The sequence below is a fragment of the Neolamprologus brichardi genome, chromosome 14 (assembly GCF_056152115.1).
Source record: "Neolamprologus brichardi isolate AB-2024 chromosome 14, ASM5615211v1, whole genome shotgun sequence".
Lineage (NCBI taxonomy): Eukaryota > Metazoa > Chordata > Actinopteri > Cichliformes > Cichlidae > Neolamprologus > Neolamprologus brichardi.
Window position 1 is genome coordinate 8244583 of NC_142117.1, and position 142260 is coordinate 8386842.

General features: G+C 40.8%; 8 protein-coding genes and 1 non-coding gene across 21 annotated transcripts in view; 4 read left to right on the top strand and 5 right to left on the bottom strand.

Moving 5' to 3' along the window:
• Positions 1-340: 340 nt before the first annotated feature.
• On the bottom strand, positions 341-19510 carry alp3 (alkaline phosphatase 3). Its single transcript, XM_087851474.1, has 11 exons — positions 19441-19510; positions 13913-14029; positions 13528-13643; positions 10965-11139; positions 7923-8095; positions 7688-7828; positions 6525-6594; positions 5387-5521; positions 3863-4054; positions 831-947; positions 341-662 (listed from the first exon to the last, which is right to left on the bottom strand). The coding sequence occupies exons 1-11, from the start codon at positions 19508-19510 to the stop codon at positions 346-348; spliced, it is 1623 nt and encodes a 540-aa protein (XP_087707600.1). The 3' UTR covers positions 341-345.
• Positions 19511-29366: 9856 nt separating this feature from the next.
• eif4g1b (eukaryotic translation initiation factor 4 gamma, 1b) lies at positions 29367-67850 on the bottom strand. Of its 11 annotated transcripts, none has more exons than XM_087850749.1 (33): positions 67797-67850; positions 60560-60611; positions 60268-60389; positions 59510-59593; positions 58813-58845; positions 58270-58290; positions 57587-57781; positions 56404-56497; positions 47942-48081; positions 45130-45222; positions 44601-44685; positions 42674-43672; positions 42448-42536; positions 42031-42223; positions 41783-41916; positions 41538-41663; positions 40746-41156; positions 38299-38445; positions 37925-38161; positions 37704-37808; positions 36331-36657; positions 36121-36232; positions 35907-36018; positions 35554-35795; positions 33884-34011; positions 33390-33562; positions 32973-33098; positions 32786-32867; positions 32524-32622; positions 31803-31934; positions 31541-31619; positions 31058-31198; positions 29367-30897 (listed from the first exon to the last, which is right to left on the bottom strand). In XM_087850749.1, the coding sequence occupies exons 3-33, from the start codon at positions 60340-60342 to the stop codon at positions 30716-30718; spliced, it is 5196 nt and encodes a 1731-aa protein (XP_087706875.1). In that variant the 5' UTR covers positions 60343-60389; positions 60560-60611; positions 67797-67850; the 3' UTR covers positions 29367-30715. The 11 variants fall into 11 exon arrangements, with proteins under 11 accessions (XP_087706875.1, XP_087706874.1, XP_087706869.1 ...); XM_087850748.1 differs by having other exon boundaries at positions 42031-42220; positions 56395-56497; XM_087850743.1 differs by having other exon boundaries at positions 56395-56497.
• On the bottom strand, positions 38528-38595 carry LOC118454940 (small nucleolar RNA SNORD66). The gene has a single exon (XR_004843961.1). It is a non-coding gene; the product is annotated as a small nucleolar RNA SNORD66 (small nucleolar RNA).
• Positions 67851-68417: 567 nt separating the features above from the next.
• psmd2 (proteasome 26S subunit ubiquitin receptor, non-ATPase 2) lies at positions 68418-85405 on the bottom strand. Its single transcript, XM_006801164.3, has 21 exons — positions 85193-85405; positions 83950-84006; positions 83689-83853; positions 79883-80004; positions 78914-79138; positions 78634-78792; positions 78290-78434; positions 76130-76190; positions 74133-74279; positions 73883-73989; positions 73482-73609; positions 73289-73376; positions 73043-73205; positions 72772-72873; positions 72528-72679; positions 72331-72414; positions 71837-72005; positions 69988-70082; positions 69713-69839; positions 69476-69594; positions 68418-69130 (listed from the first exon to the last, which is right to left on the bottom strand). Exons 1-21 carry the CDS (start codon positions 85313-85315, stop codon positions 68948-68950), a joined length of 2721 nt encoding a protein of 906 aa, XP_006801227.1. The 5' UTR covers positions 85316-85405; the 3' UTR covers positions 68418-68947.
• Positions 85406-85818: 413 nt separating this feature from the next.
• On the top strand, positions 85819-96984 carry prss59 (serine protease 59, putative). The gene is made up of 9 exons (XM_035912229.2): positions 85819-86092; positions 86292-86473; positions 87460-87692; positions 88707-88842; positions 90390-90504; positions 94185-94386; positions 95561-95651; positions 95748-95950; positions 96686-96984. Exons 1-9 carry the CDS (start codon positions 85859-85861, stop codon positions 96793-96795), a joined length of 1506 nt encoding a protein of 501 aa, XP_035768122.1. The 5' UTR covers positions 85819-85858; the 3' UTR covers positions 96796-96984.
• A 1681-nt stretch (positions 96985-98665) lies between these two features.
• serpine2 (serpin peptidase inhibitor, clade E (nexin, plasminogen activator inhibitor type 1), member 2) lies at positions 98666-105499 on the top strand. The gene is made up of 9 exons (XM_006801163.3): positions 98666-98892; positions 99826-100104; positions 100218-100445; positions 100875-101072; positions 103727-103925; positions 104006-104103; positions 104581-104667; positions 104750-104833; positions 104929-105499. Exons 2-9 carry the CDS (start codon positions 99843-99845, stop codon positions 104964-104966), a joined length of 1194 nt encoding a protein of 397 aa, XP_006801226.1. The 5' UTR covers positions 98666-98892; positions 99826-99842; the 3' UTR covers positions 104967-105499.
• Positions 105500-109234: 3735 nt separating this feature from the next.
• Positions 109235-123095, top strand: wdfy1 (WD repeat and FYVE domain containing 1). Its single transcript, XM_087850754.1, has 12 exons — positions 109235-109446; positions 110749-110816; positions 111439-111512; positions 111630-111684; positions 114510-114660; positions 114745-114857; positions 117385-117511; positions 118638-118743; positions 118912-119013; positions 119100-119230; positions 119326-119434; positions 121000-123095. The coding sequence occupies exons 1-12, from the start codon at positions 109310-109312 to the stop codon at positions 121057-121059; spliced, it is 1233 nt and encodes a 410-aa protein (XP_087706880.1). The 5' UTR covers positions 109235-109309; the 3' UTR covers positions 121060-123095.
• Positions 123096-124976: 1881 nt separating this feature from the next.
• On the bottom strand, positions 124977-140722 carry dhrs12la (dehydrogenase/reductase 12-like a). 2 transcript variants are annotated; one of them, XM_087850755.1, is made up of 10 exons: positions 140546-140722; positions 138841-138974; positions 135070-135152; positions 134862-134957; positions 134696-134777; positions 134537-134598; positions 133068-133172; positions 132044-132134; positions 131781-131915; positions 124977-125929 (listed from the first exon to the last, which is right to left on the bottom strand). In XM_087850755.1, exons 1-10 carry the CDS (start codon positions 140689-140691, stop codon positions 125814-125816), a joined length of 1050 nt encoding a protein of 349 aa, XP_087706881.1. In that variant the 5' UTR covers positions 140692-140722; the 3' UTR covers positions 124977-125813. The 2 variants fall into 2 exon arrangements, with proteins under 2 accessions (XP_087706881.1, XP_087706882.1); XM_087850756.1 differs by having other exon boundaries at positions 131781-131918; positions 140546-140647.
• Positions 140723-140917: 195 nt separating this feature from the next.
• The window catches only part of ap1s3a (adaptor related protein complex 1 subunit sigma 3a), a 6515-nt gene continuing 5172 nt past the window's right edge, over positions 140918-142260 (top strand). The window contains exon 1 of one of the 2 annotated variants that reach the window (XM_087850758.1): positions 140918-140950. Coding sequence is in view for 1 of the 2 variants with exons in the window: in XM_087850757.1 (XP_087706883.1) it covers positions 141995-141997 (3 nt within the window). In the remaining variant the exon portion in view is untranslated. Of the gene's footprint in view, positions 140951-141826; positions 141998-142260 lie in introns of those variants that run through there. The other variant, XM_087850757.1, reaches the window with a different exon arrangement.

A 142260-nucleotide genomic window follows, 5' to 3' on the forward strand; every position in this document is an offset into this window, starting at 1 on the left:
AAATGTCAACAAATGAGATCGTTGGTATGTTTAAATAATTTAGATCAATAAACTGGCAAGCCAACTCTCTAGGAAAGGACTGCTTTATTGGTATAGCCCAGGGATTCAACGGACTGCCAGTGTAGACGTTTGATGAGCTTACATTTCATAATAATTCTTTACAGCCTCTGCGGGAGTGACAGTCCTCATGTCAGTTAATGATTTCTGTGACTTGATTCACTCTGTCCGATCACGACGCTTTGCAGGCTGCAAGATAACCCTGGTGCAAGAAACCAACACATCCGTGTTGAAGTGTCCTTGAGCAAATCACAGAACCCATTCGCACTGTTTTATGATGCTGACCTCTTACATGAGGACTGTGATGGCCAACAGCACGCTCAGGAAGTTACCGAGCAAAGCTGCTGAGGCACGAACTGCTCCGGCCCCGTTCTTGTTATATTCAAGGGTTATGTGAACCAAAGGTGCTGTAGTCTGCCCCTCACAGTGCCTTAGGTCAGCACCCACACAGGCAGCGTAGCCCATGGCATGGGCAATATAGTTCTGCTCGTTGACACCCTGGAAGAGGTGGGCCATGGGTCCACGGGCCAGCACTGCCACATCCTCTCCACTGTGGGTTGTTGTATCTACGGGGACAGCTGCCTGCTGGATGTAGTCTTTAGATTCTGGAGAAGATAAGGATAGAGTACAAATGATTAGTCCTTTCAAAGAACATTAGACCCCATTTACACTTAAAACTGGTTTGATGAATGATATCAGCGCCTGACTGGAGCATGGTAGTAGATCTAACGTAGTGAATTCTGTGAAACAACGAAGTAATGACTGGGTCTTACTGGTGTCAACATTGCGGATGTCAGGGCGTGCGCCATTAACGATTTTGTGCCCGGGTCCATTGCCGTACATGAGCGTGGTATAAGGCAACATGTCACTTGCCCACAGTGGAGATTTACCTGGAAGACACAAACATTATTTTTGATTTATCTTTCTATTTTTTTCTGCTGTTTCTTTCTGCCTCGGAGTGCTAAACAAACAAAAACACACATCATGCGCACACAAACACAAGTGCGAGGAGGGATTGCTTGATCCCAAGGGTGCTGCGGGAGGTCTAGAGCTTGTTGACGATCTCAGCGTTTCTCTCCAGATGAGCCATTAGCCTGGCGAGTCTCCCCGCTGATGAAGAGCTCAGAGTTTCAGAGTCACATTAATCACTGCTGCACTGCTGCACCGCTGGGAGGACGAGGAAGAGGGTAAAAAAGGAAAAGGAAAGAGGGAGCGCAAAGGTGTGAAAAGCATGACACGACCACAGATCAATCAATACAGACTCTGAAGACTGATAGTGATACAGTACAGTGATAATATGACTGGTAACAAATGGAGAGAAAGAGGAGCAGCCTCCAGGCCTGAGAAACAAAGTCCCAAACAGCAGCATATCCTTGAGGATGAAACATTTTTGTTTTTTTTGTTAGAACAGTGAAACATTCTAACAAAAAATTGTTTTTGGCTCTCTCTGTCTACTCTTGGCAACTCTCTGGACAGTTTTCCTCTGGATAGGTTTTCCCTTTCCCAATTACAGATTGTGGGTTTTTGCAGAGCTCATCCATCTGAATACTGCAGTCAGAGGCGTAGCTGTTTTGACTGACAGACGTCTGGCACAGGCTGCCCTAACTGATCACTGTCTGCTGGACTTCACTTTCATAAAGAGGAGTCACTGAACTCCATTCCTCAGTGTTGTGTGTGCCATCAGTACCTTTTGGGATCATCTTACTACATATTGACTTATGTGAGACCGTCCAAGACGTTTTGCTCCAGCTCGCATACTAGTTACAGTAGACACCACACCAAAGCTGGGATGATTCTAGACCTCAAATTTATCACAATCTTTGTGTGCGATTTCACTACAACAGGCTGCATATTTCATTCCTCAATCGACCTAAATTAAAGCAGTTTGGGAAATTTGCTGGTCTAAAGCATTCGGGTGTGCGTTACCACAACGTCATGGAGGATAGACATCAGCAATGATCTTTTTCATTTCTGCTCATCAATCTGGGTTACAAAATCATTTCTAAACTATTTGAAGTCGTTACGGTCCTGGGTCAGTGGCCCAGTGTCTTGATTTTGTATTGTTGTTTTTTAGTCTGTTTTCCTTTTGGTTCATGGTTTATGACTACTGGTGTTTCTGTTCTGTGTTTCTTAGCTTGTGTATTCCTCTGCTCCTCATGTCACTCTGGTCCCTGTACTCTGTGTTCCCCCGTTCTTTGTCGGAGTTGTCTCTGAGTTGAGTCTGTGGATTTCCTGTTTTATTTTGAAGGTTTATGTCTTATGTCAGCATTCTAGTTTTGTTTCCTCTGTCTCGTTAGCTCTAATTTCTCCTGCTGTGTTCCCACCTGTTCCTCGTTCCCCCAGTGTTCAGCGTTGCATCGTATCCTCAACTTGCTGTGTGTTTTTCCTTTTGTGCTCCCAGTCTCTCGTCTTTGGGTTTTCCTAGTGTTTGTTATTAGCTTTGTGTTTTCAGTTTAGGTCTGTTTTTGTGAGTTTATGTTTGGAGTTTCTGCCACAGTGGAATAAAGCTGCCTCTTTTAGTTCACTGTGAGTCCAGCGTTTGGGTCCTGTTCTCCTGCCTGCACACAGCACACCATGACAGTCCATCTTCTACAGTGAGAAAGATTATTCACAAGTGGAAAACATTCAAGACAGTTGTCCATTTTCCCAGGAAATTCACCCTGAGTTCAGACAGCAATCCTCACAGAAATTTCAAAAAACAAAAATAAGAAGAAAGCTCAAGAACTACATCTCACCTCTTCAGACCATAGTATTCAAAGTTGATGACAGTACAATCAGAAAAAGACTTCATAAGTATGCCTGATTAGAATAATTACCAGCAGAAAACCTCTTTTTAATAAAAAGAAAATGGCAGCAGCTGAGCTTTGTAAAGTTGTGTCTGAACAAACTAAAGATCTGGAACAATGTCCTTTGGACAGGCAAGATCAAAGTCTGACTAAAATGCACAGCACCACATTTGGAGAAAACCAAACACAGCAGGTGGAGGGGTTATGATTTCCACATGTTTTGTTTCTGGAGCTGATACATTTTTGGAAACAAAATATCTACTGAGTAGATACACAGTTTAATAGTTAACCACTTGAGTGATGCACCTAAAAGGGACTCAGCTACTCTTCATCTTTATTATATACATCTGTAAAAAAATTTATTCTGTGGTAAGTCAAACTGTATTTTATGAAAACAAGGACATCTTTCAGGTCTAAAACCTTAAATAAAACAGAAAGGTGAGCAAGAGGAGAGAGAGTTGAAGAGGTAGGGAGCACATAAGATCAATAGGAAAGCCCTTTAAAGGGAGATTAACTGGTGAAAGAGATTGAGAACTTAGAAGGAAAAAAGGTAGAAGAGACCGTGTCATCGGTGTTGTAGATGGTAAATGGAAGACAGAAGACGGAGAAAGCTGGGGACTGAAATAGAAAGGCAAGCAGGAGAAAGGCTGCCAGTAATGTGTGTTTACCCTGGCTGTAATTGCAGGGAGAGACAGCAGATGAAATGTCAAGCTGCTGGTGGCAGAAGCACAGTGAAGCTGTGAGGATACAGGCACTGAGAGGCATCGCACACACACACACACACACAACAGGCACAAATGCTGCCGCAGGTGTCTATTGTCATAGTGGCTAAACACACCTGGAGGGGGGAATGGAGGCACAGAGTAAAGGTTTGAGGGGGAAAAAAGAAAGAATTGTGGAGAAAGCTTAACTTACTGATACACTGACGATTAAAGAAAATCCTAAATTCTTTTTAAGCATTTTTTTCAGCAGGATTTTTTTTTTTTAGATGAATGAATTGCAGTTCTGTTAATAATTACCCAGAATGCTGTTCCCACGAAAGGGGAAGCCATTGAAGGTAAGAGGCTGAGAGTGGTCAGCCATCACTACAGTGAGAGTTTCATGCTCTTGAGTGAGTTCGAGGCCCTTAGCGATAGCACGGTCAAAAGCAACCGCCTCATGCAGGGCCATGGAGGCCCGCCCAGCATGGTGAGCCTGGTCAATACGCCCACCTGTAAACACAAGGAAGGAAGGGGTTAAACATGACGGAGAGTGATGTACTGCCTTCTGGTCTTGGTTTTAGGAGCAGAAAAATAATTGGAAAAACCAGCATAATTTTAAAAATATCTCCTACATAAAGTGGCCATGAATCCTAAACAGTTCATGTAGTACTTTTATTTAATGTATATGTGATGTATATACACAACAAAAGCATTTTTTTCAAAAAATGTATTTTCCAAAAATGCACTGGGAAACAAACAAAGTCAAAATAAAGCAAAGATGATCTATGTGTGTGCCAAAAGATTGATGATCTGACCAATCTGATTGGTTAATGCCTAAATTTGTCCAGCGGTCAGTGTGAATAGCTGCATTGTGAACAGGTGAATCTGAAAATTATTTTTTAAGCTCTCAATATTCACACAAATTTTACATGTGCGTTGTGCAAAGGAAGTAACCCTGGACATTAGGAGATTACAGTTTCCACTCACTGATTCCCAAGAACAGTTTGAAAAATCCACAAATCACTGGATTAAAGTCTCATCAGCATCAAACGACTTGAGCTGCACTTGCCCAGAAGACTTAAAATAAACTTTGAAAGGTTATATTTAGTCCTAATAAACATCCAAACACCTTGCAAGGAAACAGTTAACTATTATTTGAATGAGTTATACAGTCTGTATATTTTCCCCCTGGCAGCAGGTACATTTCAGAGTTGAACCTTTTCTGAAGAGAGAGTGGGTGATTTTTTTTCTGCATTAGCACATCTCCCGCTCCTGTCCTCTCCACCGGCTATATTGGAAAGTAAAGTAGACCCCGGCTAATAAGTTGTGATCTCAGCGAGCTGTCAGTGATTGGGCGCACCATATGTCCGCTTCTATTTATATATTTGCCTCTTATTTTTAAAGTCATTGTGAAGACACTCAGTGGCACCGTGGAGTCCCCAGGCAGCTGCCTCAGATTAAAAGAGAGATAGACAAGGAGGCCAGAGAGGCAGCCGCGTGGAACGGAAACACACCATCAGCACACGCTGCGGCAAACTCATTGAGCTGTATGCAGAATCAGTGTCAACAGCAGGTACACACCATGCTCTGAGCCAATGTTGTCACTATGGCACAATCAATTTATCCCAACCAAGCTCCTATGTTGTACGCATACTAATATTTCAGCAAACAACAATTACTTAGTTATTTACATATAACTGTCACTTGGGCTGGTTGGGTATGATTATTACGCAATTTAACTGATCCTTCTATTTTTAGTCCTCTCACAGGAATTTTTTATCCAGTGTTTGTTGGATTGAGTGATGGGAATGTGTAGAAAACAGATGAAGCTGCTGTCCTCACCCTCCACTAACAGGAAGAAACCTTTAGGGTTTTTCTGTAGGATGCGGATGGCCTTTTCTGTGGTCTCGATGATGGACGGATCCATGCTCGGGTCCCTCTCCTCCTCGTAGCGGAGATCACCAGGTTCGAACAGAGCTGGGGAGGAGAAAGGAAAACTATATTTATCAGTGATCAGTGGGGGTGTAGTGGCAAGGAAAGTCCTATTTTCCTCCTCCTACTATTACCACTATTTTCAGCACACAGGAACTGATTAACCACACAGCAGGAGAAAACCCAAAATATAGCAGCAAGCAAGCCCTCAGTCCACAAAAAGCACAATGACTGGATCCCTACACTTCCTACACACCGTCAAATACCAAAGGTTTACTGACAGCACCTGGTACTGAAAAAATATATTGGAGCATTTTCTGAAACAGAGCTAAAAGCAAACATTTCGACTGAATCAGAGTCTACCATTTTTTCTCACTGTCTAATATTTGCTGAAAAATAGTTAAAAACCGAAAGTTATCCCAGTGTTGAGCTGCTTTTTCAGTGTCGCCTGGATGTTCTTGCTGGACTTTTTGGTAAAGTAATATTTGGATTTGAGAATCATTTTATAAAATCCTTTTTTCGAATGGAACAAAATGAAAAAAACAAAACAAAAACAGTGTTGATTGAGAAAAGAGTAGGAAACCCAAGAGAAAAAGCAGAGCACAGTTGGCCCAAGTTGAAACAGAGTCAGTCAGAGTTTTCTTAAATCCATCATGTGATTTGGACGCACTGGCGACTGTTGACTCCAGAGGGTTAATATTATGTACACTTAGTTAACTGAGTCACTAAATTATGAAGTCTGAACACAAAAAGGTTAAGGTATTACTTTATTATAGACCTTTTAAAAACCCTAAACAAATCATTTGGATACATAAACTGCAAATAAAAACAAAAGTCCAAACTCAAAAAATAAGTGACGCACAACCATGTTGATGCCTGACTCCACCACTGCTCCAGTCTGCACATGCAAATTTTTTAGCAATTAAATTCATTAGCAGGATATTTTATTAATTGGAAACCACATTTCTATTAAATGTCTAGTTACATGTGAAGCAACAGGGGAATGCATGAGGGAGCAAAAGAAGGGGCAAAAGAGAAAAAAACATACCCATGAGGTAGTCAGTGGTTTCAGGGTCAACAGCGTCAAAATCTGCTTTATTCCACACATAGTGGGCAACCTGTAACACACAGGAATACATATAACCATGGAGAGTGGAAGCAGAATACCAAAAGTGGTTGTGCTTGATATTAGTCACTGTATGGCTCACCGGCAAACAGAAGGAAGCCGCTTTGTGTGCAAAGTAAAGGACACTTAACTGTTCTAACTATGAAACCTGCACCAGGTTTCTGTACTTATATGATGCAAGTAATCACATTTCTTATGGAAAAATAGCAGAATATTCATTTTGTAATACATTCACCTCTGGTATCCTTTGGCGAATAAAGTTTAAGCAAAAACTCTCTGATACCTTATAATGTTAACTGTTACAGTCAGATGCAGACACTGATAAGATCAGTCACACAACTGGACCCTCTTTAAACATATCAGGTCAAAATAAAAATCATCCAGTCCTCAGCAGGTCTTACAATAAATACAAATTTTAATGAAAACATGACATGTTGTACCGTTTTAGGCAACAGAAATTTAAGTCAAAAGGCCAAAACAGTGTGTGACAAACTAAGCACACCCTCACCAAAAATAGTAAAGTTCATGACAAAACAAGTTTGTCAGGAGAAAACCTCTTCTCTCTAAAAACAACATAGCAGCCGAGCTCAGGTTTGTAAAGCTGCATTTGTACAAACAAGACTTCTGGAACAATGTGTGTTGGTCAGATGGGACCAAAGTGGAGATTTTTCACAGCACCGCATTTGAATAAAACCAAAAGCAGCATATCATCACCTCACACCAACTGTCAAGCATGGTGGTAGAGGGGTCATGATTTGGATTTGTGTAGCAGTAAGACCTGGGTACCTTGCAGTCATGGAGTTAACAGTGAAATCCTCTGTATACCAAAGTATTCTGCACTTGGGTTCAGTTGTTATGCAATCAATAATCACACAGTATAATATGTCACGTGTTATTGATTAACTGATGTTGTATTTATCTACTTTTAAGATTTTTATTATGTCCTGACACATAAAACTGTCAATTGAAAGAGGGTGTCCTATCTTTTTAATATGACGGTATATGTACAGGTTTTTAGGTCTTCTGATTTCACACCACATCATACTTCTTACTTCTACCTGTTATTATGAGCAGAGGTGTTTTACCTTCCCAGTTTTTAAGTTCTGCCACTCTTTGATCAGGTCACGCCCATCCTTTCTTTTACCGTTTGAAAAGTAGTCTGTGGGGTATTCAGGGTCCTTGGTACCAGTAGGGGTCATGTACTTTCTACCACCGCCAATGATCACCTGAAAACACACACACACGCACACACACACGAACATTTAAATCAAATTCAGCCGTTGAAAAGTTCAATATATACTGTTAAAAACAGAAGCGTACATCAATGTCTGTGTTGTTGATGAGCTGGAATGAGATATCCGTGCAGCCGTCCGTCTTCGCAGAATCAGGCATATCAGCATCACTGTACCACGTCCTGCTGGCACTGTGGGCGTAGCTGCCTGCTGGGGTGGCGTGTTGCACCCTCGTGGTTGTTACGATGCCCACAGACTTGCCTGCAACGTAAACACAGTAGCTTCCTGCTTAACACTCTGCTCCATGTATGAATACTCTATGAGCAGGAAGAAAAGTCATTTGTCGTTAGTTCTCAACTCTGAATGCAAAAGTTATCTTGGTGTGAAGTCTAGTAGATACAGTACTTATTGTCCTTTTAGTACTTACTTATCCTTCATCTGACAGACATTCAAAGTTTAAGATTGCAGTCTCAGTGTGATAGCTGCAGTGATGTGACGGCAAATTATCAGACACAGATACTCATGGCTTCATGAAGTGGTGATGTGAGATTACAAATCTCTGTCATGTATCAGAGGGATCAAAGTTCTTTATGCTCACTTGGAAAAAGTGTGCTGAAACTCAAAAGTCATTAAAGACATAACAGTCTGTAATGTGCACTGTAGGCGGCAGCAAATGGTTGATTAAACAATTAGCCAATCCACAGGCAATTAATCCAAACAATTAGGACAGCTAATTGTTCGAGCGATTTTTCAAAAATGAAAGAAATGTGCTTGCAGGCTGTCAAATGTGAGCACTGAGCCTCACTTTGACACTTCACCATGGGGTTTAGAGGGGAATTTTGACATAGTTTTCTAGACTTGATGAATGAATAAAATAAAACTCCAGCTAATATGTAATTTTAATTGTGCAGGGTTATTACTTAAGAGAAAAAAGCAAAGATATCAGTGAAGAAAAAGCCTCCTGTGATGCCTCAGAGTTATCTCAAGAGGTGCCGGGCTCCAGGCGTACCTTGCTGCTAGAAACTGCGTGGAAGGACACGACCGTTTCCAAAATGTTTTTTACAACATTAAATAGAAGCGTCTTCAAAAAACTGGTTCTCGGCAACATTCGCACACCTGAGCATCGGTCTTTGGCATAGCGCTGGGGTCACGGCCATGACACTCTGCCTGTGTGCGTGTCGTGAGATATTTATGGCTGCTGATAACACTGGAACACGATAACAGTCAAGGTGCTTTCCTGTGTAGTAGATTATGCTGTGGTGGAACGTGAGGCTGCGAGCTGCTGTTGCTCCCTGCTCCCCGGTGGCCCCTGTAATACCACTCTGACAGGGCACTGCAGCTCACAGCAGAGCGCTCAGCTGTAAAATCAGGTTTTGTTGAGGCCGTGTAAGACCTGGGGGATTTTCTTTTGACAGAAGCTAGAACCTAAATGTGACACGCAGGGCCATGTCAGGTATCTGCCTGCTCTTTGTACAAGAGTCACACAATCCCATTTGTTGCTTCAATCACGGCATCTTTTAAATTCTTATCCTCTGAGTGTCATCTGTGCAGCAATGAGTTGCACTTGTTCACATGAGCCTATTGCCATCTGCTGAATATCACCATTACCATTAGTCTGTTTTATAAATCATTTGCTCATTATTATACATCATGTAAGCATTATGGTGAAATGTTATGGGCTTTTTTCGCTTTAATCTTGTGGCATCGTGTTTTTAAACATCAGTTAAATTCTCATTTAAAGGTATTTTCTTACATTTACAATCATCTGCCACTAAATGTCGTCTCCGCCGCTGAATTACCCGTCAACAAAAAAGCTGCAGCAGTGTTTTCTGAAGCATGTCAATTGAATAAAAATGCTAATTTAAATGTTTTTATGCTCTGCTTTGCGGTTCTCATCATCCACATTTTGTCATTTTTATGCAAATGTTTCTGTTTCCATTTTTCCGCCTCTGGCATAAAAAATATGGCGTAACCTTTTTTTAATTTCACTTACAAAGCTCTGACTGGCTCAACAGTTTTTCCAATTCAAATAAGCTTCACGGAGCACAGCATAAAACTTTTCCCCCCCCAATTTATGTTTCAAACATTCAGAATAGCTAGCCATCTTAAATGGTAAGTGGTCTGTATTTGTATAGCGCTTTACTAGTCCCTACGGACCCCAAAGCACTTTACATATCCAGTCATTCACACATTCACACACTGGTGATGGCAGCTACATTGTAGCCACAGCCACCCTGGGGCGCACTGACAGAGGCGAGGCTGCCGGACACTGGCGCCACCGGGCCCTCTGACCACTACCAGTAGGCAACGGGTGAAGTGTCTTGCCCAAGGACACAACGACCTGTCCAAGCAATGGCTTGTCCAATGACTGTCCAAGCCGGGGCTCGAACCGGCAACCTTCCAATTACAAGGCGAACTCCCAACTCTTGAGCCACGATCGCCCCCCATCTTATGTTTCTTTTTTTTCATTTGACACATTCAACTAACTGCAGTAAAGTAAGCTTTTTGGTATGATAATGATTAAAAACAAAGTAGTATAGTTCTGTCGTCTTTTGACTCTTTGACCCAGTTAGCATCCAAACTGCTGCATACACATGACTCTTGTTCCTCATGCTCTGATGAAGGCGAGAAGTCCAAAATGTTAGCACGTTTGTTGACTTACTCAGAATATATAGGTGAATTTTAAATTCGCCCATTTTTTCCTCAGGTTTTGTGCTACAATCTTTATACATTTGGGCATTAAAGGGTGAATAATCAAGTGTGTGATCATGTATGAGTTGTATAGTTTTAATGTTTTATTTGGGAACAGAATGGTGTGTATGTGTAAGTTTGGTGATGGAGTTTTTATTATGAATGAATGATGAATTTTTATTAATTATTATGTCTATTTTTTATGCTTAAGGACAACAGATGGAAATTAGCCCTCGGCTATAATCTGGTATGTTTACATTCATGTAATTGTTTTTTTTTTTACATTTATGTTCATTAACATGCACTGTCCTAAATAAATAAATAAAATAAATAGTGATGTACTAATACTCCACTACTACTGCTTGGAGTTTTGGTCTGCAGATGAAAAAATTCTTTTTAAAGATTCAGTTAATGACATTTCTTGTCTTCAGTGGCTCACCAGCATCTTTGGCCCACTTCAAGATGGACGTCACCTCGTTGCCCTTCTGAGTTCTGCATACTCCGTTGCGACCCGCCGCATTCACTCCAACGATGTTCAGGTTGGTCTTCACCCCACACAGATAGGCTGTGGCTGTGGCTGCGCTGTCTGCAACCTGGAAGTCCACACTGTAGGTCTGCACAGTACACACACACATACACAAAGGAAAGCTTAAATAAAATATACTGCTCGGCAAAAAGCTTTTAAACTTTAATGACGTGTGAAATAAGTGGTGTAAATATTTTCAGTATTGTCTCATCGAGCTCCCTTTACTCCTAGGGTTGTGTGGTGGTGTCAGAGTAATTGGGCATCTGGAGATATTCAAAAAATAAAAGGTTTCAAAGTACTTTTCCCTCTTCTGTAGACACGTAGAACTCTTCCTTTTGTGAGCCATGGTTTCATTGCACCCCAGTGAAGTATTTGAAATTCAGTTTACAGTGCTACTGTGCTTGAGCCATTTTTCACATCTTTATATTTATTAAAACATGTGCAAACATTTAAAATAAGGCAAAAAGGTTTTAAAAAACTGATGAACTTGAAATTCAATTTTTAATATGACCACCTTTATTCTTCCACACAACCTAAACTGTCTCAGGCAAGCTTATGTTCCCTTTTCTACCAATTGTCCCACTCTGCTTCTGTAATGTTGAGTTCTGGGCTCTGTGTCAGGGTGTGTTTGTCTATCCAGGTATGTTTTTACTGCATTGATAATGCGTTTGGGATTGATTCTATGGTAAATCACAATCTGATGGTACTCTTTTGTGCGAATAATTCGATAAATTTTGACAACATTCCCAACACCACTGGTTGAAATCCAGCCCTGTAACATAAAAGAACCTCCACTGTTATACCCTCTCCTAACCTTGTTAAAATACACCACCGTAGATACTGAAGATAATTTAAATTAAAAGTTTCAAATTTGGACTCCATATCTGTTACCACTGATTTTCAGTCCAGGTCTTGTATAATTTGGCATAGCTTAACTATTTTTTCCCATTTCCCTTCCCCAAGAATGGTTTCTTCCATCCTTCCACTGAGAGCATTTCTGATGAGGCTTTAGTGAACAGTGATCATCTTAAATTAGAAACAAATGGTCCTTTAACAAGGATATTTTTCCAGTTACAGACAGAAAACAGCTGCTTAGCTGTAGCTAAGACTAGCCATGGTTCATAGCTAGCTTTACAATTAACAGTTAAAATTCATACACTGTGGCTCGTTTTGCTATAGACTAGCCCTTTATTGCCATTGTATGTGTATATAAAATTACAGAAGAATATACAGTTGTCTACTCTAGTTTCTTTTAAAGAAGGTTATGGTGCACTCATTTTCTATGGCACAATAGATGTTTGTCTGACAACAAAGGCTATTTTTTGGTTTTAATGTTCCTACACTCTATTTTCCTATCCTTACCTTTCCTGTCACTGATTTTTGATCCATCTCCCTGAAATTAATATCCTCCATTTTTAAGTCCCTTTTGTCACTCACGTGAAAGTCCACAGTTTGAGCAATACATGTGACAGCGTTTTCTGCTTAAGTTGTTTTATTTTTAATATGTTTTTAATATAAAATTTTGTATTAGTTGATGTTATTATTTAGGGTAAGGCATTAAGTCTAACAAGTTACAGGCTTGTATTTCTGGTTAGAAGCGTTACAGCCACCTGCTAAAGGCTTTCCAAAACACGTGCTGTAGACACAAGTTCCAACTGAAATACATTAGTTTAATAATATATATTAGTTACTATGACATAAGGCCCCTCACACAGAAACTGTGTGCCTACAGGGCTGATTGCATTCATACTCATTTCCATTGTGACCAGTGAAATTCCTCTTTCTGTCAGTGTAAAAAAAAAGTTTAATTATGGAATTAATCATTGAGATATCTTAATATAAGAAAAAGAAGTGCGATTTCAACAGGACATTTCAGTTTTTCTACATAATAAAAAAATGCTGCTGCAGTAAATGAAAGAAATCTGTCACCCCAACTCTTTTGGCTTAAACTGTAAGAAATCAATGAGTAAAATTACAGAAAAACTTCTGGCAGCTCATTTCATCTTCTGTAATTAAAAATCAGAAAGTCTTTTTTTTGATATCTCACAGAAAAAAGTGAAAAAATAGGAACTTTTCTGTTCTGTCTTTTCTTAATTTTCTTCTTTTTCTTAATCTGCTACCTAATTACTTTGGGGTAGCATAAATGGCCCATGGGCGAGGACAGTAAAGATAAAGGCTGATTCTGGCCCCCGGGCCTTATGTTTGAAACCACTGATCTGCATATACTTAAATGACTTCATCACATGTCACACTTGGTGTTTTGGGAGCACCCATAGTTGTACTGTGGCTGGCGCAGCAGCTATATGGTACCATGGGTTCCTCTTTTTATATTATAATTGTGTGTGTGTGTGTGTGTGTGTGTGTGTGTGTGCGTGCGTGCGTGCGTGCGCGTGCGTGCGTGCGTGCGTGCGTGCGTGTGTGTGTGTGCGTGCGTGCGTGCGTGTGTGTGTGTGTGTGTGTGTGTGTGTGTGTGTACCTTGGCCAGCCCCACATTGGGGAAGGTGTCCATGGTCATCACTGTCTCCTCCCCTGGCTGCTTCTCCAGCTGTCCCTTGAGAATACGAGCTGCTGTGAGGGTTGTGAGTCCCATACCTGAGGCCCACAGACACAAATTCACACACTGTAGCTTTGATAAACACAAATAACTCCCTCCTGCATCTTCTTGTTTTCCTTTAAAATATTTGTTTTCTATGCTGTAAATTGGTGGCTGAGCAAACAGAGCAGACAATGCCTGAAATGATTTATGTATATAAAAAAGTAATTCAAGCACTCTTTACTTATTCTGCTTGTTTTAACTGTTCAGCCGAGTGAGGCTGTCTGATGATATTCGTGCAAAGGATTGACAGTGTTGTGTAACCTACCATCTCCAAGGAAAAACAGGATGTTCTTGGCAACGTTGGTGTTCAGCTTCCTGTCTAGTGCTGCCTGCAGTGTCTTCCTCGCCTGTGACCTCCAGAACTCTGAGTTCTCTTCCTCAACTTAAGGCAAACACAGGAGTCAGAGTGGTGTTTAAAACATCAATTCAAACAAAAATATGCACTCAACACAAGCACCAGCTTAACTTTTATTGAAGCTTCTCTTATATATTGGAGTTCATCTGATCTTGATACCGGTTGCTTTCAGACAAAACTGTGATATAACACTTAGCATTTCCCACTGTAGCTGGAAATTCAAAGTGTTCTCACAACTGAAGTAAGTACACTGAAATAAATTTAAGCTAAATTGTACATACCATAATAATTACTCAGTAATTACTCATTACCTTTAAATTGGAGATATATGGGCACATAGAGGGGCCTTTTAAGCAGTTCACATTCACTATATTAAAAGGGTAACTGATAACTATAGATGAAGCTGCTGCTTAAAGACAGTTTACGTCTGGGGAGTAAATGTTTGGAGCTTATATGTGTTTCATTATACAGGGTGGGCCATTTATATGGATACACCGTAATAACATGGGAATGGTTGGTGATATTAAAGTCCTGTTTGTGGCACATTAGTATATGTGAGGGGGCAAACTCCTCAAGATGGGTGGTGACCATGGTGGCCATTTAGAAGTCGGCCATCTTGGATACAACTTTTGTTTTTTCAATAGGAAGAGGGCCATGTGACACATCAAACTTATTGGTAATGTCACAAGAAAAACAATGGTGTGCTTGGTTTCAACGTAACTTTATTTTTTCATGAGTTATTTACAAGTTTCTCTTTGTTCACAGCCATTGACACTTCGAAGAGGTTAACACGTGAGGAGCGGAACGAAATTGTGTTGATATCTGATGAACGCAGTAACCGGGTCATTGCAGCAGATTTCAATGCAAGACACCCTACGAGACCACCCATCTCCCATGCTACAGTTAGCAAACTGCTTGCTAAGTTTCATGAAGCTGGTTCAGTGTTGGATTTGCCAAAATGTGGACGCAAGAAAACTGTCACTAATGAAGAAACATCAGTGGCTGTCCTAGCTTCATTCGCCGCATGTCACTGGAGAGTGGCATTAGTCGAACATCCCTTCGGCGGATATTAGCTACTCACAAATGGCACCCTTACAAACTCCGGGTACTGCAGCATCTCAACGAGGATGACCCAGATTGCCACACAGAATTTGCAGAATGGGCAAAACAAAAATTGGAACAGGACCCTCAGTTCACGCAGAAGATTTTGTTCAGTGATGAGGCAAACTTTTATGTGAATGATGATGCTGACAAACAAAAGCACCGCTATTGGTCTGACACTGACCCACATTGGATGGATCCCTCCAAGACTGTTGGAACAACAAAAGTGATGGTGTGGTATATGGGGTACAACGATAGTGGGTCCATTCTTCATCAATGGAAACCTCAAGGCCACTGGATATTTGAAATTGCTACATGATGATGTGTTTCCCTCTTTATGCACTGAAGCTGGCACGTTCCCTCAGTTTTTCCAGCAAGATGGTGCACCACCACATTATGGGTGCCAGGTCCGAGCATTCATTAGATGAACAGTTTCCTGGAAAGTAGATTGGTTGTCGTGGGCCAGTTGAATGGCCCCCAAGGTCTCCCGATCTGACCCCCTTAGACTTTGGGGTCATCTGAAGGCAATTGTCTATGGTGTGAAGGTACGAGATGTGCAGCACCTGAAACTACAGATACTGGATGCCTGTGCTGGCATTTCTCCTGCGGTGTTGCTATCAGTGTTTAAAGAGTGGGAGAAGAGGGTTGCATTGACAATCCAACACAATGAGCAGCACATTGAACACATTTTATAAGTGGTAAGAAACTTGTAAATAACTCATGAAAGAATAAAGTTACGTTGAAACCAAGCACACCATTGTTTTTCTTGTGACATTACCAATAAGTTTGATGTGTCACATGGCCCTCTTCCTATTGAAAAAACAAAAGTTGTATCCAAGATGGCCGACTTCTAAATGGCCACCATGGTCACCACCCATCTTGAGGAGTTTGCCCCCTCACATATACTAATGTGCCACAAACAGGACTTTAATATCACCAACCATTCCCATGTTATTACGGTGTATCCATATAAATCCACCCTGTAGTCTAAAAAGGCCTTTCTTAATAAGAGTTTTATTCTCTGACTCATCCGGCTATTAAGCAATAAAGCCTATTGACTGTAGGAAACTGCCAAAACACTGATGTTTCATACAACAGTGTGTGATGCAGTTAACAAAGCAGCACAATCAGGTTCAAGCTAAAACTTTCTCCTGGTTCGACTCAGTTTGTGTTGTTCTGTGGAGTGAATAATACATAATGTTGAGGTTTTCAAATGGCCTTCTTTTCATCAAACAAGAATACTTTGATGAATTTAGACCATTCTGGGCTTGTAATCTACTGATGTTAATGCTCCAGGTACTCAGCTAGATACTTATTAAGTCAGCAGAATAATTTTAATATGTACTAACATAATTACAGAATGGATTTTTAAAATGTTTAATCAGCCTTTTAATTGAGTATTACAATGTGTCTTTAGAACAGGAGTGAGGCTCTCTAAAAACGGGTTCTAAAGTGCAGATGCAGTTAAAAAAAACATAATAAACACATAATGATTATAGATCCACAATCTTTGTTATTTACAAATTTCTGATCAAGTTAATTTAGTTTGACCTTGAAATATGTTTTCCATATAGCAACGTTCTAAACCTTTGAACTGTAGCATAATTACAGTTTTATCTAAGATGCTTTGCACGAGTTCCTGAATGTGAAAGTGTTTATAGCGCAGCATGTTCCTGCAGGAAATCAGTATCTCACTTCAGGTGTAACTTTAAACTTGGAGAAAACTTCCGCCTAAAATTCCACAGATCACAATCAAAGCCTTGTTCGGTGCATCCTGCAGAGATCACTGTGAGCAGTGTTAGAAAGAAACTCTTTCGAGACTTGAATGTGTGTTTACTGCAGTGTTTGTTTGCAGCAACAGCTGTCACACCTCCCTTTAATGCTCTCTTATCTACTGCAGTACATCTCTGTATCCTGTTAAACAGTTATTCTGATACAGTAGTCCATTAATTCACAGTGATTGCTGATAACAGGAAGTTTTGCGCAACTCCATCTGCACTCAAAGTGCTGACTTGGAAAGTTTGGAAGCTCCTGTCAAAAAACAACCGGGTACCATGAAAGGAAGGGTGGAAGGTGAGACATCATTAAGAAGAAAAAAGGGAAAGTGAAAAGAGGGTAAAGACAGAATCCAAAGGGAGACGAGAAAGGGACTCCGAATTGGTGGATGATGGAGTTTTAAAGCTTTTAAATAGAGAAGAAGTTTGATTCTTAGGTTAAAAACTGAGAATCATACATCAAACTCAACATTTTCAGGTCACTCTGATGTTATCGTAGCATTTTTGCTTGTGGGTGAATTTCTGCAGCTGTAACACTGGAAGAAAAAAAATGAAGTTCTGGTTGAAGTGGCACTCAAATACCAATACTGAAAGAAAGGACAATGGAAAAACTAATACAAGGACAAGTGGTCTACTTGTTGTGTGCTACCAATAGAAGTTCTTGGTTAGGAGCAGTTCAAGGTTTTTGTTTAAAGGTAAAGAGCTGAAATCTGAAAGGGTTTGAACTGTCATGGTCCCTGTGCCTCCCCGGCCAGCCCAGTGTGGCCACAAGTGTTGTTGCTCTCTCTCCTACCTGTCTGCCTGGGCGGAGCTCTGACTGGGCTCCTGCCCTTGGCCACGCACCTGCTGCTGATCAAGCGATTGCAGTTCTCTGGCTCTTAAGGCTGGGGCTCTGAGCCATTCGTCGCTGGAATATTGAGTTTGACTCCACGTTAGTGTCATTAGTACCAAGTCCAGTGAGTACATGCCCGCGGTAGTCGAGTGTCCTGACAAGTTGCTTCTTTGTTATTTTTCTCCAGGAAGGAGCAGGGAAGACCAGAGCAGCGAGCACGGGGTGTGGGGACACACTGGAGCGAAGACCACGGAGCACGAACTTGTGGGTGAAGACACGACACGGAAGTCACGGGGAAAACATGGGATTATTTTTGTGAACTATTTACACCATTGTAAATAAACGCACTGCCTTCATCACAAAGTCCTGCATCTTGGGTCCTCATTCCCCTAATCCCCACGGTCTGCCCCACAGACCGTGACATGAACAGTGTTAAAGGTCGAAACAATGGGTGTACTGTTTGGTTCATCAGCATTTGAAGGCAGCAGAATGAATGTACATTTGAAACGTCAATGAAATGCAAGCTTAAGATGGAAACAGTGGAACTGGTTTTTGATTAAACGCAGGTATTGATTCACTTACAATTAAAATGAACTTCAGCTGAAACATTTAAATGAAAGCAGATGAAGTGGGCACGTCAGCTGATGTGTAAAGTCTGAACTCAGTGGAGCAGTTAATTCAGGAAATATCACTGAAGCACTGAAAGGGTTTCAGTTGAAGGTTATACTGCTTATTGTTGATTTTGTACATGGTGAACGCAGTTGAGCAGCCATTTGTAGTGTAAATGCCGAACACGATTGAAATGACATTTAAAGACCGTGTATTTGGTTTGATGTGTGAGCCCTGAGGTTCGGTAAATGTAAAACAATGGAAGCATTAGATGAAGAATATGCAGAGGCTGTTATCTGTCAAGAGTTGAGGTTTTTATTCACTTTTTAAATGAATGTGTCTCTATGCATATGGCCAATATGGCCAGTGAAGCAAATATTGATTAACCGATTTACTCACTAGCTGAAGTGTTCCCACACTGGTTACAATACAGCAAGCAGTTGTAATGATTAAATGTAAAAGCTGAAAATCAGTCAAACTACCCTGTGACACAAAAACGAGACTTATGAGCTGAATGGTCAGCAAAGTGTAAGATATTGGTAAATAAAGTGTATAGGATAAGATTTGAGCCAGATGTGGCAAAAGTACACACATTCAGTACTTAGAAGTACAGATACTTCAGCTGTTTTTATCCAAAGCTAAACATTGTGCTATATTAATGTAATAATAAAATAATAGAAGTAATTTCTATTAAGAGCTCCAGTAGTTTATCTTTGTGTACAGGCTGTGATCAGCTGATCTGGGACACTGCTGCTCTTTGTGAATGTATAAATGGCTGTGAGCAGATGTTTCATGAGTTCTCCTGGCTGATTTCCATTATCTACACTCACAGTACACTGTTTATGCTGTCTTTATACTAAACAGTATCATCAGCCTAACTTCAAATTTATCTCTGCTACATTGGATGTAACCCAACTCTGGCCATCAAATCACCAATCACACAGTGTTCTTTACTTTAAATCCATCACAACACAGCAAACTAACCTGTTTGTCCTGCAGAGGAGTTTCATGTCAAACATAATGTCACATGTACAGACTCAATATCTGATTTAGAAAACATCAAAGCAGAAGAAAACCCAAAACAAAACTAAAACAAGAGTTTGTTTTCCTTCTTTCCTTACCTGTGGCAATGGATGACCCAAGCACCACCAACAGAAAGAGAGCCAGGAACGACCTTCTTGTGGACTCCATGGCCACGATCGAGATGGCAGTCTGCTCCTTGAATCAACTCTTCCACTCTAATAATACCCGTTTCCAATCTAACCTGCTGTCAGTCATCTTTAACAGCATGTCATAAATGCATAAAGACCAATCAGACCAATAAAGACCAATGGCAGCCTTATATGACCCTTTGAGTGAAAAAAATGTGTTGTGGTTGGCATAGAGGAGAAATAAGACACACAAAAAAAAACATTAAAAAATATACCTGCAGCTTAAACTACTGTAATAATAAACCTATGAGTATTTGTGGTTGGTCCTTGACTAGAGGGCTCATTAAGAGTAGTTTTAATGACACCATTGAATTGAGCGTATACACGGGCATTATTTATGACCCTGTGACAAAGATCAAGGAAATGCAGGCGAACATACCAATCAGCAATTGAAAGTTTGTGTGTGTGTGTGTGTGTGTGTGTGTGTGTGTGTGTGTGTGTGTGTGTGTGTGTGTGTGTGTGTGTGTGATTTCTAACCATAAATGGACTGTATCTGAGAGATAATGCAACAGAGCAATACAGTTATGTAAGTGAGAAAGACAGAGTCCGCCGGGACTGAGCTGAAAGCCAGAAGCACTCATCCATCTATTTTCCAATGAATACATTAGCAAGAAGGGATATAAGTATTGACAATCATGTTTTATTTGATTGCTTGTCCAAAATTTCCACATCACCCTTCTGAGAGAACAAGAGGTAACATGGCAACCGATGCAGAAAGCGTGTTTTGTCTCTTATTCAACAGGTGCCATGCGTCACACAGGTAATTTAATCACATAATGTTCCCTGCAAGTTCACTGATTAGTCTCACCGGTGTGAATGAGGCATTAATGCCAAGAACGCAAAACAATTTTAATCTCCTTAATAGGAATGGAAATATAGTTTTTCTTCTTTCCTTTTTATATTTTTTCTGTAAATGAGAGCAAATGGAGGAAAAAATGTGGAAAGGAGCGTGGCATACAGTTTGTGTGACCTTGACCCATAAGAAAGAAAAAACAAATGTGATTTTTTTTTTTTAAGGTAACATTTGAAAAAGTTTTCAAAAGTGAGTCCCAGAAATACTGGGAGCTCAGCACCAAAAGTATGAGTCTGGTATCAAAGTAGGAAAAGATGGGACACCATCAAAGCAAACAAAGTCTGTGAGGCTTCATATTTAATTAAAATATCATTACTGATGGACTCTGGTCAGAAGCCAGAAAAAGAACGAGAAATGATAGTGAAGACACACGAGACCAACAGCATGAGCACATAAAGCCTCAAATCCGGTTATCAGGAAAAACCTTTTAGTTTTTCTATAGCTAAAATTATTTGAAGATGCACAGTATGCAATAATTCTAATTTAATAATGTTTATTTTTTTATTTAATATTGGTCTCTACATAACACATATTTAATGTTTTTTACATTTACAAATATTTAATGGTTGGTTATTATTAATCTCCACTTCTCTTCCACAGGATGTCTTCTATCCTGTCTTCCTCCCCTCATCTCCAACGCCGCAGAGATGGTGGAGGTTTCTTCCTGTTAAAAGGGAGTTTTTCCTTCCTACTGTTGCCAAACAGCTTGTTCATACTGGGTCATCTGATTGTTGAGGTTTTCTTTGTTTTCTCTCTATTATTGAATTACGAATTGAATTACATAAACAGTAAATCTGCTTGCACTTACTCATTTCCGTGTGTTGTTAAACATAATAAATAGTCAATGCAAATAATAGTTCATGCTAAATTGAGTGATCTGGAGAATAAACTGTGATGTTTTTAATGGGGATTTTATACTTTCATTTTGAAAAATATCCCAGTCCACATGAAAACAGTGCATGCCAGAACAATAGGCATGACTACCCCGCACTTTACACTTTGTAGGAATGTTAGCCAATCAGAAACCTACAAACAATAATACAGTGGCTCTCCTTTGACCACACGTGACTTTGACATGTAAACGCAGAAACTGAACATCTTGATGCTGGAGGAGGTTTTCTAAAAAGCTCTGTTTTCAGTGAGCTAAAATGCCATTTATGTTTGGACAAAAGGCCAAAATGCATTTTAAAAAAACGCTACATTTACCAGCCTGTGCAGTTATGGCCTAAGTGGTCAAAAATAAATGAAGCTGTGGTAGGAAAACTTTATTATATGGTCATAAAACTGTAAATCTAGATAATGCTAATATCAGTCTATTACATTAACAGTGATGATACTAGGATTCAAACATTTCCTAAAATCAAATTTTGCAGCTTAAACATTTTAAATGCTACATAGAAAAAGTTTCTCTCTCATCTTCACCGTTTCCCTTTTAGCTAAACACACACACTGCTATGTAGTTTACTATGCAGTTGAATAATACCTGAACTTTGAGAGGTCAGTGTACTCACAGCGATTGAGATTGTGGCTGTTTGGTCTCCCAGATTCTAAAAATGACCATAATTTAGCAAATTAGTCAGCAGGAAGGTGTTTACTGGTGTCACAGAGCCAGCAAGCCAAGGGTAATTTTCAGCTATTCAATATTTAAATAAAACCTGGTGCTGGCCATTAAAAAGAATGCAGGTATAAGGGGCTTTAAGGTGGTCGTTTATTTGGTATGTTTGGATTAATTGTAGCTTAATTCATTTCACTGCCAGACTTCAGGGCAATTTAATGCTTGTGTTCCACATTTTGTTCTTCTTGAATCAGTTTTTTTATATATATCATCCACTTACACTCCTGAAATTCATATTTGTAACTTTTGTAAAACATTATTAAAACATTGTTTTGCGACCTTGGCCAACCTCTGCTTCATCGAAACAGCAAAAACTGACAGCACCTCTGTGAGAAAAGCAAACTGTCACAGCTGAATGGGTTGATGCGGTGCGCTGTGCAGCGAGTCCAAGACGCTGACATGCTGTCACTGACGGTGGTGGAGAGATGCGACCACACTGTGTCCTCACTGCTGTGGGTCTCTGCGGTGAGCAGGACAGCAGGCTGTTGCACACACCCACCATCTGCTGTGGGGCTATGATTCATGACGATATGATGTCAGCTCATTAGTTTACTGTTGTGTATGTGTTTGGGTTAAACTCCAATGGTACCTGTGGGGAGAAAACGGGTCATGGCAGCAATTTGTAGGATAAAGCTAGACTCAAAAAATATTTAGGAACAAAATAAGTGAAACAAAATGAATGCATTTGTAATGTATAGATGTCACCGATCCAACAGTGATTTTGGCTCCCTATTATATTTTTAAAACGTGTGTTTGTTTGTTATCTGCTGCGTGGAGACAGTTTTAGCGTTTGAGAGATTTGCAAAAGCTGGCATGGTCACTCAATATAGTGAATCTGGGGAATATACACAGTGTAATGGCGCCCTCTAGTGTATGCAATAGTGACTATTACTGAAGTTTAATGCAACTCGCTCCTCAGACTTGCAAGATTTTAATTTAGTTCAATTTAAATTTATTTATTTATTACATATTTTGACAAGTGAAAGAAAAATAATTTTAGTCATTTATTCAAGAAGAGATATAATATTGTATATTGTATAAAAAGCATGAGAATCTAGTACGGCCCCCTTTAGCAAGATTTATGAAACGCATTTGGTGTTGTTATTAAGCCTCTCTGATGTTCACTTTTCAAGGCAAAATTCCTTCAGCTGTGATATTTCTGACTTCAAATTTCCATAAATTCCAATGACATTCCTTTTTGTTTTTGAGCCAATCACTGGTGGATTTGTTCTCTGGTGAAAGCGTTTAGGATCATTTTTAATATCCAGTGCCGTGACCCAGACCAGGTTCCTCTCCTGAAATGCCATCTTGTGTCTGAGCCACACAGATCTTAATCCTTTGATTAAAGGGCATTATCTGTAAGCCGGGTTTTCCCCATATGTTTAAGTTTTGCAGAACTTTCCTGGCACGTATTTTAAATTTGTGGAACTGTGTTGTGATTGTTGATGTGTCTGCTCTGACAGCAACAGCAGCAAGAGTCATCTGGGCCTGGGTTTCGGGGTCACAGAGACTTCTGCTCTTGGGCTGAATTTGTCAGGGCAGGCTGTGCTGAACAAAGCTGCTGGAAATCTGCCCTCCATGATGATGGTGGTGTGCAATCAAGTGATTTATTCCACTGCAATTAGTAATTTTTTTTTTATTTAAAATCCTTGCCAGACCCCCTACCACCCCCACCAAAAAAAAGGCCCGAGGGAGCTCTTTAGATCTTTGTATGATGACACCACACACTTTACTGTGGTGGATATTTGAATAGGGAGGTTCTAACTAGCAGTCCCTGGAACCTCTGATTCTAATTATCATGGCTTAAGTGTACTTTTCCAAGTGATTTTGTATTTTTACATATTTATCTTAATATGTACTTGTCCAAACATTCAAAAGACAATTTAAATACTTCCTCATGATTTCTATATATGGCAAAGTATCTGAAATGAAACTTCAAAGCAGGATGAAGCCATGGAAAAATCCAAATGTGTTCCCTGTGCATTCGAATGCTGTGTTTCAGTGTAGATATTAAAAGGGCAGACAGAAAAAAGTAACAAAATCCCTTTACATAAAAAACATCATCTTTAATGTCACTTTTTTGCAGGTGTTTATTTGGAAATCAGCACTTTAGATCTGCATATTAGACTCTTGATTCCACATACAGTTTATCTTCATATCCCCAAAACCATATTTTTCAGGGTTTACCTGCCTCCATCAAAAAGAAAGATAAAATCTTAGTAAGATTTCAAACATTCAACAGATGTGCATACAAGTGTGTCCTATAAACCTTCGTTTATAATCCATTTGCAGATAAACAGGAAAATATACAGCAGATGGATTTAAGATACAGCATCACTCAGATGTAAAATCTCAAGTGAATGTCAGACTAAGATCTCGTCTCCATACAAAGCGTCGCCGCTCACGTTTCCCCTGACTTTGATGTGTGTTTGGAAGTCTTAACTGCAGACAGCTCTGGTTCACATGACTGACTCAAGCCTGTGTGTCCCATCCAGTCAGCAGCACCCTCAAACGTGCTGACCCACTGTGGAAAAAACACCTTGTAATGCTGCCTAAGGGTTTTCCCTCTGGTCCAACTTTATCTAGTCACAGTACCCAGAACAAACATGCTTTGGAAGGATTACATGGTGAGGAATGATGGTGTAACAGTGGTGGAAATGTCATGTGAAAACCGGTTCCAGCTGAGCGCGATCGTGCAGCTGAGGCTGGAGATAAGGCGGTACGACCCCCTCCTCCCTACGTGAGGCGGTGTGGTGTCAGCAGGGAGACGGCGGCTCTCCTAACACGTGTTATAAGATGATACAGGTTTAAAATGAAGGCCTCGCTGTGGTTACACACAGGTCGACTTACAGCCTACAAAAGGTGCTGCTGTAGGTCGATTGTGTGAAGCGCTGCTGAACAGAGACCACACTGACTTAAAAGAATATAAATGAATATAAAAAAGGAGGAAGAATGTGGGAACAGCACTGCTTCTTTATTTGTACAGGCAGAGTTTGCTGAGCTTACACACTCTGTTGGCCCGAGTTGCATTTAGGAGCGGTCCAGCACAACCATACCGTTCTATTTCAGGCTGATGGTGGGAGGTGGGGAAAGAAGGCTTCACTCCACTCTGCAGCTCATATTAGATATTAGTGTTACAGACTGAACTGGCAGCTTTCTCACAGTATGATATACCACCCCCCCCCCCCCCCCCCCCCCCCAAAAAAAAAAAAAAAAAAAAAAAAAAAAAAAAAACCCACAGGATATAGCACAGGAACAGTCACAGCTTGTGGATTACATGATGAAAAAGGCAGAGAGCAGATTCTTGCAAACAAAGCAGGTTGTTTTTCCTCCTCTTTATCGGAAGAACTAATCTGATCTGTGTGTATTTGGACCTGAATCACAGATCCAAAGTGAACATGTTCTCTGAATGTGAGATATTGAATAACTTTTCCTTGCTGTATGTGCGGGGGTGGGGGGTGGGGGGTGTTTAGAGTACCTAACAGTTTTTGACACAACCCTGATACAGTTATGTGTTACTGCAGTTATGGAAACATGCAAAAGTAAAAGTAAAGGGAAAAATAAAAAGTGCTTCTACAGACTTTGTGTCACAAATCTTCAAACAGCGTGTGTTTTTACTGCAATCAGTGATAAAAATATATATTTTTTAATTTTATTATTATTATTATTAATGATGCCCATCAGACAAGTGAATAAAATAGGTTTGGCTTATCTCGACACCACATCATGTGATGTTGGGTCAGCTTCTGTAAGAAATGTCTAGCTCGTGATAATGTTTAGCTCATATGATTTAAACAAATGTGAATATTTCTACCTGCAGATCTTTGGTACGTCCACCTCTATTCTAAGAATAGAAAGAAAACATAAAAACGATATAAAAGAGTGCAACTGCAGTTTGAGATAATACCACAGACTGTATATAAAAGATGGAAACAGCCACCGTGACACCACCCAGTGGTTTCTGGCCTGTGCATTTTGGCCACTCCCGTGTTGGTTCTGTGGAGCTACAAGTAACCATATTTGCATGAGAGCATAAAGTACTAATGTTATTACATACATGCATGGTAAGCAAGTCAGTGCAACACAGAGACACATACTTATTGTAGCTCACTTTTCCTCTCTCAGTCCTCCATAGCCTGTCTCAGATTGGTGCAGAACACAGCAGAAAGGCTGACGCTCACAAACAACAACTGTTCCTGCTTCCTTTCACCACATCTCATTGAAATTCAGAGTCCACTTTATGGTAAATGGACTGGTTCTTATATAGCGCTTTTCTACTCTGTCCGAGCACTCAAAGCGCTTTATACAGCTAATTCATTCACCCAATCACACATTCACACAAGCACTTCTAAGCTTAAGTGCTAAGTATCTAACATTCATACACATTCACACTCTGATGGATGCATCGGAGAGCAACATGGGGTTAGTATCTTGCCCAAGAAAATTTTTGGCATGCAGACTGGAGCAGCCTGGGATTGAACCACCGACCTTCTGGTTAGTGGCTGATCCGCTCTGCCACCTGAGCTACAGCCTTTAACTGAAATTGTGAAGCACTTTGTAATGTGTAATGTTTTTTGCTATACAAATAAACACAGAAGTAAAGGCCTAGGCAGTAGAAAGGTGGCTGTAGCTCAGGAGGTAGAGCAGGTCACCTACTGATCGGAAGGTTGGTGGTTCGATCCTTGGCTCCTCCAGTCTGCATGTCAAGTATCCTTGGGCAAGATACTAACCCCAAGTTGCTCTCCGATGCGTCCATCGGAGTATGAATGTGTGTGAATGTTATTAGATAGCACTAAGATAAGATGTAGATAAAGTGCTTGTGAGAATGTGTGTGATTGGGTGAATGTGGCATGTTGTATAGAGCGCTTTGAGTGCTCCGAGAGAGTAGAAAAGTGCTATATAAGAATCAGTCCATTTACCATTTAGAAAGCATCAGTATTTTTCAAATATTTCCAATAATGCTCCAAAAGGCACCAACAGTCCAGAGGTTCAGTTTTATTCTAATTAGCAGTGATTAGCAGGTAGCAGTTAACCATGTTGATCAGCAACCATGGCCCTAATTGTAAAACAATAACGACAATAATGTTTTTGCACCATGTTGGAAACATGCTTATTTCTGTTTATTTCAGCCTCTATTGGCCACCACAGGACCTGCTTTTTGTCTTGATTTGTTAGACCTGGAGTTTCCTGCTGATTATTTCAAATTCTAATTCAAAACTGCTCTACTGCTTCTATACTTAATGTGTTAGTGTTTCTTGGTGAATTAATCCAGGCCAGCCCTACTTTCCGGAGATCCCCAAGAAGTCCAGCTCTTTTCAGTTTAGTGTGAGCCCCCACCCCCACTGGAATGACAGAACAGATGTCTCCTCTGTGTTTTTGTAACCTGTGTCCTGGCCTCTAGTTACATAACTTCTCCTGCTGACCACAGCAGCACGTCTCTGAGCTGCAGACTGCATGTGACACTCTGTCTCTGAGTTACCAATGTGTAACATGACATCTGTCCCCTGATACATGTCAGCAGGTATCCCCGGAGTTTAGAGGCTAGCTGTTAAATGATTGCCTCTAGGTCATGTTTCAGGTTGATATGAGCTCCATCAGTTAGTGGGTCAGGCCACATCTGCAGCCGCTGCTTAATAATTAAACAATGTAAAACATAGGAAGGAAAAAAAAAGATAAAGCAATGAATTTCATTACTAGACAAAAAAAGAAAAAAAATGACTTGTTTGATGTGCTGTTTCACTGTACTATCAAAGTAACGCTCTTCTCAGAGCTAAAGTGAGACCGCCTGTCAGACATGGGCCACTCAGAAATGACAGTTTCTCATGGCTTTGATGTATCGTAACATGACTGCCTCATTTTGATACTTTAATTACTAAAGATGCCACATCCTGAAAGCCATTATTGAAATGGAGTCATACACTGAAGGTCAGTCAGTGGATCAACTCTCATTACACTGGAGAAAACAGATAACAGCTCACCTGTCTGAACTGAAGTAGTCAAAGCGATTTGCTGTGGGAGACATTAATGAAGAGATATTTCTGCTATGAATTTTAAATTTATTTTTTAATTTTTTTAGAAAGGCCTGTGTCCACCACTGCCAACTTCAAGCAGATGTTTTCGTTTGCTCTGTTTGCTTCAGGTTTTTTGTGTGTAGGGAAATAAAAATCAGGTTTAACTTGAATTCCAAAGCCACTTTTTAAACAAGTACACCTCTTCAACTGCTCCTTAATGCAAATATCTAATCAGTCAATCACATGACTTATTGTATTTAGTCATGTAACAAGACAACTTGTTAAAGTTCAAACCAAGCACCAGAGTAAGGAAGGAAGGTGATTTCAGAGACTTTGAACTAGAGTTGCTGGTCCCAGACGGGCTGGTCTGAGTATTTCAGAAACTGGTGATCTGCTGGGATTGCGCAAATAACACTGGTTAGCATCACAGCAAGAGCGTCCTGGGTTTGAATCTATGACCTGGCCAGGGTCTCCCTGTCTGCGTGGGTTCTTTGGCTTCCTCCTACAGTCCAGAGACATGTAGTTAGTGTGATTAGGTTAACTGGTTATGTGTGAAGGGCTATTATGTGTTAGCTCTTTGGCAGACTGCTGACTTGTCTAGGGTGTACCCTGCCTCTCGCCCTATAACAGCTGAGATAGGCTCCAGCAGTCCAGAATCAAATAGGCGGAAGAAAATGGACGGATGGATGCAACCAAGGTATGCAGAAGAGCAGAACGATGGCTGCCTCTAGCAGGATAATATGACATGTCACAAACCTCAAACTGACTTCTTGAACAATTATAACAAGTTCAGTGCACCCAAAAGGCCACCAGTCACCTTTGGGGTGATTCACACTCACAGTCAACAAATCTGCAGTCACCGAGGAATGTTCCAATCACAGGATCAAAGCGGGAAAGCAGCCCTGGCCATGCCACCACCTCACCCGGCTAAAAACCTATTCATTCTAAAGTTTTTAGTTTTCTCATGTTTCTGATTCATGTCTCATAATGAAGCTCAAACTCAGGAGATAAGTGTCTATAATAAAGCCCTCTGATTTATTTTTTAACCTGAAAGATACTCAATTAAAAAACAAAAACAAACAAACAAACAAACAAACAAACAAAAAAACACAAAACAAAAAAACCCCCACAACCTAATATATTGTTAGGGAAATCTGTTTTGCGTGTCTGAAAAGAAAAAAAAAAAAAAAAAAAAAAATCAAACATCAACCACTACATTTCATTTCATCAAAGTGGCAAAACAGCACCGGCCTTGCTGCCGCCTCCGGTCACAAAACCACAAGCATCTGCATTTTCCTTTTTATTTGCAACCATCTTTATTATCTCTTCCAGTTCTGGATGTGAAAAGAGGCAATAATTTTCTTTAATTAAATATCTTTTTTAATAAAGTAAAGCAGAAAAGTATTTACAATTTTTCAATTAAACTGTAATCAATGACTGGGGTTGGATATCACAAGCACCTTCTGCCAGCTGAGGAGAGAAAAATATAAATACGGGGGGGAAAACTGCCACATTGTTTCAGAGGAGCAGGGGAAATAGGGGTTACATTAGCATAATTTCTTTAAAAGAAAACTATTCATCGTATATTTACAGAACTCTCCTGAAATGCATTTCCACTCGTGGAAGCAAAGAAAGGCCTTAGGATTCGTACTGTTAAACTTTTCTTAAAAGTCCTTTGTCATTAAAGTGGATTTTTGTCTGTATACTTTTTCAAGTTTCAATAATGATACTTTTTCTTAAAAACAAAAAACAAAAAAAACACCAACCGGCTTTGAACGAGGGTGAAACCATGATCCCTCGCTCTTGCTCTCCCTCTCAGTCCACAGTTCGTTTTTGAAGCGCAGGAAACAAGTGAAACAGACACATTAGAGGGTGGGGGTGGTGGGATTGAGTTGGGCTGGGGTTTTAAAGGGTAGCATCGCTGCCACCCCTGCAAGCAGCAAAATGGTCAATGTTCATTGCCCCTCTCCTCAGTGACAACGTCCTCAGAAAGTCCACAACCGTTGCATTCACTCATGACTGAAATGTCTCTTAGACGGCTCTTTTCTTTGTAGTTTTCAATTTTTTCTTACAAAAAAAAAACAAAAACAAAAAAACAAAACAAACCACCCTTAATCATCCAACACTTTGAAAAGGGAAACAAAAAGCTCTACATTAGCACGTCATGTAGATCCAAACGGCGGACATGTAGCATGACAACTGTCATGTCCACATGATAAAGGGTGAATTCATCAAAAATATAGATGTGAACAGCCTTTTAAAGTCTTCTGTTATATTTTCTGTCTTTAAGCAAAATGTCTTGAGTAGTTTTGCCGTGGCGACAAAAAGCTTTCTGAAAACAACCCAAAAAATAAAAATACTGAAGGAAACAGCATCAGAGCATTCCTACAGCTTTCAACTCTTCTCAGCATTCTCTCTCTCTCTCAAATCTATTCATCTCTTTAGTTAATCCTGTGTTTGTTTCAAAAAAGACATTCGGTTGCACAGAAGAAAAACAAGAAACTGAAAACAAACAAGAAAAAAAAAAAGGATCGAATGTTCGATCCATAATACAATCTCTCCCAGTTGAAGAAGTTTTTTTTTCTTTATTTTTTTTTCTGTTTATGCAGAAGGATTTTGCTGATTCAGCCTCTTGTGAATCATCCACAGAACATTCGCTCTCCCCATGGGTTTGCCCAGAACTCTCATCGATTCTCCCAGCAGCCCCTAGCTGTTATCGGATTCATCCTCGGCTTCGCGGAGCCACGTGAAGAAGGCAGTGACGGACTTCAAGGCCACACCCTTCCCCTGCTGTTCGGCGGGGTCTTTGCTGGACTCCCACTTGTAGAAGGCCTCCTCTTTGATCACGTCTTCATCGTAGAGTGTGTCGAAGAACATTCGCAGCAGATCTGATGAGTGAGGGGAGAAAGGAAATGAGGAAAATGGTGAGGAATGAGGAAATGATGCAGATCGCTTTCTTAATCTTTTAAGTTGTAGCATGAAGAGAAGCAGAAATCTGAATTTCAAAGCAGTGACAAAGGACAACCTGAGCCTGAATGAGCTACTTACTGGCAGGCTGCTCCATCTGCAACATGAGGGCCTGCAGGGCATACAGAGCCTGTAGTTCCTTCTGTTCGTCCTTCAGGTATTTCTGCAGGAGCTTTGCCCTCCGTTTGATCTGCTCGCTGTCAACCTTGTAGGGATTCTCACCTGTGGAGGAAAAGTTTCAAGAATGTTCACATTTCACTTGGACTACACCCTCTGGCCTGGATGATTTTCACACACTGAGTAGCAGCCCTTTCATTCCTAAAAGTACAACTAAAGGCACACATACTGACAATTAACAGATCAAATTTTTTTTCCCTAGCAGATGAGACATAAATGAAGTCCTGTCAGCTGTGAGGGAACTAAAGGCTCAGTAAAAGGTCCCAAAGTTCAGTAATAAGGTAAGAGGACTTAAAGCCCATCAGAACTGAAGTGGACCAGGAAGTCTAATAGTCTACTTAGTCTAGTGTTAATAGTGTTTAATGTGAAGAGTACAGAATGACTCACAAATTGCTGACTGGCAGATGCAGGTCATCAGCGCTCTGACAAACATGTTGGAGGAGGTCTGCTGCTCATCCAGGTTGGCCTACAAAGAATCACGTTTATTTACGTGTGCACAAAACTGGAAAACACCACCCAAAATACGACGACCTGTCTGAATCAGCTCTGTTAGTGCTGCGGTTACGAAAGTTGCTTTGTTGAGAAACTAACGATGACACATTTTCAGGTTCTAAAAGTCAGAACCCACATAAGTGGATCTGAAACAAACCTCAATCCAGTCAAAGATCCTCTGGTTGTCAGCCTTGTCCTGGATCAGTCTGTCCAGCTGGCTGGTCAGATCTGCAGTGCTGAGCTCCTTCTTGTCCTTCTCCGACTCATCGCCCAGTGTAAACTCCACATTCTACAGACAGAGAAAGAGAGGGGTATCGTGGTCATTTTTCACGACGTTTGTCACATCACATGCTATGAGAATATTTCTTCCTTTCATCCTGCATTACATTAAATGTGATGAGAGGATTGTAACACTGCATATTGGACTGGAGGATTAGACTATTATACTACTATTATTAATGGAACTCATTTAAGATCCATGTGTGGTATTTTAAGATCACATAAACAATGATGATACCTAACATTTGATGAGTTATTACTTTCCACCTCTGGTCATTTTTCTGCATTTCTTCAGCATCTGTCATTACAGTGGTAAGATACTTTTTTTCTCACTTGGATCTGTATGATGTACAATGCTGATATCCTTAATACGGTAAAAAAAAACTGAATTATGTAACACTAATTCAAGATAGATTAAAAGAATTGGAGCATGATAACCCTGTGGAGGTTTTCTTTAACTATGTGAACACAAAGTCACGTCCAGATGTTTAGTAATCAGACTGATCAGTTAAGACCTGAGCTTTAGATTCTTGCTTTTTTCCTTTGCAGTGTTGAATTACATCGAGGATAACCACAGCCAGCCAGCTGTGAACCCTCACCTTTTCTGTCACAAACTTGTTGACGTCTACGTCCTCAGGGAGGAAGTCCTTCCACCGCAGGCCTGCCTCCCTCCACATTGTACCTGCCTTTTTATGGCTCTGATGGGAGGAAAGAGATGTTTGTAGACTGATGGAAAACGCAATCATATTTGTGAATGCCACATGAATAGATCTTAATCTTGTTTTTTTCTGGGACAAAGGTTTATGTATATATGCTAGCTTTTCAAAAACACAACATGACATAATAATGAGCAGCTCTTACCATTCCTTTGCAGAGTAAAGTGAGGATGTGAACCAGCAGGACTCCAGCTTTGCCCAGAGGGATCAAAGGCTTTGAGACATCCCTGAAGACACATCAGGCAACCAATGAATTAACCATCAACAAATAGAAATATCCCATTTATTCCTCATCTGAAGTGTTGAGAGACTTAGCAAGTACTATAACAAACCTGAAAAGTTCTCCCATGGGGATGCCTCCCTCTTGAAGCATGGGAGTGATCAGCTCAGCCAGGTAGAGCCAGATATGGGGGATGTCTATCGCCATGTCTTCTGCCACCTCCAGGATTTCCTTAAGCCTGAAAAAAGAATCACAGTACACGGACATCAAAGATTATTCAAGGGTTAAGAAATACAAGAACAAGCCCAACTTGACTCAGCAGATGGAATTATTAAGCAGCATCGCACCATGCTGGTAGCAACATATGGAAACTCACTGCTTTTTGGCCAGACAGGGGGTTTTAAGATCACGAAATGCAGAAAAATATTCACAAGCGTGACGTTTCCCCGCGGGCCGCTGGTAATGTGGAGTCCTGCTGGTCCAAACTTTACCGGTTAACCCAGCACCTCCCTGGGGGTTCTGTACTCACCCTTTGTAGTACTGCTCCTTTGGTAGGATGTCGGTCTTAATGAGCTGGTGCAGCAGCAGGCCCATGTGCTCCCTGGCGATCGTGCTGCGCTCCAGTGTTGACTCCAGCCCGTTTCGTACAAACACAAACAGCAGCTGAGTGCTATTTATCTCCTGCACGCACTGCAGAGCCTCCTGTGGGGACAGACAAGGACAGAAAGACAGCAGTGAATCATAAGCTCCTCTTTTATCCTCTCATGGCTTTAAGTGTAATAAATAGATGTTCAGGTGTCAACAATGCGGACTTTAGATGATGGAAATACACTGAAACCCTCACTGTGAATAAGAAGACTATTAGAGCAGCATTAATTATAAAGTGCTTTAATTGGTCCACAAAAGCACTTTGTGAATACATTTCACATAAGCAAAGGTAAAAGGTAGTTGTTGTTTTTTGTATTTAATTTTAGGTGTCCTTGCTCTGTGTGTGTGTGTTTAAAAAGCAGCATCAGTGTGTACCTTCATGTCGTTGATATGGAGGTACTCCTCAATGATGGCTGTCGACTTCTTTTCCAACTCCTCCTCGGTCAAGGCAGGCTTGGTGGGGGTCTGGGGAGGTGGAGGGGTGGCAGCTTTCTCCCTCTTCGCTGTTCACAGAACAACAAAAAGAAAGAGAACAGCAAATCAGATTTTAAGCTACATGAGGGGAAAAAAAACAAACAGAAACATTGTTTCCAATTATCTTCTTGTAAATCTTCAAACTGAAGTCAACCGAATAATGAGGAGCACAACAGTCCTGCCAACATTTTTATGTTTGGGGTGGAGTTGATTTTTTCCCCCTAACAACAACAACAACAAAAAAAAAATCTGATTATTTGAAGCTTTCAGAGAATCGTGCACTGATGACAAAAAGAGCTGCAGAAATCATGATGCGACTATAAAATCCAGATTGTTATTCTTAGAGTGCAGTGCGGTAGCTCTGTATGATTTTTTTTTTTTTTAAAAAACATCACCATCTATCTTGTCCTCTGAAACAGACCTTTTTTAACTGATCTCATATTTCATAATAAATAACATCAAGCAAGCTGGATGCCATTAAGTGCAGTTTAATTTACTGGCACTGTCCCACAGATGCTGGAAAATCTGGATTTTTCCCCCCTGCCCTTGCGGCAATTTTTTAAATTTGGGCTGACAGATGTGCTGTTCGTCATCTTCCACCTGTTCTTTTCCTTGTTGTCTCTTAGTTTTAATTCTTTTTAAACAAATAAACTTCGATTACAAACTTTTTAAAAACTGTTTCTCAGAAGAAACAATTTTGAAAAACGTCATTATTTCAGACTTTATTTTTAAACTGTTATCACTCCCATGGAAACACTTGCTGGCTTCTTCCTTGGACCAAACCGCTTTTTTTAAGTTTCTCCAGTCTGACTATCTCCTTCTTTTTTGCCTCAGTGGTGCAAGTGATTTCTGTTTTTGGTTGGCAGAAGCAACAATGCTTTTCTGGTTAATTTAGAGCGAGTCTGCTTCACTAACATATGCATGGCGGTAAGAGCAAAATTGGCCCATGTCATAAATACGAACGTTTACACGCACATATTAGTAAATGAAGACCACTGTGCTCACACCCAGAGCTATGAGTACTCTGTACATGTCCTGCAACCAACATGTCTAGAAACACTAACTACATCATGGATGTCATTTTTTCATTCATAAAAAAAAATGTTAATCTAGGGCATAGGCGTCAAACTCTGGCCCGCGGGCCAAATTTGGCAGCCTAATTACATTTGGCCCGCGAAGCCATACCAAATTATTATTAGAGCTGGCCTACTGGTATTATACAGCTAATATATATATTGTTTAGTATTAAGCTTTGCTTGTTCCATATTCAGCTTTTCAGTAAAACTTGTTTGAGTCCATAAGAAGAGATTCATTCTTAAATCTGGAGGAAGATTTTTTTTTCAATAAATATTAATGTTAACCCGCGACTTTGTTCCAGTTTTGAATTTTGGCCCACTGTGTATTTGAATTTTCCAAGTTTATAGTGGTGTGATGATGAGCCCAGGTATCTGAAAAGGACTATTTTTTTCAAGTCTGGTCTCCTGCTGTCTGATTTAGTATTGTGAAAAGATTTTTTAATTTAAGTTTTAAATATTTAATATTATATGCTAAAGTTATCTCAGGCAGGCTACCATTCTCTCTGCTTCTGGCCCGTTCTCTGCTGTCTCGGTCATCCGTCATGCTCGCCACACGGCGGACTGGATCAGCAGGGCCACGCTGCTCTCTGTCCCGACTCCGCTCCTCCTTCTCCCGACTGAAACTGCGTTTAGTGACCTGGAGCTGGTTTCGATCACGGTCGTCACGTCGCTCGAAGCGGTCACCGCCACGATCTGAGCGGTCGAAGCGATCACTTCGTTCTCGACTCAAGCTGTTTCTGTAGAGTTCAGACAAGAAGTCGTACAATTGTAAAATACATCTCTACACACTCACAGTATGAACACTGAAAGGTTTGAGCTGGTAATGAGAATTGTGTCCCTTTGCTCACCTCTGAGGAATTCTCTTATCTGTATCTATTGAAGAGCCTGAGGACGAAGGCTGCTGCAGGGCTGAGAACCTGTTAAGCGTGCTGGTGGCTGGTCGGCTACCCGTCTCTGAGCCTGGGGATTAAAACAGGCACACGATACAAATTAAACTTCAGTTCTGATTACCACAAATAGATAATTCTTTGATATATAAACAAATTTGTGGAAAAAACCTACCAGAATCTGCAGGCTTGGCACTTGTGCCACCGCTACTGCCCTTACCCCAGCTGCCCCATGTGCCTTTACCTCCTGGGGCAAGCAGCTGATTGTTGAAGTCAAGAACAGGAGTCTGAGAAGAAAAAGCTGTCATTAGAAGTCTGATATTTTCAATTGATTGTCAAAATGTGCTCACATTGTGTGTGAGAGGAAACCCCCTCCCTCTCTTACCTTAGTGATTTTGCTAAGGCGAGAGGTGTCAATAGGTCTGTTTTTAGAGATGGGCACTGTGTTCCAGCCGTCATCCTGGGGAGAGGCACCACGCCCTGGGGAGTGGGTTCCCCTACGGCCTGGAGAATGAGGGCCTCGACGACCTGGAGAGTGAGGGCCCCGACGGCCTCCACCCATCCTGCCTCCTGAGCCTCCACTGGATTCCTTCTTAGAGATGAGGGCTTGCTGCACCTTCATCTGCTCCCTGTGTTCCTCCAGCTCAGCCTCTTTGTGGATCTGGTCGATGGTCTTGGGACCCTGATCACCTCGCCGGGGCACCCAGTTATTCTGGAACAAGTACAAGACAGAATTGTGAGAATGATGGGGGGAAACAACAACAAACACACAACACAAAAAAAAACACGAGGATGACTTTGAAAATGTATTCTTTTTCTGTCTATGTCACTATTGTATGAATGAACACAAAGCAGATCTTATGTGCCCTTGTCATTTTGATGAGTGTCTCTAAATCAGTGACCTTTATAACTACAGTGTTCATAGAACAAGACAGCGAGAGAGAGTGAGATAATCATTCCAGTCGCGTTTCTGTTTTTGTCTTGAAATAAAACATGCAGTATGTGCTTCAATTAAACTGGGCCACTACACTGACACAGAGCAGCAGATTCCAGCTTGAAAAACACTGAAAACAGCAGGTTTTGTAGGACTTTGTGGGAGGGACTGGAAGCCTAACTGAAGGACTGCAACATTCCTTCAAAAGCACAAACAAGTTGTCCCTTTTTAAATCACATTTTCTCATCTTCTTTCAGTCTCTGTAAGCTAAAAGTCAACATTGGCTTAATCTTATAATTCAATATAGCTTCAATACCACGACACTTAACTGGCTTCAGAAAGTTGCACATAATTGAGATAAATTGGGGGGGGGAAGGGGTGACAGGAAAATTATGAGGCACACATGATGACATAGCATAGGATCCCTCAAATCCTGTTACTTCAATTGAGAGAAGATGAATGGATGAATGAACATGCTGCTGTTTGTTGTCTCAGCCAATGGCACAGAGTAGCTCTGTGTTTAGGAGCAGCAGCTCCTAATTGGGAACCCAACAGATTTAAATATGATATATGAAATCGCATTTTCTATCACTTTATCTGATTCAATAAAAGTGCCTGTAAAAATCTCAAGTGTTGCATAATGGGTCAGGCTTTAAAAAGCTAGATCTTATTTTTGGTCTACTCAAATCATAAAATTTATAAATAAGCATTTTTTTTAAAACAACAAATCTACAACCAGAGAGATTTAGTTGGGGAAAAGGCTCAAGCTCCAAATTATATATGCAAAACAGCTCATTGAGTCCATATGCGACTTTGTTATTTACCCGTCGAAGGTCCAGCACATCCTGCAACATGAAACGGATCCTGGAGGTGGTCTTCCTCTCCTTTATTATTTTCTCCATCTGATTGAAGTATTGGTCCATACGAGGCTGAAGTGGGACACAATAGTTAGGTTAAGTGCATTGTGTGTTTATCAGTCAAAATTATAGAATCTTGGGTTGCATGCATCTCGGTCATGTGTCTCCAACATGTGTGTGTTTTGTACCTTGGCCTTCTCAAAGTCAAGGTCCTTGCCAATGGTGGACAACAGTCTGCACAGGCACTCCAGAGACTCCTCGTCATGGTTTTTGAGCAGCTTGACAATGCAGTCGTGCATGATGACCTCTGTGAGCATTTTCAGCTTGAACAGCTCACCAATGAACTTGATATTGCCTAGAGACCTCCTCCTGGCCTTGTCCTTAGCCTCTTCTAACTCCTCAAGGAGCCGCTGCTTCTCCTCCTCCTGGGAAACAAACACAAAAAAAGGCATTCAAAACAAGTACAGTTAGATGGATCTCTGAAACCTTTCAGATGTTTAACTATTGACTTGACACATGACTTCCTTTGTACAAATAATAGTTCACAATGCAGCATACATACCCCGGATGCAGCTTCCAGCTCTTTCTGCTTCTTCTCGAAAATCTCATCATCGTCCTTATCCTTCTCAAACTCCTTCTGGCATCGATTTAGCAGCAGCTTGCGAAAATTTACAGTGGCTCCTGGTTTATCTGGAATTTCGACTCTAAGCTGAAAAAAGCAGAGAAAGAAAACATATGTTAAGTAAATGGCAAAAGAAGACAGGGTGCAAGCTCAGTGTTGCAGTGGTTCAGTCCCTCAATCCCATCACTTAGATCAGTGGCCCAGAAACGTGGCACTAATTTGAGTTCATCACTGGAGACTCAAAGACATTTGTAAACTAGCAGTACGAGGATTGACACCACTGCAAAAGCATTGTTGCATCTGCCAACCCCAGTGTCAATCTATTACAAACCATTAGAGCTGCACGATTTTGTATAAAATGAGAATCACGATTTTTTTGCTTAGAATTGAGATCACGATTCTCTCACGATTTTCTTTTCCAGTATAAATATTTATTGCGCTTATTAACTGCACATCAACTTTGTAACAGTTGAGACTGAACATAAAAACAATAAATGTCTCACATTTTGTCGTTGCCGCAAAATGTTGTACTGCTTGAAATTCCGTCTCCACCGTTGCGTGTATAGAGCAGGTAGTGCAACAATAGAAAAACTGTGTGTAGCGTTTGTCTAGGGTGTTGATCATTTTCCTAAATCCCTCGTTTTGCACAGTGTTAATGGGAGCCATATCTTTGGTCAGGTGATAAGTAATAGCCTCCGTAATTTCTTTGTGCCTGCAGGAGTTCGACGGGTATAGGGAAGCGCTGTATAAGGTTCCCGTTATTGATGTTTGGGTGGTTGACCGGGACGGATTTTCTCCAGTCACTTTCTCGTCATCCCTGACGTGCTCTCCGTTGTCTTTTCCCTGCCATTTTTAGCAGCCATCTTCTGTATCATGTGGTATAAGGCTCTGCCCTTGTCATTTGTTGAGCAGGAAGAGTGAGCGCTTGTTTTCATGCAGATTACGTCCCGGATCAAAATGCGGTACAATCGTCATCGTCTTTTTTTTTTTTTTAATCGTTGTTATTTGGAAATGAAATCGCACATAAGTATGAATTGAGATCGTGATTTTCTAACGATTAATCGTGCAGCCCTACAAACCATGATGTCACTTTTGGGGTCGAGTTCGGGCTTCCTGCATTGCCAACAACTACATTTAAGATCGAACAATGTTATTTAAAAAAATAAAAACAACAACAAAAAACATATATACATGCACACACACACATTTATACATATAAAAAATATACAGTACAGTTAGAGTTATCTCACTTCAGAAGTTCAATTTAAAAAAAAAGGTGCCCTACAATACCCCCAAGACCCACAGCAATGGTCGCTTCGCTCACTGCTTAAACATTGTCTCACAGTCACTTCTATTTATTTCAATAAGGCACGGGAAGCCGCTGCAGTATTCTCTTGAATGTTAGGTGTACTGATATTAGAGGAGAAAAGTCAAAACGGGAACCAAAGACGTTGCTGAGTGTTATTCTGCAAAGTTCTTTCAACAAAGCCTCAAGTTTTCAAACAGTCCCAAGGTCTCCCTTGGTGTATCTGTGAATGTCTGAGCTCCGGTGCTGGAAAATAATTAAAATGGTGGCAAAAACTGACCGGACACTGTACAGATGCGATTGTGGCACACCGCGCTAAGTTACAAAATCGAGAGGTGCATGACCAGCCAAAGTGCCGGCAAGATTGTTGTGTGCGACAAAGGATGTGATGTCAAACTAGGCACAGCAGGTAGCGCAAAGCGAGCATAATGACCCTGTAAGAGTTCATCTTTCACCATGTTACTATGCTGTGATTGCAAGTAAGTAGGTAAAATTGTATTTGTATAGCACTTTTCAAGACAAGAATCACAAAGGACCACAAATTGCTCGACTACATTGCAGCCACTCCCCAACTCTCTGTGAATGGTACTCATGGCCATTAATCTTGACAATTTGCATATTAATGATCGTGAAACTGACTTCAAGGCCTTTTGTTACTCAGTGGTGCTAGTTTCAGTCACTATGCAAATGCACGGTTTGTGAAGGTTGGAGAAACCTGCAGTCAGCTCATACCGTTTTATTAATATCTATGTTCTGCTATGTCATGTTAATCACTCATAGCTGTGTGTGAACAAGCTTAAAAGTGATTTTGTGTTCTGTGTTTGGTAAAGCATTTATTACTTTCTCTTCATTTACCGTTTATCCATCAATCACACAACAATATGATACAGACTTGACATATCGACAAATCTCGCGGTAGAGTGCTACAGGCAAAATCTCTACCGTTGGCCAAATTCATATCGTTTCTACCGTATACCGCTTATACCGCCCACCCCTACTCTGCTGCATAAGTTAAACATCTAAACAACAACACTTCCATTGTAAATATTCAAGCATCTATATTGGGTGAGACATCACTTACCCCCATAAGGCAGCGGCACATGTTGGCATAGGCCACAGAGAAGTCTGGTTCAGAGATGGCCTTTTCAAAGGTGAGGTCTATGACTCCTTTCAACCGCTCTTCTGTGTCAATGGTCAGTTCTGTTACTTGTTTCATGAGCTGCTGAAACTTTTGGGGGGTCAGTTTATTGAGGATGCTGCGCACCCGTTTAAACAGCTCCTGGGTCTTGATCTGCTCTGGTTCACTCTCGTCTACCTCCTCTGCCCCACGGCTGCGAGTGCTTTTCTTCACTGAAGACTTCCACGCCTTCTCTGCTTTGTTCAGCTGCACCTCATCACTGAGTGGCATGCTGCTGATGATTTTCCTCAGTTCTTTCCTCGGCATTTGTTGAGAGCGACGTGGTCCGCCAATCCCCATGCCCATACCTGGAGACTGTAAGGGAAACATCAAAACATGATTTAATTGAAGTGGTAAATGGTAAATGGACTGGTTCTTATATAGCGCTTTTCTACTCTTTCTGAGCACTCAAAGCGCTGTACACAACTTGTACATTCACCCATTCACACCCATTCGCACAAGCACATTTTTCTAAGTGCTTTCTAAGTAACATTCACACACATTCATACTCCGATGGATGCATCGGAGAGCAATTTGGGGTTAGTATCTTGCCCAAGGATATTTGGCATGCAGACTGGGGATCGAACCACCAACCTTCCGATCAGTAGATGACCTGCTCTACCACCTGAGCTACAGCCACCCCAGTAATAATTCAATTGGAAAGTGCTGAGTTACACAAAGAAAAATTGAACTCACTGGTCCTCTGCTTCCTCCTCCCATGCTGGGCCTGCCAAGGTTGGCAAAGGAGGGCGTGAAGTCAGGGCCGCAGTTCATTCCTGGAAGGCGACTGGGGTCGAGTTGTCGCAGAGGTGTTTTATTAGCCTGAAAAGACAGAAAGCAGGATGGGAACTTAATTACAATTTCCACTACTATGTGATCTAGACATGTTTTTTTTTTGGTTTTATTTCACTTAGACTAGACTTTAGGGTAAATCTTTGCACCTTGTCCAGGACAACATCACTGATGGCTGGTAGACCCTCAGGTTTGTTCATACTGGCTGAGATGAACTGGAATCCCAGAAGAAACTCACGGTCATATTTCTTCTTCTCTTCTGTGTTTATTGGCATCCATTGTTCTGAAACAAACAGAAAACAGAAGATGTCTTCTTGTTAAAAGACATTTCACAACATATGAGAGGAGGAAGGTAGACCACTCAATGAATAAATTCTGTCAAGTTTCAGACACCCACCCTCTTTGTACTGATACTTCTTGTCAGTGGCAGTCGGATTGAGAGGATCCGGCTGAATATTCTCAGCATCCAGCTTGTCCTCCTTGTCCTCCCAGGTTAAGTCTGCCTCCTCTTGGGCAGGAGGAGCAGTGGCAGGGGGCTGGGGCTCTGGTGCTGGGACTGGCTCAGGCTCTGGTGCAATCACCTTTTGCTGCTTAGTCAGAAAAATCAGTTTGGTATTTAGGAAGCTCATAAATATGAGCTTCATTAAGACATTACGGTAAAAAAATCAGCAACTGCAGTTCGTCTTATGTCCCTTGAAAGGGTTGATGACTAGTTTCTTTTTCAGCTTCAGTGGATATGGAGTAATTGCAGATTAGTTACAACAGGCAAGAAAAGTATGAGAATGAATGAACAAATACATCATCGATCAGATACCTCCTTAAAGGCATCCAGGAGGTCTCCCACAGCCTCCTTTTTGTTTAGATCCTTCATTTTTCTTTTTTTCTTTGGCACAGACACAGCAGCTAGAGAAAGAAAGACAGGCAGCCTCAGATGAGCTCAAAAATACCGCAGACAGAAAATCGAAGGATGACTCAATTCTCAGTTTGTAGAAAGCAGAAACAAATGACTAAAATAAATCAAACTTGGGGAAGTGACTAACCTTGCATAGTAGTTTCTACAGGGGCAGAGGATACCGTCTGTGGGGGAGGAGGAGTGTCTTCCCTCTCCTCTGCTGTAGGAGGGGGAGGAGTGGGCACCTTTTCTGGGGTGTTGTCAGTTATTGAAACTGTCTCTGTAGGAGAAGACGTCTCTTCCTTGGTGCTAGACTGGGGCACTGGAGTGTCTTCCTTAACATCCAGAGTGGCTGCAGGAACAGTTTCTGGAACCTCAGGCTGGGCAGGTGCCGCCTGAGGTGGTTCCGCTTCTTGAGCACAGGGTGCAGGGGTTGAATGTTTAACAGGTGGAGGTATGGCTTCTAGATATAGTCCTGCCTGAGCGACGTTTGCAGATGTCTGTATTATCAGCTGCTGACTGACATCTGGTTCAGCTATGGGGCTGTCGTCACGTTCAGCTGTGTTGACGGCAGGCGCTTCGGGGTCTTGAGGGGCTGGGAGCGGCAGCCCGTTGGGTAGTCGGAGCTCCTCAGGCTGTGCAATTGGAGACTCCAGAGGGTCCTCTAGGTGACTTGGTGGTAACGTGACCGACAGCCTTTCAGGTTCCAACTCGGCCACACCATTAGTGGAGGAAGGAGGAGTTTGGGGTGTGTCTACTGACATCACATTCTCTTCTGCTTTAGTCTCCTCTTCCTTTGCCACCTCCTCTTTTGCCTCTGGTGCTTTATTGTCAACTTTGTTCAGTGCAGCAGAGGTGGGGACAGGATCAGGAAGGGGTGCAGGATAGGCAGGTATCTCAGGTGCTGACTGGGGAGGGGGTGTAGGTTCCCTGTGAGATGGAGGCGCATCCATCACATCTGGAACAGGAGGGCTCGGTGCAAGTGCAGAAATAGTGTTAATAGGCGTGTTCTCAGCTTCTGACAGAGGAGCGGGTAACGGGGTCTTAGTGTTCGTATCAGAGGTGTTAGCCTCTGTAGGGATGGAGTCGCCTTTGTGAAGTTCAGGGGTCTTTGCCACAGGTGGAGGTGTAGGTTTCCTTCTGTCATCTGGAGGGTCAAAAGTCAGAAAAAAAAAAATACAGTTATATTCGTGTTTTTACAATCAACACTGAATACATCGTTTCTGAAAACCTATAAACAGATATTCATCCACAGCCACGGGTCAACTATGTGAGGATAATAAAGCTTTTTATGTTATATATCTACACCTCATTCAACCTTCCCAAAATAAACCAGCTTCCCTGTTTTCCTACACTTGGGCGAGCCACTCAGGGATGTTAACAACTTATTTTAACTATGTTTAAATCCAGCAGAGAGAAGGGCACCAAGCAGCGTGGATTTACTAGTAAAATTCTCATCACTCTTATTTTGAAAGTGGTGCTTGATAGCAGTTGTGTGCACTTCCATACAGATAACCCTACTTAACCTTAGGTGGAAAAATTACCAATCATGCGATGCTGACTGCTCAAGATTCACCAAGATACTTGTTGTTCACCACAGGGCTCCTCGATACTCACACAGACTAAAATATGTACAAACAACTGAACAGTGAAAAGGAAATGTGTTTCAACTAAGAACTGCTTATGCCCACAGGCTGTGATTTAACATGCCTTATATCCACATAGATGGCTTGTTTCATGAATCAAGTTTGGTCTCCAGTTACTTTAACAAGATATCCAAAGTAAAGAAACATTAAGTCATACATAGCACAGGCTCTATCTGTCCTTTCTCCTAGCTTCTTTAAACAGTTATTGCTGTTTACTGGTAGAAGTCAATCTTAACAATTAAGTAATCACAAATGAAAACATTAACTGGAATCATTTCATTTTATAGGTGAATTTAAGACCTATTCAAAGTAAAAAATGGTTATGAAAGTACAAACGGCTAAGCAGGATTCACACAAATAACAATTATATAAATCGTAGTAAGTAAAATATGTATCGACTGTGTTCAAGACTCAGCATGTGCCACTCACCTGGTCTAACCAGTGCTGGTGTAGTAGCAGCTGGGACACTCTCACCGTTGGCCTGGGTCAATGACGTGCTTTCTGATCCAGATGTCTGGTGGGAGACATACACACAAACTGAAAGGTGAGCTTACAATTGAGGTTAACACTTTTTTTTCCCATTTGACTATGGGGGGTAAAAAGGAAAAGAAAAAACAGGCTCAAATCCCAGCTGGTTTTAAAAGCCACGTGTCAAAGTGCCAGTCAGTTTAATTTTGACAGATTATAGTGTATCACATTGGAAATGGCAATCAGCAATCTTTCCAAGCAGTAACATGTGGACAGAGCATGTGAGTCAATTCTAGTCCTTTCTGTTTTACTTAATCTTATATTAAATAAAGCAGAAAGTATTTTCTCTATATTTTAATATGGACCCCAGAAAGCAATAGTTGTCAGGTAACGTCACTTTCAAGTGTATGAGTTTATAAAAAGCGAACAGTGTGCTTGTATGGCCGCTCTCCTGAGTACTTTTATTCAAGAATGTGGCTCTGTGGCTTACCTGAGGTGGGGTTGGGGTGGAGCCACTACGGCCCCCTGACATAATCTCTTCTGTGATGTCTCGACCTCCTTGGTTTGGGTCTCTTATTCTGATCTGTGGAGGAAAGAAAGTAGATGAGCTACTGGTGTAAGTAAAACGAACAAAAGATGAGGGTAAGGGACAGCAGGTAAATAACACAGACAACACTTTAGTTGAAACTAACTTCAAATGAAGAATAAAGGCAGGGGAAAAAAACCTGCTTCCCATGGTGCAGTGCCTACATTCGTCTTTTTTCCACAGTCCTCCCTTTAGCTCTTATTCACTAGCTTGCCTCATTGAATGAAAGCTACATTTCTTCACTGAGGCACACAAAATCCAAACTCTAACCACCATGCAAATTCCTCTGCTGCCCAACTGAATGTGCTTCAGCCTCTGAGTCACCAGAAAAGCTGTCTGACTGAGCGTGAATTAAATTAAACCAACTTGAAGCTAAACAGCGAAACAAAACTCCACTGCTGCTTTAAGCCGTTGTTGTTGAAAAAGCCTGCTCACACGAAGGCAAAACACAATCAGATCTGACAACAGAATGCATTCCTGTGTACACACTGCACTCTTCTTATATGTTACAAACACGTGTTTTCTCAGTCACACAAAGTAACAATGAATTCAGGAGTCCAAATGCTGCTAACTTCAGTGACACGGGCTATTCCTAGAAAAGGATTAAACCATTTTTAACACTTTTGCACTCTGACCTACTTTTGATAGTATTAGCTCAACCATGCTGACCTTTACCTGATTCAGCCTGCTTGCAACTCCTCTCCCAGAGTGCTACAAACCCCAGTGGGCCTCTATCATCCGAGGGCTGGAGTAACAGATCTGGCTGGCTTAGGGCTGGACTTTAAACCCCCACCAAAAAAAAAAAAAAAAACCAGGACAGTGGGTGGATAACAAGTAGCTCCTTCTCAACTTAGCTCCCACAATAGAAATCCAGCACGAGACAGAAGAGCTATACGGAAGACAGAGCAGGGCTGGGCCTGACTCTCAGTACGCTGGCTAACGACTTGACCGTTTCTCATATGCTAAACAGAAGAGGAAAAAAACTGGCCTTGTAACGCTTTGGTATTGGAATGTGCAAACCCCCGCCCACAGAAACTAACAAACAGTTAAAGGGGCCAGAGTGTGAAGGAGGGGCAATTGCAGGGAGAATGGGAGGGTTTCCAGGAACAAAAAGTTGTCAAATGAACAACTGAAGGGTTACCATAAGAAACTCCCCGTTTCCTCAATCCCGCTCTCTCTCTGTTCAGTCATCCTGCACACTCTGTTCAAGTTAGACTTTTTTCTGATTTTTGAGAGCAGAAAAGAAAATGTAGAATTGGAGCAGGAAGGGGGGGTGGGGTGCCACAGCAGCAGAGGAAGGCTGACTGTTTAGCCCTTCCGGCTCAAACGGGGGAGGAGACTGGTGGCCACGTGGAGCTGAGCTATGTGCTGACATGTCCTCCACCCCCCACCCCGCTGAACACTCTCTTTGACGTGGGGTGATAGTGAGAGCACACAAACAGGAGAGTAGAGGAAAAAAATGGCATTTAGTTCTTGCAAGTCAGCTGGTATCCGATTTTTGCACGGAGAGACCACTAGCAACAAACACTTTAAAAAGCTACAAACCCAGACACATACACACACCACTACCTCTGTGTGAAGCTGCCTTTATCCGTTCACAGTAGAACCTAATTTCTGTCAATGTGCCCTGTACAAGACACCAAATCTCTTGGTGCTTCTTTAAAGCACATCACTCCCGAAACTCAAGGAATGCAAGTCTTGTAGTGTGCACATGCGCACACACACAAACCCCAGCCCTTTATATTAATAGCCAAAGCACAATGTAATGTAATTACAAGCAGATATTTTGTGTGATATCACCAATGACATTTATCATCTTGCAACCAGAGCTTCACATTTTGTGTGTCTCATAGATCTGTACAGTGGATCACTCACTTTTCAGACTGAGAAAAGCAGCAGGTTACACTGTTCAGTCAAATGTAAGCATTGCTGCAGATGTCGCAGATGTAAAAGAATGGTGACACAAGAGGGGCTTGAGTTCACAGAGAGCTACCACATACCAGGCGAGGGCCATTTTAGAGCACAGGGGGAACACTAGACATTTTGTTAAATCAGGGAATACATTGTACAGCAGCTCAGCTATACAAAATAAGAAGCTAAAGACGAGTTTATTAATATCTTTTTCAATCAGTAAATTGAATTCAGTGTCCCAATTCAAGCCTGAATCATAACAAGCAACAAGGATGTTTCTGTATCCCATTCCATTGTGTTGAAACTGGATTACAATGATACACATACTTGCTCATAATGCTACAATATGTCTCCAGTGACCATAAATTATCCATCTATAAATCGTGCAAAAGCTGCAGTAATACACTTTATCTGACCAATACTTCTAATATAATATCATGAAATCAAAAAGGGAACAACATTTTTGACTCATCTCAAATCCAGTTGCAAGACACCACTTTCATTATCAAGGACGTTCATTCATAATTTTCTTGTCAGGATTGTTTGAGTGCTGTGTTCACTTTTTTATATAGTGTCTCCTCTTTGATAACTTCCAAGGATTGTCTTTTGCTAATAACATATGATTATTTAAGATTATGTTAAGTCTGTCTAGATAGATGTGGTGATTTTGCATAAAAGCAAATGTAATTGAGGATACACACAAGTCATAAGCAGATAAAACGCATATCCTGTATCACATGCATCTCAAAGCAGCACAGAGAGTTTGAAGTGTGGCACATTTTTGAATTAGGAATGCTGACTGTACCTGTTTGCGTTCCCGTTTGGTAGGGATGTGCTGGGCAGGCTGAGGGGGTGGCTGTGGTTGTTGAGGTGCAGGATTCATAATCACAGGTCCTGCCTGGACCGAGGGGGTGAACTGTGGCTGTGCAGGGTAGTAGGCCCCTGCTGTGAATCACAGACAGAAGAATGTAAACCAAGTCATATTGACTTAACATAAACACATCAACTTAAAACACATACCACTTAAATAAATACCTTGCTTCTGGTTACCAGATAATTTTTTGTATATTTCCGGATAGTTTTAATTTTTGCTTTCATTTCGGATTCATTTCAATTAGTGTCAAGAGTTTGCTCACTTCAGTTTAAGTATGAATGTTTAAACATGAATGTTTTAAAGCTTCCTCAGGCTGATTGTGTTGACCAATTTAACTGAACTTGTAGCCCTTTTCCCCTAGTACCTCCTCGCTCGCCTTGCCTTGACTTTTTTTGGGATTTCTGAAAGTACCTGGTACTTTTTTAGTACCTACTCGGCCGGGGTAGGTACTAAAGGGTTCTGAGGGATCTGACGTGATCTAAAAAATGTGATGTCAGACTGCATGCCACTGATTAGCTAGTTAGTGGTGTCACACGATGTGTGATGAGAACGTCTCCTTCACAAAAATCAAAATCATCATTTTTCAAACCCAGCAATGATGAAAACGGCTACACAAAAAAAAAACCCCCACTGTGGTCTGAGAGTCTGTCAAAAAAAAGGCATACACCAAGCAGCAGGAACACCATCGCCTCGGTGTCTCCATTGGTGTGGTATCCGTGTAGCATACAAATGATGTCACAAGCTACAGTGGTATAGCAACGCCATGCACAGTCATGCATAGTCGATCGTAATGGAAAATGACCAAAACTGCACCTATTTTTTGCAAGGATGCCATAACAACAATTACTGTTTTCAACTAATTTTCAACAAATCCATTTTCCCCAATAGCAGAAAAATGATTTTATATAAAACGAATTAAGGAAAATTAAAAATTCTAACTCAAAAATCTGATAAATGACTTAGTTCATGTAATGTAATATTAGGGCAAAATATTATATTTCAGCAGTTAAAAAAGGGCAAATGTCTTAAACTCTTGCAGCTCCTTATTTTACGACTTTATTATCGTGTCTATTTTTGTTTAGCTCATTTCTACACAAACAGTAGCTAAGTTAATAACATCAAGTATCAGGTGATTTTAATTACTTATTTTCCTGGGAATAAATAATTCAATTAACTTCTTTCAGTAGAGATTTGCTAGAATAGAAACAACTGCCTAAAATCAGCATTTCACCAAATGCAACAGTTAAGCAAACATGGTACCAAGAAGAACCCCAAGTAGGTTTTCAGACCATGACGCAGCAGTCTGCTGTGTCAGCTCTGCATTGGTGATCTCATAAGGAATTAAAAACTTATCACATTCACAAACTTGCCAAGAAAGCTGCTGCCAGTGTTACACCCTCCTAAAGAGCAAGCAAATGCTTTTTGCATACCTGGTCAATACTGTCAACAAGACAAAACCACTCAGTGACATTACCTGGCCGTGTAACTGGCCTCAGCTACAGTTCAAAATCAGGTGTAGCCCACTTTTACAAGACTTAGACTAAAAAAAACAAAACACAAACAAGAAAAACAAGAAGGACCCCCACCCCCCAAAACTCTAAACTGAAGAGGCCTCTCTTTCAGGTTGGGAGTAGCTAGCTCCTTCTCTGCTTCTCTCCCCTGCTGCATGCATTACAGTCTAACTCACATTACTGAGTCTGCATTGTTGCCCAGAAGCAGCACAGCCTAAATATAGTCAAAAACCCACACCGGCTGGGGGAAGACTGAGTGCGACATGGAAAGGGAGGGAAGAAAGTGAGCGATAGAAGGACAGAGAGAGGGAGAAGGTTCATAAAAGCAGAAAGCCAGAAGGCGGAATGAGACTTGGACAGTATCCCAATACTGTAAATAAGAGACCTGAGATATGACTCAAAGCACAAAAGTTTGCCATAAGAGGGGGATGGGGGGCTGCAAAGAGACACCGTCTAGACAACACCTACCCTCAGAGTCCTCCTGCTCTCGAGAACCACGGTTGCCCATGTTGAACTGCTGCAGAATGTAAAGACTGTACAGAAATACAATTTAGAGGGGGTTTTCTCTTTAAACCCCCTCTCTAACTTTCTTCCCTGTCCTCTCTACAGGTGCCCTCTCAGAATGACTTCTTTTAGTCCTCAGCCCTCCCTCTTCCAGCGTGTCTCCATTTTGCTCCTCCCTCTGACCTTGCTGATTCCTCCCCACCTCCCTCCTCTTGAGTATAGTGGCAGACAAACTAAACTGTGCCATTCCGAGTGGCTCCGACTTCCCTGAAGACTCCTCTATCTCTCCACCACAGCCATGTTATCTGATCTTTGGTTAACACATAAGAGTCAAACGGATTTGGTGTGTGTGTGTGTAGGGGGAGGGCTGTTTCTATGTATGTGTGTTTTAAGAAACACTCCACCACATAGATGGCTGCAAGGAGGCAAAATGATATTCTGGGATTATAACTATGACGAGCATAGATCTTAAGAGGGCAAAAAAAAAAAAAAAGCATTACTTCCACACATGAATCCCTTTTTTGGCTCAAGACATCTTCATGAAGCATGCAGCAGTGAAGTCAAGGTCCTCAGCAACCAGGTTTAAAGAGCCATGTCTTACAGTCACTGGACAGTTATTTTAATGTCATGTGCCATCTGATTTCACGACATGCCAAGGGACTGTCAGAATGACTGATGCAACAGACACGCAGGAGATTATTTTCAGTGTCATAATAAACATGAAATCAGCCGGCTCAACAGCCACACAGCCCATTCCTATCAGCTGTAGCCCTGCTGTGGTGCAGACTGACACTTAAATGCACTTTTATGTGCCATCTCAGTCAAAAGTACAGAATGGGAAGTGTTTCTGTTAGGGTCAAACTATCTGGGTTTGTACAAGACGTGGGAGGGTTCAATATTCAGACCAGACATTTAAGTATTGTAAAGATTTACTCATCACTAAAACTCCACAGAAGTTTACAATCTAGTAAAGCATTGTCAGACTGTTTGGGCAGACAAAAATGATCCTGTTCAAACTCCTATAGAGATTGAAAATGTGACGTCATTCAGGGGTAAAACCGCAAAGGATTCTGGGAACTCGTGGCAAGAGGTACTAGCGCACGCAGGCTTTCAATTGAAATTACATTACACAGCGATAAAAAGAAACACAAAAAATGGCAAGAAGCTGTTGTATTATTAACTGCAATAGCCGGTCGCATGACAGCCACGGGAAGCCGACGGGTAAAGAGATCGGTTTTTAATCGGATTACGTCGTTGAAGAGAAATTGTTCGAGCCATGTTTCCGAAGTAACAAAGAGGCGACGGATGGCCTGGATTGCAGCCATTCAAAGACCAAATATAACGTCCCAGAACGCTCCAGCTCACAGGTTAGTCTGCTCCAAGAATTCCCACAAAGGTCAGTGTTTTGTAGTAGTTAGTACGTCATTTTTCATAACATAATTGGTGATATAGGTTACAAGCAAGTCTGGCGCTGAACAGAAATTGTGGCGCTATGCTCCTTTGTTTATTGTGCATAAATAGTGAATTGTCCTGACACAATATTGCGTTTCGCTTCTGTTATTACCATGGTACATTGACAAAAACGTATACTTTTATTCACAGGATAAAACAGGTTTTTTTGTATCACTAATTGCCCAGTACGATTACAGCATACAATATTATTGTCACTGCTACATTTCTGTAATGCGTACCAGAAATTATTTCCACTACTAATTAATTACCGTTGAGCTCAAAGGTCCTATTAATAAACGGTTAACGAATGTGTAATTATGAAGCCGATTTGTGAGACTGGTAAACTTATGATAAGTACGATGGTCTTTCGTTCTACACGGTGCATTTCAAGGTCCTGTACCCATCCGTCGGTAAACTGTACCTGGGCTTGTTGCAGTGACCTGAAGTTACTGAACTTCATGAGTGTATGCACTCACTCCAAGAACCGTATAATTATAAATATGAGCGTAGTTTGCGTATTATACGCTAACGTATTTTGTCCACTCTGTGTGCTTGTAAGGGTCTAACCCTTTCACTCCTTTGATTTTTTCCTCGTATCTTTTCTTTGCCTTTTCATCAAGTCTGTCTTTGTACGGACCGGCATCGTTCTCCTTCGTTTTGTACATAACTTTTTTGGGGGACAAAGAAAAAGCAAGAAGGTATTGGAACCGGAGAATGAACGTTTTGCGGTGCTGCAAATGCTTGCATTTGATGCGGTACTTGGATTGTTTTGCTACGAGTTCCCGGCATGCAATGCGCGAAAGTCACGTGGTCTGTCAATCTCTATAGAAGAGCTGCTATAGAAGCTGTATAGGCCTTTGATGTGTGTGATTAGGGAGGTTCTGAAGAGGTTACGAGTCCACAGGGCAAACACAAAACACAATTATGCTAACATGTTAACATCCCCACCTATAGTATCTTCAGAATTCCTAATTATCCAAGACGAAGCCAGAGAACCTGAAGAAAACCCATGTGTAAACCTTGTATATACTCATTCACTGTATATAAAGGTCTGTCTGTCTTTTTTTTTGCACAGTTGGGGAGCGTATCAGGTCACATTTCACTGCGTGTTATACCTGTATAACCATGCACGTCACAAATAAAGAATCTTGAAATCTTGGAGAACATGGAAGCCTCACACAGAAAGCCTCTGGTTGGCCAGGAGGTTTTGACTCAGTTTTCTTGTTGTCAGGCAATACAAAAACCTGCTACACCACCCTGTGCTACCATTGACACAGGGAGGCGTAGGAATACAGTTAAACTATAAGAATATGTTTGAACTTGCTGATATCATCCAAGACTACATCGACATGTCAAATCCTGAACGGACACTAGAATTCATTCTCTTGTTTGTAATCTGAAGTTTGAGATTAGTGTATTCTCCTGATTAAATTTTTCTCATGACCAGTAAAGTTACTTTGGATTGCTCCTTTAATCAAAAGGGGGACAAAACCCCAAAGGTATGTGTGCCTACTACCAGAACTGATCAAGGGATTGTTTGCTTGTTAGGCCAATGTGTACAAACTGTCCATAAAACAAATCTAACCATTGAAGGCCACTCATACTAAAAAGATCTTATCCTGAAAATGCATGTTAACAGTAGCAAAACTCACACAGAATAAATAACACTGGCACATTTTCCACACTGACTTCTCTTATAAGCAAAGACATGAACGTAATGGCCTGTTTATGGTCACTGCACTGGTTGTATCACACACCAAATGTGACAAGACCACTGTCCCGCCATAATATATAGTGATGCCAAGTAGGGATGGGTATTGATAAGATTTTCACAATTCTGATTCCATTTTCGATTCTGTTTAACGATTCGATCCTTTATCGATTCTCTTATCGATTCTTTTTAAAAAAGGAGAACACTAAGGTCGATTAGCTTAGAACTTTGTTTTATATCTTCTCTTTGAACAAGATAGAAATTTAGGAGTAACATGGCCTTACAAACCCAACAGTGAGATCTTAAGAGATCCACAGCCTACAGCTCTTCAATGGGTCCCCAGGGAAAAAAAAATTGTAAATGTAAAATAATAAAAGAAATATTCTCCTGTAGCAATAACAAAGTATAACATAAATTATTCTGTAGCAATTACACAAGAATATCCAGGAATGTCCCTGCCTACAATTAAACACATTCACTTACTGAAAATCGGGGCATCTGCTGTGGCAAATGGGTGCAAACCTTTTACCACAAACTTAGTCACTGCTCGGTGACATTCGTCTATCCTGGCCTGAAAGGAGATGCTACCGGTAAACTGCAGTGAGAACTGTCAGCATCTGAGCCAGTCAGACTTTGTCTGTCTCTCTCATCATGGTCACCTAAATGCACAGTAATGGCAGGTTTTGTAATAAGGCAGATCGCGCTAACATAATATGCACTGTTAGTTGATTATTTACCTGAGGCATTAACGGGAGAGGACGTGCAAACGTTACCGCCGCTGCTGGGTTGAGATTCACGAGTCCGGAGCGGAATTAAAAAACACGACATTCATTTAAGGTTATCGTGTGTTTTGTGACCAAATGCTTTTGCATATTCGTAGTGTTTCTTCCCTTAAATGAAATATCTACGTTGTAAGTATTGCAAGTTGCCCTGTTGTCATCCGTTCTCGTAAATTATAACCAAACTTTTGAGCGTATAAGCCGCTTAGGCGCCGTGTTTCCTGCCAGGTAAATGACGCTCTGCAACGTGGTGACATCATTCGGGGCGACTGGAATTGATAAGGGAATCGTTTGCAAAAATGCCAAACAATTCCAAGGATTTGAAACATTGGGAACCGGTTCTCAACAAGAACCGGGTTTCAATACCCATCCCTAATGCCAAGGGTGCGCCACACTTGCAGAGTGTGTGTTACCAAAAGTTTCTCCAGAAAGTCTCTGCTTTTCATGCCTTTACAACAGCTCCTTCTGTGTAATCTGGAATGATCTGAGCCCTTGTTATGATATCAGTGGAAAAAAAACAATATGATTATACATTCCAACACAGTGTGCCAGGCTACAAAAGTGAACAGGTCCACGACTGGCCAAAATGACACCAAAGAGCAGCTCGCAATAGCATTTGTAACACCATTTTCAGAGTGTGTTTGTTTGTTTTGTGAGGGTTACAGTGGTGGGTATAAATATGCCTTCAGTCAAACGCACACAGACTGCTGTTCAGAAAGGAACTGCAAAATATCTGAAAATATACATTTATATATGCCAAACATGTGAATTTACCATAAATTAATGCACAAGTCCACCAGACCTTCAGCCCTATACAGTTTAACTGTCCCATGCACAACCCAACACACACATACTCCACATTCAAGAGCAAATAGTGGAATCCTTCCTATGAGCAGTCTCATAGGAAGGATTGTGTTTTTACAGGTCTGCATTGAGGCCTCTGCATTCAGTTCAACAAAGACAACACATAGTTCAAATGCCTGGTAGGAGGAGGTCAGCAAGTTTGTTTCAGGGCATCACTAGGTTTTATGGTCCAATGACACACAGTTACCACTAGATGGAGGCACAGCACATATGATCAGCAATAAATGTGTCTGTTGCAGCTATACTCAGTTGATGTGGAACCAAATGACTATGAGTAAATGTAAAATGAAGACACTTTTGTGTGTATTAAATATAATCATTGAAAGCTTTTATACTGTGATGTACATAAATTTTACTTCTATTGCTAAGTGCAGATTTCTAAGGATGCTGTTGTGGGCCCATTTGTACATAACCACTTTGACACGAATAGTCAGCAACTTTAAACTTTTTGGGGAATGCAGCCACACCCATCAATAGGAGCACAGTGCGAGTTGTAACTGCTATTCATTAAGGTCATATGGTCCATGCTGGCTGAGAGAAGGTCATCTTTCCTGATTATTCTCGCTCTCACGGTCTGTAAAATTGTCACTGCTTTTTATAACACCTTATACTCCACTCCTGTTCAATCTCATTTCATGTTAGCCAGAAGTGTCTCGCACAAAGAGATGCATAAATAATGAGTGGGGGGCAGGGGACAAGATTAATGTAATTATTAGAAATCTCAGAAGCGTGTAGTTTATTAAGGGAAGACGGTTATTTTCTTGTAAACACTTACATGAAGACAAACACTGAAAGAGTAACAAGTCAGAATTCCTAAAAAAAAAACAAAAAAAAAACAAACCAACAACAAAGAAGACTTCAACTAAAGGCTGATCACTGTGCAATATGTGAGCAACTACTGAGGATTTAATGACATGTTACACAGCTCACTGGCTTCCTGTAAAATGTTGCATTAATTTTTAAGATTCTGCTTCTTACTTTCAAGTCTTTTGATAATCTTGCACTCCCATCTCTCTCCAACTTCTTCACATTGCCACTCTTTCCCAAACTGAGATGCTCCTCCTATGTTGCTCTTACTATAACAGCTGTTTGTTTCAGCCAAGTAGCCCCGCGTCTTTCAAAGTCTTGCCCACGGCACAGTCACTACTCTGACAGTCTTACCATCTTTAAAGTCAGTCTTTAAACACATCTTTTTAAGCTTCTCTATTCCGTTTGATTTTAGTTTAAGACGTATTAACTTTTTACTATATGGTGTTTTCCTACAGTTATTTTATCTATACTTAAGATATACTTTTGTTTAATTTCTTCTAAGGGCTCCTTGAGTATGTTGAAAGGCACCTATAAATAAAATTTATTCTTTTGGGTGGTGTTTTTTTTCATTTGACATTTTCCTCGCCTCTCACCCTTCCTATTTAAATTTTGTTGCAACTTGTCCTTGCGTTTCATTACAAAGTGTACCATCGATCTTCATAATTGTTTTTCTCTCCAACTAATTTAGTTTGCCAAGTGTAAGAATGGTGCTAGGTGAGTGGCACAAATGAGACTCCAGGTAAAACCTCTTACCGTAAGTACCATATTCTGCAGGGCTTGTGCCTGGGTAATAGCCTGGGGTGCCTGTTGGGACTGGGAACTGCTGAGGTGTGGGAACGTAGGTTGGTGACCGGTACTGAGGAGGCAAACCAGAGAGCGGGTGGAAGATAGAAGAGAAGATAAATGGAGAAAAACAAAACAAAACATCATCAGATACAGATATAGATCATTAAAGTTGTAGAAGCAAAAAAAATGTGAACACTTTGGAATTACAAGGATTTTATGCCAACCTCTAACATGGGCTAAAACTTGAATATTATAAAAACTATAAAGAATTCTGCCTTCAGTCTTTGGTTTGTTGTTCCCTCAGTGACTACAAGCAGCCTCAAACCATAAGGATCCCTCCATGATGCTTTACAGTTGGGAGGGAGACTGTGGTGTGTAATACAATTTTCTTGTTTCCTTTCAGAAGACTTCATTAGGATCTGAATTGCAAAACTAATGTAATGAAAAAAGTAATCTGCTTTTTTGTTACTTCTCCAAATAAGCAATCCATTACCGTTGTAATGTTGCTACATTTTCCTGTTCCTTTTTTTTTTTTTTTTGCATTTGTGCACTTGCTTTCTATTTTTTGTGAAATGGGACACCCTTCACCCATTTGTGTTACTATGTGGCTCGATTAAACTATGTGAAACACAGCTTCAAAACTCTGGTGGTATGTTGAGGAGGAACTACTACATACTACTACATACATAGTGGCTATGCAATAAGGTGAAATCAATACACTCAGGTGCTTTTCTCAGGACTGTGACATATTGGTACTCCAGACACCGGCACATTTTCACACATTTGGATAAGAAGACCAGACCACATTTTCTGAGTAATCAAAGTAGAAATCCTGGTAATTTCTGCAACAAAATTACAAATGCCTCTGCACCATTAACCACTTTGAGCAGTTTGAGTCACTAAGCCTCATTTTGTGGATGCAGGGTTACAAAATTTATCTAAATAAAAAATTAATGCATTTTTAATAGAGCTAACAAACCTATATTTTCAATTTAATTCAATCTTATTTTTATAGCACCACCAAATCACAACAGTTGCCTCAATGAGCTTTATATTGTAAGATATAGACCCTACAATACAATACAAAGAAAACCTCTAGCAGAAACAAAAACAAACAAACAAAACAAAAAACCACACACACACAAGTTGTGCCCACTACCTGTGACTGTATGATGTAGGCAGGTCCCTGTGGCGAACTGGGAAAGGGCAACTGTTGCTGGGGGATCATCATCATTTGGGAGCCAGGGCCTGCCTGGTAGACGTGGGTGGGGGTCACAGGCCGAGGAGCACTGCTGGGTGGGATACCTCTTGGCCCACTGCTGGGAGGCAGGTTGGGTCTGTTGGGGTAGTAGGGCTAAGAAGATAGTAGAAAAGCAAAGGTGAAGCAAGTGTGGGTTGTGAAAAAGACAAGAAGAAATATGGTGTGATGGACCACAGAGAAGAAAGAAAAACAAAACAGGACCATTTGCTACCTCTCTGAAACCTCTGACATGAATAAATGCCCTTTGCATTATTTTATCTCTTGGACCCAGGGAAACTAGCTTGTTCAGCCTAATAATAAGCTCACAGTGTGTTTGTGAATCTGTGGCTCGACTCCAACTGGAAACATATTGGCCCTGTCTGCCAGCAGAGATAAAGCAGCTAATGCTGGTTCATTCAGAGCCTCCTCATTGACATTCTGCTGCTGGCCTGGGAGCTAACTGCTGTAGCCAGAAAAATGACACCAAGCCAACAAAGCACAACACTGCCAAATATTAGGCTCACACATATGCACTCCTCCAGAGGGTGAAAGAAGGGAAAAGTGGAGGGAAAAACTGTGAGGAAAGAGAAAACCTGAGTTACCTGTAGCGATCTGAAGCTTCCCTTCAGCAGCACAAGCACAGATCACACACAGACACACATTCAATAGAAGCAAGAAGAAGGTGGGAAGAGAAAGAGTGAGAAAAGGAAGGCATGACAATCAGTTAGAAGAAAGCGCCCAGAAACCACCAAATCTTAGCTAAGCAGTGAATTAACAAGCAGCATGCAGATAAAAGGCACAACAGTGAATCAGGCCTAGCTGCATTTCTGAAATGTTGGAGCAACATTTATGCATTTTATTATAAAGCATAACCCAAATGCAATTTAACCTTTATCACAGTAAATTCAATATTTACTTAAAACATTAACTTCAGTTATCATCAAGTTAATTTTGCATTATTGGGCAATGTTAATTACACAAACATAAAATGCTAAAAATATTATCATGTAGTCTCTGAATCAGGAACCACCAGTTTGTGGTCATTTTATTCCTGAAATCTTGGCCTTCTCCACTGCTTCTCACATGCATGAAAATGGTAGAAATCCCCCTCCCATCCTCAAGTTAGTCAGCTGTGCTGTTAGTACCTGTTGATGTATAGGCCGGGGCCCGGGGGCAAACTAGAGGAGGAGAGGCAGACAGGACAGAGATTAAAGACAAAAGCTCAAACTCCATGCTTCACTCCCCACTAACAGGTTATTTCAGTTCTGTACGTTTCCAACTGGAGCTCATCATATGAAAATGGCTGTCATAGCATGAGCTTTTTCTTAACTTGCCCTATATTTTTTTTAAATTATTAAACTTTTTTACAAGGCTACATACAAAATATTACAGATCTGATATTAATGTATTAATCAAGCTGCCTTTAAGCTGATTGCATTTACTCAAATCAATCAGGGGCAGTAAGAAACAAAAGAATTTAGATCATGTAGATTAAGCTCCAATACTTCATAAGACATGTAATGAAGACCACAGTGACCGTTTACATTTCGCAGAGCTGGAGGAAAGTTTGCAAACAGATATGCAGGCGTTCTAAGAACCCTATACGTTTAGGATAGTGCCAGTGAGTAGAAGTTTTGCAAAATTGCACAATAGCATTTTTACCCTGCGTGGTTTGTCTGGACTGATCAGATGCAAGTTAGAAATAAACAAAAATATTTGCATTGCACCACAAAAATGAACTTGTGTGGAAAGCAATGAATCCAATTTGTAAATTGTCATGCTTCTGACTAGATAATATTTTCCCTGATGGAACAGTCGTTTCTGAGGAGTGAGCAAGCCTACCTGTCGGGGTTGTGGTGTTGGGTTCATTTGTGGAGGTTGGGTGGCAAACACTACAGACGGGGGCTGCCCAGGGGGGAATGAGGGCTGCAGAAGACAGGAAGTGAGAACAACAGCAGAAGAGCGTTAAGAGAGCCAAAAAGGTGAGGCCCTAGAGTCCCACAACTGTGTAAAGGCTTTACTGTTTATATTACAGACATCTTTTCCGATTTATGTTTATGGGGTGTAGACAACCGGCAAGTAAGTACTTTATAGCTATTTTTGAGACAAAGTAAAAAACACACAAACACCAAAATAAATAAAATCACAATTAAAAATAACAGTGCTTAGCTGGATAGTTACAAAGATGCTGCAGGCTATTCTGGCCCCTGACAATATGATGGCAAGATAATAATAATAAGCTCATAGTGTGTTTATGAATCTGTGGCTCGACTCCAACTGGAGTCCAGTTATAATATTCAAGTTTTCGCCCACGTTAGAGGTTAGCATGATCTGAAAAAGACAGTCATAGACATCATTCCAGTTAATTACTATGGAGGACATCAACTGCTGTGGGACTTTCCACAGTATTGTCAAAAAACACAAGACTTGTGTCTGCTGCAGCTGTCCTCTATCAGAGAACCTCTATTGTTGAGTGATCTACTTTTCATTATCTTCACAAAGCACTTCAACGACTTCCCTGGCTCTTAGAATACACAGTGAGAAAGAAAACCACACCCTTGTAGAGCCAATATGCAGAGTTAAGTAACGCTGCATCTTACCTGTGAAAGGCCGGGGGAAGGGGCAGGGTGGGGAGTGGTTGGGGGTCCCGTTATAGGCTGTGGTGCTTTATTCATTTCATGGAGCTCTGCATGGGGAGGCAGATGTGGACCTGTGTACAAGTCTGAAAAAAGAAATGACCAAAGGGTTAAACTGGTCTTTGGTGATTATATTACCTGCCATTTCAAAGGTCACAATGGTAACACTGTGGATTACACAGTGTATTAAAGTGGATAGCAGTTGCAGTTTAACTGAAGTCTTACATAAAAAAGTGAGAGCCTTCACTAGACTTACATTTATAAATCCTTTAAGGTCCAAGTGTCGTTACACTGGGTATTTTTTTTCCCTAAAAGTCAAAGAGAAAGAAAAACCTTGTTTACAATGACCACATATCAGCTTGCATCACATTTTAAACTTTATAGACACTACTTTTTAAACAGCTGCCTTACAAACAGGCTGGAAAAATATACAAAGTCTACAATATCCAATTCCACACTTATGTAATTATAAAGTATTTATCACCACCAGCACATTTGCAATGAAACATCTCTTGTTTTGGTTTAAGTACAAAGGCTGAGATACTCAAAGATAAAGACAAAGAAACAGAGCTAACAAAGCACTGAAGCCGTTTTTACCTTTAAAAGCTAGCCAGCTAACATTGTCCTCCATGCACTTTGTTTAACAGCACACGTTTTCTGAATGGTTCAATAGCTTTCTGACTTAAAACATGTTACATTTCAATCATAGTGCTACGTAAAACTTGACAATAAAAATTAAAAATAATAATTGAAAAACAATAGCCAGTAAATTGAATTTGAGCACTCGTTTACATTAAACCTGAAGTGTTATACCTCATTGTGTTGCAAGATAAATTAACCCCACTGAACCACCGCTAAGTACGCTAATATATCGTTTTAGCTAGCTCCTTCTTTAGTATTAGCATTAAATACGCATATAATGATAATCTTGACAGTTACAACAATTAAAAACAGGTAAATGCAATGACCCACTACAGTTTTACCTTGAACAGTTGCGCGGACATCCGTGTAGTAAGTACCTTAGACACTGCATATGTTTAAGATAACATGCTAGGAGTGAGAAATAAACTGCCTGACTGTCTGCTATCAACAACAGCAGTCTTTACGTAGTAAGCAAGAAGAATTCAACCAATGGCGTGTCGCTGTTCCCTGTTAAAATGTGCTAATTTCCCACCCCCGCCCCCCACCGGCAGTCGTCTAACCTGTCGCTATGGACTCCCAACAGCCCTATTGGGCTTCCAGCTGTGTAGTAGCCATAGGCCAAACTGTGAGGTTTGTTTTGTGGACCAAAAAAAAACCCCAAAACGTATTTGTGAGTTGTCTGAATCCCCAATACCGATAAAGCAGCAGAATATTTGTGAAGGAAAAAAAAAAAAAAGGGGGGGGGGGGTATTGATTGGGTGCATCCTAAATAAGTGGAGAAACTCTTCAAATGAATAAGTTTATATTAATGACAAAGAAACACTTTTGCAGATTTGTACAGTGGTCATTTAGTGACGCCACTATCAGCACTGACACTTATCTACTGTATTAGATCAATGCTGCTAACCAAAGTTGAACTGTTTTAAAATTCAGGGAGCATGAATCAGCTCACACCTACCAGAACAATTCTGTGTACAACAACAGATTGCCATTGTCTATTGTTCCAACTGCTCAGTCTCTGAAATGTGCTCTCCATTTAGTCTGATCACCACATGATGATACACTCAAACAAAACAGTCACGCTGCTGACTAAATGGTCATCTCTGTATGTCATACATAGTAAGATTTCTCCCTAGCTTATATAGTCTTCACTAATAATAAACACATCTGGTATTCATAGCCCAAACACTACATTATCGCTGTCACTGACACACACTCTTTTTACTGATACACATACACAAGTACTCACACTCTGAGGCAGCAGAATAAAAAGCCTGAGTCATGATGATTCCGGATGTTTGTTTTTTTTTAAGAAAGAGGAAATAACAAATAGCTGTTATCACCACCGTTTCTATGACTATAACAATACATAAATGCAAGGGGACATAAATCTAATCAATTTCAACAAATAGGGTTTCTATACAGCCAGGTGAAATCCCTGACATTGATTGAACTATTCACACCATAGTGGAGCTGCAGAGCTTTTAAGGAAGGCAGCAGTATAAGTGAGGAAAGAATGCAGGAGGGTGATAGGCGGCAGTTCACAGGCTCATCCATAGAAAGACTGTTAGGCTTAGCTGGGCTGGCTTGAACCAAATGCTAGGTAAACAATCTCAGGGCTAAAAGAGAGCCTAAAAAACTCATTAGTCATTTTGCATCACACTGAAGCAGTTTTCACACATGCGCAGCAGCCCTCAACTTTTCAGCACATCCCCAGACAAAGGTGTGAGTGAGAGGGCAAAATCTCTCCAGTATAAGGTCTATTTGATTTCAGACTGTGATGTTGTGAGGAAAGTCCAGGTAAAAGTCTGGTGAGATCATAGTGAGCAAGCGGCCCTGTTTCCTGACACGCTCTGCCAACATCATGTCTAACACTATCACTACATGCACCATGTCAGAAAGAGCATCTGCAGATAATGTTGTAAACCACATTATCCAACTCCAAGACTCCAAGGAACACGTTTCACAGCAGTTCAGAAATTATCTGTCTATACCAACAAGCACAAAGACACAGATTACACGACTAGGAAAATAGCCATTCTCCAAATCTACAGCTCGCTTCATACCTCTGCGTTTTGCATGAAAAACGAATAACAAGCTTTATCAGATGACCATGAAGAAAATAAATTCCGTTATTTGGATGCATTTCTGGTCCTCCATTTCCTTAACAATATAACATTGTAGCTTTTACCAGACTATCCTATTTTAACTAGGCAATAAGATCTCCATGGGGGGAAACATGGTCTATATTGCAGTTTGAATCAAAACTGTTACAACCCAACCCATGAAAATCACATACACTGGGTATGCAACAGTAGCATGATAAAATTCAGATTTTAACAGCATAGCAGCTGCTACCAGCACATGTAATTCTTTAATTATGTTGAATTACCACTGGCAATTTAACTACATATCTTTTTCTTCCAGATAAGGGTTATGTGATAGAGGGAAGGATATGTAGATACTTAGAAGATCCAATCAAGCAGCAAACACAAACTGCACTGTTTATAACAGACTCACTTTCTGTCCACTAACATCAGCCAAGTGAGCTCAGCAGCATGTCTTAAAATGGTATATAATCCAGTAATGAATTGCTGAAATTAGTGTTCACATATTAAAATCTGAAGCACCAAAAATAAACCCGGGAATAGCCTACTGTACAAGCAAAGATCCCAGTGGTCGACCTTCCTTGCAGGAATGTGGGTTTTTTGTTTTTGGGTGGGGGTGGGGGGGCAGAGGAAAGTCATCCACACCGCCACCGAACCCCACCCCATCCCCTTATAACACACAGGCCAGTCATTTGAGCTTCTCTGACATGCAGCACTGTGGAAATTTAGCCAGCACGACTGACGGGGAAACATGCTCCTTCAACAGTTACATAAGCTTCTGCTGTCGGTAACCAAAGTTTGCTGCTAGTGAAGTTGGCTGTCATGTCTCCTATAAAGGGTGTAACCACTGTCTGTGTTTGAACACACATGATTTAGACTCCCTTTACCCAGAGCGACATTACTGTAAATCAACTGTTTACTGAACCTATAACCCCCCCCCCCCCCCCCCCCCCCAAAAAAAAAACAAAACACATCTGCACTTAGAACTAGACAAACTTTCCTGCCTGGGGAAGACAGCGGTGGAAAAAACAACCAAAGATACAAGAATGCAAGTCACTTTTTCATGCCTGCAAATACTATAAACAAAACCACTCGTCTCTCAGGCTTTTGCACAAAGCCTATTTGCAAATGCACATGACCTTAGTAACTTAACTTTTGTACACATTTTATTGGCCTGACATTTGTACCTGTCACAGTCAGTGGCACTGTGTAGTCTGTTGTGATAACGTAGTTCAGAAAGCTCCAGCAGTGGTAGGCTTCGCTGGATCACTTTAATGCTCGACGACTATAGTTTTAATTCAGTATGCAAGGACAACAACATGCTCATTTTGCAAAGTTGTGTTTTTGTTCTGTCATTTATAGACAGGACCAACACACTTGGAAGAAATTAGGTCAATATTCAAGTTCACTGACCTAAGCAGAAAGGTAACAGGAAATAAACTCCATCAGATTTCCTCCTGTACTGTGCTGCTTCTCCCAGAGATAGTCCACAGATTTAAAATAGCACTTACATAAAGTTGGGGCATTTACAAGAGAAACACTCAAAGCAGAGGCTTATATATTTAGAAAAGTCTCAGGACTGTGTTGAGATAGATGCAGCCACAGAAAACGACCAAACCACAACCATGCTGGTTCCCTGACCGGGAAACCAAAGGACACTGCACACTCATTGCCTAATGCTTTATTACATGCTACTGCTGTTTTTCTAATGAGAATCATAATTTATAAAATTAACATAATTCTGTATTTGATAAAATGGTGACTGACAGGAAAGCCTTTAAAGAGGTCATAGAGCAAGGAAGCAAAGGGATGTTTTCACAAACAATTCTCAAATGGACCCTTTCGTAAACATGGGAGTCACACTGTGTTGGCCATTAGAAAGAATACAGATTTAGACCACTTCCATACTGGCTTCATTTCAGACCAGGAAGTTGCATCCATTTTTTTTTAAATACAGTTTTTGATTAGGAGCCACAGGAAAAGCTGCATTACCACATTTTCCACAAATCTGCTCAATACAACTTGATTTATACAATCCCCATTGAAAGCTCACAGCTTTTTACCATCATCTTGTTTCTGCTTCTCCTTTTAAGGGTCGCCACAGCAGATCATCTGCCTCCATCTTACCCTATGTGTCACACTGACCAGCAACAGGTCCTCTTCCACTACATCCATCCTCCTTTGAGATCTTCTTCTTTTCCTCCTGCCAGGCAGCTCTGTATTCAACATCCTTTGTGCAGTATATCCACTATCCCTCCTGCACACATGTCCAAACCACCTCAATCTTACTCGTCACTCTTTTTACTATTACACTTCCTTTTTTTTGTTGAAGCTCTAACCCTGCTCATACTTTTCAAGTTTATCTTATCAGACATTACAAATTTCCATTCAAGTCACTGTTTTCTTAGCCTGGTTAATAATTCCTCTGACATTTTTTTTTCTGAAGTGGAGTGAATTAAACAGTATGGATGAAACAAACAAAACAATACTTTACAGTCTGTACTCCGCTGTTGACATTGACCAATAATCATCCCATTTGAGCATCAACAGTCTGTGACAAGCAGGCATCCCACTCTGACAATGATGAACATACAATTAGAACGTAGCTGCAGTGACACAGCATCACGCCAGCACAGCCTGTCTCCTCCCTCCCCTTCTCGGTCCTGTCCCCATGTTCCTCTGGTAACAATCTGCCAAAACCCACACATGCCCAGTCTCCAGGCTTTCAAATTTCACAACAGGATGCTCGGCAGTATCCTTATGTCAGGCAAACTGTGAGAAGCTGGCTCCATGTGTTTGTCTGCTGTGAGTTTTATTCATTTCCTCCAAATAAAGCTTGTCTGAAACCACTGCATATCAAATATGAATGTTCACTGATAGAGACAAGACAGACAATAAACACCTGCCTGTATTAGCTATATAGACTGTATGCCATCTATAAGAAACAGCATCCATTTTGGACCCACACTCCCAGATAAGGTCACATGGTTGCAGTCCTTAACATCAGCCTCGTGTTTGCTGCAGTAGACGAAGTGATCATCAAAAGGTTTAAATGTGAACATACCACCAATACCAGCGTTTGACTGCCCCCCACCCCCACCATATATATATATATGTATGTATGTATATATATGAATGACACAGATACAGCAGAGACATTTACACCAAGCTTGTCAAGACAACGGTCTGTCCAAACTGTGAGACACTTTTGCTTTGACACAGGGGCGTGTCAGTGTTTACGCGTACGCCAAACACGACAAATGCATCTATTCCCGTGTTATTTACAGTAAACGCATATTCACGCACAATAGAAGCTGCCCTAAACATCTGCAAATACAAACCCGCTGCTGCATGTTATGCAGTTAGCCATGCTGCTAACTTTCCTAGGCCCAACCTCGATCTACCACGTGGTTTCTCCTGCTACTGGCGCGATGCACAGCCCAGCTGCCGGCTTCACGCCAGCCACACCTCAGCCGACAGCACATATGACAACCATGTATTTCACGTACGGCACAAAGCATAGACGTCCAACAACGTGCAGAGGGAGCAGCAATGAAGACAAGCGTGACACAGGTCGGATCTAAGGAGGAGAAATACTAACCTGGTCGAGCTGAGCAGGTGGCTCCTGGTTATTAGCTCGTTGGTTCAATAGCTGCTATAGCTTTAGCTATATGAGGATAAACTGCGCGACACTGATGCCAGTGGTGTCGTGACAGTGATGGATACTGTAACTAACCCGAATGAGTCAGACACCTCAGTTTCACTTTGCAGCCAAACATCTCGCTCAGTTCTGACAACCTACCTACGCTTACACCGGTGCAGTACAGGGGATGCCGAGAGGAAATCCCAGATTCTCGTGTGGCTTATTTCCCACTGCAGTTGACAAGTTAAAAGCACAGTGATCCATCTACTCAACCACTCAGGCTCCAAAACACACTGTCCAATTTCTCTTCATTCCTGGAATTGGAGTTGTAGCATTTGTTTTGCTCATGAAGAAAAAGACTCTTGCTCCATGTATACATCCAGATCTTTATATTAGCTTTACATGCTTGCCCAACCCGGCACCAATCACCATCACATGGTTTCAGGTATCAAGCTCTCAGTATGCATGTTATAATACATACATTAAATGATTACAGTGATCTCTTTATGTAAAGCCGGGCAGCCAAAAAAGGTGTAAAGGAGTTCTAATACTTTCAGTCGGGAGCTTGGCACTTCGGCAAAACACGCCTTCACCAGCCAAAAGTGGTTTCGCTGCTCACGTATCTTATGTAGGCTACTTTGTAGCTAGCCTACAAACGGTTCAATAGCTAGCAGGAGAATTTACGTTTACCGGCGAAACAACAGCACTGTGACACGACAGTCTGTGTATCACTTATCTTATATGATATAGTACACATAACATAATGTGTGTCCCCGAATCAAACGGGCATGTAAGCAACTTGGCTGTCTATCGAAATGCTAGCTTGCTAGCCGGACAAGCTAAAATGAAGAAAGAACACCCACGTCGCGTTAGCATGGAATGCTAGCGACAAGCTAGCTAGCTAATCCCTAAAAACACAGCAGGAACACTATCCAGCAGAAAGCACTCAACAAAGTCACAGGACACAGCCAAATCACCCCACTAAAATGTGAAAGGTTGGTCTGAACGTCCCACCAGAGTCTCCATAGAACAGAGACGTAACATTTATCTCAGATATTAAACGTTTTAATAAAGAATTTAGCTGAGGATTGTGGCGTTACCTTTCTCTCCTTGAGTCCGCGGAGCCGGACGGACGGAAAGTCTTCCCGGAAGCCGGTACCTAGTAATTCCGGCAAAATCCCATCACGTGAAAGTTTCCCAGTGATCATGTTCTGAACAATAATGTAAAATCTTTAGTCACCAGTGTTTTCTCTACTCTTCTTGTGAGTAACAGGCATCCATTGGCTTTTTCAGTGACTATAGTAGGCTGACGTCCTGAGTTGGTTCAAACTATTATCATGGCTACTCTTTTATTAGCATCACATAGCAATAAGAAAGACATTTAAATGGAATAAATACTATAAATAATAATATTAAGATCAAAGCAAAATAGCAAAGACACCGTTGAGTATATTCAGCGTTTAAAATGTGGCAAAAGCTTGGCAATTCTTGTTAAAAACAAAGATTAATAGATCAACTAAAGTGTAATGAGATGCAGTTGGAAATTCAAAGTTGAACCAAGCAATTTAGGTGGCAGCTATAAACTATTAAAACTATAAACTTCATTTTTACTGCTAACATGCTCACTTGAATAGCAAAGCCATGTTAACTGCTTGAATAGGTTTAGCAAGAGAAATAAAACATATTTTGCTTCTTAATTTAAAAAAACAAAAAACAAACAGTCACAGCATTTCCACAAACTGGTCGACGTTTTTATTACTGATTCAACCTTGTACAGTACTGTAACAAAAACCAAAAAGAAAATCGTGATGCTGAATACACACTTTTAAATGCTTTTATTAAAATGAATTTAATAGTTGGCGGGGAAAACATGTGAAGTACTGATGAGGATTTTGCAGGATTTTAGTCATTCATTTGCTGATGTTGAACAGGTCCCACTTTATAAACTGGCCTCAGGTCAGTCAAACAGCTGGTTCAGTACATATGGGAGAGATGGATCAAAATTGGAGCAATGAGGAAACCATCTTTATGTAGAGAGGATGAGGTCCCAGTATACCAGTCCAATTAACCAGACCCTATCCATCCATTTTTAATGATTGCTAGAGCTGGGCTGCAGACGACAGATGAAGAAAGACAGGCCTGTCTAGCCCTTTTCCAGCCATGCAATGAACAACTAATTATAACAACTGCCAAGAGCCATGGAGGGCTACCCTTAGAAACACGAGAAAAGGCCAGTGAGGACGGGTGCAGTCTAGGTTTCATAGTTAGGGTTCTTGCGGAGGATGACAAAGCCCTCCAGGATGGGCGTGACGGGCAGGTACTCCTCTGTGGCCAGCTCTGCCCTTTCTCCATGAGCCAGCAACACTGGCGTGGTGTGAGTCTGGAAACCTGTGATGGCCTTAGGCTTACCTGCCTGGCCCACAACATCCACAGCCTGTAGACAGGTCAGAGAAAACTGTGTTAAACAACCATGTCCATTTTTTGGCTATTAAATTACATACCATTCTCCACCACGCTTCTATTCTTAAACATTTTTATTTCCCTGAAAAAGAGCTGTTAAAGTTCTTCTTGCTTTCAGCAACTCTCAGAGAGAAAAAAAAAGGACAGCAGAACCTGTTCAGGAGGGAATTAATTACATGGGTTAGTAGGATAGGTAATCTCATCTTTCTCTGAACACAGTTTGAAACTTTATCTGTGGTGCTTTGTGTTAGGGAGAAAAGATGGAGTCAATAAGCTCTGCAGACTTAAATTGTCTCAAATAAGTTATCCCAGGCTTTACCTGTCCAACTCTAACAGACACAGGCAGCGGTCGGAGTTCCTCATCGAATGTGACCAACATACGTGGCTGCATGGCTGCTACCAGGCCATAGAGAATGTAGTGAGATTTTCCCAGGATTACTGTAATGCACACAAGACACGAGGGGATGTTAGCACAGGAGACTCTCGGTTCAAAAGAACTTTCAAATTACTGACTAATAATGGATGTGTGCAGCTGAGTGGGAGAAAATTAACTCACTGTTCTTGACGTCGAGGAAGGAGACGAGCACAGTGAGCAGTCCCGCCACGGCAACCTGACTCATCAGCTGCCTGTCGCTATGGTAGGGACAGAGTGTGAGTGTGCCTTTGCCCAGGTGAGTCAGACCCTGCAGAGGCAAACACGGCAAAAAGTCAATAATTACTCTAACACACACACGCAAGGCATGCGCATACACACAAACACACACGCACTCACACACTTTTCCAAAAGTTAATTTGTGTCTTGTACAGGGTTCTTTTTGTTTTGCCACCCACCTGAGCCAGTCGGACCATGAAGAGATTATTGGGATCTTTGGCATGATATTGTGCCAGCTGCCGCAGCATGGCTGCCAGTCGGGCATTATTTGTGCCTGAGGAAATGGAAAAAATTAAGAGCTGTTAAACTTGTAAAGGGCATTGACACCGATGGCACTCTCAGTCGAGGAGGCATTGTGCTCCATTGAAAATGCCAACTAAGTAACATGTACCTTCAAGCATTCTGTGAAATTTTTAGTGAGAAACTTTAGTCCAGTTAGTTTTTCGGATAGCTGGCACATTAGCGTCTTAACCAATTAGCATGGTTCTGCAGTACTTTGAGCAAGATAATGAACCAGTCTATGCAAGCTGGGACATCTTTAACTGCTACATGACGATGTAGCAGTGTAGTTAAAGATGTAGTTAAAGATTGAGCCACACGTTTTAGCTGGATTTAAAATACAAGTTTGTTATGAATAATATGGTGAAAGGCTTGAAAAGAAAATATTTGATGTCTCATGAATTGAATGCATGAATTCAACTGCACTCAATTTTAACTGCTTTCTGTATTTTTCTTCATTTTGGACCAGTTTATTATTCTACTTATAACTGAATTGACTAGGAAATTAGCTACTAGGAAAATCCCTTGGACACAGCAGCATTGTTTACAAATAGCCAGCACAGGAAGAGATCCTAGTTCTAAATTGATCTATGATCTCAGTAAACATTTCGAAACTGGGTTTTTGGTTACTAATTTGACAGTCAAAATGTCAAGTCTTACTTAATGCAAAAAGATGCTTATTTTGTAAAAGGAGTCTCATTGTAGAATGAAAATAAAATGCACAGCAAAGCAGGCTGAGGGCTAGGCAGCTTTCTGTAATTTCTTTAAGTAGTCCTCAGGAAATGTTCCAGGCTTCTTTAAGGCTCTGGGGAGGCCAGTCCATGACTAACAGTGTGTTTTTCTATCCAGATGTGCCGCTACTGCATCAGCAGTGTGATTTGCATCATTATCATGCTGAAAATGTATGCTGTTTCCAATCAAATGCTTTGTAGTTGCTATTGCATGGTGGATAAAAACCTGACAGTACTTTTCAGTGTTCATAATTACATCAATTTTGACAATATCTCCATCAGCACTGGCTGAAATGAAGCAACCATGACAGAGCCTCCACTGTGTTTCATAGGTGGTTGTGGATATTCACAGCTGTACCTCTCTCCTGCCCTCTTCTGTACACATTAACAATTTGAACCAAAACCTTCAAATTTAGATTCATCCCTCGATCAGACCTGTTGCCACTTTTAAGTCCAGGTCTTGTGTTATTTGGCATATCTCAGCCTTTTCTCCTTGTTCTCTTCCCTTAAGAAATGCTTTTTGATAGCTACTCTTCCACTGAGATCATTTTCATTTCTAATGACACAGATGACGTAGTAGGTCGAGGTCCCAGATGTATCTCTCAGCTCCTCTATCAATTCTTTGCTGATTTTTCCCCCCCTATTTGTTAAGGACATGATTTTCAGATACTATTCATTTACTGTAGATAAAACAAAAAATAGCAGGCGTTTAAACTATCTTTCACTTGTCCAGTTTCCAGAAATTATTTAAGGATGATAATATTTAGGATTGGTGTTATTAAAATAACATTCCTTTGAAAATGGTCAGGTACAAGGCCTGAACAGAAAATGAGTGACAAAGCAGCCAATGGCCAAAGAAAACTCTTCAGAAAGCTGGAGAACTATTGCTCAAGATCATTTTAAAGTTTCTTTGGAAGCGAAATATCAAGAAATGAGGGGCGGCTCAATATTTTAGCAAAGTACTGTATAATGGCAACCATTGTTAGTTTTCATGATTTCATATTGTTCCTAAACTTACCACTGCCCACCATGCCCATGGCAAAGATGGAGTTGTGGGAGACCTCGGGGTCAGCATCATGGGAAAACTTGCTGAGGGTGTCCAAGATGTTCAGACGCGGGTTAGACACAGAAATGAGCGCAAGGGCCAGGGGCACCGCTCGCCTCAGGGTGGGCTCACCGTAACGCAGCTGATAAAATGCAAAGAAAGAAAATGAAAGATCATGACAGCATAAATCAGGAATATACAGGAACAAAAATGTGTTTCTAAATATATGAATTGCCTACTTAGGCTGCTGCACCCTTGTATACAAATGACAGAAAGGAACTCTTTAAGAATAAGAAGGAGAAGGAGGAGTGATGTGAGGGAGAAGAATCAAATGCAGAACAGAAGTCAGTGCTGACTTCATTTTTGAGAAAACATGGATTTTTCTCACAGAGATGGTGAGATAAGGCAACAAAGCATTCAGCAATGAAACTGAAAAGATTCACTGCCAGTAAAGTAGTGTAACTGACCAGGTGTCCAAATGTTCGCAGCGCCATCTCTGAGCCAATCTCCTCTCCCATGGCAATAAGGGCAATGCCAAGAACAGCCACACCCTGATGGAGTAAACAAAGTATTCAAGGTTTTTTTTTTTCTTCTACCCATGTAGGAAAACAGATAAATAAAAAGAACTGATGTATGATTATAAGGACTACAAGTCTGTCCTTACTTGGTGGGAGCCCATGTCAGCAGCAGTCTCCTTCTTGTCTTTGTCCTTCTTGTCCTTCTTATCTTTGTCCTCCTCTTTTTCCTTCTCCTTGGCTTCATAATGCTCACTGCAGATGTGGAGAAGCTGTTGCACCTTTAGCACATTACCAGATCCTGGACAGAAGAGGAGGAAATTATAGCAGAGAAATATAACTAACACAGTACATAGGTCTGCAGTAGGTGTGTGGTAAGTCTAAAAGACTAACCTGCATATGCACAAATATCCACTAGGGTGTTGGCAAAACTGCGGAAGGGTTCAGGGACAACCTGCAGAGCTGCCAGAGTCGTCTCAATTGCCTCTCCTTTCCCTAAAGCCGATGAAATGACAGCAGTTAGAGCAGCTGACCAGGAGGAAAGAAATTATGCACTACAATAAGAACTTAAAAGATTTTATTCAGCACAAAATGATTCAGAAAAAGTTGTCAAACTTTGAGAAATTGTGCATTTTATTTTCCCGTGTTCTCCGCAAATGCATACCCAGGTGGTTTAGTCCCAAGCCCAAAGGCAGCCAGCGAGCATATGTGTCCTTCAACTCCTGTTCATTCTTCTCCATGATGGTCTGGACAATGGTGGAGGTCACATCACCATTACAAGTTCCTACTGCAATCATACCACATGCCAGTGCCGTCACACCAACCACCTGAGGATTTAAGACACACAGAAATGATACTAATCTGATCCTCCTTAAGAATAGGGAGCTATATAGAAAATGTGAAGCCATACCTCCATGCTGGATTTAGAGTCTCCCATGACGGGGAGGAGGAGAGAGAGGACATCTTCTCTGTTGGAGCCAGCATAAGCAAGACCCAGTCTGAAAAAAAGAAGAAAAGGAGCAGGACATAATGTGATTACTTAACATTCAAAGAATATAAGACAAGATATCTCTATGGATGGTTTCTACAAGCATTCTCCTCACCCAAAGATGGCTCCTATCCTCATGATGTTACTGTTGTGGAGGACGTAGTCAGACAGCAGGGCAAGAGCTGGATCACACTCATTCCTTACACCTGAGTTTACAATACCACAGGCCAGAAGGGCACCAGACTGCACAGACAAGGATGATGCATGAGAAAACAAACAAACAAAAAAACAAAAAGGTGATACCCATAGGGGTTCACTTTGTACCTCTCCCAATTCACAATAAGTCTGAGGATCACTTATGTTGTTCACAGAGTTAATTGTTAAAACCAAGTCAGTGAAGAGTGAGCTCTTTATATAACTGCCTTGCTATAAAAACAGTGCTGCAGATGCATTACAAATGTCAAAAGAGGACACTGGATATATTCAAGAGGACCTTATATACAGATCAAACTATACCTTGATGTAGTCTTCAGAAGAGTAGAGGTATTTGTCAATCTGCGTCAGACCACCATCCACATCCCACAGCAGGATCATACCCAAGGAAGCTGCAGCGCTCAACATGCCTGAAGACAGCGGGAAATAAAATGTGCTGAAGACTGCCAGAAATGCTCACAGATATATGGTTGTGAGATTGAAAGGTACCCAGTATAGCCACAGAAGCCCTCCACCTTTATATGCTGTGTGTGCTACGTGTGTTTTCTCATACCGTGGTCCTTGTTCTTGTACAGCCACTTGTTGCCATCATCTGTGAGGAGTTTATCTTGTCCAAAGGCTGCGTTCACAAAGCCGTTCACAAAAGAAGAAGCCAAGTTCATCCGGGCCGAGTCCACTTGGGAGCCACTGCCTCCAAACCCTGCCACATACAGCACAAAGGTGATGGAGCATGGGTACATTTAGATCAACTTAACAGTAAATCACAAAACACAGATCGTATCAAACTACCTCATTTTGTCTTTAATGATGTGAATGGATTTAAAAAACCAAACACCGGCCTCTTAAAGTGAACCAAGAGTGACAGATAGAGAGAGATATAGAGATACAGAGAGAGCAACAGAGAGAGAGAGAGAAGCACTTTTGCATTCAAAAAGAGGATCCAGCTTTCTGTCTGGTCCACTTCAGCTCTGATGGAGATTTTTGTGAAGTAGTCACTCTTGTGAGTCATCCAGTGACGTCACTCCCATGATTGGAGTTTTTTTGGCTCAACTCAGCTTGGGACCCAAGGTGAAGAGCTACTAAAAAAAAAAAAAAAAAAAAAAAAAAAAGGTACCTGGTACTAGATACCACCACCCAGTGGAAAACCCTAAAAACTGAGTCGAATTAAGTCAAGTCAAGCTGAGTTGAGTTGCCAACTCAGTATTAGGGGAAAAGGGGTTTAAAATTGAATCTTGTCTTGCACGCCAAAAAGCCAAGGGCTGGTCCTGTTGGTGTACTGTCATCACTCTGCAAGTATAGATCCTTCCACTTAAATTCTGAAGTTCATCACTGAAGGGTCATATAGTTTTTATGTCAGAAGATTTGTTACTAGAGCAGGGCGATATGACCAAAAATATTTATCACGATATACATTTGAAAATTTGCGATAACAATATAACTGTCTATATATTTGACACTAGACAAAATACTTTACAACTCCACAACTTTATTAGTGCAAAAAACAAACCATCAATGTATTTTCACTTAAACAAGCAGCTGTTTTTTATGTGCATTAAAGTTATATAAAAATTTAAAAGTGCAAATGCAAATTCCTTGCTGACAGTTTAATCAAAAGGCATTTCCAGTGGAAATTGGCCGACATATCCTCAGCATAACCATGTATAATATCCACAAAACTTAAAAAGAAGTTATACACACACAATACGGTAATATTATGTTGAAGCACAGTACGTATCACTCCGCGAGGCTCCTGCCTACGATAGCCGTAATGCTCCGACAATCCATCAAGCGGTGCGGGTTCGTAGCTTAGCAAAGTCGTACTAAAACATTTGACAGATTTTTGAGCGCCATGTACATAAAATTGTTTCGAGGTCAGTAAACACAACCAGAATTCATACATAAGGCACACGGGATTATAAGGGGGACTGTCGACTTTCAGAAAAATCAAAGGATTGATTTTAAGTGTGCCGTATTTTCCAAAAAACACGGTAATAACGACGGCCCGCTAGCATGCTCTACCAAAAATAGTGCTTTGTTGTGTATCTGACGGACGAAAGCCAAACCAGTTCCACACCACTGAAGTTGCAGCATTTTTACAAACCAGTTCTGGTTCATCTGTTTCATTCAACGATCCGCTTTCGCCCTTCTCATTCTCCGCCATGTGCGTATGAAAACAAAGGCACTGCACATGTGCGTTTTACCCATATTCTATCGCGATATTTCATTTTCTTATCGTTGCCCAACATTATACCGGTATTACCGTGAACGGTATGATATGGCCCAGCCCTAATTGTTACCTTCTTATTTTTCTATGTGCTGCAGTTTTGTTATGTTATTACAACCAGACAGTCCTAACAATGCTCCTCACTTTATCTACCAGTGGTGAAAGGTGAAACCAAATTGCAGCACATGTGCTCACGATACAGAGGTTAAAGCAAACCAAACTGAGACTGCTAAAAGTTTTTAAAGAATGAAAATGAGTATATCAGTCTTCAAATTGATATGCCACCTAACAGAATAGAAACAGTAAACCTTTTCACATGTACTCACTGTTGTTTTCCAGGTGTGTTTTGTAGATGTCATCTGGTACTTTGGGCTCCATGATATCCAACTGGGGAAGACAAGACAAGTTTGTTATTAATAAAAGTAAAAAGGACTGAGTCATTAGAGAGTGAAGCTGTGCTTAGGGTATAATCATCCATCTCCCTTTATGAATCATAGCCCATTATTCTTAAAGTGCCAGTGATGAGAGTCATTTTAGGCTTTTCATTCAGTGCTTTCACCATCTATTTGTCACCTACTCCAGAGGAAATTTATTCTGCCTCTTATCCTCTTTTTACAATTTTGGCACTTCATTTATCTACAGTTCATCTCAATTTAATCTTCAGCAACAACCTTTCTACAAAAAACCTCGTGTTTCCTGTTTGTATAACTGATTCCACATAGTACAGACAAACAGTTTTAATGTGGAGGGTGGTACATTGGGGCCTTTCTGGGTACCTGAATTTTGATATCAAAATCTGGGCACAAAAAGGTTTGGATACTGGAAGTTTAGATGTTGCTGACCATATCATCACATTACATACCATCATTTCTAACCCTTTGAAAAACATTTCCTCAAAGATGTTATTAATAACTGAAGTTTTGTGCAACGCAGATGACAAGTTGTTACATGATAGGATGGATCTAAATAAGCTGTCATGATGTGAAAACTGGGCAATCAAAACACTCAATGTTTGACTTGTAAATAAAAAACATAAATCTATCTTCATGAAAACCTTTTGCAGCTTTTTGTTGCCATTTAACAGTTTTATTTGTACAGTTTGATCAGAAGTTTACCGTCACTCATAATGTTCATTCATAAGGATGAACATCACTCATAATTTTGAACTTTGCTTCAAACTGTTTCTCCAGGGTGGAATGACAGCATGCATGTTTATTGATTTAAAGAAAAAATATTGGCTTCACAAGTTGAATTTATTTTTTGGGGTGATTTTTTTTCTTTAATTCATTCATTCATCTAATTTTTATGACAGTTTCATTCTAATCGATAGAGACTGAATATGAACAAAAAATCCAGCAAAAACACATTACATTGTTATAAATTGATCTGCATGTCTGAGTGATATAGGCATTTCATCCTCTCCATCCAACCAGAATTCTGGGTCTCACAGATCGGCTGTGTTTCTATGTGGTAAACAGATTACAGTCAATCTATCTTTTATTGCTACAAAGCACACTTGTGCACAGAATCAATTTCTTTCAGTCCAGCCTCTCCACCACCATTGGCAGAACAAAAAGCTGTCAAAGGACATCAGGAACAAGATTGTAGACATGCAACAGGCTGGAATGGACTATTAGACCATCAGCAACAAGTTTGGTAAGAAGGTGACAACTGTTTGTGCGATCATTCAGATACGGAAAAAAAATGACTATCAATCACCATCAGTCTGGATCTCCATGTAAGATCTTGCCTCATGGGTGAGTTTTACCAGAAGAAAGGTGGTGGATCAGCCCAAAACTACACAAGCTCACTAACAAGCTTGTCAAGAAAACAAGAAACTTGAAGAGGAGTGGGCCAAATTCCCTCCTGAGATGTGTGCAAACCTGGAGACCAATTACAAGAAATTGCCACTGTAAATGCCAACAGGTCCTGTCTTGCTTGGGGATCAAATACTTATTTCACTTATTTTCACTGGCATGCAAATCAGTTTATTTATCAGTTAACTTTTATTTAATGTGTTTTTGCTGTCACTCTCCTTTAAAATGAAAGTACCATAACTATACTAGATCGTTCATTTCTTTCTACCTGAGCAAGCTTACAAATTCACCAGGTGATCAAAAAATTATTTTCCCCACAGTTTCCAAACATCTGACCACAGCTGTATATGCAACCTTATGAGCCAGAGTGTATCCCAGCTGTTTTAGGGCTAACACATAAAGACAGACAACCATTCGCACTCACATTCACACCTAGGGCAATTCAGAGTTAACCCCACTATAAATAAAGCTGGAGTACCCAGGGAGTACGCAAACACAGGGAGAGCATTCAAACTCCACACAGAAAGACCCTGGCCTGATGGTGGAATTGAACTCAGGCTCTTCTTCCTGTGAGGCAACAGTGCTAACCACCATGCCACCCCTTTTTGAACAATTCTCAATATATTTCTTAAACCTTAAAATACATTTCTTTATAACCTCCTGTCCTACCTCTCTAGCCAGGGCCAAGAAGTTGCTGTTGAGCTGCACATTTGACATGATCTCAGTCAGGTCTTCATAGTCCTCTACATCCTCATTAAGCTCCAGGAACATGCCATGACGACCCAACATGAATGCCATCTGTTTCTGGATGACTCTGGAAACAATAAAATTACAAGGAGTTTGTGTTTAATGCACCTTATCCACTAATATCTGACTAAATGACTTTGATATACCTTAATAGAGTTAAATATATATGCACACTCAGAAATTGTGTCAGTAAGTTTTGAACCTGTGAGAACCAACATGATCATGTTGGGTCTTTAAAGTTAAAGGCAGAACTTTAAAGTTCTTACATGTCTTTGCAGGATGTGAAGATGTTTTCGACAAGCTCCACATCATTGAGCATCAGGGCCAGGCGCAGGGCTTCTGGATAACAGTTGAACTTCCTGAAGATGTTCAAGGCACATCTCAGCAGTGCCGAGTTCTCTGGCTCAGGAACGTAACTCACACAGCTGAAGAAGTGAAGCACAAAGTTAAAAGATGCTCATATTCCAGTGAAAAATCACTAATTCATATTTATACTATACAACATGCTAAACTAAACAAGGTTTGTGTAGAATAGCTCAAACACACCTGGTGAGGTAGAGGCAGACTTTGCCGTATGCGTTTTCATCAATATAGTCCTCCAGCATGTCCAGCCTCTCAATCTCCATCAGCAGGTCACATGCCTCGTGCTCAGCATTGTGGGCCATGTTGTAGGGCACAATCTCCTTCACTAGTTTCAAAAGTGTTTCCTGCTGGGTCTTATCATTCTCCTCTACCTCCTGCCATTCTTTAGCCACCTCACCTGCAAGGTGTCTGAAAGACACAGACAGAATAGTGACTCCAAACAGACTCACCAAAAAAATGAGGCAAAGGAAAATAAAAATGTTTTCCACTTATTCATCAGAAGGAAAAACACAATATCTGTCAAGCTTTTGTATAAATTCCTTTCAGTATCAAATCAACAGACTTTTGGTGCAGACACCAAACTCAAAATGCAACTAATTAGACCTCAATCACTAATCCAAAGAAATCAGTAACTAATCATTTGGGAAGTGGTTAGTACTGACCTTTGCACTTTTCAAAAAGTTCCAAATAAGTGACAAGTTTCAGTTTCATTAGCAATCAGATGGTTACATGGAACATTCTCAATTACTAGAAAGTGAGACAGTGAAAAAGTGGAGCTACAGAGCTGCTGCAAATTCTACTGTTAAAAAATGTCAATGTTGAACAGTAAAAGTACATTATTGTGAAAGATATGTAGAGCTGTGGCTGCTCATCTCTGACTGACACATAGTGGACAGCCAAGAGGCAGCACTATGCTGAAGAACACCAGGGTGAACTGAAAGTATATTTCTAGAGCTGACAGCAGCTGTTCCTCTCACTGTAAGCAAACCAAAAAACCTTAGTGAACAGAGAGCCAATTAGAGTCCTTTATGAAAACTTCAACATGTCTAAACATGTAAACCTGAACTCCTCAGTTAGATCATTCCAAAGCGGGGCCCTTTACTCAGCAGGAAAGTTGTGGCGTTCGCAGCACTCCGCTGTAACATGTCTTACCTGACGTATTCATGTCCCCAGGAGGCCAGCTCTTCCTGGGAGCCCACTAGGCGGTACTTCAAACACTCCCTCTCACCGCTCATGGTCATAGCGAGCACTGATACGACATCAGCACAGAAGCGCTGCAACAACAAACATGAACACACACTGTTTAAACCCAATACTAATGTTGGATATTTTTCAAATGACCCACAATGTAATTGAGCACTTTTAACTAGAAGTTCCATTTTAATCACACATTCATACAGCATTTCTATACACTTCCAAGTACTTTGTCTACCTCACATTCATGGCCAAATAACCCATCATGCATGTCTTTGAACTGTGGGAGGAAGCTGGACAACACGGAGGAAACCCACACAGGTACAGTGAGAACAAGTAAAGGTCATCCAAAAAGCCCCAGCGGAGGTTGAACTTGTAACCCTCATGCTAACCACTCCACCACCTTTCTTTCTTGGCTCTTGACGGAGGCGTTGCTTTTTCTCCTTCTCACTCTCCCTTCCCTTGTCTTTCCTGCTTGGCTTCTCAAGTCTTTTGTATAGTCTTGCCTATCTCTAACCCTCAGAGTCTCCCAGACTTGTTCTCTAAAATCCTAAAGAAGAATTATGGAATTTATCAACTGGTCACTTAACGAAATTGACACCCTCTCGGCGAGAAGCCGGGGCTTGGGAGAGCCCGATTGTCCTGAGGAGACGTTTGCTGGCGGATACTCGATGGACGTTGCGTCTGGTGACACTCTCGATGGAGGACATTGAACGACATCTACCAATTCAGAACCACAATAACAGAGTTCTGGCTGATTGGAGCTGGCTCGGACCTGGCTTATCGAAGAACAAGAACCGGCTACAGCTGTTCAAAATCCCATAAGGCTGGCGGACATGATCTGCAGGGCTGTGAGTACTCAGACTGTGTTTACTGAAAGCAATATGGATAAGATCCATCTTCATCTCATGCGGCCCCCCTGGCGCTAGCTGGATGCTCAAGGCAAAAGCTGACAGGAATAACAAATAATTGGGTGAAGCGACATTTTCTCTCGACTGAACACAGAACACAGACACACACCCCCCACCCCGTCCAAACGCCTTTGAAGCTTACGTTTTCTATCTTGTGAGATGTGGTGATTTATGTGCTTTGTGCTGAGGTGTTTTTTTTTTCCCTGTTCTCAAACTGATCTCCCTGTTGGAGCTCAGTCTGGGAGAGTTCTTTTTTCTCCTCGTCTTTCCTCATGTTGTGCACATGTATGTATGTATGTATGTATGTATGTATGTATATATATATATATATATATACACATACATACATACATACATAGGGTTGCAAAGGGGCGGAAAATTTCCGGTAAATTTCCGAAAAGTTTCCGGTAAATTTCCATGGTAAGTTAAGCTTGGGAATTTTGGAAATATTCCATATTGGAAACTTTCCATGGAAATAATAGGAATTATGGAAATTAATGGGAATTTAGGAGAACTAACTGGGAATATATTATTTCCAAGCATAAATATAGACAGAAATCATAAGAAAACCTCCATGCAAAATGTTTTCAACAGATATTTCAACAGATTTATTTGTAAGTACAGTAGAATAGAACACGTTTCAATAACTTGTTTCATGGATGAATAAAAACAGAAATGTTGAGTTCAATATTACCATCCCCTAACCCCGCTCATTCAAAAATGCCCCCTGTCCAAAAATCTCCACCAAGTCCCATTTAAAAGGTTAAATGAAAAATTCCACTTATCCTCCAAAACGTCCCATTAAACATGCAAATCTTCCTTCAAGCAATCCTCTTTTCTCATTTTTGCTCAGTCAATAGACTCTTCCTGGACCTCATCATCATCCAACAACATGTCCACTTCCTCAGCATCCAACTCTGAGTCTTCCTCTTTAGTGTCACTTTCCAGCCTTGTTGAGGATGGCTCTGTGTCGGGCTCAAAGAGCCGTAGGTTTGCCCGAATGCCGACCAGCTTTTCCACTCTCACATTTGTGAGCCTGTTGCGAACCTTTGTGTGGGTGTTCCCAAACAGTGACCAGTTGCGCTCGGAGGCGGCTGATGATGGTGGGATTTGGAGGAGGATGGAGGCTACAGGTGCAAGGGCCTCAGATTCACATAGTCCCTTCCACCAGGTGGCTGCATATATGTGCTGGCATGACTGCCATATTCCATCCCCTTTCCAAAGGCCTTGCTTTGTTCGATACTTTGCCAAACTGCCTAGAACTTTGCCTTTATCGAGACCCAGGTGGTCAGACATGGTTGTAATGACCGCATAGGCACCGTTGATCTCTTCCCCAGAAAGTATGCCCTTGTCACATTTGGGGTTCAGCATGTATGCTGCTGCATGCACTGGCTTCATGCAGAACTCCCTCCGCTGTTCCAATGACTTGACCACAGCTGTTTCCTCTGCTTTCAGTAGTAGGGAAGTGGGCAGAATTGTCTGGATTTCTTCTTTGAGTTCTGCAAAAAGGCACTGGACATCTGACAAGATGGCACCATCCCCCTCTATCTTCGCTATTGCTGCTGCAATAGGTTTGAGGATTTTCTGACTGCTAGATACTCTTTCCCAGAACATCCAAGATGACCTTCTTGATGTCACTGTCGATGCCTACAGACTGGGATATGGCCATCTCTTGCAGAGACTCCTTTCCCTCCAGAAGGCTGTCAAACATGATAACAACATCACCCCATCGCGTTATGCTGGGAAGCTTCAGTGTAGTACTCTTGTTCTTTTCCTTTTGCTTTGACAGAAATGTAGCGGAAGGAACTTGTTTGCCTTTAACATATTTCAGAACTTGCTTCGCTCTCTTATTCAGAGTGTCCATTGTTTTTAGTGCCATTATGTCTTTTAGGAGAAGATTTAGTGTATGGGCAGCACAGCCAGTAGTAGTTATATGAGGGTAGGTCTCCTCCACATGTGCCCAGGCAACCTTCATGTTGGCTGCGTTGTCAGTGACCAGTGCAAAAACCTTATCTGGTCCAAGGTCATTGATGATCACTTTTAGCTCATCTGCAATGTATTGGCCTGTGTTTCTGTTTTCCTTTGTGTCTACACTCTTGTAGAACACAGGCTGAGGAGTGGTGATTATGTAGTTAATAATTCCTTGTCCCCTGATATTGGACCATCCATCAGAGATGACTGAAATACAGTCAGCTTGGTCAATGGTCTGTTTCACCTTTGCTTGAACTTGACTGAACTCTTCATCCAGTAGATGAGTAGACAATGCATGTCTGGTTGGGGGAATGTATGCTGGTCAGAGAACATTCAAAAATCTCTTCCAGTACACATTGGATGTCAGCATCAGGGGTGAGCCAGTTGTATAGATTGCACGAGCGAAACACTCATCTGCGTTTTTCTGGCTAGTGTCATCCATAAAATCAAAGAATCCTCTGATGCCAGAGGGACCAGGAGCTGATGAGTGGGTATCTGACTCTGATACAGCTGAAACAGATTCATTTTCCCGTTGAGTGGAACTCCTGGCTGCTGCATGTGTTGGGGTCTTCAGGAATTTTTTTGCACCTTATATTTGAATTACATTTGTTTGTTTTTGTCAATATTATGCTAAAATATACTTTGCTCAACTATATTTAAGTTCCCTAAGAAGAGCCAACCTTCAATTTTGAAAATTCCCAGTTTATTCCCATAAATTCCCGTTAATTCCCGTTTATTCCCATAAATTCCTGTTAATTCCCGTTTATTCCCATGGAAAGTTTCTATCTTTGAAAATTCCGGGAATTTTGCAACCCTACACACACACACTCTTAGGAATCTATTCATACTAAATTCAGTCCATTTTCTGGCCAAGAGTCTCACCTTGTTCTCTCCAGGGGCCATGCCCTCATAGAGTTCTTTGAGCTTGCCATAGTGTGGGCGCAGGAATTTCAGGGGTTTAGGTACTGAGGTCATGGAGGTGGTTGAAGAGCGAATCTGTCTGCGCAGTTCTTCTAATGCAGGACGATACAATGCTGTGTTTTTCTCCTGCAAATGTAAAAAAAAAAAAAAAAAAAATTTACTTTGTAGGAATTTGTTTCATACCTCGACACACAAAGAAGTTGGAGAAATGTGAATACTCACACTCAGTCTCTCCACCATCATCTCCAAATCCTCTTGTAATTGCTTGTCTTCTTCTGACTGAAATAATATGAGGACAACATAAGAATGTCATAAATCAAATCCATAAAAATAAAAAACATGACTCCTTAAGACCTCTCAATACTGCCGATGTTGCATAACAACACAATACATTTGCTTAATAAGTGGCAACTGTTGCCAGTCAGTGAGTATTATATAAACCGCTTGTTTTGGTGCAAGCTCAATCATTCAGTTCGGAAATCCCAAAATGTTGGGATTTCTCCCACTGAATTCAAGATACTTGAATGCAAAGTCCTGTATTCAGATTTCCAAGCAGAACTCAAGATGACATTTCTTTCTGTTAAATCTTAATAAAATCTTATAAATATTCAAGCCCATCAGTATTACTATTTACATACCACCAGGCAATGCTTAAATATGAACAGGAATGTGGTTTTCTACTTTATAATAATGATTATGTGTCTACTGAATTTGTCTAACAATGAATGTATGCCTTTTAAAGCTACTGTAACATGTGGTTTACTAATAATACTATACTTTAATTGCGAGTTATATTTTTTCAGCATTTTTAATTTGTACACTTTTGTTAAACCCAATAGCGTGTAGTATGTACATTATAACTATGAAGAAAGCAAATTTAAGTAGAGTCAAATTCTGTTTGTTTGCACAAACTTCTCTAAATAAAGATGCTGAATATTCGGAATAAGAATTCGCCTGTCCATGTTTGCACTGGATTTCACTTAGCTTTTCACTAACTGTAAAATGTAAAGTCAATCTAATTAGTTCTCAGATATGATATTGCAGAATAGATGGGATTTTGCTGCGTGAGTTTCTGTGACTTCACGTTAGCTGCTGTGTCATATAGTACGTCTTCCAGTACTAGCCGAACATGCTAGCAGAGCTACATTAATGCCAGCAAAGACAGCGGACATAACAACTAGCAAGCTAACGCTAGCATACCGGCTGATGTAGGCTAGGCTAAAATTACCTAACGGAGGTTATTAGCAGCATTTTAATGGCCCACAACGTGCTAATAAGTCAGACTGGTGACATTTCACATGCTTATTAATTGCAGTCCAGTAAATTGAAGCTCGGTAGACGTCTATCTTAAATCCCACTAACTTTTGGCCTGCTCGACCATGTTGTCAAAGCGACAGTGACTAAGGCAAATTAACACGTCTGGCTCGATTACATTTCAATGAATGAGCAAAAGGCGAAAATGTACCAATTCTTGCTCCTCTTTCTTCTCTTTATCCTTCCCCGAGGGTTGCTGGGCCTTCTCCTTGTCCTTGTCCTTCTCATCAGTCTTTTCGGGCTGCTTATTCTCTTTGTTTTTTGCCTCCTCCATGGTGGTGGCTCTGTGAACTGTTGGTTAGCAAACGGAAATGTTCAGAAACCAGGAGAGCGCCTTCTTCGCTACAGAAAATCTGTCCTGGTTTTTCGTTACCGCCTCTACTGGCGGCGGGCTGTCGTGGTCGTTTGTGAGTACTTCAGGTCCCGTAAAACAGGAAACAGATACGCGAAATTTCATGGTCAAAGACACGAGAAACTGTGCTATTTCACTATTTATTGATAGCTATAAGCATGCGCCACACAGTAGACGCATTATAGACGTCAATTTCACAGTGTTACAGTGACCAAAAATTTGACAGATGTTGTGTCCTTTACACACCGTTCTGTGCATTATGAGTGGCAAAACATATGAAAACAAAACCCAAACAATGTAAAAAATATATTTAAGGCTTAATTAAATAAGGTTTTCAATTATATGCGAAGTTTGTAAATACACAGGCGCTTTGTGCGATTTTAAGATGAATACTGGTATTTCCTATTTTCTGGGAGTTTTCTAAAGTAGCACAACTTGTCATATGACTTCTCTGCACTATATCACATGCCCTTCACTATTTCCTTCTTTATTAGCACTATGGCTTTTCACACGTTTGTGGTGCTCCTTTGTCAGGTAGCCGTGTTTCTGTCTCTCTGTGCTGTTGGAGAGGGTCGCTACTCCATTTTCAGGAGGTTTAAAGAAGCGCAGGACACCAAACAGGGATCTCTGTTTGAGGAGCAATGGTTCACACAGAAATTGGATCACTTCAACGGCGCTGACACAAGAGTGTGGAAGCAGGCAGGTCTACATGTTGGTTTATATGGACGTTTGTTTGATTTAACTGTGTGGTCTAATCTTGTGCAGTTGGACAAATGTGTCATAATGCATGCATCTGTCACGAAAGATAAAGCCTTTTTGGCTCATTTTACTGCAACCCCACTGATGTGTTTATTTTTTTTACTTTCTGAATGTCTCGCACTTTGTTGTTCCCTCTCAGAGGTACTTTATAAATGAAGCCTTCTACAGGCCTGGTGGGCCGGTGTTTCTGATGATAGGGGGAGAGGGCCCAGCAAATCCAGCATGGATGGAGGATGGCACTTGGCTCACCTACGCTGAGAAACTGGGAGCACTTTGCTTGATGCTGGAGCATCGCTTCTATGGAAAGAGTCACCCTACAGTGTAAGTTTATCCCTCTCTTTATGTCCTGTTTATGACAGAAATCTCTATGTCTGTGTGGTCATCCGTCTTGACAACTCGGTATCCAACCCTCAGCTTCACCCTGTGCAGAGGGTAACACACACGATCGCACTGCTTCAGGTTCAGCAGGTTTAACAAAGCTATGAAAACATTTATTGACACGAATGCATTCCTGAGATGCTTGCTCTCAAGTTTAACCGTCTGCAAACCCTTACCCTAACCGAAACCTAATTCTAACTTGAACGCTAAAACCAAGTCTTAACCCTCGGACAGAAGGGCTGTGACTCGTGTTCAAAATTCACAAAGATGGCCGTACACACAGAATATTTTTTTTTTTTTAGTTTTTCTGTGACAAATGACTCTAACAGCTCAATCATGTAGCATAAATGAGTGGCTCTCAAATCCCATGTTTAGTGTGAGTTAAAGCTGGCCTATTTTTAGAACAGGAACTCCACGATTACCCGCATGTGATGAGGTTAAGGGACATGTGTGAACTGTAGCTGAGTAAAATAACAGACTTCCTTAAATTTCAGCTCAGCATGAACAAAAATGATCAAATGCAGAAGTGAAGCAGTACTGCACACCAAATATGTTATACCAAAATAAAAAATAATGTTGTGGGTGCAAAAACTGGTATTAAAAATGTCAGGCTTCCTTTGTTTATGCACCAGTGAGCTGTGTGCCTTTCAAGTGGTTAACCTCAGTTTGAATCTTTACACAGGAAGTTTCTGCCAGAGCAAGGTGCTCTTAAGTATGGCTAAATCACTTTGCACAGCTCTTTGCAGGTTTTCCCCAACTCTGGTTGTGCACACTGTAGGATCAGAACAAATTTACATTGAAACCACCAGCTGAATTTTCTCAGCTGGTTTTATCAGCACCACTAGATGGCAGCACTGCAGTGTGCCCGTAGCCCAGTCGCTAGATGGAACAATGTGGTTTGATACTGAATGCTTACTCTTTTCTTTTAGGGACCTGAGCACAGACAACCTGCGTTTCCTCAGCAGTCGTCAGGCGCTGGCTGACCTAGCACACTTTCGCACCATGATTGCCGAGGCCCGAGGGCTGACTGACAGGAAGTGGGTGGCGTTCGGTGGGTCCTACCCAGGCTCTCTGGCTGCTTGGTTCAGGCTCAAATACCCCCACCTGGTCCATGCCTCTGTGGCCACCAGTGCACCTGTTTATGCCACAGTCAATTTTCCAGGTAAGAAGAGACGTGACGTAAAAAGCCCAAACAGTGTAACAAAGCCCTAAATAATGTTGTCTAGTCCTGATTTTAGAATGTGCCGAACTCCATTTAAAACAATCTAGGATTTGAATATAATACATGTATATGCATTCAGGAAACAAAGTGGGATTACCACATTAAGGATACGCTAAAGTGTTGTTTGTTGTGCTTCTCAGTATTACATTCAGTTTCATATAATGCACTAAAAACACACTGCAGTATCAACACCCTCACTAAACACACGAAGCATCAAATCGAACCACTCGACAAATTTTCTAGCTTTGGTCAGTGTCTCGGAACTAAAAGGCTCAGACACATCAGAGATGAGAGCTCATTCTCTATCTGTGTCTGTGTTGTATTTGGCCGTCTCCTTTGTTTTTCTCCGGAAGGCTGCAGGCTGGAATCGAGGTCAGAGGAGCTTTTGAACATGGATTTAGGCTCTTCCACCCACACATGTGCTGTCTTTAAGATGCTATCGCACACATTCAGTAGACCTTCCTTTTGGATTTAGGGACATGTGAGAGACAAAACACCTGGGACCAATGGTGTACTTGCATCAGCCATCTCTTTTGTCCTGCAGTAAGTTCGTGGTTATCATTTCCCAAAACAGCACAGCAGTAAGTCAGAAAGTACCAGTAAGAGGTTGGCTTTCACTTAAGAAGGGGGGAAAAAATTCCTGGATTGTGTAATGTGGAGTTTCTTCTCTGAGCTTTTAGACTTTCATAAGCTGTGAAATTCACTCATCATTTCACTTTCAACCTCACTGAAACCCAAATAAACACTCTCAAACATTTAAATGGAACTGGGTTCACACGCTGTTTTGAAGATAAATTGGTGCCTCTAAAATGGTCCTGTATGTTTAACCAAGAGCTTTTTTCTTTTTTGTGTGTGTGTGTGTGTGTATTATTGTGGTCTTTTTATAGCAGCCCAGGTTTAAGTGTCCACGCACCCACTGCCTTTTTTCTTTTTCTCTTTTTTTTTTTTTCCCAGAATACTTGGAGGTTGTTTGGCGTTCGCTGGCCTCAGAGAACACAGAGTGCCCATTGCTAGTGAAAAAGGCTTCGGATGACCTCGTCGAACGCCTGAAAGACCCCAGAACCTATGAAAACATCACCAAAGACTTCAAGTAGGTTACATTTGCTCTCTGGAAATGATCCTTCTGTTTTGTTATTTGCCGTGACCAGAGGAGCCCTTAGCTTGAGGCATGTTATATAAACGGAGTGTCCAGTTTGCAGCCAATTACAGAGTAAGCCTTCCTGATCAGTCTGGCAGACCACAGCAAAGTACACCATGCTCACCACAGCTGGGTGATAGAAAATCTCCTTTGTTACACACTGAAAAAGCTCCGCTTCCTGAGGAAACAGAGCCTGAACATCATCTTTTGTATACACCTTCTGTGTTGGTCTTCCAGTTGAGCCTGTTGGTGGTGCTTGTGTTCCTCCACCACATCAACATGCTGTCCCAGCTTAGACACAGACCGTGCAGCTGACATCCCCTTCCTTCTCTAGTCTGATCTTATTCACATTGAGAACCAGATGATTCTTCCAGGACCACTGATACATCTGACTGCTGGTATTTTGGTAGATGGCATGACCTGGAGTTGTAGTCAAAGTGTGTGTGTGTCAGTGTGTGTGTGTGTCAGTGTGTGTGTGTGTCAGTGTGTGTGTGTGTCAGTGTGTGTGTGTGTGTGTGTCAGTCAAGGAGCAACAAGGGTCATCTTGGGTCAGAGCCGTGTCAACAGCTACAGAAGTATTGCCTCAGCTTTCTGGATGAAGCTGGGCCCCTGGAGGGTTTCTGTGTGGTTGCGCACAGAAATGTCTCGCTGTATTTCCTTACATCACTTTATCATTAGTTTTATTGTTATTACTGTGGCTGTCTAATATTTCAAGGCTTAACATTACTTAAAAAGACTGAGTAAACAAAAACACCTCAGCATTTACTTTTATTGGGTTATTTTCTCAGCCCTCTTATTACATTATTTTCTTTTCAGTTACAAACATGAAGTCATTCTTACCCGTGCCATGTGTGCAGCCTCTGATGTTATTTTATAGCCTGTATTTGAGGTTCTTATAGTGACTGTCAGCATGATAAATAAGCAGTGTTGAATAGCGTCTTCAATGGCGTGGGCAGTCTTGCGGAACTTATGCTGTCATGGGGACTTGCGAACCTGCCCATCTTTTTATTTCTGCTTCACGCAGACATGTCATCGTTGCAGGCAGAGGTCACACGGGTGGTTTGGAGGCTTCCAGCTTTAAAACCACAAAATATCAGGCAGTGCTTGCGTCACAGCTTGAGCATGGAGGAAGTTTTGGTTCACTGCACACACAAGGGAGTTGAGTCCAATAAAACCAAAAGTGAACACTTAACTACGTACATCCACAAACGCACCTCAGTAAGGTACAATCACTGCCGTAATTACTGTCAGCTTGACAGATGGTCCGAATCATTTGCATGGATTGACTTTGAGTAAATGAATACTTGATTAAAAGGGAAGTCAGTTCTTTGGATTTACGTCTAGCTGCATATTATAGAAAGTAACACCCAAACACGTGCTGTTGGCTAGTACTTTACTATTGTCCCCCCTTTATTTATTTTTTTTCATCTGGTTTTTCTAATTTCCTGTCAACCTACTTCTTCATATCCTTCCCTATTCCCATGTTTCTTCTCCTCCAGTTTGTGCTCCAAACTACAGATCCAGACAGACATGGACTCTGCCTATTTCCTGGAAACGCTGGCTGGCAACTTCATGAATGTGGTCCAGTACAATGAAGACAACAGGGGGTTTGAGGTGAGGGGAAAGCCAAACTGTATTGGGGGGAAAGAGCCAGACATGTGCTTCTTGATATCCTCAGTCCAAAAATGATAACCATCTAATATGTTAGAAGTTGTACAAAAGGAAAATGCTTGCTTACAGGAAAATTTGATATCATTTTGCAGAGGGCACAGCATTTATCCCCTACTGCCCATTTTCTCTGAGCTTTCTCATTGTCATAGATCCACAGATGCATATCTGTAGCTGTTGTTCAGTAAGTACAAATGGCTTGCGTAGTGTTTGGGTGTAGCTGCTCTACAAAATGTGCCCAAGCATGTATTTTTGATACCGTTTGATGTGACAAGACATCTGGTATGGAAAGAATGTTTTAATTAAGACATGATTTATGTGTGCTGACTAAGCACTGAACAGGCTTTGTAGCTATCAGGGGCTGAGTTGAATGCAAGACCACTATGAGTCAGGGGTGTAACAGGGAGCCAGGCAGTATGTTGAAACATGATAAACCCTGCATTGTCTAACAGCAAGAGGCCCAGAGATATTGCCTCAGAAGAATTTTTCCAAGGTTGCATCGGGGACCTGTTGCTTGCTTACTGTGTCTGTGTGTTTATATAAGAAGTGGGCCCTGGCTTGTTGCTCTGCAAAGTGGAGGCCAACAGAGTAGATAACAGTGGATGGTGGGAGGGTTTGACTTGTTTTTAAATGAAAGAAGCCAGTATGGTTTCGTTTGGTGCTGGTGCTTTTTATCTGAGATTTGCTTGTATTTCTAGCATAAGATGAAGCCCATGGTCACGATAAATGCACAGTAATGTGCAAGAATCTTAAGCCACCCCTGTATCTTTATATTTCGCTAGGAAAATGGGTCCAATGTGCAAAAATACAGTGTATATAAAACACAGTTTTCCCAGTGCTAATCAGCTTCAAAGTCAATATTTGGTGCTTTTTGGCACTTTTATTCTTCAGCACTGTCTGAACTTTCCTCAGCAACTTCTTGTCTTTTCTGTAAGATTTCAGGAACAGGATACAAATCCATGCAAGTGTGTGTGATCAGCATTCTGTTGTGGTACAGCAGTAAACATGTACAGCCTTTTAGTAGAAGTCCCATTGTGCATGATTTTTGTCGGTTACTTTGGTTACTGTACTTTTCACCTTTTCCTCACTTTTCTTAAAAAAAAAAAAAAAAAAAGTGACTCCCCATCCCCTCTCTGTCCCCCTGGTGCCTGGAGGAGACGTGAGTCCGGTTACCAATAAGCTGATGTGAAAAAGTAACAAAAGAGCCTTTGGTCTCTCTGGTTTCCTGTCGCCCCAAGCTAAAGAGACGCTTATAAAAGAACTGAAGGGAGCGTCGGGCCACATAGTCCACAGTGCTAGCAGACAGGCACAGCCCACAGCTGCCTTCTCTGACACAAAGGGCAGAGAAAACTAGCAGGTTTTGGGTACCGCTGAGGAATTTGGGTAAGAACTCGGGGTGAGGTGTAACTCAAGCAGTAGAGTCACAGCAGTGGTTTTATGCTTAAGGTTGTCAATGGGGTGCTTTATAAAATGCAGAAGGACCTTATGTAACGGTACAGCTTGTAGAGCAAGTACAAATAGTTTGTTTTCCTTTTTCTTTTTTTTTCTTACATAGAATAGGGGAATGGTAATCACACGTCACTTAGGTGTTCATTTTTTCACGTAAGCACCACTCTGATCACTGCCACCTTTTTGCTCCTGCAGCCTCACTCTGTCAAAAAGCGCTCTAATGGAAGCATTGAGACACACTGAATGTGCCATTTACCAGAGTAGTGCTGTCTCGAATTAAACACTTAAGCACATGTCCGTGGGGGACAGGACTGCCTCCTGATACTTGCTTTACCATGAGTGCTGAAGATGTGTCCTCCTCGTTTGGCTCAATATCATTTGAGCCCTTCCTTTTTCCTTTCTAGCTAAGATGGTAGGTGCTGAGTTCAAAAACTGTAAGGTATTCAAAATTTTATTTTTGACTGCTATAAAGACACCATCCAGGTTCTGGTAGAGCTTTTGATGTAGCTTTACTTGATAATGTTAATACCCTCAGGCACTCAAAATTGCCAGTGTAATTTTAGACAGGCGTATATGTGGACCCAGAGTGCTGGACAGCAACCACTCAAAAGCCACAGTGTTTGTGCTGATCATAATGGCCATACATGGAGCAGGTCGCCACACTTGCCAGAAACTGCATCAACGATGTCCACTAATTGTACACGGCTAGACTTGTGAGGACAAAGAGATGAATATATTATGCGTGTTTGTCCAAAGAGAACAGGCCGCTGAAAATGCAACACAGATGTGTATCCAGACTGTAAAACATAAACTTACTGGCTTATTCTGCGGCTTAATTTTTATATGCGAAACACTACACAACTGCCAAGAGTTAACTCTCATTTGCATAAGATGAAAGGTTTAGTTAACTTTCAGCTTTCTTCTTTTGTCAAGCTGCTAGTGAGTCTCTCACCGCCTTAAATCCCAGAGTGCCCTGTGAAGACATTCTTGCATGTTGTTAGAAGATGCCTGGGGGCGAACTGTTCCTCACTTCATGCTGCTGGCCTGTGTGCCTAGGTATTCTTGCTACTATCACCTCGCAATTAAAACAGAAGAAATTAGGTTTCACCCATGATTAGAGTTTTAGCCATTGGCTTTTTTTTTTTTTGGTTCACTGCTTTATCTAAGATTGCAATATCACAACTATTGGATGGATTGGGTGAAGATAATGTTTGCCCTTTTAAAGGTGGAGCGCATTAGCAACAAGAGCCTTTGTTGATTAGTGTGTATTACAGGAACTGATTCACAGGATGGATTTCTTGCCAGTTGGCCTCATCTCACTGTCACCATCTGGGAACTCTAAAATACCCTGCCCTTGTCCACATATGAAATGAATAAATATTTATGTTGTTTATTGAGGTTGTACAAAATATTTAAAAGGCCATCACACCGCAAGGTCTTTTCAAGAGCTGTTTTAGACCTTCTGGTAATGTCAAAGTCAAAATAATTTCTAAATCAACCTTGATCATGTGTTTTGTTTGTGGGGGGGTTTAAATGTGTTTGCTTTTCCAAAAGCATTGGTCAGCATTTTGCTTTGACAAATGCTGACCAAACTTCATCTACTTAACCATTTGAAAAACTGCCACTTCCTGTTGGGACCACCTTATAGGATGGGGATTAAGGATTTACTATTCACAGCCACTTATACACTCTGTATTGTATTGTAGGAGCTTAAATCTGGTCTTGCAGCTAGTTGTGACCATATTAGGGTATTCTCTCTCTGTGACTCGCTGTCATATAAAGCCAAGAGTGAGGGTGGAAAAAACCAAACTAAAGCCTAAATTCATGGCTCAGAGATTATTTCCACATCTATTTTCTTCCACTTAAATAATTCAGGGGTTGGAGCCTATCCTAGCTGTCACGCAGCAGGTGGTGGGGTACACCCTGGTCAGGTGTGTGGCCTTGAGTGGTGCGGTATGGTGACAGTCCTAACAACAGCGCCACTGTCCCTCCCTGTATTTGTGCAAACACTGATGTATTTGAAACTTTGGTCAAGGGTATAATAACCCAAAGTAGCCGCTCTGACAAATTAATATAATATAACTGCACATCTTGCCATCAATGTTGAGAAAACGGTGTTTCTATGTCATCCTAACCATCTTCTTTTCCTTGTGGTGTGCTGTGATATGTCATTAAAGGGTGTTACTGGTACCAACATCACCATCAAGGTGCTGTGTAGTGTGATGACGGACAGCTCACTGGGAGACCCTTACGCCAGATACGCAGCTGTGGCCCGTCTCATGATGGAGACCACCTCTATGAAATGCCTGGACACTAGCTTCAGCAAATACGTCAGCGACATGACTAACACATCCTGGGATGGACCAGCTCCAATAGCAGGTGGGTGTGGACGTGTCTTCCTTGGAAGTGGTATTTGGTTTGGTCATTTTTATTGAGCTTTTAGCTTGTGGTCCTTATGAAACAGATATTTCTGTACCTTGCAATTTTAGGCTGTCTTTTGTTGTTTTGTTAGTAGAGAAGTTTATTTTTGTCGTTGCACTTAAGGGAAACTGTCACGTCTCATCATGACTTTCCACTGTCATCCAACAATAATTCAGGAGCACTGCAGTAGCCTCAGGAAATGGAATAGAACAGTCACAGGCTTGTTCTGGCATGTGGTTACTATGCTGATGGAAGGACTTGAACAACCAAAAGAAAAGGAAAAAAGCTAATTTGGGAGTATTGCTTAACTTTACTACTAAATAAATCCTGACATCCCAAAATAATGCTGCTTTTTCTGAACGAGGGTTTAAAGTTCCTATATTGTATCCACTTTTTAAAAAGTTAAATTAAGCCCGACATGTGCCCCAGAATATCTTTCCAGTTCCAGCCAAAAGTGTCATACGAGTCATTCCTTTTGCCGTGGCTATGTATGCCGTCACGCTTTGTTTTTGTAGGTTTATATGCCAAAGCAAACGGAACACAAGTGAGCTGCTAGGTCTGAATTCAGGAGCTCAGTTCTTTTCTACCTGGAGGTGGTGCTTTTACCTGTGCTGAATCACAACTGGCTGCAAACCACAATAGCTCGTTCAGAGACTGTCTGCAGAGAAAAGAAATATTGAGTTAATCTATTCCATTTGTCGGTCTAAAGACACACTGGTGATGTGTTTAAAAACAGGGAAGTGACTCTGGCACAACTGCATCCCCTTTAACACCTGTGGTTTATACTGCACATAATATAGAAGAAGAAATGCACACATGTTTCTGTTGTCAGCTCAGACTTCATCAGTGGGAGGGGTGGGGTGGAGGGTCACAGGAACAGGATGTGGTCCCTTTGAAAAGTCTTTGGGATGCGCTTGCATAAACTTCCCTGCCCACCTCTTTGTCTTGGGGCTCCAGTCAAGTTGTTTCCTGTATTTATTATGGCTGAATAACTGAAAATGAATACTTTTCTTTATCAAGGTGATTTTAAGATAATTATTAGAAATGCTGGCTCTAACAACATAGTGTGTATAATGCTAACAAGGAAATGAACATGCTGTTCATGGGTAGATTTTTGTGCATGTCTTGACAGGGAGACAGTGGGTCTACCAGACCTGTGCTGAATTTGGATTCTACCAGAGCACTGATTCACCCAACCAGCCGTTCGCTGGCTTCCCTCTTGTGTGAGTACACCAAACATGGCCAGTAAACCTTACACACTTAATTGCATATTCAGTTGTCATTCTTATTGTTTTTTTTTTCTTTTTCTTCCCATCCAGATATTTTCTGAAACAGTGTACAAACTTTTACAACATCAGTGCTGAGCAGGTGGCGGAGGCTGTCACACAGACCAATGAGTATTACGGCGCTTACGACATCCGCTCAAGCAGAATTGTGTTCCCCAATGGCTCCATTGACCCCTGGCATGCCTTGGGGGTCACCCAGGACATCTCAGCTGACCTACCTGCGATTTTCATCAAAGGTGAACAAAAATGATGCATAATGAATTTTTATGTTAAGTTTATGTTTTACACTCTGGATACACATTTGTGGGGAAAATGTCTGTTTCAAATCATGAGATCAGCATATGTCCAAATAATCCCTGTTAGCCAAAAGGTCGGGCTGCACACTACTCTAAACATCCCTATTATCCCTTTTTTTTTTTTTTTTTTTCTTTTTTTTTTTTTTTTGTTTGTTTGTTTAAATGATGTCTGTGAGAGCGGTGGTCCTGGATATGGTCATCTCAGGTATACATCTCTGGCTGTGAACACAGAAGCCACAGCCACCTGCTGTTTAGATCTTCTGTTTGTGAGCGACAGCCACTCAGAGGTTGGCTCAAAGGAACAGCAGGCTTGTAGAAGTGGAGGCCCCACATAAGATAAAGATTTCTTTAAACTGTGAATCATGGAAACAGAGTTTAACAACATAACAGTGAAGCTGGAAGTGAGGTCCCCTTTAAGTAAACACCTTACAAACTGCACATCAGATTGCACTGATTTTTTTTTTTTTAACACAAGTCCACACTGAGACTGAACTATGTTTGTGGTTGCTTTACATAAGCCAAACAGCTAATTCAGAGTAGAACAATGCTTTACTTGTTCAACTCTAATTTTATTTGCTGGTTAATTGTGCTTGGAACTCTTGTTTCCGTCTATATTTTTTTCTTTTTTGTCTCTTTTGCATGCCTTATCCACTGTTTTTTCTTTCCCCGATCCAGGAACCTCTCACTGCGCCAACATGTACCCAGCCAGGAGTGACGATCCCCCACAGCTGACCCTGGCCCGTGACCACATCTTCTTTCTTCTGCAGCAGTGGCTGAAGCAATGACTGAGAGCTAAATAAGCCAGCAGTGGCTTTGCAACTGAAGCGTAATACTTTCAGGTCACTGAGAGTGGGAGAAGAGTGCTTAGCTTCCTGCCAAATTTCTGGTTGATCTGAAATTCTATTTTGCACAAGAATCTTTAGGTCCAAGTTCAGGGTTTGAGCTCATAAATAAAGTTTTCTTTTTTTAAATTATTTCTTGTATTTGTGCGTACTTTGTTTCAAAAATGGAATCTTGCAGACTTAGAACAGTTTTTATTAGTGAGTTTATAATGTCAGGTTTAACTCTCCTTGGCATATATTTGATTTATTAGGTTTAGTCATCGGTAGCCTGGATAATTGCTGTAGTTAATCAATTTTTGTGTGGAAAAGCTGTTTGCTTTTGGAGACGGCACTCGCTAAATCTGGACAAAATGCTTTTGGCACTGAGAAACTTCAGCTTCCCCAGAAGCCTTTAAAACATTAATCAAGCTTTCAAAACCAAGGTTATCGACATTTCACTTCAACAGAAGAAAGAGAGTCCTGTTTAAACGGGAGTTTAAACAGCAGTGAACCTGCAAAAGCTTTTAACTGGGAATTTGACGAGAAATGGCTCCACTTCATGTCTTTGTGTTTTTGTGTTCCACAAACATGCACACATCTGGTTTTGTTCAGCAAAAGTTTAGTTGTGTTTGATAAGAGTGTGTTTAAAACCCAGCAGGAGAAGTGTGATTATCATCTCTAGTTTGGCCCAGAGAGAGGTGCGCTGGAAACATCTGGGGCTTCAAGTTGCACAATGGGGTTGGGTGGCAGTGTTCTTATGTTTTTTGCCTTTGAAGTAGATGGGTTTAGCTTAAAAATCAGTAAGAGGAGAGATGTAGGAAGACACAATTGTAGTGCACAGCTGTGGGTTCGCTGACCTTCTCAGAATTCTCCCAACTCAGACAAAATGACCCACTTTGCCTAACAATGATAACAGTCCCATCTCTGCATCTGGACATGGAGGACCCTCCTCATTCCAAACACACACTCAGCAAAAGCTGTAGATCAGAACGCAGCCCCACTGTGGGTGTCCCATGTTGTATTTTTACAGCCTTGATCTAGTTATTTACTCGAGGCTGGGAAAGGAACTTATTAAACCCAAGGTTCAACCTAAAAAATATACAAGTAAATTATAAGGTTATGTGACAGATCACTGTCCAGTGTGTCGAGGTAAACATTTATGATGTCTTTAGCAGTAATTACTCACACACTCCATCTTAATCCCCTGTAATTCAAACCTCCAGTAACCTACTCCTAATCCTCACTTTGGCAGTAGCGGGGATGTAATTGACACTCAGCCTCTTCTCAGGTGTGTTTAAGTGTGTGAGACACTTTCCAGCTGCATACACCTATCAGAAAGAAAAAAAAATTCTCGTATGGGCATATATTTTTCAAATTCTCTGTGAAATGTAGTTTGGATAAATATAACTGGAAAGGACTAAGCAATAGATAGTCTTAGAAATATTTAGGGACACTTTGAAAGGGTCTAAGTAGTAATTTGAAAGTTTTTGATGATGTTGATATTCATCAGGGTGAAGTGTAGGCTCTCCGTAATTCTCCATTTCATATGACAAAACATCACTATTTTTGCACGTTTCATACTGCTTTTAAACATTACCACACTTCCTGATGTTGTGTTAAGTTGGATGGCCAAGCCACCACCGGAAGTAGCTTCATGAAGCTAATCATTATCTAATCTGCTTTTGCTTATCGGAGAAATGTGAGCTACAACTTTTCTAAATTATGAGGATACATCTTAATTTAAATTATGAGAGTTTAAAAACGACAGTCTTTAGGGTTTTTTCTGACCTTTACTTTGAAAGTGTAGCGGTCGCACATGCGTGTTTGACACAGACGCGGATGTCTGTTTTATGGTGGGCTGCGCGGTCGGAAGGCGGGGTTCACAGTAGGATAAATTCCTGTTTGGAACTGCGGTGGAGTCACTAGTAGGTGTAACTTTCTCCAGAGTAAGATCTCTCTTCGTGGACTTTGAGGGTTAACTACTTGAGTTGTCGTTTGAACGGCAGCGAAAAAGCGGACTAATACCAGCTGCAATTTCACCTGCGGGACCCCTCGGGTTAGGTAAGGACTAGCGTTTTTTGTGTGTTTTAATTGACTTCAAGCATTGCATCTAATTTAAAGAAATAAAATAAGAAAACATGCCCGCATCCTGGCGGAAAAATATTTTGTCGTTTTTGTTTTTTCAAAGAACCAAAAGGAAGTTAATTGTCGTTCTGCATAATTGTAGTTGTGTTCACGTGACCTGTTTTGTATTGTTTTTATTGTTTTTGTTGTTTTTCTTAAAGCACTTTAAAACTGGACTGGTAGTTTAAATGTTTGACGGGTGGGGGTCGCCTCTATTGCACAAATTAATAAGTTAATGTTCACGCTTCCTGCTAATTCCTCACCAGATACAGTTGCGGAATATTGTGGCTGAGTGCAGATTTGGAGTGCGTCAAACTTTTGAACACGATGTTTTATAAAAGCACTCCGGTTGATCATTTGAAAACTGCATGTTAAATCCATTTCCGTGTTTTCTCAGCATTATTATTATTATTATTATTATTATTATTAACAGCACGCCCCAGTTGGTGAATAAACGTGGCAGCTATACAACTTGCCCTAATTTATGTTCACACTGCAAATACTGCACCTCTTCAGTAAGTCCCCACCGAGAATTGAGTCTGGCTCTTGTGGCCAGTTTTAGGCTGAAGCATTTTCCCCAAAATGGTCCTAAATCTTATTTTGAGCTCAAATTAAAAGGAACGAAGAGTGCAGTTCAAGTGTTCTGGCTAGGGATAGCTTGTGATAGCTGTGTTTAGACACAGTGAGTAAGAGTTAGTCAGACCTTGCAACACTGGATGAATGATTTTGCTGCTTTAAGAGGGAGTAATGTGTTTATTCATGAGTCACAACCATCTATTATGGAAGTGGTTTAAAAATGCATGCAGTGGTAGATGACTTCTTCAAGTAAAATAAATGTCATCCTAATTGCCTCTCCTAATGTTTATGTAGGTGTTGCAAGTATCAAAATGAAGCACATGTCCTTATTGTGCCTCTGTGCATTGGTGGCCTTGTGCAGCCATAAGGGGGTGCTGTCCCAAGCACCATCTTACGGTGAAAGGGGCTCTGATCTCGGCATCCAGGTGTTTCAGCAAGTAGTTCATGCCAAGCCCCTGGAAAATGTGGTGTTCTCGCCTCATGGGGTGGCTTCAATCCTTGGCATGCTGTTATCTGGAGCCCACGGGGACACGAGGAAGCAAATCCTCAATGCTCTCCGTTACAAGAAAAATGGTAAGGACTATTTCAGGCTATAGATGTTTTCTGAGTCCTACAGTTTTTAGCCTAACGTATAAAAACCTTGGGTGGTGTTGAGGAACAGTTAAAAGTTTACCTGGTTTGCACAGGTCCTTACAAGATGTTGAAGAAGCTGCATAAGAACTTGACGGGCAAAGCCAACCAGGACATCGTGCTGATCGCAAATGCTATGTTCAGCCAGAAGGATTTCCCCATGCAGGAGGCTTTTGTGACTTCCAACAAAGAGAACTTCCAGTGTCAGAGCAGGAGCCTGGACTTCAGCAGCCCTGATGCAGCAGCCGATGAAATTAATGAGTGGGTCAACAATAAAACCAAAGGTAACACTGGCTGTCAATTATAGCTGTATACAGAAACTAAACTTCCATCTTTGAATGCAGTTGAGTCTCAGAGTGTAGGCATTCCTTCCCTAAAGTAGGTGCAGAAGGACTGGTTTTACCTAAGGAAGGGGAGACTTCTGCGTTTATGTTTTGGACTTTTTGTATACTTGGCTACAAGGCTTATTGTCACCTACAAGATCGTTTTCCTTTTCTGCATGAACACATTGAAAATACTGCAGGACTGCTATTCAGCCCATGTTCTAAAACGTCTTACTTGTTAATGCACTCAATTGTCTGCTGTATTGATTGGTTGCCCCTACATGGTGCTACAGTTTTACCTTCTCTGTCTCAAAATGAGTACAAAAGACATGACGTGTGGGTCTTTAAATCAAACCTTGCTGATGGAATAATGCTCCTATGTTTATCCAGGTCACATCCCCAGCTTGATCAAAGCAGACATGCTGGATCCTGCTCTGACCCGTCTGGTCGTTGTCAACTCCATCTACTTCAAAGGCTTGTGGAAGTCTCGCTTCCAGCCTGAGAACACCAAGATGAGGACCTTCACCCGGGGCGATGGAATCGATATTAAAGTTCCAATGATGTCCCAGCTATCAATCTTTAACATAGGTGAGTGGTGATGTGAGACTAAGCATTTAAATGTGTCTAAAAGAGCAGTCAGTGTTTTAGATAAATCATGATGCTAAAAAAAGGCCATATTATTCTACATTACTATCAGTCTATATTGTTTTCCACTGCAAAGCAACCTTTAGATACATTTTCGCAATAATTAGAAAGCTCTTCTGCAACATTGGCTACAGACTAGTAAAACTAAACTGGCTACTGTGAATACTTGTGCTACAAAGTCTCTCTTGGCTTATCAACCATTACATTACTGCGGTGTGGGGTTTACAGAAGTTCAGTTTTGTCAGCACCATATATTTGTTCTATGTTACTAATGTAGCTTTATGATTTGAGAGTTCAGAATAATTCCTATTTATCATATACTGGACCTTGGTGCAGCTCCTCAGCTCATCCATTGTTGGAAACGAGCTGGTGTCCCTCTTCTCACTGTCCTTCTTAGCAAGCCTTCTTGGGATTGGAAGAAGAAAGCTCACCCACTGGTGAGTGGGGCTTCTGTGCTCACAGCCGGCACAGTGTATTTTAAGTGACCAATCTGGCGCATTTGCATCATGCAGTCAAGAATAGGGGGAAAAAAAAGCTGGGAAATGGCATATTTAGAGCAGCATGAGCGTTTGCCTTTCCAATTTTTATATATTATGTCCTACTTATATTACACCTTGTTGACCTTGTTTAATAGGAAAACCACTGCACCAGTGTCAGTTATTTGTCACAGAAAATAATGAAAAGCATAACTTCAACACAACATTGGGTTGGTTCACTTTTCTTTCAGTACCTGATGCTTCTCTGAACTTTACCTTGTACAGCCTTCATTGATAATAGACCTCATCTGCCATCATCTACTGCCAAATTATTGCACTTCAGGTTTATTATAATGCAGCTGCAGTCACTGCCAGTTTATGGTTCATATGCGAGTTTGTGTTGAGTTGGGGTTTTTTGTTTTGTTTTTTAAGGACTTGGACATGCCACTTCTGTAGGATATTATTTAGTCCTGTGTGAAATGAAATGATACACCAGTCAGAGGTCTATATTTAGGTGACTTGTCAGAGTTGTGCTGGCCCGCGAGTGCTGTGGACAGACGCTCTTGAACTAAGGCCATGTTAAGCTGCAAGTTACAGATATCTAACTTTCTTCAGTGTCCTAAAGTGTTTTGAGTTTAGTGTTGATAGTCTGTTGCTTGGATTATTGTCTTCAAGCTAGCAGATGGGTCCTAAAGAGAACACTAGAATGTAGTGGCCCTGGTGATGGCATTTACACTTACTTGGCAATCTGACTTTGTAATAGGTAGGTTGGTGTAATAAGCATATACAGCCTGAAAATGGGAGGGAGTCTTGATACCTCTGGTGTGGTACTGCTCTTATGTTATGTGCTTTGATTCAGCTCCACATTTGCTGTTCTTGTACATCATTCAAGAGCATCTACTTGCACGTAAAGGTGATACTTAAAAGCTGTAAAGTGCTGTCTCAAACTTTAAGCAATGTTAATGACATATTTGAATTGAGTGAAATGCTGAAAGCTGCAAAAGCTGTACCATGCATATGTCTTATGCTATACCCCCTTATTAGCTGATTTAACACAGTATTCTTACAGTTGGTGTTCTTCATGGGTCTTTTCTGGGAGAGTACGTTTGTCCTCAGGAAGCCGGGGATTTTCTGCTTCCAGACTAAATAGAAAGTGATAACCATCACTGATTACCATTGTGGTTAAACAAAAACATTTACCCACACAAATTCAGAGTTGTTCAGTGGAAAGTCATGGCAAAATCTGGAGTTTGGCAAGACTTGGATAAAAATAAATTTGCTTATTAAAACAAAGTAAGAAAGAACTGGAGAAAATCCCCAAATTTACAAGTGTAACCATGGGATGAAACCTGTTTTTGTCATTCTTCTTCTTTTTTCTTTCTTTCTTTTCTTTTTTTTTTTTTTTTGTCACACCTCAAACACTTCAAAATGTGTTCTGTTTTATTAATGTCTTTGCCTTGAATTAACCTTAGGCTGATGGATGGGTACTGGATTGATCCTACAAGGGAAATTACAGCAGCAGCTCACAGTACATACAAACATATGCTGTAGTACTTAACTATAAACATCAAGTGCTATAGCACCATACGGAAGGCCTCATAATGTGAGGTAATACAAAGTTATACATGCAACAGTAATTAAGTAAAATGATAGCTTGATGTTTTTGTTGATCTTCATTTCCTTAATTCCCCCATAAAACATTTTGAAAACCTTAACTTTCTTCCTTCTGGACCATTCAGTATAAAACGGTGAGCTTCGCCTGGCATTTATAATTTTCTGTGGGAGAGCAGAATTCATGTTTCTGTTAATCATGATGATTAATGGTGACTGTCTTACAGATAGTTTAACTTAGAACTCAGTGATCCAGGAGAAAGTTTTGAGGGTCATCAAGGTGTGCTGTGCTAAAAGGGCAATTACAGATGTGTGTGGCGTTCAGTACTTTTAGTGTTTACTTGTCTTTTAGATTTTATTTGTATTTGACCATTGTGTATATGGTAAACTTCATTATTACAAAAATGGTGATGGCTGGTGCAGGGTTGGTAGAAAGATAATGTGGAGGGGATGGAAGTCTGTTTTGCAGCATTAGCACCATTCTAACTTCAGATTTTTGTATTCTGCTAGGCCTAGCCTCCACACCCCAGGGGCTCAAATACAAGGTAATTGAGCTTCCTTATCATGGCAACACCATCAGCATGCTAATCGTTCTCCCGTCTGAAGAGGACACCCCTCTGTCTCATGTGATTCCCCACATCAGCACAGCCACAGTGCAGAGCTGGACCAAACTGATGCACATGAGGAAAGTCCGCCTGCTCATCCCAAAGTAAGGCACAAATGCACATAAATATAATGTCCCTTCAAATTTGATACATGGTGACATTGTCTGTTACGTTGTGTTCTCAGGTTTACGGCTGATGCAGAGGTGGATTTGAAGGATCCACTTTCAGCTCTGGGAATCACGAACATTTTCAGTGAGGGCAAAGCTGACTTCAGACACCTCAGTGAGTGAAAGCAGAGTCACTGCAAACCAGACGCTGACGCATGTTCTCTTGCACCACCACAGTATTTATCCAGTCTATTTAGATATGAGCAGAGCCTGGAAGTATGAATGGATTGTTGCTGTTTACAGAGAGTCACTGATGGCCAGTAAGGAGCTTGAATCGTAGTTGGCTGTTCACTGTGAAACACTGAATCACTGCTCCTCTTGTCTCGCCATTCATCATCTTCTTGAAAGTTTGGAATGAGAAGAGATGGGGATGAAGAGCTCTAGTGCCACCCTGTGGTGTAATTGGCCAAGAGTTTGTAGGATTTTCCCTAGGAAAGTACCCCATCAGCTTTCCAGCAGATGGGGATGCTCTATTGCCATCATGTGGTGTAGCTTACAAACATACTTTTATATTTATGCAATCTATGTTGCATGTGGCAAGTCTGGTTCATACTGAGAAAGCAAAGATGATTGTGTATTGTTGTTTCCTCAGGTTCGGAGCCTGTGCATGTATCCAAGGCACTCCAGAAAGCCAAAATAATCGTGAATGAAGATGGAACAAAAGCAGCAGCAGCCACTAGTGAGCATTTGTTCAGTAAGCCTCATCTTTAACTTAAAGTTTCTCCCATGTTTTAACAATGTTCTGTTTTGCTTTTGTTTAGCTGCTATTTTGTTGGCCCGTTCCTCCCCACCCTGGGTTACAGTTGACAGACCTTTTGCGTTCCTCATCAGACATAACCCGACAGGTACAGATTTTCTTCCATCTCCACCTTAAAATGCTGAAAAATGTTTGATTGTAAAGCACGGCACCATGACGAGTTCTCCTTGCGTCTGTCTCCAGGTACCGTCCTCTTCATGGGCCAGATCAACGAGCCTTGAGCCCAGCCCCGTCATCAACCACAGCATCATTTATCACAACAGGATATGCTTATACACTGCCATGTATCAGAATACAAAGTAAACATAAACACACCCCTACATATACAGAACACACTTTGCTGAACATGTTTGTACAATGTGGATATATGTGATTTGTTTTAAATGTTGCTTTTTATGTTACTTATTTTCTGTATTGCATAACATGCTGTATAAAATGTATTTTGCTGACTAAATTTTCCAGCTGTTTTAATTTTTTTTGTATACTTTTTTTGAATTGATGACATTTTTAAAAGACTTTGAATGTCAGTTGTGTATTTTCTCTTCTCTGGAGTAGGATAATCAGTTTATTTATCATGTCAGTGTTTCCGTTTCGTGTTGTAACTCCAGTCTGTATTACGTTTCACTCGTAAGTTACGGCAATATTGATGCCGTTGCAACAATTTTGCATTTGAAATTATTCTTTCCCTCAGAGAGAAAGTCTTCTTCAAACTTTTGGGGTGAGGTGGAGGAATAAATACACATTTATAACATGATTGATTTTTGACTGGCTTATTTTCTGTAATCCAGTTAGGGAAATGACTGGATTACATAACCCCCCCCCCCCCCCCCCCTCCAGTTGAATTTGTAAGTTTGCCCAAATAAATAAACGTTCTCTGATGTTTCTGTCAGTTCAGTTAAGTTTATTTTAATAAAGACAGAATATCAAATAAAAATCAAAAAAACACTTTGCATAAAAGTTATATATTTATTTGGATGTTATTGAGTGAAATAAGTATTTGATGTCCAAGCAAAACACTTTGTAATCGGGGGAGAAACTCTTGTTGGTGTGCACAACACTTTCTTGTAGTTGGTTACCAGGTTTGCACACATCTCATGAGGGATTTTGGTCCGCTCCTCTTTACAGAAATGCGAAATTCTTTAGGTTACTTAGCTGCTGCTTAGCAACTCCAAGCTTCAGCTCCCTTCACAGAATTTCTATAGGACTTAGGTCTGGAGATTGGCTGGGCCACTCCATGTACTGGTTCTGTAGCTACTCCATTGCAGCCTTGGCAGTGTGTTTCAGATCATAAGTTCTACACAAAACGAGTTGAGATCAGGAATCTCGAATTCATTGAGTGTAATCAAATCTGTGGGAGCCAGAATTCAGGCTGGGTTGTAATGGATGAAATACTTATTTCATTCAATGACATGCAAATCAATGCGTAACTTTCATGAATATATTTCTGGATTTTCCGTTGCTTTTCTCCACTAAAAAATGAAAGTATAAGATTTGAGACTGTTCAATTCTTTTGAAATGAGCAAACTTATATATTTAGCAGGACATCAAATAATTATTTTCTCTACTATGGTAGTTTTACATGTATATCTGAATATTATGGTACTTTTTTTTTTCAATTATAGACTCTCTGGCAGTCATATATTAGTAATTTAGCACATCCATCTAGTTTTTAGTCAGTGTCAACAACAAAACAAAAGCTTTTCATTATTGAGGGTCATGGATGGCTTGTTTATACAAGTTCCACAGGAAAAAAAAATTTCTGTATTGGTCATGTGGGTGCCAATAAAACCCCTGGTAAAAAGTCAAAATCCTGTGTTACATACAGTGGGGCAAAAAAGTATTTAGTCAGCCACCGATTGTGGAAGTTCCCCCACTTAAAATGATGACAGAGGTCAGTAATTTGCACCAGAGGTACACTTCAACTGTGAGAGACAGAATGTGAAAAAAAAATCCATGAATTCACATGATAGGATTTGTAAAGAATTTATTCGTAAATCAGGGTGGAAAATAAGTATTTGGTCACCTCAAACAAGGAAAATCCCTGGCTCTCACAGACCTGTAACGTCTTCTGTAAGAAGCTTTTCTGTCCCCCACTCGTTACCTGTATGAATGGCACCTGTTTGACCTCATCATCTGTATAAAAGACACCTGTCCACAGCCTCAACCAGTCAGACGCCAAACTCCGCCATGGCCAAGAGCAAAGAGCTTTCGAAGGACACCAGGAAAAGAATTGTAGACCTGCACCAGACTGGGAAGAGTGAATCTACAATAGGCAAGCAGCTTGGTGTGAAAAAATCAACTGTGGGAGCAATCATTAGAAAATGGAAGACATACAAGACCACTGATAATCTCCCTCGATCTGGGGCTCCACGCAAGATCTCATCCCGTGGGGTCAAAATGATCATGAGAACGGTGAGCAAAGATCCCAGAACCACACGGGGGGACCTGGTGAATGACCTGCAGAGAGCTGGGACCAAAGTAACAAAGGTCACCATCAGTAACACACTACAACGGCAGGGAATCAAATCCCGCAGTGCCAGACGTGTTCCGCTGCTGAAGCCAGTGCATGTCCAGGCCCGTCTGAAGTTTGCCAGAGAGCACATGGATGATACAGCAGAGGATTGGGAGAATGTCATGTGGTCAGATGAAACCAAAGTAGAACTTTTTGGTATAAACTCAACTCGTCGTGTTTGGAGGAAGAAGAATACTGAGTTGCATCCCAAGAACACCATACCTACTGTGAAGCATGGGGGTGGAAACATCATGCTATGGGGCTGTTTTTCTGCCAAGGGGACAGGACGACTGATCCGTGTTAAGGACAGAATGAATGGGGCCAAGTATCGTGAGATTTTGAGCCAAACCTCCTTCCATCAGTGAGAACTTTGAAGATGAAACGAGGCTGGGTCTTCCAACATGACAATGATCCAAAACACACCGCCCGGGCAACAAAGGAGTGGCTCCGTAAGAAGCATTTGAAAGTCCTGGAGTGGCCTAGCCAGTCTCCAGACCTCAACCCCATAGAAAATCTGTGGCGGGAGTTGAAAGTCCGTGTTGCTCGGCGACAGCCCCAAAACATCACTGCTCTTGAGAAGATCTGCATGGAGGAATGGGCCAAAATACCAGCTACTGTGTGTGCAAACCTGGTAAAGACCTATAGTAAACGTTTGACCTCTGTTATTGCCAACAAAGGTTATGTTACAAAGTATTGAGTTGTATTTTTGTTATTGACCAAATACTTATTTTCCACCCTGATTTACGAATAAATTCTTTACAAATCCTACCATGTGAATTCATGGATTTTTTTTTTTTCACATTCTGTCTCTCACAGTTGAAGTGTACCTCTGGTGCAAATTACTGACCTCTGTCATCGTTTTAAGTGGGGGAACTTGCACAATCGGTGGCTGACTAAATACTTTTTTGCCCCACTGTAAATGAATTAAAATATATTTTACAAATTGTTAAAACCCTATATATCATTTACAATAGGGCAAAGACACCAATTTTACCATATACAGTACTGTGCACACTCTACTGTATCTCCTTGCATGTCTACATGTCTCTGTCTTTTTGTCTTTTGTTTTCTTTTCCTTTTAAAAAAAATATAGATGCAAATGGTAGCATATACAATGAGAAGAGAACTGGACAAAGAATGAGACTTTGAGGTACTCCGTATTGCATGGAAACAGTGTTAGAAGAGGACCTGCTAGTCAGGTAAGACTAAAACATTATCTCAAGAAGTGAGATCAAGATCTTCTACTTGGACTGAATGCAGCAGTGAGATTCAGTAATACGAGTATACAGAGTCGCCATCATCAACAATACATCAGAGACTATTAAAAAGTCTTAAAAGAGCAGGTCCTGTGCTGTGATGGAATATCAAACCAGACTAGAAACGACACCAGTATCATTATCGTGTAGAAAAGACTGCAGCTGCTGGAAGAACACTTTCTCTAACCGTTGCATAGACTGAGACTGGTCTAAAATTAGATGGTTCTGCAAGGTCAAAATGTATTTCTTAATGACAGATTTGTATTGGTTTTACTCGTTTTAAGAAGGTTGTCTACGGAAGAGGATTAGGGCCACTGGGAAAAAAAGTGGGCACGTCTTTTTTTTTCTTCTTTTCCAGAATTCTGAGAAAAAAGTCAGAATTCTGAGATTAAAGTCAGAAAAGAAGAAAAAAATAGACGTGCCCAGTGGCCTTAATCCTCTTCCGTAGGTTGTCACTGTCCCTGTCATTGAACAAATATTTGTAATTGTTGGTGGCCCTATGACGTGAAAAACTCGTTTAAACAGACGAAAGGGAATTATATGTGATTTGGGTCTAACTCAGCAATATTAGTTAGCGTCTCGTGGCACTTGTTGCTTGTGTTGTGATCCAGCATCTGGAAAAACCAAATAGTCTCTCATACAGCATTTATAAAATTCACAGTCTGAATTCGTTGGTCGCATTCCTCACGTTATTACGGTGATCCCGACAGCGGCTCCGGGTGTCAGCTGATCCTCCTTTACTGGCGAGTAAGGAGGAAAATCAGCTGAAGGAAAACACTCCTGGCTAGTTAAAACCATGGCTGCGGAGATTCACTCGAGGCCCCAGACAGCTAGACCGGTTCTGTTGAACAAGATCGAGGGACACTCGGACGCTGTCAATGCAGCCGTTTTAATACCCAAAGAAGATGGAGTAATCACGGTTAGCGAGGACAGGTATGTTTACCAGACAAGCTAAGTGTAGCCTAATACGAGCTAGCGGGGGCTCGGTCTATTTACTGGTCTTTAGACTCATAATACCTGGTGCACTGGCTTAAGAAGGACAGAATAAAGATAATAAGCAACGTGTATCGCTTTGAGAATATATATTTTCTAGGCTTCATAATAGCCGAGGAGAGCGTAGGAGGGTGTGGGGATAGAAATACACTCAGAATCTGAGTTCAATCCGGAAAATCTCTGGATAATAGTAATAGACCTAATACGAAATGTAAAAATAAAGCTTCTTTTGTTCAGTATGTACCGTTTATTATTACTACTCGTGGCTTAATATGTGTAAAGATATTAAAACTGCTTGCAATGTTGTGCTTACTAGCTAGCTTGCTACCGAGTACAGTAAACATTACTGTCAAAATGATGCCTTCAGGTGCTCGAGGATTTATTTGTCGAAATGGAACCCATTTTTGTAGTAATCGAAGTGGCTGTGATTTTTATTTTTTTTTGTGGACATTAAATACCACACTTAGACATGTTAGATTTTAGAAAATGCATGCTTGGTCACAAGTGTTAAAAAAGAGACTACATCCACCTTCAGAGTAAAGGGAACTCAGTTAATACGAACAATGTTACACAGTACATATGAAAAGGAGAAGTTGTGGGGTGTTAAAACAGGAGTTGTGGGTTGTTAAAACAGAAGAAAGCTGCACAGACGCTGTGTTTCATGTCTGTTTTTCTTTTCCTCGCATGCAGACACGTTACTTGCTAGTAAATGAAACTGACTGAATTCCCTTTTTAATCGAAGAAAAAGGCTGTGGGAAGCGTACTTTGACTGCACTTGAAATGAAAAGTGCTGAAGATGCAACAGTACACGAGAATCCCGCAAAGCTGCCCAATTTCCTGTGTAAATGGCACGTTTAATGACTGAGTCATAAGGTGTTACAGTGGAAAGAATCACAACCAAATCTGCATTAGAAGTGCTTTTGTTAAAATCAGGTTCCAGATGTTAGCAGGCCAAAAGAAGATCCAAGAAGTGGTTTAATGCTAAGTTTAGCTTTGGGTCACCTCTTCTACAATGTGGTTTCATTTGTGATCTCAGTCAAGCATGAAGTCGGCATCACTTCTGGTATTAATATTACTTCTGACAGTCAGGTCATGTCAAGGTACAGAGTACTTTCCTCCATGGAAGGTGTTAAGTTGAATGTCATAAAATACGTCCTGCACAGAATGAGAATGTTGTTGCTTGTAGTTAACTGAACACTGGAGACTACATTAAATGTTCACCTGTGTGACATGTTCCTGCAGAACCATCCGTGTGTGGCTGAAGAGAGACAGTGGTCAGTACTGGCCGAGCATCTACCATACAGTCTCCTGTAAGTAACGCTGTATCACGCTTGGGTGAGACTACTTTGAAATGTCATCAGTTACTGATTTTATTTGACATGGCTGTTTCTCCCATTAGCCACATACTTAACTGCTGCAGAATCAAGAGTGCCACAAATGTTGTTATTGATCACATATTCTCATATATCTTCGTGTGTTTCTTACAAGTGCATTTTTATCGCTGCTGCTTTGTAATCAGATCAGGTTGAGGTTTTTCCTGATGACAGAAGGGTTGTGTCTGGCTTGCACTGCTCATGAACGTGTCTGTGTTGCACATTTTTGAAGTTAGAGAGACGGCGATGTTGCCAGGGAGGAATTTTAGAGGGAGGACATCTACTGCTCGATTTCATCTTAATGCAATCTTTCCTGTCCTCACAACAAAAGAGGCATGAATTAATAGCAGTTGGTCTTTATGAAAGAACATTTTTCTAATTTGAATCCTTCCATAATTTAAAGCTACAGCTGAAGTCAGAATTAAACAAATACATTCAGAAACTGATGACAGTTATTTTCATCCATTACCCCCCTGCTCTGACTGCATTTACAGCCATATAATGAAACCCCCTGTGTGTGACGTTGCCGCTCACTGTGAATGTCTTCACTTCTTTCCAGCTCCATGCTCTTGCATGTCGTATCACCACGACAGCAGGCGCATCTTCATAGGCCAGGACAATGGGGCGATTGTGGTGAGTGCAGCTAACCCAGACACGTTGGCTTCATATTTTATTTGTTGAATCTGGCTTTAGGGGGTTTGAAGAGTTATTTGATTTGAAGTTATTTCTGTTTGTTTGCTCGAATTGCAGGAGTTTCTCATCTCCGAAGACTTCAACAAGATGAACCACGTGAAAACGTATCCAGGTGAGATCATGAGATGAGAAAATTAATAAAAGAAGTAGAGTCCACTTTGAGTGTACGAGGCTAATCAGCGAGTCATTCGACTTAAATAAAAGGCCTAACTCTACGTGGTGGATTATTAAACCACAGATGATATCAAAATCAAAGGCAATGATGAAGTGCCTTAAAACTGCATTCTTTTTAATAGCAACCAGGGGCATTACCTGGCAGGTGAACAGGTCAAAAGGTCATATAGAAGTCTATGGGACAACAGCCCTCAGCCTTGACTTGTGTGAAAACTTTCCTGATGATTTTATGGCCTAAATGATTCATTTAAGGTCATAATGAATAACACATTAAGTCCATTTTAAAAAATTCTGGTCATTGTAAGTTGCAGAAAGGAGGCTTATCCAGGGTATCGGCTAATGACTTGTTAAAACACACTTTGTGTGGTTTGACAGTCACAGAACAGCCACACAGGGGGAGCAGCGTGTGTTTATGTGAGAGGAGCAGTGTTTGCACAAACATGTCTACTTTCTGATGAACGAGAGCAAGTACTGAACACGGCGGAGCCACTGAAACTAAAATATCGATCCTAGTATTGATTCGATGCCAATATCAGCATTGGCATCAGTACTGTTGATATTTAGATTGGTTGCCCCTCCCCCCAAATAAAAAGTTGTCAAATGATTGTTACTTCACTCTATCTGTACTTTTTACACATCCACTTCCCTTTTCAAACTTCAAAAAGCTTGTAAAGAAGAACTTGTCAGTTTCCGGTTAGTGGACACTATGACACAGCAAAGGCCCTGACTGACAGCTGGGAGGTTAATAAGTGAGGAAATGAGATTGAAAACTTTCTTGGTTGGTGCATGACTCACCAGATTAAGAGAGAAGGAAAAAGACAGTATTACAAATGTGCCACGGCTTCAGCCGGTCCGGGATGTCAACAGCCCTTAGCCTGAGTGAGTCATCTGTTGCAGAGATGCTGCAAATGAGCTGTCAAAAAGAGAACTGATGACGTGGTTTGAAAACTACTGGTGTATTATCAAATAGCATCACCCACAAAATATTTCTTCATCGCAATAAGAAGTCAGAAGGTCAGCCTTCCACAAATGCACGTTTAAACTGTGCTAATAGATCCAAGTGGAAGGCATTTGAGAAAATTCGTTTGCTTTGTAACACAGGCACCTTTAAACTGTTGTTCCACTGTGATCTTCATCTGCTGTTATACTGCCACTGTTGCTTGTTCCTGTGACTGTACCAGCAGCTATTTATCCTCCTCAGCAGGCTTGAGCCAGCACATGTCACCACTATAATGGTCCATCTGGTTTCTACCGTTCGTAGCACAATCAAGCTGCCAAGCCTGACCGGCAGCGACAGAAACCCACAGTCAGTTTAAACATACACGAGGGCTGTGCGCTCAGAGCCATGCACAGTTTAGCATCATCACTGGCAGGCAGTGTTAATTTCCTTAGAGCTGTACACGAGAGAACATTGACCTCTTTTAATGTCCTTTATGCCAGCACGTGTTCAGTCTGCTTCTAAACTTTTGTAAAAGAATGATTTTAGAAAAATCTTTCCTCTCTGGACTTCAGTTTAATTACTTAGCAAAGTCTGTGCTCCGTTTATTATGTGAGCGTGTTCATCGTGACCTGGTGAGGACATTCTTACTTGTCGTTATTAGTCATAATAGATGTAATAGCCATTACGTCACCAGCACTCAAGTCACCCACAGATTACAGATTTAAGTAAGTAAGCTAGACGGATTTAGGGGATAAAAATGTTCCTCTAGTTATGCAGACAAGACAAATGCAGTAAAAAGGAGTACAGACACCGGAAATACAAAATGGATAGTAATGGAGAGAATTAGTCATGTGGTCATGTGCACTTGGATTAGGCAAATATGACTCCCTTCTGAACTTTATCAGTGATGTTTTACATTTCTCTCAGCCATAAAGATAATGGCAGTAATAAATGAGAAGGTTGTGGCATTTTACATTCAAAAGTTCCAAAGGTTAGCTTCACTGTGACGTCTATAAAAAAACACACACACAATTTAATTCCATAATTCAGGCTCAGAAGAGGAGTTTGAGACTATTTTTTTTTTTTATTTGTCTTTGATTTGGTAACGCTGACACTTGATTATTCAGTTCTGTACATGTGAACTTTACTAGTTAACAGAAGAAAACAACGGCAAGGCAATTATTCTGATTAGTGACATAAAGTGATTTGATTTAAAGCTGCTGTAGTCACCATATTTATTTTTTCAGTGATTTAAATAAGCACACAATGGTTATTTCACTCATCTCACCCAGGTCATTTGGAAAGATTTTTTTCCTCTTTTTTTTCCTTTTTTTTCCTTTTTAGAGAAGTTGTAGAAAACATCTGGAATAAAAGATCCAGAAATCTTAACCTTACCAGAAGCCCTTGAAATTGAAACACATGCTAATGTTGTGAAAGTAGGCCATATATATTCTTATAATACCTTTCCTCTGTCCACTTTATAGTTAGTTTTATGTTCTGTTGCCATTAATCAGTGCTGCTTTCAATATACATGGAAAAACTTACACATGGGCACATAGTATGTGGGATTTATTGTGATTTATTTGAATGTAGCTGTTGGCCAGTTTGAAACAATACAGTACAACAGGAGTAGTTGAGCCCCTGCTGTTTGCAAAAGCTGAGATGTTGACTGCAAATTGTTTGAAAGGATTAGTTTGTGTGGATTACAGGAACACTAAGCAGAACCTGTGATTGGATCAGGACATAAAGCGAGCAAAGTCTTCTTTTTGTCATCTACATGCATTGTTGCTCTTTAGCACTTATTATGTATTTGTTCTTTGCAGCCCACCAGAACCGCGTGTCAGATATGGTCTTCTCCCTGGAGAGTGAGTGGGTGGTGAGTACCGGCCACGATAAGAGTGTGAGCTGGATGTGCACCCAGAGTGGCAGCATGCTGGGGAGACACTACTTCACTGCCTGGGCCTCCTGCCTGCAGTATCCTTTATTCACCGAGTGTTTGTGCCGCATTTAGAGGACAGTAACATGTGAAGCCAGTTCAAGCCCTGACTCCTCGCTCAGATACGATCAAGAGACACAGCACGCCTTCGTAGGCGACCACTCAGGACAGATCACTCTGCTGAAGCTGGAGAGGCAGACGTACTCCACCATTACTACACTGAAGGGTCATGAAGGTAAAGGCATACATGATACACACAAATGTCGCTTCCTTGATAAACAGGCACCAAATACCAACATTTATGCAACAATTAAATACATAATTCCTGCCTTCTTTCTTGTTAGAGCGATTTTTTTTTCCTCCCAATTTCTCATGTGTGATGATATTCTCTCGAGGTCCTTCTTGTTTGCAACTTTTTAGGGGAGTTCTGGGTTATCTCTCATTAATATGCATCCACAAGCTTAAAGAGCATCTTGCAGTCTGGAGATCTCGGTGGATAAACGTATAGATAAATGAAGCGATAACTGTATTGACTAGATTTTCTAGTCTATATATGTCCTAAAAAGCATTTAAAGTCATTCATTGTAACAGAGCTTATAGCACAATCAAAAACCACAGAACTTTCATGTAACAGAAGTGTGGTTGAGATTTTGAAAATGTAAATCACAATCTTACAATTATTAACTTGTTAGACATCAAGGAGACCTGGATCAGGAGGAAAAATGGAAAAACGTTGGCTTATGTTGTTTTCCTATATGGTACCGTAAGGTTAGTGCTCATATATTGGGATATCACAGTATTGTATTGAGCATAGAAGCTATACAGAAACTAAAACGTCAGTATCAGCTCTCATTGATTCACATTATTTAATTCGTGATACCCACTAATTTGGAAGTTATCAAACAGAAAACTGGCGAACAGTTGGTGTTTTTCTTGAGCTGAATCTCTCATCAATCGCTGACCGTTGGTCACCCCGGCACCAGTACGGGAAGCTGCTCCTGGAGGTGTAAGTGACGCAGCTGCTTGCACAGAAGGAACCGCACCAGCTGTCAGTATCATACAGGCCTGGCTTCAAAATCGCCTCCAGAACTCACATCATATCACCAGGAATGTAATCTTCCTGTTCTATGACAGCTGCAGCTGGCACAAAAACAAGTTCCATTTCTCTTCCTATCAGGAAAACTGGTCTCACACAATAGTTCACCATGTTTACATATGCTTAAAACACCAGTTTGCTATAGTGAGAGTGAGGCAGAGACGTCTCCCCGTGTAAGGTAAGATGATCTGCTCCTTGAGGTGGGGAGGGGGGGGGGGGGGGGCTAAGTTAGTTCACTTTGCACAGGTAAAGACCAAACGATCAGATGACCCCCTATGAGCATGCACTTGGCGAAAGTGGGAAGGAAAAACTCCCTTTTAACAGGAAGAAACCTCCAGCAGAACCAGACAATCAGATCCCACTGCTGGATGACAGACTAAACTGTCAGCAGCTGTTTGTGGAGCTGCATTGTGTTTGACCTGTTGTTGCATGATGTTTTCTTTCAGTCCACTCAGAAACAATCACAAGAAACATGTCTGCTCACAGCAGGCGGGTAAACGGAAAGAATGATCAACAAAGTTTAAAAAAACAGAAGTGGCGCTAACAGAAGATGTAAACACGTCATAATTTACGGCACTACTGCTGCTGTTTGCCTTTAAGTGGCAAAATTCATCATGTCGAGTATGGCACTAAGCTGCAAAAGCCAGACCTTTCTTTCTCATTTCAACAGCAGTTTTGTTTTGGCTGATGATGATGATGATGATGATGGTGTTGGTGGAAAATGCCATCTCACTTGCAGCTCTACAAGTTCCTGTAACTGCTTGTTTTAGTTGAGGCTTGGCAGCTGCAATGTTTTCATGCTCATCAGAACCACTCAGTGGCCACTTGAGGCTTTTTAGATGGGAGAATGACTCAGTTTGTATCAAGATGCAAATGCAAACGATGATCTGTGACTCAGATGAGATTTGCAGTCATGGGGCTCAGTGTCCTTGTAGCTGTGCCAAGAAAATGGATCGCACAACAAATTTGAACTGCCGAGACACTTGGCTGTGCGAGACAAACACTTCCCTGTGTTCTTCTTTCAGTTTTTGATAACCAGGCACTGAGTAAAATATGTGATCCTTTCAGAGCCTAATTTTTTTTTTTTAGCCTCAAACATGTCGTCTGTGGTATAGCCAGGTGGAACAGGCAAATCACACGATTTTAGAAAACCTAAAAATACAAACGCTTGCATTAAACCAGTCTGAATCTTATTACCGCTCTCTTTGATCTGCACCTGTGCTCTGGTGCTCATGGTTACACATGGTAATTGGACAGATGGTGATACATATTAATAGGTGGGCTCCAACTGTGCACAAGCCCCAAATATTTAATGGAGATTATGTTCCATTAAAATTGGAAAAGACAACATAAAGGTCAGATGTAATGTCAGAGTCATCGCTGATATTACTGGTGTTTGAAGTTGCTCTATGTGGCTTTCATTTGGCTCAATAGCACAGAAATATGTAATATGTTATAGTGGTATGCGTGCTTATTAGACAAAATAATTAAATTATAGCTGGAGTCATTAAGAGAGTCGTGCTGTAAAATGTTACTTGGAACTGGCTGCATTTCTCCCAGCGGGCACTGGGTGGAGCCAGCAGATCGCACCATGATCCTGTGTCCCGTTGAGCTCCTGGCAGAAGATGGAAACACGTATGATGAGTCTGTTTTCTTTTGCATTCAGGTAGTGTAGGAGCACTGTGGTGGGACCCAGTCCAGAGGCTGCTCTTCTCAGGGGCCTCCGACCACAGTGTCATTATGTGGGACATCGGAGGCCGCAAAGGACGAACGCTGCTCTTGCAGGGGCATCAGTAAGTTATCGAGTGTTGCTACATTCAGGCATGAGATCCCAGTTTGCTGTCATTCTGCTTTTTGTCAAAGATGTGGGAACTTCAAAGTGAGTTCGCAAAATGGGATGTTGATATGTGAACGATTCCTCAGGAATAAAACTCCACGTCCCTGTTTTTATCCTTTTCACAGCAGTGTCTATGTGCAGTACACTCTGTAACTGCATCCTCTTGTCAAAGGCAGGTCTCGCCTAGTGTCAGTTGCAGCTTTCCGCAGGCACTGTCACCATTTTTATCTCCGGTCTTCATCCATATTTTACCACCTCCAAGGTACAGGAATTATCCACAAAGCCCATGTACATTGATGCATATCAGAGCCAGTCTCAAAAGACCCCGTTGTTCCCTGTCAGGATTTGCAGACATTTATCTCTCAGACACCCATAAACTGAGAATTATGACACACTACAGGTCTTAAACCCTGTTGTGGATCTGTATCTTTTTTTTTCCTCATCCTGTCCTCCAGTTTACTTATATATCAATGTTGGCCTGTTCTGCTTATTGTAGGTTTCCATACACAGCTTATACTTGGCTGTGGTGCAGCCTTCAGTTCATAAACTCTGTGAAGCAAGCTGTTTTAGTTCTCTTCCTTTTCCCTCTAAGCCAACTTTCATCTGATTGGCTGGCGCTCACAAGCAAAAGGTTGAACAGCAAGTGAGGCTGTTGTCGTCGTACCCTGAGATGATCGTATCCCTTGTTAGTTCATATACAAGAGTAGTAAAAAAGAAATCAAGCCTTAAGGATTCAGTCTGCAGCCTGAGCTGATGGCCACAGAGCATTCAGCACTAAATAACAAAAGTTGCAATAAACTTTTTAGTCTTAATCTAAAGTCAAATTTTAACTTTAAGCGTGTTTAGTCTTCAATTTATCTACTCTAGGAAAAGGATTAATCATTTGTGACCACTAGGGAGCAAAATACATTAAAATAGCTGACAGAAACATATAGAAACACTGTGAATTTATTTGTGCATCAACAGACTGAAAGTTGAAAATCGTTTCCACCGGTGTTTCTGTCCACCAGGTGAACACTTGTCCACTATTGTTGTAGTTGTTAAGATATGTATTGTCTTGTCTGTATCTTTGACTCCTTTAGCGAGCGCGTTCAGGCTCTGCGTTACCTCCAGTTGACCAGGCAGTTGGTGTCATGCTCCGCTGATGGAGGCATCGCAGTGTGGAACATGGACACGCAGAGAGAAGAGGTTTGAATCATAAGCCAGTTTTCTCTGTGTGCACTGTTTTAGTATTAGATTGTTGCTATCAGTGGTAAGGAGTTTAGTCGCTCCTTTGCATTTTCATCTTAGTCCTTGTGTGAGTGCTCGAGTGTCTCTGCATGTGTAATGTTAGCCTTCGAGTCTGTCTGTCTGCAGGCGCCTCAGTGGTTAGACAGCGACTCTTGTCAGAAGTGTGAGCAGCCTTTCTTCTGGAATATCAAACAGATGTGGGACACTAAGACCCTGGGACTTAGACAGGTAGGTTACTCATGCCTGTGTCCTTAGCATTTTGATGTTCTCATTATTAGTCACAATGTGATATGAGCTTGTTTCCTGTGTTGCAGCACCACTGCAGGAAATGCGGCAAGGCCGTGTGTGGAAAATGTAGCTCCAAACGCTCCACGTTTCCAATCATGGGCTTTGAGTTCCCGGTACGGGTGTGTGACGCCTGCTTTGAAACCATCAAAGAAGAAGAGTGAGTTTAATTTTGTGTAGTATTTAATCACATTATATAACCCCTTTACCAGATTAGTGAGGGAAAGTAATGAAATGCTGTCATTGTGTGTGCAGTCGGACACCGCTGGCCACGTTCCACGAGGGGAAACACAACATCGCTCACATGGACATGGATCCATCGAGAGGCCTGATGGTCACTTGTGGAAGTGATCGCATTGTTAAGGTCAACAACAGTTCTTTGATACCAGATAATTCATGCATGTGAGCCGGCTGTGTTAAGCACAGAGCCTCTGAAGCAAAATGCAAACCAAAACAAATCAAGCCCACAATCGAGCTTTACCTATTTTTTTTTGTATATGAAAACATTTATATTTACAGGCAGTCCTATAAAACCTTTTCAGCATTATAAAAAGCAGCATGCTAAACCTTTTTAATCTTTAATTATTAATTAGAGCCTTAAAAATATCATTAAAAAACTGCTTTTATTTGGACTCCTGATTTCACACATCCACTAAAACCAGCACTGCATGTGACATTGTGCAGAGCTATGTCATGTTCATCCTCCTTCCAAAACAGATCTCAGTTAAATCTGAAAAACCTTAGATCATAATCTGTATGTAAAAGATGGAGATGGCCACCATGACGTCACCCATTGTTTCACAGACTACCTCTCTGAGTTTGGTATTTTGGACATCTTGATTTTTGAAACTGGACATGGCCATATTTGTAAGGTAGAACTGGGAGTTATTAGCTAATGGTGGGGGTGGCTAATTAGCAAGAACAACACATAATATACTGAACTATTAATGATTGTAATTAATATTGTGCAGCAATTTGTACACTATTGTGTTGTATTTACGGATGTATTGTATGATATGCGAATTGTCCAATAGCTGAGAGAGCAGTATATATACTGTAAACCTGAGAATGACTAAATTAACAACAAATTTGATTTGGCATATGAAGAATAAGAAACCAAGCTGTAACTTAAGTAACCCCACCAATTTTGGCTATCATTGTAGAAAGCAAATGATAGCTATAAACTCTGCATTTTGCCATTAAATTATTTATATTTGGCTAAAATTAGTACCACATTATACATAACTTACTGTCATGGATGGTGTTAGCTGCCAATGGTTTTTGGTAAGCTACTAGGATTTCCACACACCTTCGCTAGCGGTAACATTTGCAAGGCAGATGTGGTTAGCAAGCAAGCTGGAACATATCTACACTACATAAATTAAATGAGTTACTAGATGTTCAAGACAGTGTTCTGTTGCCAAACATAAGCAGTCCCTCTATAAATTGAATGTCTGAATAGCTTACATAAAATGTGCTCTCTTCTGAGTAATGTTAGCTTACCATTTCTTGGTATTTGTTTTTATTGCATTCCAATTCTAAGCTACTGTTTACTAACGTTGCTCACTGTTGATGCTGAGATTGGAAGAGAGGCATTGAGCCAAGGCACTTGAAAACATGTTTGAATTTTCAAGAAGAAAAGAAAATCCTTTAAATTTCTCTGGTTTTAGATTCTCATTAGTAAACATTTTTAACTTTTTGGTCATATGTGATGATAATAATGCAATCAAAGCTTTAGAAAGTTCATGTTTTCACTTTTTGCATATATTGTCTCAACATTTTTGAATATCTGCCTTGCTTGAAAACCTTCTAGCCTGTTGTCTTTGGTGTTGTGTACACTGTTGTGGAGTTTGTGTTGTTTCATGTTTTCCTTACTTTACATCCACATTTATCTGTCCTGACATTCTTGTTGGCTGTTTGTCTCCACAGATATGGGATATGACACAGGTGGTTGGCTGTAGCTTAGCAACAGGCTTCTCCCCACGCTGATTGGCCAAGGCCTCTGCACAGTGGCCCCACTGGCCCTTCATTTGCTCCGCCCATTCTTCTAATGTCATGGAAACCCCTCTGTACAGTACAGCTCCCCTTCACGCCTGAGATCTTCAGCTGCAGCCAGGCTTCTGCTCGGTGTGTGTGTGTGTGTGCGTGCGTGCGTGTGTGCAGCCCTCCACATTCTTTTTGCTTCTCATAACAATCTTTTCTTTAATTTCACCATCAGTCTTACATCAGATTGTTTGACTGATTTGATGCTCTGATCTGAAACGCAACCCTAAGCACAACGAGGGCTGTGTGCGTGTACATGTGTGCATTTGCTCTAACAGGTTCTCCTAAGAGACGAATGGTATTGATATCAGTGTTTACATTCAAGTATATCTGATTGCTTCTTTTGACAAAGGTCCTTTTTCTTTTTTCTTTTTTCTTGGCCTTGAATTGTATGTGTTTCACTAAATCGCTGACTAGCCATTCCTGTAAAAACTTCCCTTGCTTATTAGTGTGGCCCACAAACTGCATATCACAGCATACCATCTGTATATAGCCCTGTGTCACGTGTGTGGAGGTGGATGCTTGAAATGACTCTCTCTGTCTCTGATTTCTTTCACTAGTTGGCCTTAAATCACTCTCAGGAGGTTTTACATCAGTAGGTTGTCACTAGGCGGGGCTCTGTTGATGTCAATTTTACCTTAAATAAATGTGTAATGTGAAAATTAATAGAACAGGCGCTTCTGTGAAGGATGAAGGAAATCTCTTGATAAAATATCTCCCAGGGGATTTGATGCAGCTGCGTGACATCAGTGACCAAGCCTCCGTCTCATCGTCTCAGGTGAAGGATGGAAAAGTTGGAAACATTCATACGAACGGGCGCCGACAGCCACAAAGTCCTGTCGCCACCATTCCGAGGAGCTGCGTTACCGTTTGAGATGTGATTAGCATTAGCTTTGTAGGTTAAATTCCCTAACGTCATGCTGGTGCAAATGAGTTTTTCAAAAAGCACAGCAGCCTCTTAGATATGCGTCGCTTTCTTTGGAAAATATTTAAAATTGTGGTGTAAAAATTGATTTCCTGCCACCACAAAGGCTCTTGGGTACTAGACAGGTACTCTAAACTAATGTAGCACTTAATGCTGACGTGCTGAATTTGTCTCCAGCTAAATCGAGGTACAGCTGAGTGCTGCCTGCGTTCCTTCAAAAGCCTTAAAGAGAGAAGGACACAAAGCCTTTTTAAATGGTTTGCCAGTGCTTATGACTGTTCACTCGCGCTCACTCTCATGCACTCATGTCATCACAAAGCTCTCGTTTCCTCTCACCCTTTCTGATTTTTTTCAGTGTCCCAGGTTAAACACAGATGTGCATCTGTACATCAAGGATGTCTCATAACGTTCTCAGCACTGCACTTACTTGCACAATGCTTGCTTTTTGAATTAAAGAAAACATTTTTTGGTAAGTTCACCTGTGGAAGTAACGATAGCTTAATTCCATGTAGCATCCTTGTAAATAGCGGCTAATATCCCCTCATGTCAGACTAACGCTTGCCTTATTGTAAGTGGATAAATGAAGATTATGTTGGAACTCCTGATTTCAAAATGTACTCACATTCCAGTTTTTTGATTATGTAGTGTATATTTATATTTGTAGTAAAGTATTTATCAGTTATCAGTGTAAATGGATCCTTAGTTTTCTTTATTTCCCTTGTTATAAATGACAAACTAGACCTTCAGTAAAGCACATGCAAACTGGCTAATGTTGAAAGTATTCTGTTGTAGTATTTTACATGGATGGAGATTGGTTAGTTTGGGGTGATTGTTATAGCAAAATAATGTATGATTTACATGCACACAATGCTATACTTGGGGTTAGACTGATAGCTGACAATAATATAAAGCTTTACAGGAAGCGTCATTTATTTTTAAATGTCAGCATACATATTGGGTTCTTTTGGGATTTATCTCTTCACAAAGTGGACACAGAAGCTCTGGTATAAAACATGACTTAAAATTTGTGCACTTATTAAAAAATAATATTATTAAAGCTGCGTATTTGTATTTTGTAACTGGCAGGAGTCAAGCTGAGAGGAGAAGAGTCCAAAGTTAAAAGTTTTAATATTAAAACTACAGTGGCCCTGAGAGGTCAAAAACATATACTTAAGAAAACACCAGCAAATAATAAAATGTCTATTTGACATTTAGGACCAATAGAAAAATTTAAAAATCACACAAAAGTCAATGGAAGTTTTTTTTTTTTTGGGGGGGGGGGGGGGAATCTCACAAAACTGAACAAAAACGAAATGTTTTTAGGGACACAGTATTGTGACGGAACTGCTGCGGAATAAAAGGTTTGTTCTGAAAGACGCTTAAAAGAAACAAAGGGTTTATCTGTGACCTGAGGAAAAAGATGAGGGGTAGTATGTGTTTTAATATTCATAAAATGCTATAGATGCATGTTTGCTTTTAGCTGTTTACTGTTAGTTTGTCACCTCCAGAGCTGGTCCGTCTCCCCAAAAATACTTTTGTTGCGTTTCTGTTGTTTTTTGAGGTTGGTTTTCTATTGATTTTTTTTTTTTTTTTTTTACCTTTTTGCATGGTTTTTTTTGTTTCTTCTGTTGTATTTTGTGTGCTTTTGCAGTGTTTTTTGCTTTTCCGGTGTTTTCTTAGGTTGCTGTGCCTTTTGACCTCTCAGGGCCACTGATTTATTTATTTTACTTTCACACTAGAAAGAAAAGTGAACAACACTGGCACATTGCTGACAGTATAATCCAAACTTTATGCCCAAATGTAATTTAAACAAAAAAAAAAAAAAAAAAGGGGGGGGGGGGGGGGTGCTGAAGAAAATCTACCCTAACCTAAAAAACCCTAACTTTTGTCACAACTGCAGAAAATAGCTATAGAGACCCAAACCATTTCTTGAAACCAGTAATGAACGTGTTTATTTCTGCTGTAAAGTTGTCCATTCCTACACGGGGGTCTGTGAGGACAGAGCCTGCCTCAAGTAACCATTTGAAGAACTGGTTTCCTTTTTTTCAGCCTTAGGGGTTTTTCTGCTTGTAATTGAGTCGTTATTAATGTGATAGTCTCAGTGCAGCTTAAACGTGTATTCACTTATTTCCAAGGCTGTTGTTGTTATCTGAGCCTCTGTGGTATCTGAAATGGGCAACTGTAACTGGTTGATGAGCAGTTGGTCAGTGTTGGCAGACTGTTCTTTCAGTCCTACCCCAAAGTATTGTTAGGGGAAAAGAAACACACCACCATGATTCATTAGGGATCAACAGGGTTGATGGTTGATAGCACTGCTGCTGTACAATTAGGAGTCAGTGCTCTCCTTTCATTAAAGTCTCCTCCAGTCATTAATTCTTATCATGTCTTCTGTCAGAGGCACAGCAGATAATGAGAAACTCCTGGATTCTTTGTTTGCAGAAATGGCGAACAAAGTAGATCTTCAACATTGTCTGCCAGTGCCAGAAGCAAGCTGTTTTTTTTTTTCTGTCCTGTGGTTAATGTCTTAGTTCCTTTTCTTTCACAGTCTTGAACGGGAGTCGTTTTTGTTGTTTTTAGTTCAGCAAACACTAAAATGGACGAGAGGCCACTTTAACATGTAAAACGTGACTCATATTTCACAACACCACTGCCCATAACATCAAACTCTGTAAGCTGATTTCTGTCTTGACTTTTTCCTCTTTCAACTGCTTGTAAAAGACACTTGCTGTTCCAGACAAGATGTTAATATCTCCAGATAACTGTATTTTGAAATACTGTTGACAATACGGAGCTGACTTTGGTCTCTCTGTCCCCTCTGGCCAGAGCACAGAGAGAAAAAATATGATGCCCAATAAAATATTTGATATCTTTCTTTGACTGTGGGTTGTTGGGTATTTTTCTTTCCACTTGTAAGAACTGTTGAACAAACTCACACAAAACGAGCACTGCTGTTCTTTATTCAAGCAAGCATTTACAAGAAAGTCAAGTGCAGTCACAGTAAGTAAAACACTGTTTGTTTGGGGGTTTTTTTGTTTTTTTTTAAAGGTGCTCGGCAGATATCACCAAATATAAATCTACAGATTTTATTGCATGTGTCAAGTGATGCTGCTGCACTGTGTGTCTAAGCTCATAAAGAGTACAGCACAATACCAGTCTGGGTTCAGCCTGAACATTACAAAAACTGCACTACAGTAAAGCAAATACACAGGTTACTTACAGAGCTTTCAAACACACATGCTTACGTTTGTAAGTCATCAGAACACAAGCAGGACACTGAACCCGTGGCTGGTCGTGTGTGACTTTGGTCCCATCAGATTCCCATCTGATCGACAACTTTAATAAAGTCTCAGTGACAGGTTGTGCTGTCTGTGCTTTATGAGGGATCTCCAAATCGACACAATACCTCACTTATAAAGGCATCACTATCAAACACTTCTACAATAAAATGTTTAGTTCTCATAAAGTCCGAAAAACATAAAAAAGCTTCTTTATGTAAGTAGTAAAGCATTACAAATCTCGCTAATCCCTTCATCATCTGTGACTTTAGTTTCGCATTATGAGGCTGGGATTCCCAAACACATCTTGGCACTCACACTCCTACTCAAAACTAGCGGCTACAGATAGCACTGCCACTTTAAATGAGCACCAAAGAGTCATTCTTACTCCATCACCTGGGGAACTTTATCTGTTTTGTTTTAAAAAAAGAAAGAAATCTGAGCCCAGCCTCAGTCGGTGTAAACTTGTTGCGTTAGTGTTGTACTTGTCTCCTGCCTACTTAGTGTGACTGAAACGTCTTGGCTAAATCCTCCAGTACAGACATTAACTTTTGTTCCTCCAGAGGGGAGCTGTGGGTCCAGGCCAAAGGCAGGTGGGTGGACACCATCTTCCGGTCTGTTGCAAACACACACACACACTGATGTTAACATGATGGGTTGCACTTACAAAAACTGTTGTGTTGTCTAACCAATGGTTTTATTTTCATGTCAAAGAAAACTGATTTCAATTGTTTATCAGGGGGAATATGAAATTAAATCAGCCTTCGTATAACCTGTTGTGGAAAGTCAGCACATATCCAAACGCCAGTCTGGTCTTACCCTAAAGGTATCCTGCACCCCTTTGACTAGTGGTGTTAAACTGTTCATTGATTTGTTCATGCTTCTCCTTAAATGCACACCTTAATTTTCTCTCTGTGAGTCCACACATTCCTCTCACAGAAAGAGATAAGTGTGGCCTCCAGACACTCTTAATGCCCCCATGCCTTGCTCTTCTTTGACTCAAGCTAAAATCCATCCATCCCTTTGTTTCTGCTTCACATTCAGCTTCTTTGTAGCAGCCAAAATACAATGTTGACTTCATTGGGATTTTTTTCCGCTCTCATTTGTTGTGCTTCTCTTTGTTTCTTCATTAATTTACACTATTACAGTCGCCTTGATCCTTGATCCACAATTTATCACAGTAGACTGATGTTTGCACCTCTAATTCAAACAGGAAAGTCAGGATCAGACTGAAAAATGGCATTCCTTATGGGAGAGAGGAGTGTGTGTGTACGCATGTGTGTGTTGGGAGACGGTTGTGGTGGTTATGTCACGATCCCATCGACCTTCTAGTGTCTCCCAGTTCTGACCTGTGACATAAAAACAATCACAAAGGAAGTCACACTTGGATATACACCCATAATTCTGTAAAACAAATCAAAGTTTGCACTCTGTAATAGAGAAAATGCACAATTTTCCCCTCACTTGTGAACTGATCAATACTCATCACACCTACGCACACAAACATGTGAGTCCAGGTGCAGAGTCTCCCACTGATAAAAGCCCAACAGGTCAGAGGGAGTCTATAGACCTGCTGGCTCCTTCTAATGGATGTGCAAGTTAACATGGGAAGTAACATGGCTATACATCTAAACATTTACACTTGTGACCACAGAGGAGAGATTGATTGCTCCTCCTCTGTCTGCACTCTGCGCTTCTTATCACAGAGACTCAATTAGAGGCTGACAAGCTGAATGTGAGACGTGACATTGGGATAAATCATTGGAATGGCATGGAAATGTGTCCCATAGAATAGATGAATGCCATTGCAGTCAATCCATCAAATGATGCCCTCATGGATACATGAGGCCGAAAGATCATATTCTTGACTCTGGCATCTACACTGATGACTATTTCATTGAAGACAGCTACAACAAACAGCGCTGGACATTTAAGCGCGACCAACAATTTCAGTACGAGACTGGATATCAATCCCTGGAGACTCGACATTTAAAATGTAAATGTCTTGATGACCTCGAACAGATAATGAAGGTTGGAAGAGGACCTGAAAATGGCCATCATTTATTTGTCACCCTTATTAAACAGATGTTGGCCTTGGATGCAAACTAGCGGATAACACCCTCGGAGGTTCTCTGGCATCCCTTTTTCAACCCTGGCCTCTCTATCAGGTTCCCGTGTATTGACACTAAAAGAGAACACAGAAGCAATCTCCAGCATTGCTTTTTTGACCCCGGGCAAAAGTGACAAAAACACAAACTGGGGTTGAAAAAGGATATTAACAGCAAATTACACTGCAAAAATTAATTAAACTGCTCCAATAATGATCACTTCAATTTTCAATTAGGAAATCTATCAATAAATAAATTGTGTAATAATTTTTGTTTGTAATTCTTTATAAATACATTGCTACTGTTTAGCCTCCTAGTAGACATACATTAACATACATTATAAATGTGGAACTCCTCTGATTTTCAGAAAATGTGACCTCTGACCTTGAAGTCAAGTTCACTGAGATTTTCAGTAGATGAACCATGGTATTAATTTAAAAATTCTACACAATCACAAACTTGGGTGTCCACAGCACCCCGCCATACACCAAACTCAAAAGATTAAGAGGTGTTTTTTAGTTTTTTCATAAAGATTACAACATACAAATAACAAAAATGGCAACATTGTTATTTTTCCACAATGCTATTTTGATGTTATCTAATGTAGTGCAAAAAAACAAAATCGAACAAACCCAGAAATTAATAAATAAAAAAAATAAGTTATATACTACATACTATATAAAATCTTAGTGGTCCACTATGGCGTCAATGAACAGAATGAAGGAATTAAGTCATTTTTATATGACCAGCTACATAGCCATAGTGTGACAACATGCTTTTATGACAGCTGTGAGTCAAATGAATTTTAATGATCAGAGAGCAGAGGGAATAGGTATAGTAGTAGCAGTGCATGTGTTTGTGTGCACAGAGGAGAAAAAAGATTAAGATAGATAGATAGATAGATAGATAGATAGATAGATATAATTTTATTTCAAACATGCAAATATAATTGAAATAACAACAGAAAAAAACAAAAAACAAAACTTAAAAACCATCAAGTTTTCATGTTCTATGTCTACAGAATGCGTGTGCTCAAAACTTGACATTAAAACAAATTGTGGGAAAACAGATTATTTTGTACTGTGAAATAGTTTGGAACATTCCTGCAAAGAAATCTGCTCTACTAAAAAGAAGCTTTTACTGACCATCAGTCATAACATTGGTTCAGGCAGGCTCAGCCATAATCATTGACAGTGAGCTAACGTCATTGCCTGTGCCAGTTGATACTCTTCTAAACATCCAAAGGGCAACTATTACATTGGGAAAGGCGTTAAAACCGATTTAGCCAGCCCACAGGTGCAGCAAACCTGCAAGCCACTTTGTAACCCACCTTCACCCTGTCAGCCACAGCAGGAAATTAAGCATAATTTCCTGGTCATATGTTCTGTGCTGTGGTTTATGTGCTGCTCCTCCCACCTTAGTCTCTCCATGCATGCATGAGTGGAGAAGTCCCAGAATAGAGCCATGTCAGCAAAAATATATTTTACTGTACATATATCACAATCTTAATTGTTCTGCTATCATTGATATTCTATAGTCAACAGTAAAGAGCAGATCCTTGAGGCTGCCCCATGTGGCAACTCAAAAGTTTGGGACTGTAGTGGCTACAGTCCCAAACTGTAGTGGCTACAGTCAAATAGGTCACAATCCATGACCTATTAGTCAAAAAGTCTAGTATCCAACTGATCAGACTATGGTCAAGCTTAAAATGATTATAAAGCCTATCGGCAAGTTAGGAGGGCTGAATTGTGTTGAATGCAAATGAAAAGTCAACAAATAATAATCTTGAATGAGTGTTAGGGTCCTCAAGATGCTTATACAAGAAATGCAGGAGTGTGACAACAGCATCCCCCATGCCTCTTCCTGCATTATAGGCGAACTGGAAGGGGTCAAGGTGATGTTCAGCTGACATTGAAAGGTCTTCATCACTAAAGAAGTCAGAGTCACAGGTCTAAAATCATTCAGTACCATAGGGGAACTGCCCTTAGCAGCTGGAACAATGACAGCATGTTTCCAAATCTTAGATACTGTCTGTAACTCTAAAGAAAGAGAAAAAATGTGATACAAAAAATCACACTCAACTGATCAGCACAAGTTTTCAGTACCTGTCCACAGATGTTGTCAGGTCCAGGACTCTTACTCTTTGTGTGTCTAAAGAGATTAGCTACACCCCTCTCATCAATACAAAATGATGTGAGAATGGCAGTCCTTTCTCTTAGTGTACTCGTTTGCATAGAACGATCAAGATTCTCAAAACGAAGATTAAGTACTAACTATCTGCCAAATGCTTGTTGGAGGTAAACCCATCTAAGCAAATGTTACAGCTACCCTTCGTTTGTAGCCCTGTCATGGTTTCCATACCATACCAAGCTCTCTTAAGGTTATTACTACTGAGTTCTGCCTCAATCTTATTTTTGTACCTCATCTTAGGCTTCTTTATTACAACCTTCACCTCCTTCCTCAATATCCTCACAGGGGAAACGTCAACCTCATTAAAAGCAATTTTCCTTTTAAGAATCAGATCCTTGACTTCTTTGGAGAGCCACGGTTTGTTATTTGTTAAAGTCTCTCTCTTAAATTCTCTAGATGGAATCACAGAGTCTTTACAAAAAGGAATGTAGCTACACACCACATCAGTAAGTTCATCCAAGTCAGAAGAGCTCTATTGAAACAAGGAGCAGTCAGTGCAATCAAAACACCAGCAAAGGGCAAGAGAACTGTCTTTTGTTCAGACTTTTGACCGCTTCACACAGACCATCTCCCTCTTAATCACAGGTCTATAAGCAGGGAGGAGTTAAACAATGTTGTGATCTGAAGAACCTACTGTCGGTCCAGCCACAGACTTATATATCCCCTTAGTTGGTCCGTAACACAAATCCAGCGTTTTATTATGCCTTGTAGGACAGGTGACATATTGAAAGAATTTTTTCAGTGATTTCTTAAGATTACAATAGTTAGAATCACATAAAAAATAAAGTTAGGAGGATCCAGAGTGCCTGTGTGTAAGTAATTGTTTGTGAGACTGAACAAAGGGTAGAAAATCTCCATCTTGGAAAAAGACACATGAGAAACAAATCAGGGAAACAATCCGTTCACTCACAAGTTAAAAACAAGGTTAAAAACAAAGCTTAAAAAAAAAAAAAAATTTAAAAAAACAACAAAACTCCCCCCACAAAGTTAGAAAACACAATAAACGCCTGCTGTAGGTCACCACAAAAGCAGCGCCAACACGTACACCAACACCTCAAATATGTCTGAATTTCAAAGTATATGAGGTGGCAAAAGCTCAAGCAGGCAGTTGTTACCATACCATAACTTATTTACATAGCACTTTAAAAACAACACAGTGTCAGTTACCCACTGAGGCCATAGTCAGCAAATAAAAATTAGTTTTTAACCTGGATTTAAAGACCAGCACTGAAGTAGATTGCCTAATGTGAAGAGGACAAGCATTTCAAAGCTTCAGGGCCACATTCAGGGCCACATTATCCTTCTGTTCAGCACTTTGGCCGACACTTGATGTCTTTTAAATGTGCTATATAAATAAAGATGACTTGACTTGACTTGACAGTAGAGAATGCTCCTCTAAGTTTTAGCCATGATTTAGGGACTCAGAGCAACAGCTACTCAGCTGTCCGGAGTTAATAAGGAGGGACATAGGGCTTCAGCAGATTGGACAAATATACAGGTGCGAGACCAGTATTTTAAAAAAGATAGCTGTAAAATAATTTTAAAATAGATCCTAAATTCAATTGGAAGCCAGTGTAAGGAGGCCAGAACTGGAGTAATATGCTCAAATTTTCTTTTACCATTTAAAAACTGTGCTGCAGCATTTTGCACCAGTTGCAGGCATGGCAAAGTGCCTTGGCCATGCCGTATTAAAAGGGAGTTGCAGTAATCCAATTAAATTAATTACAATTTTAAAAAATTAGAGCCATCTATGGCTTTCTTCCAGTTGTTACAGCAAGTTGCTGTCACTTTTGGTTTTATTATGATGAAATTATTATTATAAGTGACTGCATTTATGTATGTCTAGTTTGAAGAGTGCTGTCAGACAACAACCTTTCTCTTCAAGGCCGCAAGGGACATTTTGTGAGTGTGCGTATGAAAAAGTGCATCTGTGTGTGAGTGCTCCTTGGTGGTATCTGGCACCAAAGCAGTCCCCTCCAGCTGCAATGGACACAGGCCAAATCCACATCCATGCAGCACATTCATCTCACTACTGTTCAATACACAATTCAGCTGTGCTATTCTCTCTGTCTTACCAATTTGGAAATGGAAATGGAAATCTTGATCATTTATTTTGGATTTTTTTGTTGATATTAAGGGGAAAAAAGAATTTTGCATTGTAAAACATACCCTGATAGAAACGTCCACTGGGGTTTTTGACAGCAGCCTCAGAGACAGACAGCCACACCACTGTGTCGGCGCCCTGCTCTGGGGTCCGCAGGCTGTCCTTCATGGATTGATGAAAGTCTGGCATAGCATTGGCCACTGCTGGGAAACACACACACAGGTAACAGAGAGCAAATCAACTTAAATACGCACACAGATGGAATACATCTAATGCTTTTGTAAATTGTGTAAGCTTTCGGATGTTACTTTATGTGAGTGAGTGGTACCTGGAGTATCCACCCAGCCAGGATGCATGACGGAGAAGTGGATGTTAGTGTGAGTTTTTGCCAGCTGCTCTGTCATCACCACCTGCTGCCTCTGGAACACACATCATCAAGCACGTCTGAGTGCATCTAGCATGAACCGTGTACCTCAATGATCAACTGTGAACGCCCGTCTTTGTCATGTGATGAACCAAACCTTTAACACTGCAGGTGATACTTTTAAGTCAAAGATCTAACTGCCAATCAGGGCTGAACCCAGACGTTTGCTCACTGGGTAAGTTTTCAGTTTTGAATTCTGGAAGGCAAGTTTACCTCTTCATAATATATACCCTCTCACCGTGACGAGACTCATCTCCTTAGCAGTGATCAACTCATTTTACTTTACCTTCCAACTCAAAGACTTTAGATTCAGCAGCTCTTGATAACACTTCACAATGGTGTCTTGCTCTCCTGCCACAGGAAAAGCTCTCTCTCACTGCTGTGTCCACTGAGTGAGTGAACAGAGAGGCTTCAGATTGTGATAGAAAGTGGAGAAATATATAGATTTAACCAATACACATATAAACCTAGGAAGATGAGCAAACCGTGGAGGATCATTGCTTAAAAATGACACAACTAATCAAATAATAGTGTTCAGCTAATTTTCTCTTCATCAGCTAATAATTTCAATTTAGGGTGTCTCTCGTTTGGACATAGCAGTAAGCTAAAAGTGAAATAAATTTTTAAACCACTGATATAATGTGGATCCTAAATCTATTCATAAATCATCACTTAATCATCTGTCAGCTATACCAAAGATAAATATGTTCTTTCAATATCTGATTAAAGACTGTGCTTAAAATTGTCATATTCTGATACATAGATCAGCATACAATGACCAGAAGACTAATTATACTCTTCTTGTTTTCACTCATTTTCAAACTTCTCAAACTTGCTCGGTTCCTGGAGAACTCAGACAGCTGAAGGGCGTTAAACCTGACCAGTCTTGTCAATTGTGACGAGCAGATGCTTCCAGTTCAGGCCTTACTTTGTGCTGGGCGTAGACCATGGTGCCGTCGTAGCGGCCTCTCTCAGACTGCAGGTTTCCTGTCCTGAGCTTCTGCACCAGCATCCCACCTGATGACACTGTGATCTGAACACATGGGAATTCACACTTAAAAAAGTTTCCTAAAACCCAATGTTACAGCTCTTAATGCTTTGTTTAGTGAGCAAAAAAGTACTGAAACCAGATCACAAATACAGAAACCTAAATAAACCACACTTATCCCAAATCCTCTATTATCACTACCACTGCATTTAAACCTGCATTAAGTGTTGCCGATCTAGTATTTTATTCGTCATTGTGTTATTGCAATGTTTACTTGTGCGAATCCGTGTTCACCTATTAAATAGCCCTCATGCAACAGCTCAGACTCATTACCTGATTATTACACTGTCCAGTTATGTTGGCCAGAGCCTCATATTTTACTGACTGTTTCTGAAAACAATATACAATACTGTGCAAAACTCTTGAGACACTCCTCATTTCTTTTTGTTTTGCTTACAGGGACCGAGACATTTCCTGTCATTTTGAAAAGTGGTCTTGAGCACAAGTTCTCCAGCATTCTGAAGTTTTTCTTTGGACATTGGCTACTTTTCCACACATTTTCACTCTAGGCTTTGTAGATGAGCATTTTTAGAGGAGTGTTTTTGTTGTTGTTTGTTAAGCCACTAAACAGTGAAATATGAATCTTTCAAGCAAAAAAATGCAAATAACACAAGGGATGAACCAATGTTGTTGAACAGAATGATTTTAAATTGCATCTTTTGAGCAGCTTGTCAATTAAAAAAAATAATGTTTGCATTTTTTAATTGAATCTACAAAAAAGTACAAGTGTCCAGCGTGTCCTTAAAGAACTGAGGAAGCTAGACAAGTAGAGGACAAAAGAAGTGACAGGCCTAAAAGATGTAAAGCAGTATATTAAGTCATGTCTTTAGGAAACAGGAGAAAATAATCTAGAAAAGGTCTGATACAGGACCTGACGAATGCATCTGGGCCTTCAGTTCACTGAAGCCTCATCAGAGGTGGTCTCACTGACTGTCAAAAAGCCATTCTTAAAGAAGGGAAACTGAGGGAAAAGGCTGATGTTTCAGGGTGGGATTATATTGACAGACAGTAAAACAAAGAAGAGCTTTGAATGTCCTTTAAGAAACCTGGAGAACTATTGCTGAAAACTACTTAAAGAAATTAAAAGAGAGCTTGCCAAAGAGCATTCAGGCTGAGTCCGAGAACAAAGGCAGTCATATCAAATACCAACTTTCCAGCTTGTTAGAATTTTGCACAACTGAGGCCTTATATACTTTATTAGGATGTATTCTGGCACAAGGTTCAATAAATCACCTACCTATGTCCCATTTTCCAAGCAAAATATTAAGAAAGGGGTGGTGACTCAAGAGTTTTGGAGTGAATACTTTATGTGGACTGACAGTGAACATGGGTTGAATGATCAGACTCACCACTCTGGGGTCCACACTCTTCTCCAGCAGTGGAATGAGACTCTTGGTGAGAATGTAAACCCCTGAAGAAGACCAAACATTGAAGTACAAATTAACTATCTTCCATTTTTCCCTTTCATCAGACTGGTCTTCATACCTCTTGTCTGATCTTTGACTCACCCAGGACATTAATAGCAAAGCTTTTCTCAAGCCCCTCTGCATTCAGATCCCTCTGGCTCATGATGGCACCCGCATTATTGATCTAAAACATATCAATATATGATCATTCAGTGGTCGCAGTTGCCAGGACCCCCCCCCCCCCCCCCAAGACTAATATGTTGCTCACCAGTACATTGAGAGACTTGTACTTCCTCTTAAAGCCCTCAGCAAACTCCCAGACCTTCTTGGTCTCAGACAGGTCGAGGATATGAACATAGACCTCCTGTAATGACACCAGACATTTAGCAGAATGAGTATCAATGTCAACTCTGGTGTAAAACTGAAGGTTGTTTGTGCAAGTCTATCTTGTTGATGAAAAGAGGGTCACACTGTACTTTATTTCCAGTCTCCTTGACAATATCAGCCCTTGCCTCCTCAGCTTTGTCCTTATTCCTGCACACCATGTGGATCGTTCCACCTGTGGCAAAGATCATAACATAAATCACGGTACTAGCAATGGAAATAAGCAGTTGAATACAATAACAAGATAAAGAAGGACCTTAAAATCAACATTTTCCTGAAAAATGGAATGAATACTACAATCTTTAAATATAAAGTGTGAGAATGTGAGAGTGAATGAATAGTGGAATTGTAAAGCACTTTGAGTGTCTAGAAAAGCGCTATATAAATGCAATCCATTATTATTATTATTATTATAAAAGTCTTATAAGGAGCATCAATGTGCTTTGTGGCCACTATTTTGGAACTGTTTGCTTCCTTAAAACCTGCACTTGAGAGATTACTCGATTGTGAATGTACTTTGTTTTATTATTAGCCGCTCATATACAACCCCACTTCCAGAAATTTAAGACAAAAAAAATATTTCCTCATTTTGAATTAATGACAGCAACAGTCCCCTAAAAAAGTTAGGAGAGCGCAGCAAACGGCTGGAACAGTAACAGGTACTAAAAACAGCTGGACTGTTTTTAGCACCTGTTACTTGGCAACAGGTTGTTACATGATTAGGTATGAAAAAAGAGCATCTTAGAGACGCGATTACTCTGAAGTAGAGTTCACCAATCTGGAAAAAACTGTCTGAAAATTGAGGAAAAATTTGAGAATTATTTTCCTCAACATAAAATTCTAAAGTTAACTATCTATTCATCTCCAGTACATGATATCATAAAAAGATTCAATGAACTGGAGAGCGAGATCTCTGTCAACAAAAGCAGTGTTGGTCAAGTTACTTGAATATAGTAATTACTGATTACTTAGGGTGACCAACCGTCCCCTTTTCCCCGGATATGTCCACTTTTCACGTTCTGTCCGGGGCTTCCGGGGGGATTTTTGAGATTCATAAAAATGTATTTTATTTTCCTGTATTCAGAGGACCCATGTGTGTGACGTCATCCCCGAAACTGCTGCTTTGTGAGCGCTTGTTCTGCGCTCACAGACGGGACAGAGCGCGCACCAACGCCCCTAATGATGTTTAAAAGATCCCAAAGCGCAAGTGCATCTCTTCAGACCAACTGCAAAAGAAATTTCTCTCGTACCGACCATAGCTGGACTGGCCGTCGGGCATTTGCGCGGTGGGCCGATGGTGATTTTTTTGTTTTTACGGCCGATGGTTTTGTTGTTGTTGTTTTGTAACGGTATAAACAATGAAAGGTGGTGGATTGGCCAGATGCTAGCCGGTGTGTAAAAATAACTCAGTTGGATGGTGGTGGCATCGCGGAGCTTCCACAGATTCAGTAAAATTAACAAGTGGTGGAGGCCAGCAGGTGGATGAGGGAGATCAGAGGCAGGACGAGGAGAGACCCAAGGCGGCCGCCGGTCCGAGTGTCAGGTGAACTGAACTTCAGGTAAGAAGTTATGACCTGCAGTCTATCTGGGTCAGATATAAACCAAGTTTAGGTGTAGTTTATTTTCGTTGTGCTGACATTATACAGTCAGTTACAATAACTCGTACTGCGTACTAGCTAGCACAACAGAGTTTCTATACAGCTGGGTGGGTGCTATGATGTTACTGATAGTGATATGATATCGGTTTGGATATGTGGTGAGAGGGAAACATGAAGATGAAACCAGGAGATGTCCTTACTGAATCATCAGAGCTGAACAGGTGATGGAGAAACAGGTTTACCTTTAAGGTGGCATGAATGAGTTGAAGGGAAGTTATGAACTGTTTCTGAGAGACAAATAACACCAGGATCCTTTTCTAAGTAGCTGACAGCTGGAAACTGTGCAGGGGCGGATCTAGCAAAGTTTTGCCAGGGGGGCAGGTAGGGAAAGGGGGGCTCAAAGAAATACTTTTCTTTCTTATTCTCATTTAAAATGTCTAGCTTTTAAAAAATAATTATCTGAATCTTACAACCAAAGTTTTTATCTGATGTAAAATGTATAGAAATCATACATATACCAACAAGACAGTGCACATCACTGTCACAACAGTGTTTGTTTTCATTCAAAGGCTGTTGTTTAAAGTGTCCTCTTTTTTGGAAATCAAAATATGGTCACCCTATGATTACTTCTCCAAGAAAGTAATCCTGTTACTTTACTGATTACTTATTTTCAAAAGTAATTAGTTACTTTATTATACACAACCTGAATACGTAATAAAGCAATAGACCTTTCAGCCTAATTCTGTTTTTTCTGCAGAATCCATCATATAAAATTGAATCAAATGAAAAAGTCTCTTTTTAAAACATATTTTATTAGTTTTAATCGTTTAACTTTATGCACATTGCATCAAGCAAAAATTAAATTATATGCAACTGTCTTTGACTTGAAGAAATTCTTTAACCTTTAAACCTATTTTCTGCATATTCCAGCATATAAAATAATTTTTTTGTGTGTGTTTACACTCACTCTTTCAAATAGATGCAAGTAAAACAGCAAAAAATAAATATAATCAATCAAGATTCAGCAGCACCAAGTCCTGTCACCCTTAAGTCTTTTTTCACCTGTTTAGGAGGAGTGGGTCGGGTGGAGGTTTGTCCGGTGCTGCAGCGGTCATGTCAGTGGGAGGATCCGGGGGTTTCTTTGTGAATTTCGCATTCCCTTGGCACTGTGCTAGGTGCTTTCTCAGATTAGTTTAATTTCTCACTGTAGAAAGAAGTTTTCTTCCCACGCAGAGTTTAAACCAGACGCTAATGTTTTTGTCACTTTTTACAGAATCAAATTCAAAGTAATGTCAGTACTTTCAAGCTTTAAACGCTGCATGGTTGTACTCTCTCCCGCACTCCATATTATCCATTGTTGGTCTACACACGTCTGTTGCTGCCATGGACTTGCACGCTTGTACGTCATTGTCACGAGACACTCTCCCAAACAATATCACGGTTTAGTAACGCAGCGTGCTTACGGGAAAGTAACAGTAATCTAATTACTTTTTTGGAACAGTAATCACTTACTTTACTTGTTACTTGAAAAAAGTAATTGGATTCTCTGCACAAAAGACAAGACATAAAATTATTATTGGATGTTAATCCTCAGGCCCCAAAGGACTGCATTAAAAACAGACTTCATTCTTTCGTGGATATCAGTGGATCAGGAACACTTCGAGAAATCACTGTCTATGTCTACAGCTCACTGGAGGTTTAAGTTCTTACCCAGACAATGTCTTTTTCAGTGAAAGCCTTGCATATTTCAGCTTCACTATGTTAAACTGCATACTATTACAACAGCATGGCTTTATAGTAGTAGAGTGAGGGTGCTGAGCTTTCAGACCTTTCCCCAGCTGAAACATTTGGAGCATCATGAAAAGAAAACACAATCACTACACTGTGACAATCGACTTTTATGTGGCGTGTGGCTGCCATCAAATTCAAAATCGTATTTATCTTAAAATTATGCATCAGTTTAAACAACTGATCTTTAAATGTTTAACATCTGTATTTATGAGATTTGCAAACCATTACATTTTATTTTTATTTACATTTTAACTTTTGTGTGTTGTAAAACTACAAAAAAAACTTGAGTTTTTGAGTGTTTTTTAGCGTTGGAATTGGAATTTTTAAAAAATGTGGAGTTGGGCCTTTTATGAATTCACAGATCCATATGGACATGCATGTTGCTTCTTTCTCTCAGCGATTTTACTATGTGTTGCTTTCCTGTCTGCCATGTTTGGGCTGATTTGTAGACAAACAGGGTCGTAGGTGTGGTACCTCTCTTGGCGATGGCCATGGCAGTGGCTTTTCCGATGCCACTGTTGGCTCCTGTTATCATAAAGGAACGTCCAGCCACAGACACCTCCAGGTCCTTCTCCACAAACCGCTTAGACGCTGATAAGAAGGCATTCCTGTAAAACATCAACACCTGCAGCATTTCATATATATACCAGCTGCCTGCTTATTTGCTGCTGCCATCAGATTTAGCTCTGCCTCTGTGTTCGAGGGGTGAGTGTTTGAGATCATCCTGCTGACTGTAAATGTCCTCACAGCTTTACTGTACAGATACAATGAAGGAAAGCGTGTGCCTGGCATCGTCTCTGTCAAGGAGAGGTTTGGGATGAGAATGATGGCGGTGACAACAACAGTCATTTATGAGTATGCGTGTGTCTAAGCGTGTGTGCCACCAAGGACCTCAATTCCCCCCATTGTCTTAGATGGCATTGTTAAGGGCGGTCAAAGTGGGGCATAAAGGGGACAGGCAGAGAGAGAATTACTGAGGTTAAATGCCTGCTCTGTTCGCTGGTGTCATGCAGAGAGCTATTAGTGCAGGGTCAGAGCGGGTTGTCGGGCAGCTCTCAAGGAGAATAAGATAACACAGAACAAAGGAGAGAAGGGAAACAATCACGAAAGCACCTCTTCAAAACACTTGGCTTGCTGTGTACTGATGAGGAAAGGCATCTCGGGGTTGCATTAGATCACATAAGACTGATAAAGCTCTTAGAGCCCTGTTATCGTTCAAAAACTGAGTTATGGTCCTACAAACCTCTTGCTTAGTCAGTATAAAGTGTACACTGATTCACAAATCTGTGATGTTCAGGGGTCTGTTGCTAAAACCTTCCATCTGTGATCATAAACCACGACTAAAGTTTGCAGCCTCGTTTTCACACTTTCAAATGTCAAACATCAAAATTGATCATTAAGATAATACTGTAACATAGTAATACATAGTGTGCTGTAACACTTACAGTTAATTCACAGAAATGTACATTCACGTTAACATTAGGAAGCATTTAGCAGCAGCCACCCCCTAATCTATTCATACTTTACACTGCTTTCAGTGGGCGTTTCTTACTGTCACTATGGTTTTGAGTTATTATAGTTTTTATTTTCTTATTAGTTTTTATTTTTAGTTCTTTTTTAATTCAGTTTAGTTTCAGTTAACTTCCAGAGTGTTTTTTTTGTTTCAGTTTACTTTGTATTGTTAGAAAATGCTTGATTTTGATTATTTTTTTTATTAGTTTCAGTGTTAGTTTTAGTCTTTATGAATTTGTTTTTACACCAAATGTCAGAGGTAAGGGTTAGTCAAATCAATTTAGATATTACAATATAAACAGAACTTTTTGAAAACAGTCGACACAAAAGCACCAAAGCCTCAATAAAAACGTCCATCAAACCCTCATCAGGCAGTTTGTGATACCAAATTTTACTATATTAAACTTTAGATAGTTTGAATGCTTTCAAAGGTCTGGTTTTCATTTTTATTTTAGTTAAGTAAAATGGTTTTATTCACATTTAAGTTGATTATAATAAGCTCGCTATAAATAGTTTACCATCAACTTTCAGTCATTCAGTTATAAGAAAAGTTTTTAGTTGAGTGCTGATCCTCCACACAAACACACACACTACTGAGGATGCACAGCAGGACAGTCAGACTCTCTCCGGCTCCCACAGCGCACACACAACAGGACAAATGTCTTACCTGGTGAACTCAGTCACTCCCTTCAGGAACCAGGCGGAGTTGCGGTACAGAGACATGTTGCTGCTCTGGAAGCCTCTCGCTGTGCGCCGCTCACTTCTCCAGCTTTTACCGTGGACCAAAACCACGTGTAGCTCGTGAATAAACATTAGCGGCCGCCCAGCGGCAGCACTAAGACATTACACCAGCGGACAGTAACGCTTTACTATACTAAAAACTTCCTCCCCCCAACCGGAAGACAGTAAGAGGCCTCGAGTGAAATACTCAACATAAAATATTAAAATTTCAATTCAATGTTATTTACACAAAACCACAATAATAATTATTTCAAGGCACTTTATATTGTAGGTCGGAGTGAACCCTCTAACAGTCGGAGGACCCCCTGTGCGCAAGCACTTGGCAACAGTGGTAAGAAAAACTACAAATTAAAAAAAAAAAAAAAACTAACTACAAGATTGATCAAAAATTACAGTTTTAAGCCTAATCTTAAAAGTAGAGAGGATGTCTGTGTCACAAATCCAAATTGGGAGCTGGTACCACAACAGAGAGCTCTGAAAGCTGAAGGCTCTGCTTCGCGTTTTGCTTTTAAATGGGAAGCATTTAAAAGATTAATAGATCACTTCCAGAGTGAAGTGATCTATTGGGGTAATACAAGACGGTGAGGTCTTTAACACGATGATACTTAAAGAAATTGTAAATATACACGAAAATATAAAATAGAAATATACAATACCCCCCCCCCCCCCCCCCCACACACACACACACACACAAAGACATAGGTTACCAAGCAGTCGTCATGAATTCCGCTAACTGAGAGCTAGCCAAAAAAAGCTAGTTCTTTCAATTTACAGGTTTAAGCTAGCCGTGTTTAAAGGGGAAAAACGTCTGATAAGTTAATAATATTGAGGAGGAAAAAAAGTTACATTATTTGATACTAAGGAAAAAAAACATACACAACAATTATGAGACAAGAGTCTGACAAAAAAAAAACAACTGACAGCCTGCTACAGAAACAAAGAACTATGGCATTTAGCTATAAGTTAAAATGCTGATTTAAAAGGAAAATAAACTGAAACAGAAGCCATAGTTTTAGCTTTTCTCTTATATTTTTGATTGAGTGACCCCAAACTTTGCTTGACACTGTTGCAGTATGTAAGAGAGGCTGCAGCTTACATTTCCCACCAGGCTGAAGTGTACTGTATACCCCACCTGCAGCCCTCTGCCTGCTCACCTGTCTGAGTGCTCCTCCTCTGCAGCCAATCAGCAGCTGCAGAGTAGCAGGGCGCGGCTCTCGGCTGGAAGAAGGTGGGAGCGGCAGGGATTTCTGGGTAGATAAACAATGTCGCTACACTTGAGAGTGCACACGATCCTACAGTAAGGGAGAGAACTGGGATTCAGCGATTACAGGGCTTAATTACAGGGCTACAGGGTTTCATTTGGGCGGCTTACAAAATGGTAAGTAACCTGTGCCCATAACTGGATGTACTAGGGTGGCTCTATCCGCTTATAGGCAATGAAATGTCAAATTATTGGCTCAGTGTATCCAAATTATTGTTTGTGTGTGTTGTTTGCTTGTTTTTTTTTTAAACCTGAGATCAGCAGATTGTAGGTTATTTGGATTTGTATATTATAGCTGTATAATCAGTTAATAGCAAGAACTTCCTCGTTCAGAGGTCATGAAATCGGTAGGCATGGCCCAAACGTTTTTAAGAAGTGGA

What these genes read in the sequence shown, in the direction of transcription:
- alp3 (XM_087851474.1), bottom strand. Translation starts at nt 19,510, where the DNA reads ATGGAGTCCACAAGAAGGTCGTTCCTGGCTCTCTTTCTGTTGGTGGTG. An exon ending in GAAGTGGGCCAAAGATGCTG is followed by an intron (nt 8,096 to 10,964) that starts GTGAGCCACTGA and finishes TTTACGTTGCAG; the next exon opens with GCAAGTCTGTGGGCATCGTA. An exon ending in TCGTGGGAACAGCATTCTGG is followed by an intron (nt 948 to 3,862) that starts GTAATTATTAAC and finishes TGTGTCTTCCAG; the next exon opens with GTAAATCTCCACTGTGGGCA.
- eif4g1b (XM_087850743.1), bottom strand. Translation starts at nt 60,342, where the DNA reads ATGAATAAAGCACCACAGCCTATAACGGGACCCCCAACCACTCCCCAC. An exon ending in CAACACCACAACCCCGACAG is followed by an intron (nt 58,846 to 59,509) that starts GTAGGCTTGCTC and finishes CTCCTCCTCTAG; the next exon opens with TTTGCCCCCGGGCCCCGGCC. An exon ending in CCCGGCCTATACATCAACAG is followed by an intron (nt 58,291 to 58,812) that starts GTACTAACAGCA and finishes GTGCTGCTGAAG; the next exon opens with GGAAGCTTCAGATCGCTACA.
- psmd2 (XM_006801164.3), bottom strand. Translation starts at nt 85,315, where the DNA reads ATGGAGGAGGCAAAAAACAAAGAGAATAAGCAGCCCGAAAAGACTGAT. An exon ending in TGGCCCCTGGAGAGAACAAG is followed by an intron (nt 80,005 to 83,688) that starts GTGAGACTCTTG and finishes TTGTTGTTGCAG; the next exon opens with CGCTTCTGTGCTGATGTCGT. An exon ending in CTTCCTCGACGTCAAGAACA is followed by an intron (nt 69,595 to 69,712) that starts GTGAGTTAATTT and finishes TGTGCATTACAG; the next exon opens with TAATCCTGGGAAAATCTCAC.
- prss59 (XM_035912229.2), top strand. Translation starts at nt 85,859, where the DNA reads ATGCCCTTCACTATTTCCTTCTTTATTAGCACTATGGCTTTTCACACG. An exon ending in AAGACAACAGGGGGTTTGAG is followed by an intron (nt 90,505 to 94,184) that starts GTGAGGGGAAAG and finishes ATGTCATTAAAG; the next exon opens with GGTGTTACTGGTACCAACAT. An exon ending in TGGACCAGCTCCAATAGCAG is followed by an intron (nt 94,387 to 95,560) that starts GTGGGTGTGGAC and finishes ATGTCTTGACAG; the next exon opens with GGAGACAGTGGGTCTACCAG.
- serpine2 (XM_006801163.3), top strand. Translation starts at nt 99,843, where the DNA reads ATGAAGCACATGTCCTTATTGTGCCTCTGTGCATTGGTGGCCTTGTGC. An exon ending in TCTCCGTTACAAGAAAAATG is followed by an intron (nt 100,105 to 100,217) that starts GTAAGGACTATT and finishes TGGTTTGCACAG; the next exon opens with GTCCTTACAAGATGTTGAAG. An exon ending in GTCCGCCTGCTCATCCCAAA is followed by an intron (nt 103,926 to 104,005) that starts GTAAGGCACAAA and finishes TTGTGTTCTCAG; the next exon opens with GTTTACGGCTGATGCAGAGG.
- wdfy1 (XM_087850754.1), top strand. Translation starts at nt 109,310, where the DNA reads ATGGCTGCGGAGATTCACTCGAGGCCCCAGACAGCTAGACCGGTTCTG. An exon ending in CATCTACCATACAGTCTCCT is followed by an intron (nt 110,817 to 111,438) that starts GTAAGTAACGCT and finishes ACTTCTTTCCAG; the next exon opens with CTCCATGCTCTTGCATGTCG. An exon ending in AGACCCTGGGACTTAGACAG is followed by an intron (nt 119,014 to 119,099) that starts GTAGGTTACTCA and finishes CCTGTGTTGCAG; the next exon opens with CACCACTGCAGGAAATGCGG.
- dhrs12la (XM_087850755.1), bottom strand. Translation starts at nt 140,691, where the DNA reads ATGTTTATTCACGAGCTACACGTGGTTTTGGTCCACGGTAAAAGCTGG. An exon ending in CATGGCCATCGCCAAGAGAG is followed by an intron (nt 135,153 to 138,840) that starts GTACCACACCTA and finishes TCTTTGCCACAG; the next exon opens with GTGGAACGATCCACATGGTG. An exon ending in TCAAGGAGACTGGAAATAAA is followed by an intron (nt 134,958 to 135,069) that starts GTACAGTGTGAC and finishes GTGTCATTACAG; the next exon opens with GAGGTCTATGTTCATATCCT.